At 36.3% G+C, this 143684-nt stretch overlaps 9 protein-coding genes and 3 long non-coding RNA genes across 20 annotated transcripts in view; 7 read left to right on the forward strand and 5 right to left on the reverse strand.

Annotated features, from left to right (window-relative positions):
* Nucleotides 1–16050: 16050 nt before the first annotated feature.
* LOC149921062 (condensin-2 complex subunit H2-like) lies at nucleotides 16051–20568 on the forward strand. 2 transcript variants are annotated; one of them, XM_090162877.1, is made up of 16 exons: nucleotides 16051–16269; nucleotides 16429–16580; nucleotides 16650–16745; nucleotides 16816–16868; nucleotides 16928–16991; nucleotides 17048–17199; nucleotides 17264–17418; nucleotides 17479–17681; nucleotides 17741–17825; nucleotides 17895–18026; nucleotides 18472–18512; nucleotides 18585–18681; nucleotides 18746–18820; nucleotides 19965–20116; nucleotides 20178–20327; nucleotides 20395–20568. In XM_090162877.1, the coding sequence occupies exons 2-16, from the start codon at nucleotides 16437–16439 to the stop codon at nucleotides 20500–20502; spliced, it is 1707 nt and encodes a 568-aa protein (XP_090019003.1). In that variant the 5' UTR covers nucleotides 16051–16269; nucleotides 16429–16436; the 3' UTR covers nucleotides 20503–20568. The 2 variants fall into 2 exon arrangements, with proteins under 2 accessions (XP_090019003.1, XP_090019002.1); XM_090162876.1 differs by having other exon boundaries at nucleotides 16053–16269; nucleotides 18397–18512.
* Nucleotides 20569–22956: 2388 nt separating this feature from the next.
* Non1 (nucleolar GTP-binding protein 1) lies at nucleotides 22957–30009 on the reverse strand. Its single transcript, XM_090163066.1, has 16 exons — nucleotides 29829–30009; nucleotides 28647–28817; nucleotides 27728–27831; nucleotides 27568–27651; nucleotides 27338–27491; nucleotides 26842–27126; nucleotides 26707–26772; nucleotides 26443–26643; nucleotides 26308–26382; nucleotides 25133–25184; nucleotides 24979–25076; nucleotides 24796–24908; nucleotides 24640–24727; nucleotides 24355–24426; nucleotides 24043–24174; nucleotides 22957–23158 (listed from the first exon to the last, which is right to left on the reverse strand). Exons 1-16 carry the CDS (start codon nucleotides 29874–29876, stop codon nucleotides 23006–23008), a joined length of 1896 nt encoding a protein of 631 aa, XP_090019192.1. The 5' UTR covers nucleotides 29877–30009; the 3' UTR covers nucleotides 22957–23005.
* A 904-nt stretch (nucleotides 30010–30913) lies between these two features.
* LOC149921064 (endonuclease G, mitochondrial-like) lies at nucleotides 30914–43147 on the forward strand. Its single transcript, XM_090162546.1, has 7 exons — nucleotides 30914–31014; nucleotides 32355–32675; nucleotides 33141–33200; nucleotides 34116–34373; nucleotides 36683–36795; nucleotides 38178–38358; nucleotides 42833–43147. The coding sequence occupies exons 2-7, from the start codon at nucleotides 32484–32486 to the stop codon at nucleotides 42926–42928; spliced, it is 900 nt and encodes a 299-aa protein (XP_090018672.1). The 5' UTR covers nucleotides 30914–31014; nucleotides 32355–32483; the 3' UTR covers nucleotides 42929–43147.
* Nucleotides 43060–45910, reverse strand: LOC149921065 (28S rRNA (uridine-N(3))-methyltransferase). The gene is made up of 11 exons (XM_090162545.1): nucleotides 45718–45910; nucleotides 45540–45570; nucleotides 45255–45469; nucleotides 45128–45198; nucleotides 44925–45073; nucleotides 44726–44856; nucleotides 44479–44545; nucleotides 43972–44053; nucleotides 43773–43892; nucleotides 43558–43705; nucleotides 43060–43184 (listed from the first exon to the last, which is right to left on the reverse strand). The coding sequence occupies exons 1-11, from the start codon at nucleotides 45796–45798 to the stop codon at nucleotides 43116–43118; spliced, it is 1164 nt and encodes a 387-aa protein (XP_090018671.1). The 5' UTR covers nucleotides 45799–45910; the 3' UTR covers nucleotides 43060–43115.
* Nucleotides 45911–51097: 5187 nt separating this feature from the next.
* On the reverse strand, nucleotides 51098–54155 carry LOC149921066 (uncharacterized). Its single transcript, XM_090163800.1, has 7 exons — nucleotides 54023–54155; nucleotides 53931–53962; nucleotides 53788–53861; nucleotides 53584–53711; nucleotides 52005–52092; nucleotides 51849–51932; nucleotides 51098–51352 (listed from the first exon to the last, which is right to left on the reverse strand). The coding sequence occupies exons 4-7, from the start codon at nucleotides 53593–53595 to the stop codon at nucleotides 51156–51158; spliced, it is 381 nt and encodes a 126-aa protein (XP_090019926.1). The 5' UTR covers nucleotides 53596–53711; nucleotides 53788–53861; nucleotides 53931–53962; nucleotides 54023–54155; the 3' UTR covers nucleotides 51098–51155.
* Nucleotides 54156–65964: 11809 nt separating this feature from the next.
* On the forward strand, nucleotides 65965–68217 carry LOC149921067 (uncharacterized). 2 transcript variants are annotated; one of them, XM_090163109.1, is made up of 8 exons: nucleotides 65965–66037; nucleotides 66659–66779; nucleotides 66850–66924; nucleotides 67055–67117; nucleotides 67191–67253; nucleotides 67326–67367; nucleotides 67684–67802; nucleotides 67863–68217. In XM_090163109.1, exons 1-8 carry the CDS (start codon nucleotides 66026–66028, stop codon nucleotides 67920–67922), a joined length of 555 nt encoding a protein of 184 aa, XP_090019235.1. In that variant the 5' UTR covers nucleotides 65965–66025; the 3' UTR covers nucleotides 67923–68217. The 2 variants fall into 2 exon arrangements, with proteins under 2 accessions (XP_090019235.1, XP_090019236.1); XM_090163110.1 differs by having other exon boundaries at nucleotides 65988–66037; nucleotides 67684–68217.
* A 9826-nt stretch (nucleotides 68218–78043) lies between these two features.
* LOC149921068 (uncharacterized) lies at nucleotides 78044–83285 on the forward strand. Its single transcript, XM_090163875.1, has 2 exons — nucleotides 78044–78757; nucleotides 83271–83285. The coding sequence occupies exons 1-2, from the start codon at nucleotides 78044–78046 to the stop codon at nucleotides 83283–83285; spliced, it is 729 nt and encodes a 242-aa protein (XP_090020001.1).
* A 6202-nt stretch (nucleotides 83286–89487) lies between these two features.
* LOC149921069 (uncharacterized) lies at nucleotides 89488–92153 on the forward strand. Its single transcript, XR_016477413.1, has 3 exons — nucleotides 89488–89566; nucleotides 89983–90075; nucleotides 90934–92153. It is a non-coding gene; the product is annotated as an uncharacterized LOC149921069 (long non-coding RNA).
* An 8276-nt stretch (nucleotides 92154–100429) lies between these two features.
* LOC149921070 (uncharacterized) lies at nucleotides 100430–109225 on the reverse strand. 2 transcript variants are annotated; one of them, XR_016477414.1, is made up of 3 exons: nucleotides 109141–109225; nucleotides 108446–108538; nucleotides 100430–101126 (listed from the first exon to the last, which is right to left on the reverse strand). It is a non-coding gene; the product is annotated as an uncharacterized LOC149921070 (long non-coding RNA). The 2 variants fall into 2 exon arrangements; XR_016477415.1 differs by lacking the exon at nucleotides 109141–109225 and adding an exon at nucleotides 108815–109097.
* Nucleotides 109226–109470: 245 nt separating this feature from the next.
* On the forward strand, nucleotides 109471–111537 carry LOC149921071 (uncharacterized). 3 transcript variants are annotated; one of them, XR_016477316.1, is made up of 4 exons: nucleotides 109471–110156; nucleotides 110749–111017; nucleotides 111087–111142; nucleotides 111205–111537. It is a non-coding gene; the product is annotated as an uncharacterized LOC149921071 (long non-coding RNA). The 3 variants fall into 3 exon arrangements; XR_016477317.1 differs by lacking the exon at nucleotides 109471–110156 and adding an exon at nucleotides 110325–110484; XR_016477315.1 differs by lacking the exon at nucleotides 109471–110156 and having other exon boundaries at nucleotides 110534–111017.
* A 19521-nt stretch (nucleotides 111538–131058) lies between these two features.
* Nucleotides 131059–136478, forward strand: Pdk (pyruvate dehydrogenase kinase). Its single transcript, XM_090163713.1, has 12 exons — nucleotides 131059–131333; nucleotides 133344–133482; nucleotides 133547–133618; nucleotides 133686–133870; nucleotides 133944–134030; nucleotides 134874–134951; nucleotides 135021–135199; nucleotides 135258–135368; nucleotides 135433–135546; nucleotides 135690–135812; nucleotides 135868–136013; nucleotides 136076–136478. The coding sequence occupies exons 1-12, from the start codon at nucleotides 131231–131233 to the stop codon at nucleotides 136089–136091; spliced, it is 1353 nt and encodes a 450-aa protein (XP_090019839.1). The 5' UTR covers nucleotides 131059–131230; the 3' UTR covers nucleotides 136092–136478.
* Nucleotides 136479–137812: 1334 nt separating this feature from the next.
* Nucleotides 137813–143684, reverse strand: part of LOC149921073 (acyl-CoA-binding domain-containing protein 5) — a 7187-nt gene continuing 1315 nt past the window's right edge. Inside the window, exons 4-9 of one of the 4 annotated variants that reach the window (XM_090163350.1) lie at nucleotides 143357–143492; nucleotides 142508–142567; nucleotides 140305–140387; nucleotides 138983–139097; nucleotides 138623–138831; nucleotides 137813–138558 (exon numbers count right to left, since the gene is read on the reverse strand). In XM_090163350.1, the coding sequence (XP_090019476.1) occupies nucleotides 138439–138558; nucleotides 138623–138831; nucleotides 138983–139097; nucleotides 140305–140387; nucleotides 142508–142567; nucleotides 143357–143492 (723 nt within the window). In that variant the 3' untranslated portion in view covers nucleotides 137813–138438. Of the gene's footprint in view, nucleotides 138559–138622; nucleotides 138832–138982; nucleotides 139458–140304; nucleotides 140388–142507; nucleotides 142568–143356; nucleotides 143493–143684 lie in introns of all 4 variants that reach the window. The other 3 variants (XM_090163348.1, XM_090163347.1, XM_090163349.1) reach the window with 3 other exon arrangements.

Below are 143684 nucleotides of genomic sequence, written 5' to 3' on the forward strand. Positions count from 1 at the left end.
TTTACCTAAAATAATAACAAATTCATGCGAGTCGTCTGAAATTAAATAAAAATATCCTCATTAGATCGAGAAAGTCGATCTAAGTAATAACAGAATCTTGCAAGTCAATCGAAACGATACCAAAATTAGGCAATTCGATAGTAATGAAATCAAAATCCCGTAATTCGATCTAAATAATAACAAAATCACGCAATTCGATCAAAAATATAAAAATTAGGCAATCCGATCGTAATAAAATCAAAATCCCGTTATTCGATCGAAATAATATCCAAATTAGGCAATCCTGTAGTAATGAAATCAAAATCCCGTTATTCGATCGAAATAATATCCAAATTAGGCAATCCTATAGTAATGAAATCAAAATCCCGTTATTCGATCGAAATAATATCCAAATTAGGCAATCCTATAGTAATGAAATCAAAATCCCATTATTCAATCGAAATAATATCCAAATTAGGCAATCCTATAGTAATGAAATCAAAATCCCGTTATTCGATCGAAATAATATCCAAATTAGGCAATCCTATAGTAATGAAATCAAAATCCCGTTATTCGATCGAAATTGTATCCAAATTAGGCAATCCTATAGTAATGAAATCAAAATCCCGTTATTCGATCGAAATAATATCCAAATTAGGCAATCCTATAGTAATGAAATCAAAATCCCATTATTCGATCGAAATAATATCCAAATTAGGCAATCCTATAGTAATGATATCAAAATCCCGTTATTCGATCGAAATAATATCCAAATTAGGCAATCCTATAGTAATGAAATCAAAATCCCGTTATTCGATCGAAATAATATCCAAATTAGGCAATCCTATAGTAATGAAATCAAAATCCCGTTATTCGATCGAAATAATATCCAAATTAGGCAATCCTATAGTAATGAAATCAAAATCCCGTTATTCAATCGGAATAATATCCAAATTAGGCAATCCTATAGTAATGAAATCAAAATCCCGTTATTCGATCGAAATAATATCCAAATTAGGCAATCCTATAGTAATGAAATCAAAATCCCGTTATTCGATCGAAATAATATCCAAATTAGGTAATCCTATAGTAATGAAATCAAAATCCCATTATTCGATTGAAATAATATCCAAATTAGGCAATCCTATAGTAATGAAATCAAAATCCCGTTATTCGATCGAAATAATATCCAAATTAGGCAATCCTATAGTAATGAAATCAAAATCCCGTTATTCGATTGAAATAATATCCAAATTAGGCAATCCTATAGTAATGAAATCAAAATCCCGTTATTCGATCGAAATAATATCCAAATTAGGCAATCCTATAGTAATGAAATCAAAATCCCGTTATTCGATCGAAATAATATCCAAATTAGGCAATCCTATAGTAATGAAATCAAAATCCCGTTATTCGATCGAAATAATATCCAAATTAGGCAATCCTATAGTAATGAAATCAAAATCCCGTTATTCGATCGAAATAATATCCAAATTAGGCAATCCTATAGTAATGAAATCAAAATCCCGTTATTCGATCGAAATAATATCCAAATTAGGCAATCCTATAGTAATGAAATCAAAATCCCGTTATTCGATCGAAATAATATCCAAATTAGGCAATCCTATAGTAATGAAATCAAAATCCCGTTATTCGATCGAAATAATATCCAAATTAGGCAATCCTATAGTAATGAAATCAAAATCCCGTTATTCGATCGAAATAATATCCAAATTAGGCAATCCTATAGTAATGAAATCAAAATCCCGTTATTCGATCGAAATAATATAACAACTAGGCAATCCGTTCGTAACAAAATCAAAATCGCGTAATTTGATCGATATTAAACAAAAATCACGAAATTCGATCGAAATAATATCGAAATTAAGCATTTGTATGGAAATAAAATCAAAGACCTAAACGAGCCTTATAACACGATGTTGATATTTGGCTTTGCGAAATGGGCCAAAACATAATCGTGGCGTTCCAACAGCACTCGCAGCCAGGGCGTTCGGCTAATAAGGTATTAAGCGCGACAATTTCGAATCCAGGGTTCGGGGTCGAGACGGTGAAAATATGCGAGGGACACGTGGCTACTAAAGTATTTAGTGAGTCGCCGATGCCAGGAGCCGATGGGGCTCAACTGGCGCTGCGTTTTACGGCCTTCCCATAAAAGCAGAAAGAGACCCGCTTAGTTAATTTACAGTTTTATTTGTCGGATAAGCCAAATTGTTTCGCGGCGCGCTCTGCTCGACTGTCCCGAAGACGCGAGAACTCGGCGCCGACGGCCGCCAATTTATGTCTTTTCCGCGAAACGCCGTTCCTCCTGCACCGGCGCCGAGACGCTCCCGGCGCTTCATTGCCGACGTTTTATTTATTCTAAATAACCCGCCAAAACTCTGCCCTGTGTCAAATTTGTACGCCGATGACAGACGACAAATTTTAATAAGTTCGCTAACGCGCAATCGTAATGCATTCAGACCAAAAAGAAAACTAAAATAAAATCATATTTGGAATTTAAAAAAGACGACTGTTTCGTGTATTTTAAAATTACAAAATATGAGGTAAAACTGGCCATCCGACCACGGAAATCTTTTGTTATTGGTAATAGATACGATTATAAATTATTACCTCCAACGTTTTTTATTCCCGTCTGAAACGAGTCTGTAAAGGTTCGAAATCTCGCCATCGAAGTACATTCGATGACGATTTCGAATTTCGCCAGTTCGTTAGAAAATTTTCCGCATTCTTACAGAAAATAATTCCATTCCATGATTAGTCTAATATATTATTTGCAAATTTAAATAAAGCGGCATTTTCGCCTAATTGTTTTCGAATGTAAAAGGAAACTAAACCTCTAGACTAGTTTAAACTGATTAACAATGTAACACTATTAGTGTTTTGTAGTATTTTAACTGATATTAGACATTTTATATCCATTAAAAGTTAAAAACATCAAAATCCCTTAAAAAGTAATTTATGGTTCAATTTTTTTATGTTTCCGATTTGCGGAGGAAAATTTTCTGAAAATTTTTCCGCATTTTATTTTGACGTAAATTTAACGTAATTAACAGCACCTATCGGTACGAGTTATTAGTAAGTTTTTTAATTTCTTCAAATTTGTTTAGGATTTAGATATATTAACCCTTTTAATTATGGACTAATCTACTTTTTCGCGTATTTTATCATCCTTCTCACAGTCCATAGGTGGTCTCTTCTAACTTAACTTATCGTATATACTATTATCCACCATGCACACTCCCCCCTTTTCGGCTTTCCGTTGAAATTTTTAATGTTTAGCCTTAGTTTCTCTTTTCGATATAAGAGTCGCCAGCTAGATTTCCCGCACGGTACTGATGAGTTCCAAATAGAACGAAACCGGTCTACCGTTGGAATTTCTGGCTATTTTATTTAGTTTTTATGTAGTTTATTACTCGAAGATCTATTTGATCCGAGATTCGCTCGAAGACCTATCGGTACGAGTTATTAGTAAGTTTTTTAATTTCTTCAAATTTGTTTAGGATTTAGATATATTATCCCTTTTTTAATTATGGACTAATCTACTTTTTCGCGTATTTTATCATCCTTAAATTTTAAAGTATTTTCGAACTTTCGCCTCGAGTAAGCCTTAGACCAGCACGGCATGCCAATCCCGCTGGGATTTATTGGTCTAACAAGTAACAATTAGAGTAAGCCATTGGGAAAATTTTCATTTATAAGCAGACGACGGAACCGTTATTTTAAGTGAGACGCGTTTTGTAGGCTTTATTTTCAACTTATTTGAAGTAATAAATTCAAATTTTTAATGTGGTCGTTAATTATCGTCAAAAACCTAGAGTTTCACTAAACCTGCAAGAAACCATAGTTGAATTCGCGACCGAAACGTGTCTAGGTGGCGTAACGGCGTTAGTTTCTCCGATGAAGCACCTATGCTCTAGCGTCTGCTACAGACAAATTTTTTTTCTGAAATAAACATATCAAAATATAAGCAAATGATGCAAATATTATATTGAAATGCAAGTATCATTCTTTAAAAAGTCAAATTTATGAATAACGATGAGGAAAAACTAATAGCGTCTGCTTTAGCCGTTACCTAACTAGGTTTCAATGAAACCTTTCTTTGCAGTCTTTGGATACTACGAAATAAGACAGCTTATGGAATCCCCATAACTATTTCCCTTCTCAATTGATAACACTTCCAAGTCTAACCGCTGTTTTCAAATTCTAGTTTCGAGAACCAGCAGACGATATCTTACCTTTATTTTTTGATATTGACAACTCATAGGCTGTAAAGAACGATTTCGATAATTAACTCGTACTTCGAAACTATTTCTCGACCGAAATCCTTACATACATATATATATTTTTTTTGTAGTTTTCGAATTTCGCCTTCGAAATCTCAGGAGTTTTCAATCGAAAACTGGCTTTTAAAAGCTTACAGAATAAAAACATCTTCAAGGAAATCGCCAAGAAGTAAGGTTTCCTTGAGCCAGGACATGCAAGTTACGGTTTATATAGTGCTTTTTGAAATAATGAAAACTTTTCACCTGTACGGTATGCAACAAGTATTTCTTTGAACCATGTAGCTTTTTGGACCTATTAAGGTTTAGTAAAAACATGACGTTCTGTTTACAAGGGCGTATCCAGGATTTCATTTCAGGGGGGGTTTTGAGGGAAAATTTCAAGGGGGGGGGGGTGCTGACGGAAGTTTCACTAATTTTAATCAGCCCCCCCCCCCGGTCATCAGCATTAAATACGCCCTTGTCTGTTTACAGTATTTTTACAGGTGAAAAGTTTCCATTATTTCAACAAGCACAATATAAACAGTAACTTGAAGGTCCTGACTCTCAGATATATTACTTCTTGGCGATTTCCTTGAAGAGGTTTTATTGAAGCGCCTATAGGCTCCTAGGTGGCGTTGTGGTACCACGCTTTTCCGAAGTTGTACCTATGATCTAGCCATCAATAAACTACTAGAAGTTTGTCGATGATCTAGCGTCTGCCATTATTAAATTAGAGAAAAATGCCCAAGTCTGGATGTCGTAATTGATCTGTATTACAACGAAGGAAACGCAAAAGGGTAAAATAATAATCAAATGTCAATATGAACCTTTTCTAGCTTCTGTTTCATCCATTGTAACCCTCTAAAACGCGTAATTGTGAAGCACAAAAGGTCCTTTAGCAACGGGTTGTCAAACGCTCTTAGCGGCGTAGCGATAGATTCGCGAACTGTATTCGGAGTTCCGGGTCTATCCAGTGGAGGTTTACGCGGAGATGAACCCTATTAAAACACTCCTGGTCATTTTTAAACACGTGATACACTTTTCCGTCAAAAATTTATATTTGCGTGGACGTCGGGTATCTGGTTTTATCAAATTTGAATATTTTGCAATTTTAAAATTTATTGGGAACTTACAAAAAGTCTAGTTTAGTTTTAACTGTCCGGTATTTAATAAATACACTTAAAATTAGTATCGTGGGGTATTTGATTGGTGATGTAGTCAAATTTGCGAGAAATATAGCTCTTGGAGGTGCATTCTTTAGAAGGAATAAACAGACCGCACCTTGTTATGGTAACATGACACCATCTCTAGAGCTATAATTGCTGAACTATTAATTAGTGAAACTTTCTGGATTCTAAAAGCGGTCGTCTGCTATGACAGAAATTTACAGTTGGTTGAATCGCTAGTATGTTTTTCCCAACCAAGACATTGGTATTGGCTTAAGCAGGTTAAAATTTACTATTTCAGTTTACAAAGAGCCACGTAGCGGCCAATGCGAGAAGCTCATAAACTGTTGGAGTTTCGTCTGCTAAGAAGACGCGCTTTGTATTTTATATTATCAAATCTGTGTTAACTGAATAAGCTAATTTCCACCCATAACCAAATATTCTATCAGTAGAAGCCATTTTGTGATATCAAAGCTATTAATTAATTAACACCAGTTAATTTTTTTCACCAACGATCTCACAATATCCTCGAGATTGGCAGCAGAAATTACCATGTTAATAAAATATAAATCGTCAATATTCCGTCCATTTGTGGGTCGTTGCTACTGAAGACAGGATAGCCATTGTACAGCCTACATTATTAAAATATTATAACGACCATACAATCGTGAAAAAGAGGAATTTTTGAGCATAGCGATCGTAGTTTTCTCTCTCTAAATTTTACACTTCAGTATGAAGTTTGGTAAAAGGACAGCCAGCCAGACATTCGACCTACAACTAGTACTTTTGAAGACTTTCCACGTATCAAAAGTAAAAACGTTGGAGCTTCCTACGGCGGTATTTGGAAAGGGCGCATCATCGTATAATCTTTATTACAGTATCTCGAATAACCATTTTATAGCTCGATTTAAAGGCGCAACTCGATACCCGCTAAAAATGTAACTATTTATATCAGGCCGACAAGCCAAGTGTAGTTGAAATTTCAGCTGAAGATTAGATTGATCAATTTACCCAAAAAATAAAACTTACACCTAAAACGTTCTACACCTTTCGGAAATGTGTCATATATTTCTTACAAGATAAATATCCATCTAGGTCATATAAGTGAAACATGTATCTTCGCGGGTTCTAATAAAACGCGGAAGCAGACCACATTACCATAAGTCTATAAGTATGATCATATATAACATAATTACTCAAAGGTATGCCATATTGGGTTTTGGACTTGGCAGTATGTCACTCACGCTTTTTATAATTGAAAAAATAATACTAGGAAAGCTGTTTTGAAATTTTTTTTGAACGATAGGTGGTAGACGGAAATTTTCAATCAGCAAGTTGTAGAGCGTACTCGAAAACCTTTAATGAAATTGGTTTGGTCAAAAACGGACCATTGTTCATTGAAATAATACGTCATCGCGCACGGATTTGTATTGCAGCGGACGGTGGAATTATTGAACCTCATTTAAATTCTATTTTCTCTAAAAAATTATTTAAAATGATATGGCTTAAAAACAGTCCTTTTTTATCTTAACGAATACGATCATTTCAAATTAGATAGGTTTCTCTAACTTTATTTTTCATGAGACGTAAACTTTTTTGGGTAGTACCAACTTGTTTTTTTCATGACGTATTATTTCAATGAACAATTGTCCATTTTTGACCAAACCAATTTCATTTAAGGTTTTCGAGTACGCTCTACAACTTGTTGATTGAAAATTTTCGTCTACCACCTATCGTTCAAAAAATAAAAATTTCAAAACGGTGAACAATTTCACGATTTTTCTGAAAATTCCAAAAGAAACGGGTCCTCCCCGAGAGAGTATATCCTGATAATTTCACATTTCTAGCAACTAAGGCCTGGTGCAGAGACGTTTTGCGATTCCTGTTAATTTTAACACGATCGCAATTTAGCGATTCAGATTTGGCGAGCTGTTTATTTGGCGATCCTCGCAATCGAAATCGCGGTGCAGAGACGTTTTAGTGATTCCTGTTAATCGGCGACGCTGTTATTTTTCCAAAATTTTTTAACCAAGTAACGGACCAATGGGAGAGCTCCATTTCTGACGCAAAAAGCTATCACGTGGTTATGTTTGGTTTGTATTTTGACGATGAAATCCTGGCTCTTCTAATTAATAATTTCCTAACTCTAATTATATTATTTGGTTTTATAATTTTTATAGTTAAATCCGTTATTTTATTAAAATAAATTTATATAATATAGCCACGAAGGGAAAGCAAAACAGTTTCTGAAGAATGAGAGGTTATCCAAAATCTTTTTAAAGCCTTAAATAGTGCATGAAAATTAGTTTCTTCTGATTATATCATTTTCTTACTCTTATTATTTATTAGATTGGTTGCATTTATTACACAGTTTAATGGTTTTGTTATTTTAAAGATATATTTTTATAATATGGTTGGTACATCAATAAAATAACGAATTAAAAAAAAGATTCATTACTATTATAAGCCAACATATTCCGAAAATGATTCTCTGTTAGAAAATGAGCCGTATCATTTGGTTTTTAGGAAAATATTTATTTAAAAACTTAGCTGATAGCAATTAAAATAAAACTAGTTATAACATAAATCAATAAATAAAAAAACAGCAATTTCACGAGGTTACAAAAAATGGTAATTGTCTAAAGCAATTTCTAGCGAAATATCCTATATTGATCACACGTAAAACTATGGTCCTAGTATTTGATAAAAGTTGTTGTTCTACCTAATTATCTGGCATTTACATAGCCTAATCCAGGTATAAATTGTAACAAATGATATAAGCGTGTAGAATTAACTGACGAACACTTTTAAGGTAATACATCAAATTATTGGCTCGGTAAGCTCTTGATGTATGCCAAATAAACTTGAATATTCCAATACATCTTTTATCGCAACTCCCTAGTCTACCTGAGGAAAGGTTTCTTCTCGGTAGATGAATTGGTATAAACGCTGGTTGATAGCTTAAGATCCTTGATACACTGAACCAATTCACCATGTCATTACCGACTCATTAGTTAAAACCCACTGCATACAGTACCAGCAAATAAGGATCTATAAATAAACCAAGGCTTTGAATACACCCAAAGTAGTAGTGTATAAGATTCCCTATTATAATTTATTCTTACCTGTAAAATTTGTAAGAGTGGCTGGCTTATTTTAGTGTTTCGTAATTTTCGTAAATCGTGATTGTGGTTAGGCCTTGGCTCTGACAATAATTCGACAAAAACATTTTTCGGGAAGCGATAATGAGCTAGAAACTCAAATTTTAATAATTTAAAAGATTCTGACCTATCGTGTTGTAAAATTTATCTTACTAAAGTAGGTAAAAAGCGTTTACTTCTCAATTTATTTCCCGAGCTCTTTATGTAACACAATCTGCCATTATTTTTGCGAGCTTTTCGGCGGCTAGCGACTGCCCAAGACCACTCGCAAAATAAACAGAGCGACTTCCTGTTATTTTTGCGAGCGAGATGTCTCTGCACACCGATTCGGCACGAAGTTCGATAGCACGCGCGTTTTCTGTTAATTTGGCGATGAATCGCAATTTGGCGATTCTTAAAAATGTCTTTGCACCGGGCCCATAGTTTTTGAGAAAAACGCCTGGGCCGATCAAATTAAGACACCCTGTATATAGCTCAGCTCGTGCGACGCGATCACGAGATTTTGTTACCCTGGTAACCTTTTGAATGGCACAATGAATATAAGGTTATTCCATTTATGGTCCGCTAATAGTTGTGTATATAAAATGAAATTAATAAAATGTCAGAAATATAATATGTCGCTCGTACGTCACAAGACACCGCTTTAGTATACTCTTCGCACGCGCGCTAGAAAACCTATATTCCTCTGGCACGCTCGTAACCTCGTAAAAGTAAAGCCTGGTTTTCACTTGGCGGTTTTTGAGCGAAATCGCTCGGCGTCGACGGTAAATGGGCGATCTTTTCCGTCGACGCCGGGCGGAAATTCAGTTGGTTTTCCGTTTTGTGTCGCGAATTTCAATTTGATTTTTTTCGCGGCGTCGGGCGATATCGCTTGATTTCAACCAATCAGGAACAAATATCTATCGGTTGGGAGGGAAGACAATTTTTCCCCAAACTGGCATTCCAGAAGCTCTAGAATTCGCCTCGTGTTAGGTCATTTCACATTATTTCAGGGTTAGCATATTTTTGTTTATATTTAAAATGCTTACATGTGCGTTGATTAATAAATGATTGTTGTCAGATAAATCATCCATTTTTAGGCTTTTTAGGTAGTAAACAAAATAAGAAGCTCTTTTATTTGAAAACACAAAATGGTGTCTGCTTAACAATTTTAGAAGCTTGAAACCGGACTACCGACCACGGCCAACTTTGACTCGCGCGAGTCAAAGTTGGCCGTGCACCGACGAACATTCCGCCGAAAAAAACCGCCTAGTGAAAATGCACATACCGCCGGGAGAGGGCGAAACGTCGAAAACTCTCCCGCCGACATTATGCTTTCCGTCGAAGATTTTCCGCCAAGTGAAAACCAGGCTTAAGAGACTGTGACGTAAGAGCCATATTAAAACGATAAGGCCAGGTAACTTTATAGAAAGAACCAGGGCCGGCCTTAGGACAAGGCAAGCGACGTGACTGCCTAGGGCCCCGCGCTTCACAGTACTTTCCGGGGGCCCCGCTTTCAGTGTAAACCTATTTTTGTGTCATTATTTCATATCTCGCTGCCAAGGGCCCCACACACCATAACGCCGGGCCTGGAAAGAGCTATTGGATGTTCTGTGTGAATCAAGGTAGCGTTGAATTTTTTTTCTATGGAAATGTTATACAGAGGCATACTTATGAACGATTATGTTAATTATTAAGTATATCAATTATGCGAAATAATTACTGATAAATATGTGTGGAGTGACGTAAATTGACGTCATACCCAAAATGATCCCGCGCTGATCCAACAAACTGGAACGGCTCCCTGATCGCGCTCAACTCGAGTCCTCGACCACGAAGAAAAGAGGCCGTATTAGACACGAAGACTTTGTCTTCAGTTCACCTTTAGTTCTTTAGTTCTTTATTTGCTCAACAAAAGGTTAGAGACCCATCACGTCAAGACAGTGAGAAATGAGATATGTACAGTCAATAAGCAAAAACAATATACATACAACGAAAAAGGGTAATAAAATTGTGAAATAAAATAGCTTGAGAGATTATGGACACTTAGTCATAGAGTTCGAGATAGTTCGCCAACTCCTTCCGGAATTGAGTTTGCACGGGAATGCCCTTAAGATGGTCTGGCAAGGAATTCCAGTCCCGAATGGACGAGGGAAGGAATGAGTGCTTGCGGCACGCAATACGGAATCCCGGAGGCACCACAGACACCGCGCGGAGACCACGTGGTTTACAAAACCACTGAGAGGCCACGCCGGAAAGAGGCGCAAGGGCACCTCCGTGGCGGTGAACGACAGAGTTTACCAGAACTAGGCGCCTAAAACGGCGGCCAGGGCCGGATTTAAGGCGGGGCAACCGGGGCAAAAGCCCGGGGCCCCCACAAGAAAGGGGCCCCCACAAAAGAGACTTCTAGATAAATTTTCTAGGCAATGTTTATTAAATTTTCTAACAAATACCGAATGATATACACAATTATATTTAAAACAAATTCTGACAACAAACATTTTCCCCATAATTAAAGAAGAACATACATAAATAATAAATCATAAATATAAATGCATCTGTATTAGTATAATCCAAGATTCCAAAAACAAATTTTGCTTTCATGAGTTCGGCGGCTATTAACGTACTAAAAACCTTAGATAGAAGTTCGTCTGACTCCTTTGTAAGTTATTTTTTGTATTTTTTATTACTTAATTGATTTTAAATGACATTGATAATAATTAAGACTGATAATTGTAAATATTCCTGAATTGACGCTTTAAAATCGAAAGTGAAACTGAAACTTTATCGATTCCCTCAAACGTTCTTTATTTTTTATGATGTAGTAGGGTGCACGACCACACAAGACGGCAAAACATTTGGTTTAGGTAATACTAATATACCGTTATAAAGAATCCGTTTTAAATCTTACTGATTATACGTTTCTACCGTTCTACGTAAGCTATGATGGGAAAATATAATTTTAAAACATTTATAGTAGTGAAATCCTTAATAGTTGATTTTATAAAATGTCTTTACGCTTGCCCAGCTTGTTGAAATGTTGCCCTGGAATAGTTCAGCCAATGCCTAAGAATGAGTTCATAAACTCTTTAGTGGGAGAGAAAACGGATCCACAGCTGAAGCGGGGAGGCAACATTTCAACAAGATGGCCAAGGTTATTTTATAAAAAGAACTATTTATATTACTTCACATTTGGCCGTTAACTTTCCAGAAGTTTGTGCCGCTTACGTTTTATTCTGAACATTGACAGTACGACCGCAACCTTTGAGATATCGTTTTTAAAATTAAAACAAAATAAAAACTATCTGAGAAGGTTCTCAGATAGTTTTTATTTTGTTTTAAAGGAGGGACTTACCAAATTACCAATTTTGAGAATTGAAAATTCCTCATTAGTCAAGGGGTTCCTTTTTCAGTTGCATGTTTTCTTAACCTTTTTTTATAGTGCTAGTGGAATCATGGGTGATCGTCACAAAATTCCTCGAGTATTTGCAAGTGGTTCCCAGAAGAGGAACGTGTAAAGAAAACCGAAGGAACTTTAGCTAAAACACACAAATTGACCAATTACTTTATTACGTCAACCAAACAAGACGTTCCGCAAGATCCTGCAAATGCAATAGGTGATTCAACAATAGATGCAGATTTGGTGGATAGTATTTTAGATAATGATATTCCAGCTGATGCCTCAGGCGACACCACAGAATCTTTCAAAATTTTGTGGTTTCAAAATTCAAAAATGACATTGGTCTTTGGCCTGAGGGTATTACAGAAGAAATTATTAAATATTGGGCGCATAAAGGGTCCACAGAACTTCAAAATTGTGATGACGTATCTTTGCAGAATTCAGTTCTACAAGATCCTTTTAACTTTGTTCGTAATCGGAAATGTTCAAAGAATATGTTCACACGCCGCAACCAAAATCAAGAGACCGTCAACTGATTTTGGCTTTGTTTCTCTCCAACTGAAGAGCGTTCAATTTCCAAAATGAAACTTATAAAAAATAGGCTACGAACTACGACGAAACAAAACCGCTTATCAAACTTATCTCTACTTAGCATTGAAAGTGATATACTCCGAGAGCTGGATTTCACCGAAATCATTAATGATTTTTCGTCGAAAAAAGTTCGCAAGGTTCCATTTGTAATTTGTTAAAATTATAATTTGATTGGTTCTGCTATAAATTATTTAAACACTTAAATTTTTTTAACTTGGTTGAAAGATAATTAGGGGGCCTCCACTCTTACGTTGCCCCAGGGCCTCCACACCTTTAAATCCGGCCCTGACGGCGGCGCGAAGCGAGCGTGTTCCATTTGAATTTAGTTAGAACGTTTGTCAGACAAGTGCCCCGCGAAAAGCCAACGCTCGCCGCGGAACGAAGAGCACGACACTGGATAGACTCAATAGAATGGATCCCGCTTACGAGAGAAGTATCTGTTTGTGTTGTTTGTTTAAAACACCCACCTTTGCAGGTTCCCGCTGACTTTTCAAAAGCCGTTTTACACGTATTTTTTTGTGTCATACTTATGATGTTTTATTTCTTATGGTATTACTGATCATATTATAAATGAAACCAAGAACATATTTGTATTACTGAGAACGATCGAGGCGAAGCGTTTACCGAAGCAAGAAGTACACTCTGTTTAAAAAGTCTTCGACAGGTGAAATTTTGGCCCTCTTTTTAATTCTGCTAGAAAACTATAATAGATAGATCGATGAAACCAATTGCAACTATTATTTATTTTCCAATATCTTTCGTTATTTATCGGTTTCGTCCGACAAAAATTAATAGTTTTGGCGGGTACCGTCAAAACTCATTTTTGACAACTTTTTAAATATTGGTTCTACGGCACTGACTATTAATTTTTGGTGGATGAAACCGATAAATAACGAAAGATATTGGAAAATAAATAATAGTTGCAATTGGTTTCATCGATCTATCTATTATAGTTTTCTAGCAGAATTAAAAAGAGGGCCAAAATTTCACCTGTCGAAGACTTTTTAAACAGAGTGTACTTTAGAGACGAGTCGGACCCCCGATTGAATCGGGCTTTTTATGTCCGAGCCCGCTTCGGGCCGGGTCGGGCAGAAATAAATTTTAATTTTTGCGGGTCAGGTCGGGCAAATTTAATTTTTGAAAATTTCGGGTCGGGTTAATTTTCAATCGGGTCCGGGTCGGGCCGGGTGATTTTATTTAAAAATTAAATGGATCGGGTCGGGCTTTTAAAAAAAGACCCGGCCCGGCCCCAAGGTTCGTAGAGAAAAATACACCGTGTATCAATTATCTGCTAACCCTTCTGCCATCGTAACATTAACTGCATTACGTATTTGTTACTTGTACCCTCTCGATGATTCTGATTACCTCTGAAAGGAGGCATAGCGTTTTTCGACACTAAAACAGTAAATCCTTTTTTGGGACTATTTATGGTCGGTATGCCGACCATTATCCGACTTAAAATAGACCTTACATTTAATTATTACCCCTGTGGCGCAAAGGGTCGATTTAAGGTCGCGCTTTTCCAATTAATCGCTCAAAACTGTGAAACTTTGGCGATTTAATAAAACCAGAAATACATGAACCGAAATTATCAGCGAGCATATTTTTGTCGGACGGCAATTTCCCCGTGCGAAAGGGGAGGGTTAACAAGCGAGGCCTTGTTAATTTTCCGCCTCCCGCGACTACAGGGAAAATTTCGAATGCACCACGGGTAACTATACCGCCATCTAGTGAGGCTAAGATAAATTATTTCATCGAAGATCGTGAGAAACGTGGTCTGTAAACCTAGGCTTAGCCGTGTTTTGTTTTTGAGAGGTCAGTGGAAGGCGGTAGCTGCAGCAGCTGTTCAATATGGAAAAAGTAGATGAATTAAACACCTTTTCAACTAATCTTAAAAGACCATTTATGTATGAAAGAACAGAGAAATACTTAGTTTTATTAGAATCGGAAAATATATAAATTACTTAATGGAGCTACTTAAGATATATGAAACCCAGATAAAAATATTTAGGCCTGCAGTAGCAAAGAATATGAGAAGACCAAAGAAACAGAAGGCTACGGAAGAAGAAGAAACTGAAATAAACCACAAGAAAAGAACTAGTAGAAATAAACAATAGAAATGATGATTTCGTTTACGAGTAAGGCTACCTTTATGTTTCTATTCAGATTTATTTTTCAAATAAAACAAGTACAATTATTGTAACAAAATAATACAAATATTTATTGTTTATAATTTTTAACGTAGTTAAGTTAGACTTGTTTTTATTAGTCGTTAACTGGGCTTCATTAATTAATAACAATTAACTGATTACGATGATATTTGTTTGAGCTATTCTTTCCTTGGACGTTTCTTCTAATAGTGACAGCCTTTCTTCCACAGACACATGATGCACTTGTAAATTTTCCCCAGCAACATATTTTATTTATTTATTTGTTTTTCGAGAAAGTTTCGCTCGGCCGTCGCCAGGTAGCGTGTTCAAACCTTCGCCGCGGAGGTGGGGAGGTTCGCTTTTCGAGGAGGGGAAGGTAGCACGCGGCCACTAAGGTGGGGGAAAACGGGGAACTTGCCTCCCGTGTTAGAGGAATAGGACGCTGATAATTTCGGTTCATGTATTTCTGATAAAACAAATTGAAATATTTTAAAAATAACTTCCTTTCTGTATTATATTTTTTCGAAAAAGATAATCTGAGAATGTTTCCTTATTAAAAATATCTCAGCTCAAGTAGGTTACATTCGTATAGCTAAATATGTTAGGCTAAGATATTATTAATGAAGATTTATTCGTTACTTTTACTAAGCCCCAAGAAACTCTAGAACTCTGTACTCTAGATCAAGAGCTTTCCGATTGAGGGAAATAAACTCATTGTTTCACTCCCGTGCATGGGACTTGACCAACTACATACATGTATATAGCTATTTATATAGCTATATTTACGGTTTTATTTGGTCATTTTCAGTCACTTATAATATCAAAAAGTAAGTCGTTTCCACGTAATTATACAGTACATTCTAAGTCGGGAAGACGTCGTTTCGGAGTCGGTTCTTAGGTCTATTAAAAGGCGGTAAAGAGTCGACGTTTTGTAGGCGGCCGACGGTCGGCCGACCCTTTCACCCCTAGGACATTTGGACCCTAAATCCAAAGGTCGGCCGACCGTTGGCCGACTTTAGTGTTTAGTACCTTTTGTCGACGTCGGCCCGACTCTAATAGTTCTTTTTATAAAATAACGTGGCCTTCTTGTTGAAATGTTGCTCTTACGTCACAGTCTCTTACTTTGACAAGCCCACGAGCGCGCGCTACAGTCGCGAGGAATATAGCTTTTTCGTGACGTAAGAGCAACAGTTTAACAAGTTGGGCAAGACCACTTTTTATTTTATAAAATCAACTATTTGCTACAGGGGTTATTGAGGGAATTTTGACCCAAAAAGGAAAATTTTTACGTTCTGAGAGGAAAATCTTACTTTCAAAACTTGGCATCACTGAGCGCGAGAGATCAAAGTTGGCCGTGGTAGGTGCCGTCCGTCCTTTGGATTTTTCTCTACGAACCTTGGCGTCCGTCGACACAATGGTCGACCGTGGCTCGGAATCATTTAATTTTTTATTGCCGTCACTGCCGTGCGAAGTTTCGTCGAATTTGTTTACAGAATTAAACCAGACATCTTAAATGTACAACCGATTTTAATCACCATTTATTACTCTTATGTGAAAGAGGTATGTACGAAACGATGCCAATTTTGAATAAAGCTTATATTTTTAAAAATTAGAGGGTCAGTACATGGATTAAATAGTCGTTATTAGAGCTTTGGTTAAGCTCCTATTTATATTTATTCGTGATCATGGCAGTTTGTTTTAGAGTTTCTCTTTGACTAGCATTTAGAATGGCAGAATTTGGTGGAGGGGGCTATAATCAACCTACACCAAATGATACCCAAAAATATCAGGATGTGTTGGAACAAGAAAAAGATCTGTTTAAGAATTTTGAAATTGATTTAATTGGGGCTTTGGAAAAACTCACAGAAGAGGTATTACTTACTCACTTATTTTTCTAAATTTAAAATAATCGAAGTGACGAGAATTAAATTTTGTGGCAGGTAGCTGAAACAGAAACAAAAAATGGTGTATCTGACATTAATTTCACCCTTGCGGGTTTTGTGGTTCAAGGATCAGCTAATGTTTATGGAAAAAAGGTGAAAAAATTGTAACTTTATATTAATTTTAAATTAATATTTTTAAATAATAGTTTTTTTTTATATATAGGTTGATTTTTTACATAGTTTGACCTTTCAAATGCTTGATAATATAGCTGCAAAGTAAACATTTTAATTTAAAATTTTTTTGGTCATTTTATGATATACTTTTTTAACGTTAGTTATAGAGATTTAAATAATGGAGACGGTGATGACAGACAACAAAATCATTCCAAAAACTTAGAGGTTGTTTTTATTTCTTCATTTATGTAATCATTTATTCATTATAACGTCTTTCACAGTTTAAAGAAATTATATTGGTTGATATGAATCATGAAACCACTGTTCCATTTCTCCAATCAAATTCGCCTAAAAGACAGCTACAAATCACATCAATTCCAGATTGTCTAAAAAATTTAGAAACGTGTCAAAAAGATGGCGATAACATGTTATCGTAAGTTTTATTTTTTTAATTATTTTACCAAAAATATTTAGGAAAATGGTTTGTTACCTGACAGGACAACTGGAGAAGACATAGGCCATCCAAAGGACTTTAGTATCAATCGATTTGCACACGATTGTATTAACATCCAATTATCACACCAAGTTTCTGAAACAATAAGCAGTCAAAATGGAAATGGCCCAAAGAATTGTCTTGATTTTAGCGATTCAGGTAAGACATGGTTTAACCGTGATTTATTTGTAAAGAATCTTGTTAAATGTGTTTATTTAGATGACGAAGATGATTATCACAATGGTAATGCTGATCCAGAACCTTTCATCGTAAACTTCAATGAACCCACTCTCAGTGTAAATGATGAAAGGGTTATTAATGACCACTTACCATTACCAAATGACCAAAGAGAGCATTGTGCAGTTGGAGTTGCTTGCATTGAGGAAACGGTGGTTAAAACTAAACAACTGAGGTCCCCTATGGTAATTGATATTGCTAGTTTGCAAAATTTGAAATCTAAATTTAAAAAATTTGGTTTTAGAGATGTAAAGCTCTAACGATGCTTGATCCTCATGAAGTTAAAGTCAAGGATGAAAAAAGAACTGGTCTCAGGAAACGTGTCTTAGGTAATATGACTCAATAGTAGTTGCTCTGCTGATATGTATCGAGAAATCTAAAGTACAGAATTTGTGTAGTTAATTCCTACACAAAGACTTGCGAAAGTAGCACTAAATCATCGAAGAAACGGAAAAGCATCGATGATGTAAAGTCTCACACCGAGCCGAAAGTAAAAGAAGAACCAGTTTGTGATTATTTCGAGAGAACTGGTAAAAATTGCATTTAATTTTAGGAACTGGTGCTTGTTTGTTGGTGAGGTTTATTCTGCTTTTAGAAATCACATAATTTAGGTCGAGCAATGTTGGGAGGTCGCGTGCCTTTTTTACAGTTCTTAGGTTTTTAAAATTAAGAGATTTCATGGGTGTTTATAGGAAAAAAATTAATACTTTTTTTATTTCTTGTTGCTTTTTGTTTTCAATGTCTTGCGTATACTCTCTTGGGACACTTTATAATCATTTATTGTTTGCAGGATTTGTAAAATTTAGTTCAAAACATTTTGGGGAACTATGCAACTTAAGTGAAACCCTGATACTAGCGTATTTTTTTTTAGTTTCTAATTGTTAGTTTTCGTTTAACTAGCTCATCCAGAAAATTATTCCAAAACCTTTTTAAAAAACTTACCATATTACCCATTAAAATCCTTTGCCTACCAAGAATTTAAACGGAGGGGAGAGATGGACCAAATAAAGAATCAGGTTGGTGGTTTTGATTTCTGTATTTTTTTAGTGTATTAATAAATCTAATTTCATTTTTCTATTTTATTGAAGAATGTTCAAAAGGAAAAGGGAAGTACAGATTTGAATGGTGATTGTAACAGTGAGATTGTTCATGATAACCACGAAAATGAAGAAAATTTCGAAAATGGTAACTTCTACTGTCCATAATTTCCATTGTTTAATAAACATTTACCTGCTTTTCTTATTACTAGGTTATTATTCGGGTTTTGAAGATGAGGTACCGCATGACAACCACTTATCAGATCACGAAGATTCTAATCATGAGGGTATAATTTTGTGTTGGCTGGTATCATAGTTTAAATGATACCAAAAGTAAATGAACCGAAGTTATCAGACTGCTATAATGTTAGTCGTTTTCCTTATGAAATTATATTTTGACCTCTAATTAGAAATTTTGCGCACCCCTAGGCCAAAAAAAAATGTTTTTGTTTATATGAAACCATTTTTTATGCATAGAAATAGCTATACCCACAATTCCCAAGTGCAATTTATCGCGTCAAAAGACGGGGATGGAAATAAACTTTTATCTGACTAGATTTTTTCATCATTTTCATAAGGAAAACTCCCTCCGATTCCGAGCGCTATTTTGATAACTTCGGTTCATTTACTTCTGCTGATACCAATACCAATTTTTTACCAATGTGAAATAGATTTTGACACTGATTAAGTGTTACATACTTCTTTATCCCCTGTCTTTGGCCTAATAGGCCTACTTCTTTATTTCGAGCTAGGCCTATTTCTGCCAAAGGTACTTCTTATTCAATATACAATTTAGCCTTTAAATTGGAATATAGGTAACCGATATGATCTCTTATTGGTTTTGAAAAGGGAGAAGATTATTTCACAGGAGGAAGGCACTAACTGTCTGAAATGAAGAAGTTTTAAATTATTTCGAAATTATGAAAAAATTTTTTTAGTGTTAGAAGTTATTTTTGGTAATAAATCCCATAATAATTGGTCATGACCAAAATCTATCACTACACTCTCTTTGGTTACCATTGAAAACTAGTAGATAAGTAGGCCTAGTGTATTAGCAGACGCTATTAGAATTTACAGACTGTAGTGTAAGGACTTGTTATTATAATTTTACACTGTCTTGCATTTTCTTTATGGTACCACAGCAATATCAACCCAGATTTGGTCATTTTCTCTAATTTGGCAATAGCAGACACTAGATCATTAGTGCAACAACACCATCTTGTTTAGTCGCGAATTCTCTTTCTGCCAAAGTGTAAATTCGTGCCATCTAGTATAAATAAAATATCATTAAAATTAAACCTCTAATGGCTTCACTCTAAACGTGTGTATTCTTATGAGCCATTTGTTAATTGGTCTATAATTCTGAATTTGGGTACTTCTTTTTAAAAACAACCTATTAAGAGTGTTTTTAATGATGCGTTTTGTTTACAGGGGAATTTGATCACATAAATTCCAGTTACAAAATGATGGCACTTAACTTGCAAAATATGAAGTGTCAATCAAGCCAATTTAAAATGTCAACTGATTTGTCAAAACGAGTAGAAACATGGAATTTGCATATGAATACCATTTTGCAAGAAGAGGTAATGCTGCTTAATCTCCAATTCAAATGATTTTTTTTCTCCTTTCCTCTTATTATTTTAGCGTACGCATGGAGAATTTGATGCCAAAAGCTATGAAACTCGCATTTTGAACTGCTTTGATCGCGAAGGCCAAACCATAAATTTCAAAAAAGTTGTTCAAGGCAAACCAATGTATGATGTTGGCCGATATCTAGTCTGTTCTTTATTTTTGGTAAGTGATTCTTTCCTAATTAATTGCAATGTGAGATCTTCAATGTCAGAACTACATTTTCTTTTAGGCGAATAATTTGAATGTTGAAATAAATCGAAACAATGTTCCTAATGATATACGAATTAAACTTTTGTCCAAAGAAATTAGAGGCGATATTAACGAAGGAATATTTTAACTAAGATACTATTTTAAAATGTTATTTATTTTTGTTTTATTTAATATTTATAAAAACTGTTTTAAGCATGAACAAGACTAATTTCTTCTCAAAAATGGTAGTGGGGATCAAACTCAATAATACAGTACTAGTACAATCATAAGTAATATAATATTAATAATAAGTATGACACTTCCTAAAATTTTAATTCTATTTTCCTGAGCAAACTTTTTTCACTGACGTTAGGCCAAAACTTTAAAATCAATTTGAGCTTTCTTGGGGGGATTTAGTTTAAAAAAAGCACATCACAGGGATTTTGTCCTAGATCCTATGGAGACCAATGTCATTTGAGGAGCAACAAACCTATTTTCAGCTATCGGCTCAAACCTTGTAATTAAAATTTAAGGATAATGCAAACATTAAATTTTGGGTTCGTGTGATAGGTAAAAAAGGATTTTGTAAACCAATCGAGGTAACCAGCGTAAAAAAGTAAACTTAAACAGTATTTAAAGTCGTGATGGAACGCAATTTCTTATCACTTTCAAACTGCAACAATGTTGTTCAATTTGGAAGAAATGGTGGATATTCATACTAGCGAATGGACATGTTTTGGCTGCTCAACGTCTGTACCAGGTACCCGAACAGGCGCATCCCCGTCTCACGGACTTTTATCAATGTCCATCATCAATTACGTGAGACCGGCACATTCTGGGTACGTTACTTGATTTTTTACTTTTAACTTCTCTGCGACTGGTTCGTTACAAACAAATTGATCGTTTTACAGAACAGGAACGAAGTAGGTCGATCACGGGTTGCCTGCAATGTTCAGTTGGTTTTGTGCTTGTTGCAGCCTACTTCCAGGGGCTAGTAGGCCACACTTTGAAGCTCTCTGGCGCTCTAACTCATCGGAGGGAAACGGAAAAAAAAACGGGCATACTTCTCAACTCACCCCTACAACTCCTTAAAATTTTTGCATAACCTTTTGAAACACCCAGTATAGCTCAATAGTTAAATCCTTTGAATAAAATCCGCACGAGAAAGGTATATCACATAATCTCAAAAAACTTACTAAAAGCCCTACAAATACAACAGCAGAAATTTGCAATAATCCGCCTAAGACCCAAATATCTTGGTAACTGAACACTATGAATTAAATAACCGGCACATAAAAATTAAAAAGCCTTAAAAATAGCATGCATTAATAAATGAAAATAAGGGAAAGAGTTAATACTGTCAGCCCCAATTGACTTAAAGTGATAAAGCAATTATAAGTGATTGCTATAAGATAAAAGAATGATAAACGTTTGACCAAGCACAATCTACTTGGAAGTGCCACCCGTGACTCTATCACTGGCACACTTGTACGGAAAACAGTCTGGCCAGTAGTGCCACATCATCTACAAGGCTGACTCGAGTGAAGGCTAGGGGTCCTGAATTTTTACAAAGGGTAGGGAGCTCAAAGTCGAGGCTAGTGAGAAATCAGCAAAAGCCTTATAAAGCATAGGGTAGTTAATCAGGATATTGAACAGATTTACTGAGTCTAAGGAGTGGCAACTGACGAACAGTTAAGACTTTCTAGTCTTTGCTCCTGAGGAAGAGATTTTAAGGGGGAAAATATTATTGTATTAAAATAGTTAAGAAATAATAATAATAATCTGCTAGGCTAATACCCAAGGCACCACCTTAGGCCTAAGTCATCAAGCGACTTTTGAAGCCTTTAATTCAGGAGGCCAGGTTACACTGCATAGGAGGGTGGTGGCAAGCCCTGCATGCCAAGCGATCGAGCCATCAGTTCCCTACTGATAGCACTATTTATTTCACTGGATTATTGTTTAATAGTGGTGATTTTTATAAGTAAATGGCAATAGTTTGCAGGCTCAGCATTATGTTTTTCGTCATTGACCAATCTTACAGGAGAGAGGATCTAAGAGAGTTTTCCAATAACCTGCGCTGAGCAGTCTCGGATCACCCCGAGAAACTTAACATTCCATTGGGGGAAAGAGGTACAGCTCAGTGATGGATTCACGTTTTCCATTGACCCTGTTGCTCTCTCACAGATTGATCCAAGCTGCCCCATCTCTCGGGACGGAGCAAAATTTTCAGATCGCTTGGATCGCCAATGGAATACGAAATTCATGCACTTTTGGTTGACATTCAGCAGATAGTAGATGGTACGCTGCTCTCTTAAAAAAATTTTTATTGAGAGCAATTTATATTTGTCCTCCGATTTAGAGCGATGACGTAAGAGACAAAATCAGGTCAGCCTTAGAGTGGTTTCAATGGAAAACGCTATAAGTGATAACTCTAACGTCATCTTGGAAAAAATCTTTACTCCCTTCGAAAAACCCTAAATACCTCATAAACACTAATAATTTTTAGTAGCTCCAAGTGTAAATGCTGTGTATAAAGAATAGAAAATGGCCCCTTTAGGTATTGCACTTGTGGTTTTACCTTGTAAATTAAGTACAATGGCAATTTAATTAATTGGAAGTTTTATTTAAATATAATACACATCTACATAACTTTATCTACGATCAGTTTTCCCTACTCCTCTTCTGCCAACAAGAAGGTGCTTAGGTTTCAAATCAACAATCTTCCTATCGCCTTCACCTTTTCGAGCTGCTAGATTCCTCTTATGTTGAGCTGCTTTGGCCATGGTTCTAACTTTCTTTAAAGTCTAAATTAGCAAAAGAAATTGAATTAAACATCGAGTATTGAGGATAAGGTTGAAATAGGTATCAATTAGACACATTAAGAAAATTGTTTGGTATCCGACTGGACAGATAAGGCAATATCATTGCCCTGCTGCTAATTAAAATACCATAATTTATTTTGCACCTAGATTTAGCTTTAATACAAATATTTTGCAAAAAAAGCTCAATTTCTTGTGCTTTTAACTAGTGTTATCTAATATTGTAATTCAACAATATCAGTAACAATAGGCTTTTCCAATAAAAATTAAAAAATGTTATTTCAGCATGCCACGCGAGTCAACAGATCCCTACACTAACTAAAAAATTTGACTTCAGCCTGTTTGATTTATAATCTAGGGTCCCTGGCATTTGCAGCCCCACTTTATTTGGTTTATCATAGCTATGCTAGAATGGTAAAAAACATATAAATAATACAACCATTACTTAAAGGGAATATAACCGGCAAAGCAATATTTAAGCAAGACCACTTCAATTTTTCAAATTTCCCTGTACAGTGGCGCCAAACATTTCTAACACCCAAGGCAAGAGAGGCCAGAACTGCAGACTAAATACATGAGATTATATTCCCTTTAATAGAAAAGTCTATTTCGAGGTTTAACTCATATTGTTTACCAATTTAGCATTTTCCAGTTTGAAACCCTTTAACAACCGATTTTCATGTAAAAAAAACTGCAATAAATTAGCTAAGCCTATTCCCCTGGTTGAAAATACTGGCTTTTCCGTAAAAATCTGTAAAATTAGTAGTTTTTCCTGATAAATTAGTATCAATCAGGATTTAAATCTCGATACTGGTAAAATACAAGTTTGTGTCAGACACTACTAGTAACTCTTATCGTAAAATAATTACCTTAACATCTCTAACTCCAGATTCATCTCTAGGAATTTTAGAGCTACTTCTCACCCTGCCCATACTGTCTTCCCGTTTACGTTTCAAATTTCTACGTGGTTCATTAGTTTCCACAGCTTCATCAAAATGATTCTGAAATACAAAACCGGTTCGCGAAATTAAAATCATGATAAAAAACATGAATTCAGAGAGGAATGAAATTATCAGAAAATTAAAAGTTTACATCAAAGACAACTAAAAATTAGGTTGTCAGTGTTGGTGGAAGTTCATCATTTAAATAAAATAATCTTTAAGAGTTCTCCAAATGTTTACCTCCTTGTGATGCTCGATATCAACTCCTAATTGTTTCATTTCTGATCGAAGACGGCTTACGCTTCTGTCACGCTGCAAGAAAATTCATATTTAATTTAATTTATTTTATAGTCCATAAACTTTTTGTTTTGAAGCCGACTGAACAGTTGTGCACACAAAGTTGCAAAACTGCTAATTAACTTCAATGTTTTGATCTTGCACGTAAGTTGGCACTATTTACATCATTAGTAATTATGTAAAAAGTATTTTAACTGTGCACAAAAATAGAATTAAACCGATACTTACAGTACGAGGATTCCTGGGTAACTTAGGTTTGTTACTCCTTTTGTTTATTTGGGATTCCTGCTTCATGATGGCTTTCTTATCTTTAATTCTACAAAGAACATCATCTCAGTTTAAACGCATAAATATTTTTTGAAAAGAAACATTTTAATCACTAACAACTTAGCCTGTCTCCTAATTTCCATCATTTCTTCATCTTCTTCACTCTCAGAGTCGTGATAAAATCCTGAAGCAAATCTACCTGCCTCTTCTTCTTCTAATTCTTCTAGTTTCTAAAAAACAACATTAAAAAATAATTAACAATAAATGAATCATTAAATTATTAATACCCGCAATTCTTACCTTCATGATCTCTGGATCAATGTAGTCGGCAATATTATGACCTTCCCATAACTCTGGAATAATATCATATTTCTGTTCTTCAGGCAAGTCATAATTCTCTGCCAAAAACAAATTATTAGAAATATACCATTAACAAATTTAAAAAATGGCATACTTTTAAGATCCAAAATGTAGTCCTCTCCTAATTCAAGTTCAATATCTCTCTCCTAAAAAGAGACAAAACCATTCAGAACTCTGTGTGATCTATTTGTAGAATGATCACTAATAATTCCTTTGGAATACTACATGCTTTTTGCCTCATCATAGAGATATCATGCAATGAACCATGGCCATGGATCAACTCTTGAATTGGTTTTTAATTGGCACATTATTCTTGTTAAGGAGCTTATCTCTATAGATATAACACTCCACAAAGTTTCAGTAATTTTTTTTCGATTAACAAACATATCTATGGAATGTAATCATTGCTATTATATATAGCTATAATTTAACCAATTCCGATACCAATTTTGAGTTACAATCAATCAATACTGATAACTTTTCTACTAATATGGAAACTCAGTAGCGATACGTAGTGGTGTGCGAGCACTCGCTTAAATCGAGTACTCGAATTGAGTTCGAGCTCAAAACTCTATAAGCCTTGTCCAGAAACTCTCCAAACTTTCGAGTTTAAAATTGGTTCAAGGTTAAACTCGATTAAGACTCGTTAAGCAGTTTTCGTATTAACGAGTTTCAGGGCTATGCGAGCACTCGTGTAAACCAATTACTCAAATCAAGTTAGAGTACTCGGATAAAAAATGGAAAAACTCGCCCAGCTTTCGTTCTTCTTATAGAGTTTCAAAAAATTACGTCATAGCTCTCCACCAATTAGGGCTCACAAAAAACATTCGACGTCATACTTTATCAGGTACTTTTTTTTATTGGATCATATGACAGATTTCGAATATTAAATTGTCATGTGATGTTTAAAACAGCTAGCATTGGCTGTGTCGTTTTAAGTTTTACTTTTAGTTTCAAACATAAAATGAAATACTGCGCGAACTTCGCATTTCATTACAAGTAATCCTGGATGAAAGTGATGATCTAATTAACTTTTTTAATATATTAAAACTCCCAAATGTAATGGTTCAATAGAAACTCGTGAAAATTTTTTAAGACTCGTTAAGGGCTCGAAGCTTAGAAAAGGTGATATTTTAAAACTCGTAAACGATAAGAAAATTTATAAAAACTCATACTCGACTCGGTAGTCAAAAATTGATACTCGCTCACCCCTAGTGATACGGTAAAATCACAATATCATATATTACAGACAAGTTTATTATATATTACCAGTTTTCTCTTTTCTTCCAACTCCATTGCCTTTTTCTTTAATAAAGCCGCTTCAGGAATAAATGCCGGTCTATCCTAGAATTATAAAAAAAAATTCAAGTAATACTCTAGTTTGTAATTACAGCAAATTTGTACTTTAGCATCTCTTGGAGTTGGAACAGCAACGTGAAGCCTATTCAGAATTCCTGCCGCTTTCTTCCCTTTAATCTTATTCTCCACACGATGAGTCAATAGAATATCACAGGCCTTGTTGCGAAGTTCCATGACACCATCCCCAGTAAGTGTGCTCATTTCCATAAGTTGAACTCCGTCTTTTATCAAGTCTGCAACCACTGCCTAAAATTGACCCAAGAGTTAACTACAAATTAACTACGGAGTTTTATCAACAATATCACGTACTTTTCTATCTTCAGGAAGTTCCTCAAGTTTTAACACATCGCTTTTGTTAATTACAAGAATGATTGGCTAAATAAAAATAAAAATCCATTAACCATGTCCATGGAAAAGTCAATAAGTTAAATTCTGAGCACACACCTTATTGGTAAAAAGGGGCTTAATATTTTCAAAGAGACTGATCTGTTCTTCCAAATTATGTCCACACTGTTCCGATATGTCCAAAATATACAGAATACAAGCTCTAATGTGAGCCAAAGCAGTGATGGCTTGCATTTCAATGGTATTTCTTTCTTCCAATGGATGGTCCAAGATCCCGGGTGTATCTATAACCTGCCACCTCAGGTATTTGTAGTCTGTGTGGCCAATAAATAGAGATTTGGTTGTGAAAGCATAAGGCTGTACATCCACATCAGCCCTCGTTATCTGTAACATTGAAATTGCATGTTTTATATATATATATAATCATAAGAGTTTAATGTTTATAAAATTAAAAAGAGCTATTTATCAGAAAGGTTATAGTTGTCCACATAAATTCAGAGTTGAATCTCTATTCATCATATTAAAAGTAAGCCTTGGATGGTATTGAATTTTCACATCTATTAAAACCACCCACCAAAAGATGAAGATAACGTACCTTGTTGATAAAACTGGATTTTCCAACATTTGGAAATCCGCATATTAGCAGCGTTCTGGCATTTGGGTCAATTGATGGAAGCCTGGATAAGTGCTGTCTAACTTGTTCTAAATATTCCAAACTTTGATTTTGTTTTTTCATTATTGTAGCCATCCTAAAAATATATGGAATGAAGAAACTCAAAATTCATGTCTAAGAGGTTTTTTTAGATTATAAATAACTTTTTATACCTTCCAAGGGCAGCCCTTTTCAGTTGTTTACATCGGTAAAGTGAATCTCCGTATTTCAAGAGCCGAACATAATCCCTAGCTACACTAAGGTATTATAAACCAAGAATTAATAGAACATTTTTGAGAAATATCTATTATATTTAATGGTGACTATGCTTACTTGTCTATTAAATGTCTAGCCATGTTCAACTGTCCCAAAGCCAATTTGTAATGATCTTTGTCATACAATACATTTAACAAGTCTGCAAAAAATGGATGAATATCCTACAAGAAATTAACCTTAAGTATTGAAAAGAAATTGGAATGTTGAAAATCAGTGATTTTTGGGTCCTTCTATAAATTCTAGAACCCAAATCTACCTATATTCCTCATGACTTAACTTTTTATTCATATTTATGTGCGTATTTCTCGCTAGACTCGAAAATAGTTTTAGTTGAACTTAAATTCTGTATTTTGATTAGAAAGAGAATAGGACCAATTTTATAATAAATTAACCGTATGAATTATTAAAAGTGATCGCTTACCCCAATAGTTAAAATTTTTTTAACTTTTTAAATACTCCTTTCAAATTTAATCCGTGTTAAACCATTAAAAAAAACTTAAAAATTTCAAAAACCACACACTAGTTATTACAAAACCATGCAAAATACAGTCACGCCAAACTTAAATATTTACAATACGCAAAAAAGCAAATAAATACTATATAAATTCTGAAGTGTTATTTAAAAGCAAAAACTTGTACGACTAATTCTGCAGTAACAACCATAAACCAAATACAGATAGGGCCATATTTGGTTCCTGAACTAGCGAATTATATTGCACATCTGTGCAAGACCCTCAAATCATCTTGATCTGAAGCCGAATTGATGTGCTAGGTTATTCAAAACATTGTAAATCAAATAAACTCATTCAGTATTTAAAAACTAAGTAATTCAAAAATATTTACAACCATGATTCTAATAGTGCACAAAAATTTAAAACATAGCAATTAAACATGGTTAAAAGTGTGGTAATAGTTTGAAAAAAACTAGCAAATCAATTCAGCCAAAAAAAATTTCAAAACCTCCAAAAACTCTTACCTCCATTTTGGGGAAATCTGTTAGAACTTGACTCAATTTATCATGAAAACTCTGTTGCGTAAATTTTACTTTACGCATATAAAATTGCCGGATTCGACTGATTTTATAATGTCTATGTACCACAGTGGGTGTTTTCCTTTGAGTTTTGGAAAGTGTTATATCGATAAAATCCTGAAAAATGGTACCAAGTTAATATTTCATTCACTTTGAATTTACCTTAAAGATAAGAATATCAGGGCCCCCACTCAAATCTTCAATTTTTTTAAAGGAAAAATAGGACTATTTTAAGAAAATTATAGGATTTTATAGGACTATATATGCTATTTAATATACTAACTTTATGCATTTAAAAACAAAATCTATATTTAGAGAAATAAATCTTTGATTTTCACTTAAAAAATAGAAACTATTTAACCATTTTATCACAAAAATATACTAGTAGCTAACCATGTTAACAATAACAAAAGTATAGACTAGAATGACTTGGTATAGGAATTTATCCTATAGCTAAATCTAGCCATTTAACTGACAAGGAGACCCCCGAGGTAATAATCACCGATTTTGTTCAAAGTCGGGTATAATGTACACCTTTATGTAACTTGAAAAACGGTTGCCATGGCAAAACGAAAGCCAGTCGCAACTTTTCCCTTGCAGGTTTTTCAATTTACATGGAGGTGTACATTTACCCGAGTTTGAACAAAATCGGTGATTATCACCTCGGGTCGTCTCCTTGTGAGTGGTTGGATTTGAAATGGGCAAAATATCAAAATTATAGGATTTTATAGGACTTTTATGGGATTTTGCTTAAAATATAGGATGTTATAGGACATTTTTGAAAATATAGGATATTAAAGGAACTATACGACCTTTGGGGGCCCTGGAATATATAATAATTGGGTTACACGTGCCTGAATGCCTGATGCTTGCCCTTTATAAAAGGCACACGGTTTGGGCCTTTGGGGGATTGAAATCTTATCATCATTTTACACTAGTCTAATTGCGAAACACTTTTACGAGCAGAACTCGAATATTAACAAACTTAAATGTTCGACTTTAAAACATTTAAAAATTCATCAACCAGAATTACGAAAAAAATAGGTATGTTCGAAGCAAATTTCTTAGCCACGTGGTGTAATAAGCCTTAGTCATACAGACTAGGATAATATTTAGAAAAATACTTACTTTCGATGTCGGAACAACAGTAATTTTCTTGAAATTATAATGCGACATATTTGATGTTGAGTTTTTCAATTATTTACAAATAAAAATTAAATTAAATTGAACTACAACGAGAAAAACGGTTGCTGACTCCCGAATCCCGATCCACAGGATCGTCCGACTGTGATTGTCACTCACTATGCTCTCTGTAGCAGACTGGCATCGTGGCGTTAAAAAAGGGTCGCAAAATTGCTTAAAGCATGGACGAATTACAGTAATTCGTCCGTGCTTAAAGCGTCCCCTTGAATTGTCAGCAGGAGTCGATCACAGCCACCCAATCCCAAAACTCAACCCACATACGAAATTTTATAAAATATGCAACTTATTATATTTCGTCAATTTGTTTTTAAAATTTAGTATATAATTTATATTCGTTACTTGCGAATGGTTAACGAAAAAATTTGTCCTTATCCCCTCTCCATAGTAGAATCCGGGGCTAATGTTTGGGGCCCATTATGATGGTTGCCCCCCCTTTTTGTTTATTGAATGTGCTTAAGGTGCCAGCCGAAAGCCCTATAAACCCAAAGAAACGGTGCCCCCATAGACAGTATATATCCTTAAGGATATATACTGTCTGTGGTGCCCCCTAAAGGAAACGATCTCGCAAGGTTTTTAAAATCGTGCATGCACTACTACGACGATCTCGGATCACTATAATTGTAAGCGTATCTTTTTTCTAGGAACCTTGGGATCAATCTGGCAAAAAAATTTAGAAAGCAGCTCAATATTTTTGTATCGTTTTCTGTGGGTATCGCTGGACTCCTTAAGAAAGAGCTAAAGATGCAACTATTCATTTTATATCTAATAACGTTTTCTACATTTTATATATTATGAAACATTTCTTAATTTTTATATTTTATTTATGTTATCAGTAGAACCTGCCATATATTATTACAACTGACCAATAATTTATTTTGAACACACAATAGATGGCAGGACGTTCTACGGTTTTCGATCTTTGGACTTTTTGTTTATCGCGAAACCGCAGAAAGATTTGAATTGTAACAGTAGCCTGTAGGAATAACTAAAAGACGTCGCGTTTATAGTTGCAAAACAAAAGGCTATTGAAAATTTTCAATTTAATTTTCGCACACGTAATAAGTTGTAATTTTGTTCATAGGTGATATAAAGGAAAATCTTAATTGTTCAGGTAAAAAGGCATATGTCAATTTTTTTTAAAACTACAATAAATGAGTCATGAGGTGAGAGTTCGGATAGAGACGAAAAACGTATCCCTGTTGCTATTATCAGAAATACATGTATTTCTGCTATTATGTCAACACGTCCGTCTGCGCTTTGCGTCATGAAACCAAACTTGGTGCATGGACTAATTAATGTCCATGCTTGGTGGTGCCTTGGGTATTAGCCTAGCTGATATATCTATCTATATCTAACTCAATTAATACGAAATGTCAACAAGAGTCCTCACCACGGTAGAAAAATAAATCCAGTTTATTTGGCACTTTTGACCAATCAAGAAATAAGCGATAAAGTAAAGTGGCTAAAAAGTTCATTAAATAAAGATAAACAAGTCGTATTTTATTGTTAGCATGTTTCATCTTTTATTAGCCCATGTTGGTAGTACATATGCCTTCGAGGCGAAAAAAGACTTCCAATGAAATTAAACAAGCCAATTAAAAGTTTAAAGATTTTCAAAACAGAGGTTTGGTTGGGAAATTATTTCGTAGTTACGTAAGGGAATGTCGTACTATTATGATGTAGCTGGACCCACGAAACTGATAAACATTCGTTATAGGTTACCTTAAATTACTAATGTGGTCGACATTTATCATTAATAGTCATAAATGGAGCTTCATTAGCCTTCTTCCATTTATTAGAAACAAAAAATTTAAATAAGAGCGCTGCTTATGAACTTGGCAATGCTCATAAAGGAAATTAAAATATGTATTTACAAAATGTAATGGCGTTTTTCTTTGGGCTGCTCCTATCGTTCCCGGAGTGCTCCAAAAGTCGTTACGTTTACCATTGTGTTATCGTTCATAAAACTTTGTTATTCATTTTATATTAAAATTTTTTTGCCTAAAATTACCTCTAAGTACTGATCTTAAAAACATGGCATTTCTCATTAACAAATCACTCATGAAATCCTCAAAGAAAAAAGATTGAAGTCTTTCGTTACATGTATTCAACAACATGGTTGCCACGCCGTTTTAATCGAAGAAACAGATGTTATTATTCACTAGTGGACAGTTTCTGAAACTGTCTACTAATGACGATCGCCTACCAAGTTATCTTACCAAAGACCATTCAAAGGCTTTGTAATTAGACAAAAAAAATAATTTTTCAATGTAAATTAACAATTAAATTTTACCAGTCTATAAATCCTGAGATCGTTGTTAAATATAAAAGTTAATAACGTCCGTTTCTAAAACCGGCCGCTTATCGGTGTCATTAGCAAAAAAGCCCATATTTCGCTAAAATCCTGTTTGAGAGGAAACTAGTAAGAACAGTTGTTGGTTTCCGTTGCAGCGTCATCACATCTCGATCCTATATTCAAATGACACCGGGATGAAACTATAGTCGTCTAAACAACTATCAATTTCTTTCAAACTTAAAATCGATTTTTTTTTAAACTGATACTGCTTGAAGTGCCGCCACATGAAGGAAATGATGTTCAAAAGGTTGCTAGATAAAAACGTACTTAAACTTACCGGTGCCAGTGTCGCAGGGTGGCTATGCGCTACTTTTTACGAAAAACACAAGGCTGGCAGCTTGGAAGCGGCGACGATCGTCACGCAGTCGAATCTGGTTCCCGTCGAGCCCACCAAAGACTCCAGCAGGACTTCCCAAGTAAGCTCACAGGCCGCTCCTAATTTTTTCAAAATTACACTGACAGTATATTTTAAGTTAATTGAGTTACGTAAGTGTGTCAGGTAGTGGAAATACTTACTGATTTATTCACGTTAATCGTGAATATTTGGGCAAGAATCTACTTATATATACCTAGGGAGAATGACTATGTAGCAACTATTTGTAGCGTGGCTCCCAATACCCCTAAATCTGACGTCTTTCGAGGTGATTGAAGCACACGTTTTTCTGTCTCCCCCACTCGTGTCGGCTTAAATTCGTCCATGATGCCCAAGGATCGTCTCAACATTGTCGATCTCCCAAAATAAAAGCACCTCTATCGAAAAATAATATGCGCGGCCATAATGGCTCTCGTTAAAGATTTAACACGCGAAAGATAGGGAACTGACACACTTATGTAAAAGATAATTAAGAACGTATGGTGAAATGTTACACGTTCATTTTCAGATCATGAGGTTTGGTTTCCCCAGCACGGATTCCATTCGGGTCTTCGGCGATTACGTCCTGGTCAGTGTCACAAACATTTTTAAATTTAACACGAGTCAAAATCGGTATCTTCCCATTGCGCCGAATTCCGCCAATGTTTTTGATGAAATTAACCCAAAGGCGGGTTTTGTATTTTTCTAATCGACCGACGCAATATTCACAATTGAGCGACCGCAAAAAAAAATAGTTTTTCTTTCTACTCCTTTTGATTTTTTAGGTGAGGTTAGGTTAGGTTAGGTAACACTGCATGCTGTATTGACAGATGCTGAAACGGATAAAACCGAATCCTAAACCCGGAGAAGTGCGGGTTTTTCGGTCGAATGGGACAATCCCATTAGACCGAATCCTTAATCCGCGAAAATGCGGGCTTTTTCGGTCGAATGGGATTCGTCGCAATGGAACAGATTCTCAAAATCGGGCTACGATTATTCAACTTTAAGGAGGTTGGATGACGACGATGATACAGTTAAAAAACGCGCGCTTCCCCAGTAAATCAGACTTTTCCACCCACCTGGGTTGATTTGTCAACAACGTTCTCTATCGCACACAAATAGAGGTTCTGGAAAAAAATAAGAAAGCAATGTTGGGAACGATTAATTATGAACATAATTATATAAATATTGAAGTAAATATTTAAAATTAATATTCATAAAAATTTTGGCAATTGGGGAAAGCAAATCTCACTTATGGGCACCATTCTAAAGCTTCCAACTTCCTAATAAAGTTGAATAACCCTGCCTGATAGACAATATCAGGTGAAAACCTGGTGTCATCCGCTATAATTTCCGTTGTGCAATGTAAAACATTACCCTTCAAAGATTATGTTGCGGACGACACGATATTTGTCGCCAGAGGTGTCCGCCTATTTGCAACCCGTTAAGCCTGGGCGCGTGAGGTCGATTGGTTCCTGAACCCTTTTGTTTTTCTCGTTGAAAGTCTTACGACCGTCGAAACCGGACCGCGCATTGGGTGTTTGAGCACTTGACGGCTGAATCGGTGAAGAAAAATCCCGAAGTGGATCGCGCGAAGTGCGAATTCAAGGACGACAACGGAGTGCATCCTATCTTCCGTTCGACGAACAAAGATTACAAAGGCAGCGGCTATGACAGAGGCCATTTGGCGGCCGCCGGAAATCACACGCTGTCCCAACAGTACATGGATGAAACTTTCTTCTTAAGTAACATCTCCCCTCAAGTATGCCAATGTCTTCGAAATCACCTTAATCAGTAACACCTCCTAAGATTTCCAGCAAATACTCGCGATTAATTCTGGATACAAAGAGTTTCGATAAAAACTATTTAGTGTTGACCGACATCTTAATTTTGCCGATATGGACTTTCAGAAATCGATACCGATACGGATTTTTTACCGATATGACCAATCAATATCGATTCAGATTTTTTACCTATATGATCAATCGATACCGATTTTGATTTTTTACCGATATGGCAATTGTATACCAATTCTGATTTTTTACCGATATGGCAAATCCATAGATAAAATAACTTCGTATATAAATAGGAAACTTCAATGGGGCAAACTGACTCTCACGAGATTGCCCTGACATCTAGTGACTGCGCCAGTTGGCTGTGTTCTCAAGAGCGTAGAACCTATTGAGGAATTCGAGGTCGGAGTTTTGTGAATAAACGTATTTTGCAAGGTAAATACTATATATCTTCAAATATACAAGAAATAGCGTTTAAAACAAACTTGAAATCATTACTGAATGCTATTTCTTTAGTGCTATTTTTTTACATTTTATCTCATGCAGTTCAAGAAAAAAGTACTTTTAATACTAGCTCGCTTAAGCTTTTGCAATTGGGATTGCGTTACACCAAGGTTCTAGTACGGACTTCGTGTAGTGCGAACTTCACCAAATAATATTATTCGGGTGCCGCCACCAGATGTCGGCCAAATTTTTTGCGTTACCTCTACAACATGAAATTTCCTATCTATATAGGAAGTTATTTTATCTATCGGGCAAATCAATACCGATTCTGATTTTTCACGGGGTTGCCACAATATTATCAGATTCAAATTCCCTGGCTATTCCCTGTTTCCCTGCCCATTTTAAGTTATTTTCCTGATTTCCCAGACGTGTGGCAACCCTTAATCAATACCGATTCTGATTTTTTACCGATATGGCAAATCAATACCGATTCTGATTGTTTACCGATATGGAAAATCAATACCGATTCTGATTTTTTAACGATATGGCAAATCAATACCGATTCTGATCTTTTACCGATATGCCAATCAATACGTATTCCAATTTCTTACCGATATAGCAAATGGAAACCAATACAGATTTTTGGCCGATATGACAAATCGATACCGATTTTTATTTAGACAATATGACCATTCAATACTGATACCTATTTTTTTACCAATATGGCAAATGAGCAACGATATACCAATTTTTACCAATATAGAAAATCGATATCTATACCGATATTTCAGGATTTTTAACCAGTTATTTAGAGATTTAGCTAAATTTTTTACTGTTTATCTACAGATTCTGACAAAAAAATGTGACATTAACTATTTCGGTATTCAAAAATATTTGCTTTCGGAAAAGCACCACGTATTAAAATTCGTCATCGGTAGCCATCTATATAGGCTTATACCCAAACCACCTTAGGCCCAAGTCATCAAGCGACTTCTAACTACTTTATTCCAGGTTCCCTACACTAACTATTACAGTCAACATCAAAAAAATTGTATTTAAATGGGAAACCAAAGAAATCGGGGAAACCCATATAGTAGTTTACCGATTTATCGTTAAAAATTTTCAAAAGGATTTATCTATAATATCACGAAATCGGTTATTACTTGGTCGAACTTGGGCCTTAGGTGGTGCCTTGGGTATTAGCCTAGCTGATTATTATTATTATTCTTACTTTGTCCCTAACTAATAACATATGTAACATAATAACTGATAAGTATGCCTCTGTATAACATTCCCATGTAAAAAAACACACACAATTAGACCAGGTTTGAATTACATTATAAATCAGTTACATTAACAACATTATAACTGAACTGATGTTGACCGTTATGGCGCAATCAAGGTTTAGTTCAGCACAGATCACCCTAGGGTCTAAATATACTACTACCAAAGACGATGATATACTAGTTACATGTAGTTCAGTTGCGAGTCCAAGTCGGAGCTGACCGAGGGTGTCAGTATCAAAAAGGTTAGGTGATAAAATTAATTCATGACTCGTTTTTCGTCGGAGCTGGCCGAGGGTGTCAGTATCAAAAAGGTTAGGTGATAAAATTAATTCATGACTCGTTTTTCGTCACGGAGTTGGAAGTGACGTAATTTACTTCATATCCAGTGAATAAGGGTTTCAATAAAGAAAATGCCACTAAGACCTACTTATGTAACTTAAGTGATTATGTTACATATGCTAATAAAAATTTCGATGGAAATGATTTGGCTTTGGATTTCGAAAATGTGAACTTCCTGGTAATATTGTCTCATTTGTTTCGTTGAAAAGGTCGGCCAAGGTTTCAACAGAGACTCTTGGAATAAACTAGAAAGCTACGTCCGTAAATTAACTAAGACTAACAAAAATGTGTACGTTTGTACTGGTCCTCTCTATTTACCCAGGTAACTAGTACTATTTACCACCATAAGTCTATAATTACTTTCCATAAGTGTGTCAGCTACTTGATAATTTAGAAGCGACTAATCGTTGCTAAGGTTCCCAATAGGCCCTTCAATAAAACATCTTCAAGGAAATCGCCAAAAAGTAATATTTCCGAGAGCCAGGACCTGCAAGTTACGGTTTATATAGTGCCTGTTGAAATAATGGACACTTTTCACCCGTAAACAGAACGTGGTGTTTTTGCTAAGACTTAATATGTCAAAACATTTCCCTTGGTTAAAAGGGAACACTTGTTGCATACCGTACAGGGGAAAAGTTTCCATTATTTCAACAAGCAATATATTAACAGTAACTTGCTCTCGGAAATATTCCTTCTTGGTAATTTCCTGGAAGATGTTTTATTGCGGATTACGGCAACTTATTACTTCCCCATGGGCAATGGAAATAGCGAATTGATGACAAAACCTAGTTTATCGTGCTATTTTGATTAATTTAGTTTAGGTTAGGATTTGGTTAAATTAGGTCTAGGTTAAAAGTGGGGTGGCGGAGTGGTTAGCACGATCGTCGCACAGCAAGGGGAACCCGCTTGTGGCACTTGGTGAAAACTCGGAACAACTCCTTTCGTGTAGAGTTTGCAAGTTCTCTCCCTACTGGTTAAAAGGGTTTCACTCTCCATGAAAACTTGAAGTTAACGGTAATAGTGAGTGTAGGCAGTAGTTCGTCCATGGTGTAGGGGAGCTGTTGGCTCGCGCGCCATGAATGGCTTGCCCCCCTCCCTCCTCCTACGCATTGTAACCCGGCCACCTGTGTAAAGGTATTAAACTTCACTAGATGGCTTAGGCCTAAGGTGGTGCCTTGGGATTATTATTAAATTAGGTTATTATATGAATATTAAGAATTGTTTTAGTAATTTGATGATTATTTGTGGAGTGACGTAGAATTGACGTCCTACCCAAAAAGGGGTGTTTCTAGCTAGAAAAATATATAACTGAATAACAAATTATGAATCGCCGGTGTTACGCCTCAGAACGGCTCAACATCAGAGCTGTTTTAAGACCTTCGTTGGCTATGGGCAATAAGACCTTTGTAGGCCCTATTTCTGAGAAGAAATGTATGGAATTTTTCATACTCATAAGTCATAAACTTTTGTAGGCTCCTTTTCAATGCCCCTTGTGTCTATTGGATAAAACGGCCGTGGGCCGAGTGAATTCGCGTGAAGTTCACCAATTTAAATGAAATGTGCATTCTAGAAATGGCTCTTAGTGAAAATTTTACTCGCGGAAGTGACACACTTATGTACAATATAACTATAAATTTAACATAACATAAATGAAACGATGAATTTAAATAAAGTAACTCATTCATATTAAAACTGCAATCTTAGGCGGGAGCCTGACGGAAAAACCTACGTGAAGTACGAAGTGATCGGGAGTGACAATGTGGCCGTTCCAACGCACTTCTTCAAGGTAATCGTGACTGAGGCGGAAAACCAGGTATTTCAACTGGAATCTTACGTAATGCCGAACCAAGCCATTGACGATTCGGTTCCTCTACCAGCCTTTTACGTAAGTTAACTAATACTCGTCTTGGTTTACGCGTAAGTTTGAAATATGCAGTTCAAATGCAACGTCCTAAAATTCCCATTACTTGGACCTAAAGTGAAACCGTCAGTAAATCCCCAATAGTTTGACCTGAAATCCCCATTACTTTGACCTGAAGTGAAACCGTCCGGATATCCCCAATAGTTTGACCTGAAATCCCCATTACTTTGACCTGAAGTGAAACCGTCTGTAAATCCCCAATAGTTTGAATTGAAATCACCATTACTTTGACATGGAGTGAAACCGTCTGGAAATCCCCAATAGTTTGACCTGAAATCCCCATTACTTTGACCTGAAGTGAAACCGTCTGGAGTTCTTTAGTTCAGTTTAAGCCCAACAAAGGGTTATAAACCCATCACGTCGAGACAAGGAGGAGCTAGTCGTACAGGTTCAGGTACGCAGCAAGGGCCTTTCGGAATTGGGCCCTGTTGGGGATATCTTTGAGATAATCAGGAAGGGAATTCCATTCCTGAACGGAGGAGGGAAGAAATTAATGCTTGCGCACAGAGAGTCGGAAGCCCGGAAGAATCATGGAGGCGACACGATTGCCTCTGGGAGGGCGACGCCAGTCGGACAGGGCCGCCGAGAGGGGAGCAAGCGCACCACAGGAGCGGTGAACCACACTGTTTACGATGACGAGACGCTTTAACCGACGTCGCAAAGAAAGAGTGTCCCATTTTTTGTTCTTGAGTACGTTGGTCATAGATGTACTCCACGCGAAACCAACACTGGCCGCGAAGCGAAGGGCACGGCGCTGTATAGTGTCAACCGCGTGGGCGCCACTCACTGTTGACGGAAATCCCCAATAGTTTGACCTGAAATCACCATTACTTGGACCTGAAGTGAAACTGTCTAGAAATCCCCAATAGTTTGAATTGAAATCCCCATTACTTTGACCTGAAGTGAAACCGTCTGTAAATCCCCAATAGTTTGAATTGAAATCCCCATTACTTTGACCTGAAGTGAAACCGTCCGGATATCCCCAATAGTTTGACCTGAAATCCCCATTACTTTGACCTGAAGTGAAACCGTCTGTAAATCCCCAATAGTTTGAATTGAAATCACCATTACTTTGACATGGAGTGAAACCGTCTGGAAATCCCCAATAGTTTGACCTGAAATCCCCATTACTTTGACCTGAAGTGAAACCGTCTGGAGTTCTTTAGTTCAGTTTAAGCCCAACAAAGGGTTATAAACCCATCACGTCGAGACAAGGAGGAGCTAGTCGTACAGGTTCAGGTACGCAGCAAGGGCCTTTCGGAATTGGGCCCTGTTGGGGATATCTTTGAGATAATCAGGAAGGGAATTCCACTCCTGAACGGAGGAGGGAAGAAATTAATGCTTGCGCACAGAGAGTCGGAAGCCCGGAAGAATCATGGAGGCGACACGATTGCCTCTGGGAGGGCGACGCCAGTCGGACAGGGCCGCCGAGAGGGGAGCAAGCGCACCACAGGAGCGGTGAACCACACTGTTTACGATGACGAGACGCTTTAACCGACGTCGCAAAGAAAGAGTGTCCCATTTTTTGTTCTTGAGTACGTTGGTCATAGATGTACTCCACGCGAAACCAACACTGGCCGCGAAGCGAAGGGCACGGCGCTGTATAGTGTCAACCGCGTGGGCGCCACTCACTGTTGACGGAAATCCCCAATAGTTTGACCTGAAATCACCATTACTTGGACCTGAAGTGAAACTGTCTAGAAATCCCCAATAGTTTGAATTGAAATCCCCATTACTTTGACCTGAAGTGAAACCGTCTGTAAATCCCCAATAGTTTGAATTGAAATCCCCATTACTTTGACCTGAAGTGAAACCGTCTGGAAATCCCCAATAGTTTGACCTGAAATCCCCATTACTTTGACCTGAAGTGAAACCGTCTGGAGTTCTTTAGTTCAGTTTAAGCCCAACAAAGGGTTATAAACCCATCACGTCGAGACAAGGAGGAGCTAGTCGTACAGGTTCAGGTACGCAGCAAGGGCCTTTCGGAATTGGGCCCTGTTGGGGATATCTTTGAGATAATCAGGAAGGGAATTCCACTCCTGAACGGAGGAGGGAAGAAATTAATGCTTGCGCACAGAGAGTCGGAAGCCCGGAAGAATCATGGAGGCGACACGATTGCCTCTGGGAGGGCGACGCCAGTCGGACAGGGCCGCCGAGAGGGGAGCAAGCGCACCACAGGAGCGGTGAACCACACTGTTTACGATGACGAGACGCTTTAACCGACGTCGCAAAGAAAGAGTGTCCCATTTTTTGTTCTTGAGTACGTTGGTCATAGATGTACTCCACGCGAAACCAACACTGGCCGCGAAGCGAAGGGCACGGCGCTGTATAGTGTCAACCGCGTGGGCGCCACTCACTGTTGACGGAAATCCCCAATAGTTTGACCTGAAATCACCATTACTTGGACCTGAAGTGAAACTGTCTAGAAATCCCCAATAGTTTGAATTGAAATCCCCATTACTTTGACCTGAAGTGAAACCGTCTGTAAATCCCCAATAGTTTGAATTGAAATCCCCATTACTTTGACCTGAAGTGAAACCATCTGGAAATCCCCAATAGTTGACCCGAAATCCCCAGTACTTTGACCTGAAGTGAAACCATCTGGAAATACCTAATAGTTTAACTGGAAGTGAAAACAGGCTGAAATACCTAATAGTTTGGCATGAAGTCAAGCCTTCCTAAAACCCCCAATAGCTTGACCGGATGTCAAGCCGTCCTAAAATCCCCAATAGTTTGACTTATTAAAATCCTATTTTACGGGTTCAAAGGCCAAACCTCGGGAAAATTCAAATGACCTAGATGCTTACGTAACGCAATAAATCTTGTGAGAGAAGTACTCATCGCCTAATCAGCAACCTGAAGCAGGCCCCTAAACTCTGTGAGCATTTGGCTCATGACCAAATTACTTCCTTCTTACACAGTACCAATTTTTCTCTTCATCTCAGCATGGTTTTCTCTCAAGGCGGTCTTGCCTTACTAATCTGCTTCAAGCCACTAACACTTGGTCTCGTTGGCTGGATGAGGGCTTTAGTGTTGATGTTATCTTCCAAGACCTTTCTAAAGCATTTGATTCCATCCCACATTGCATTCTACTTGAAGAGCTTCAGTCAGCCAGTATCAAAGGGGACACCTTGCAATGGCTAGAATGCTATCTTTCTGGTTGTAGGCAAAGGGTGTTCTTGCATGGTCATGCTTCGGCTTGGAGTGCTGTGGAAAAAGGTGTCCCACAGGGGTCTGTCTTAGGTCCCCTGTTGTTTATCATTCTCATAAATTCCCTGCCAACCGTCGCGAGTGTTACTATCATTTTCCTGTTTGCCGACGACACAAAGCACTCCCGCGAAATTAAAGTGCATAATGACAACCTTGCGCTTCAAGCCAACCTCGACGCTGTAGTAAGTTGGGCGGATTCCCACGGCTTGTCGTTTAACACAGCCAAGTGTTTGGTTTTACATCTAGGTCGTAAATACCCTAATAATGAGTACACTATCAAAGGTTCACCAATTTCTTATACTCTCTCTGAACGTGACGTTGGGGTCACTGTGGATCCCAGTTTTACATTCTCAACTCAAACACACAAAGTTATTAAACGCTTACGCTCCATTGCTGGGTTGATTCGCTGCAACTTAAATTTCCAATTTGCACGACTTATTAAACAATTGTATAATTCCCTTGACCTCCCACTTATCGATTATTGTTTCCAAATATGGAGACTGATCTCTCTGCCTTGCAAAAAGAGAAAAACTAATTCTAAAAAATTAGCCATTCGTATGGGGAAACAACCCGCTCCTTCTCAGGTGAACTCATTTCGAATTCAATTCATTTCTATTTGACATAAAACTTAATATTTTGTGTCTCTTCCACAAATTCTTGTACAATGTTATAGACCTCAAGCTATTGGTTTTTTTTAATCCTTAAATTCGGGCACCACTACCAGTGGGCGCACTCATGAATTTTCAAAACCTATTTGGCGCGAATTTTCCACTAACTCCACCACACTAATATAAAAATACACTCCATAGAAGCATAGAAAAAAGGAGTATGGAGCTAAGACAATTTTTACGAGAGACCATGAACCAGAAGTGCAAGAGGGCCTGATACACAAAGGGTCTATACAGGCTTTTTTTCGCGCATGATGACGTCAAAAGAGAGAGAACACCAGCAGAAAAATTAGGAGCGATAAAAGACCTAGTGTTTACCACCTTATTTTAAGCCCCCATTCTCCTACTTTCATCACCTTGACACATTATTTTACACTCCTTACTTTTTCCCCATGACGAAGATAATTACTAATTTGTAAACCTTATTTTAAGGCACACTATTGTTCGTTGTAAATGTATTTTGTAGAAGCAATAGCTTATGAAGATAGACGTTTCAAGAAAATAACTTATTATTTTAATAAAAATATTATATGCTAATGACTGTAATAAATTTTTTACAGGTGCCATTAGAGAGTGTTGAAAGGGCGGCAGGTTTATTATTCTTCGATAAAGTACCAACCAAAGCCTTCAAGCGTATAAATGGAAAATCAACATAATTTAACTTAAATTATTAAAATAGTATGGAGAGTTATTTTTTGAGACATTTGGTAATTTTTTTAAATACCTTACCCAATTCAAACCTAATTAATGGTTTATACTTATAATAGAACCTAAAATGATGGTGAGTTTTTTGTTCATGATAAATGATCTTTTATTAAAATTGCATTATAATTTAAAGAAATATTAGATTACTGAACGATTTGATTCAGAAAGTTTGAATTGTAACGATGACAGTGTGATTAAAATTGCTTCCTTTAAAGCAATGATACTGTTAGTTTGTGTTAAATACTGTAATTGAGACCATAAGACTATAATATTGCTCCATAAGCGTACATCACTTCCTATTCGTTACAAATATAATTTTTTTAGAGAGCTGTACTGAACACGAGCAAGTAAATGGGTTCAATAATGTTGCTTCACAAACCAGCGCCTCAAACTTGGCAACCTAGTTCGCTCCAATGATGACATAAATGAATTAGCAAGTGGGTTTTAGCTATCATGAAACTGTGGATAAACACTATTGTAGGCCTCTGATGATATCAATATGTGAATAGCTCTTGGTAAACTATTTTCCCAAAGAAACACGCTTTTGGATGAATATTATAGACTTACAGTGGAGACTTACCTCAGTTCTAATGGTCTTGGAGCCTTGATTTGGACAGGAATTAATGTAGTGATGAAATATTTCAGTCGGAGAACTTTCGGTTAAATGCTCATCAGCTTCTAATGAGTATTCTAAGCCCTTTAACCCTCCAAAGACTATCAGAAGATTCCTGAAATTAGGCAAAAATTTGTATTACAAAAACATTGTTTCAATTACACCCAAAAACGACAACTTACTTAAATCTTTTTAGATTTATTTCATTAATGGAATCTCCTTTATCCGATGTGCCTATGATTAAGTCATATCCTTCTTCGTGTGAACTGTTTTTGAGGACTTCGTTCAAACTTGAAGCTAATCTGCAAGAAAATTATTTTTATTCCATTTACATAATTGAATATTTCAACTAGTTGGTGATAGGCTGCCAATGCAAATTACCTGACGGAATAGCCCCAATAAAGACCAGTTTCTTCCCTTGGTGTACTTGGAGAAACCACAATACCCGTTGCACGCTTTTTATCTGTAAATATAAGAGGAATTACCATGCTTTAATCTTTGATTTTTAATTCAATGTACATAAAATATTGACACCAAAAACCTCAATTTTACTACAAACAAATAAGAAATTGGATACTACACTTTGATCTTAACAAATAAATTAGATACTACACTTCGATCTTAACAAATAAAAATTAGATACTACACTTCGATCTTAACAAATAAAAAATAGATACTACACTTTTATCTTAGCCAAAAACCCAAGAGAGAAAAAAGCAGTAACAAAAGCTGAAAGATTTAAATCTATCAAACAGAATGCACCCAAGAAAATACATTTATATATTTATATTAAGACTGATACTACACTTTGATTTTAGTCAAAATGTTCAAAATATAAGAAGTTATCTAAAAAACAATGAATAAAAGTTAAACACTAAAATAGCATACTTGGATTGTTATTTAATTTAACTGTAACTCGAACACCAGTTTGGATCACTTTATCAATTTGAATATCCTGAAATTTTAAAATGGGATAAATACAATTTATTTCAGTTCCTGCCTAAGAACTATTGATGCAGCGGCCTAGCCATTAGGCACAGATACCAGAAAAAAATGGTTTTATGAAAAAAACCTTTCTCTAGTCAATTATGAGCTCCCAAAACCCAATTCTGGCTACGCCACTGTACAGACCTACTTTAGTTAAACCAATATTGACGTAAGACCCTTTTCCTTCTTTAACCGGCCTGTCAATAATAACGCCTTCTCTGAATAAGCTGTGGTCATTTGCTCTTAAATGGTGAGGCGCGTCGAGTGGATTTAGTAAACCTACAGAATAAAAACCAGAACTTTATATTACATGTAGACAAAAATTCAATTTTTACTAAAACATTTACCAGCATATTGCAAGTCTTTATGCATTGGGAAGAAATATTTTCTTAAATATTGTGGACACTCGAGATATTGTAGAATCCTGGCCATTTGGACATTCGCTTTCCCCTTTTTGCCAATTCCTTTGTACTCACCCTCAGTGGTTTTTCCATCTCTATGGCAAAATAAAGTTAAAAACTTACAAAATTATTTAAATCACAAAACTTACTCTGGTGAAGAACAGGTCTCGTCAAATATTATAATTTCATCAACTCTAAAAACGCAAGCAGCTCTTGCAATCTACAAATAATGACTTGTTTATTAAATCAAATTAACAATTTATCAATAGGGCTTACTTGGCCAGCTAAATACGTTCTAAGTTCCGGAGACTGTGCATTATCTAGAATAGAGCCAGGTATTGCAATAGCAACTGTATTTGTGTTTTCATGCAATACAGAATTTTCTTCAACTTCAATTTCCTTAAATTTAGATAAGGCTGATTCTAGTTTCTCTTTTTTCTTCAATTTCTTGAGACTCCGCTGTTCTTTCCATACTTTGTGTTCTTGTTTTTCTAAATAATAATTACCTTCATTAATATAAGAATCATTACGCAAAAGACCCTTAAAAATACGAAAACTTACTATCTTCTCTCCATTTTTTCCATTCAGAAACCTACGATATTAATAATACAAGTATTTAATTGTGCGTCCAATATAACAGATTCTTTGAAAATAATTTAATCTAAACGAAAAATGCCGTCGTGATATCCACTGCACTCAAAAATAAATACGCGAAACAATGTAAATTATTAAAAATAACCTGTTTTTCTTTTTGTTGAGTGGTATTTTTCTTTCCTTTCTTTATTTTAACACTTACTGGACTCAAATCGGAATCCGACATTTAACCAACACTTTAATAGATTAATTTTTTATATATATTTAGCAATATCTTTTGAAACTACACGTGACGTTTGCGGGTCTATCATCAGTAAACATAAATCTCTTTAGTTGCCTAAAAACGCGACACTTTAAATGGTTCCTGAGAATCCTGACCTTAAAAGGATAAGGGAGTTCAAATAATTTCACAAAAGAAAATAGCCTTACATGGGCTCCCCACAAATGAATTAAATAAGCAGATTTAAGGGGCCCCCTTGATTGCGAATTGCTGAATGGGGTGTAGGGGAGCAATATCATCCACAAAACTTTTATTGAATACGACAGTTTAGTTTACTAAAAGTTCTATAATAAGTAAAAAATTAACAAAATGTATGGCACTGACAGTGATGTTTAAAAAATACCGCAACTTGGTAGATAACTGTAATTTCTAAAATGTAATAGCTTTCTTTATGTTGAATTTCAAAGCCTAGAAAAATTAAAGGCGCTTTCAAAAAAAAATTAATTATTGATTTGGAACACACGAATTGATTATTTAACCCGGAAAAAGGCTACAGAGACTACAAAATTACGGCTATAATTAAGTGTCATATCAAAAGTGACATAATTACTAAAAGTGTGTCAATGTATTCGTTTTGGAAATTTATGTTACGTGCTAAGTAAAAGTGGCGATTGGAGGACGGAGGGTATTCATTGAGGAGGGAGTAAAGTTCAAAAGTATAAATAATGTCACCTGGTCCTGGTGAAAGCTTCGAGAACTAAGAAAGAGTAAGGGAGAATGCTAGCAAGCTATATGATTTTTTTTTCACTTGACCGAAACGGTAACGCCATTTTAATTCAAACGCGAAAGAACAAACAAGAAAGTGGGTACATCGTCCATCCTAGCCTGGCCTCTTAAGTGGTCTATCTCAGTAAATCTTTAGCATTGGAAAGTATAGGAACTTGCATACTTTTGTTAATTATGTAGCTTTACCTATACACAACCGAAAACTATCGCTACGCCCCCTTTGGTTCGCCATTGAAACCTAGATAGGTAGTGGCCAAAGCATACGCTAATGACTGTATCTCTAAACGGACGGGAAAAGCAGCCTAAAAGAGGTACCCCCTCACTGTCCGTTTGTGTCCTACTTCGTATTAGTTGAAATAGTCGGCCGTACTCGATTCGCAGGGCCGTCAAGGTCATTCGAAAGAATGTAAACCCCCATTTCAAACGGAACGTTTTGTCCCACGTGACGAAATATATGGCCTTGACAGCTCGAAACTTTACAGAGAGACGGAGGCGGCGGCAGATGATTTTGTACGGTGGAAGCTACAGCTTTTCCCGTCCGGTTAGAGATACAGTGTCCATGGTTCCAGAGATGCGCCCCCGTTGAGCTTAACCTTTCCTGCTAGGGTTAAAGGGCAACGCAAGTGTCCATGATTTGGAACTATGTTTTCTTCTACAAGTCGTAAGTTGGTATTCCAAGGAGGATTTTGTACCGCGCGAAGATCTTATTCTCCTTGGTGCAATTTCGCTCTCGTTTGCGAATTTTTCGACAACAACAACGAACCCAGGATTTTAGGCTAAGCTTAATTTGTTTATTATGGAGAAAATAATTGAGTTAGTTTCCGAGAGTTTGACGTTGATATTTCGATTGAACAATGTTTTAGAAAAAATTATTTGCCAATTGAATATTTTCAATTATTTAGGCGGTATATCTCTGCCGCTAGCCTCACACACTTGCCCTATATCCAGTCTCCCTTAACAATTTCCAAATCATTATATCCCGACCGAATATTTATCTTTGTTTTATTATTTTTTGGTTGTATAAAGGATCCGATTTGTTGGTAACCTCGAAAACTTAATTTTCCTCGGAATGCGTGGATTTTGCTATCGCATAAGAACCGCGAGAGGCGCATTTATACAAAATAAATTCGGCAAATATGGTTCTGCTTTTTTACAGAGGGATAGGCTATAACACATAGCGCATGGGCACTCGTTCTTTTTAAAAGATAATTTACCGCCTGCATGGTTTGGTAAATAAGATAAGGCAGTGCTTGGGCACACAGCCTTCTTTGCGTGCTTTTTTGGCCATAACATGTAGAGGTATTTTCACGTGCAAAATGAATTTTAAAAGCCGTCAATTGAAGCAAAATTTTAAACGGAGAATTAGGCTTAGCAAACGAAACGCGTTTCGAAGTTACAGTCAGTGGCGTAGCTAGTAGGGCGGCGGGGAAGGTCCGCCCTGGGTGCCACCCGTTTGGGCGTGATTTGGGGGTGCCACCCGACCGTGACAAAAATAAAAACTTACACAAACTAGAGAATAGTAAGTAGCACATCATGCTAGCTACGCCACTGGTTACAGTGATTAATGTAAATTAATGTAAAAAGATTATTTTTCAATAAGCTGCCAATTAATTGTTTAATAAGCTATTGTAATTGTTGAATAAATACCATAATGGGTCGAATATTTTAAGTTAAAGGTTGTGTTATTACCGTTAGAAACAAAAAGGTTCAATGCATAAGTAAGTGTATAATATGAAAGATAAATAAGGAATAGAAGGGATTTATCTGAAGCAATGATTTAATATTTAGATTCCCAGTTAGAAGACCGACTTTAGTAAAAATGGCTTGAGGCTAAATGGCCACTTGATGCGACACCTGGTTCACAACAGGAAGGCGCGATTTGCGGGGTTGATACAAAATAATATATTAATAATACATTCATAAATGAGATCAAACTGAAAGAAAAATAATGTTGATAAATTAATATTTAAAAAAAGTAAAGCACGGGGCAGAGGAATCCACAAATACAATTAAAATGTAAACCAAATTACAAAACCTGAATATTAAAAAAAAATAAGTGGGCTGGGGTTTATTAAGTTTAGTGGGAAGTTTTGTGAACCGATTTTGGGCTTTTTGGAGTTGAAGTTTATTAGATTAGCGTAGGCTCAAGATAGGGGAACTGTAGCCAAATAGAGGAAGAATTTGTAAAAAGTAAAGAAACTAAAAATTGATATGGAAATTTTATTAAACAATTTATCACTCTACTAAAATTACTTTAGTAGAGTGATAAATTGTTTAATTATTATTTAGTACCTTAACCCCTTTTTGAAATTTTAATTTCAAAATATAAACTTATGGCGCCAATTACCAGAGGGAATTATGTAGAGGTCGGGGACGGTTAATCATTATCCATGATTAAATTGATTTTTTCGGGAAAAAATGTAAACAAAGAAATTTACCGGTTAATATTTCGGAAAATGATTAAAAAACATGTATTATTCGTAAAATTTCAGCTTTTTATCGAAAAAAACGTCGTTTTTCCGATTAATTTTACAGATTTATCAAAAAATTAATCGGATAATACAGAAATATAAATTACTTGATCAAAACGTTTTACGAATAATTTTGAGAGCTTTATCTATTGAATAAAAGTTAACCATCCCCGACCTCTAGAATTATGGATTTAGACCCAAATCCCATAGACTAATTAACAACTTGAGACAATAAATTGTTATATAAATGTTGTCTTCTTTATGAATGTTTAAACTTGTACGCAATTTGTGGTGACATCATAATATGCTAGTTGATGGCCGAAATGGCAAAATATTTTTCACTATAAAAATAAAAATAAAATGAAATGGATTTTTTTAAACTAAGCTTATATTTAAGGATATATTTTGATCATTGGTAATTTTGCTTGAGCTGGTGCAGGAAGAAGGGATAAATTTCTCCAACATGATTATTGCTAAAGATAGAAAGGCTTAATAATCCTACGGAATTATGAAAGGTTAATTTATACATCTGAGAGTGTTGTTAAAATTCTTCAAATAAAGGAAAAATGCATAAGGAGCAATAATCTTAAAAATCAAGGGGACTCAAATAAACGCCTTAACTTAAAAATTGAGTGGCTGGTTCGAAGGTGCCTCAACCATGATGAAACACTTCTCCCAGATTTGAATGATCACATGTTTGACCAAGTGGTTGGTTTGAACTATATCATTTAAATTCCCCCGTCCCTAAAGTAATTAACTTTTACACCGACTAAAGACTCAGTAAAATAGCGAAGAATATCAATGCGAAGGTGAAAAGGGAATGGATTAGGAAAATACTAAATTGATAATTTTCTAAGGCCAAAAGTTCTTTTCATTCTAACAGTTTGGAGATATGCTATTTTCTTTTTATTATAATCAGAATATTAAACGTAATTTTGAGTTTCTTACCAGTAATTTAAATATCTAAATACAAATTACCACCAGTGACGGACTGGCCATTGAGTGAACCTGCCCGATGGCAGGTGGGCCCCACGGACCGTTCACGAAGTAGGCCCCTCAAACATGATAGCGTTATAGTTGTTAAAGCTGGGGCCCTTTGTCTTCTTCCGCCACTGATCACCACTAAGATAGACGTGAACCCGTGCAAAAAAGGATATAAGAAGACGATATTTGCAAAAAAAAAGGTTTTTTTGAAAAGATAGAAGGCGCCACCACCGAATGATAACGATTACATTCAGTGAAGATTTTGTCCCGCGAAACCCCGATTTCTGAAGCGGTATTTGTATCTCTAGTTATATATTCCCAATTCAATGGTAGTATATATTGTCTTTTTCATATTGAAACACCAGGAGCTCTACCAGCTCTGTGCTAGACTAAACCTTAATATTTGTTTATTGTCGTATAGGCTTCGTGCGTAGTTCAAATTTTGATCACAAGTATCGCCGCCTACCGACCGAGTTTTAGATTTAATACGTTAAAGCTGTTAATTATCTCTACACAACAGCTGAAAGTTTCAACCGAAGAACATTGAAATTCAAAAGTCGTCTGCTATTTCTTCACATATTTAGTTGACAGATACTAAGGCAGATGGCGCTACATTTCCTAAGCTCGAAGCCTATACATTGTTCTTGACAGCGTTGCCAATCGTACTATAATTATAGTACATTTCGATAATTTTACCTTTCGAATTTTTCCGTACTATAATATCAATCGCGTACTATATAGTACGCTTTTTGCGATAATTGTACTATATTTCCGATATTCGTGCGATAATTTAGAAAGTTCCTATCTGTTAACATAAGAACGGCGTTTCCAGTTTCTTTTGTTACTCCTAGTAGCATATGTAACATAATTACTCATAAGTATGCCACTAGCTCTATTTCTTCACTACACAAGAACTTCTTGTGTAAGTTACTTATGTTAAGTAAACCTTTTCAACTGTTAGATGTCAAGAGTTTAAATGTCAACAAGAAAAATATGCCTAAATGTGTTTCGATAAATTTTCCGAACATAAATGAAAATAAAATATTTTTCAATCAAGAATTTGACATGTCTTTATTACAGAAATTTATAGTTTAAAAGGCGTAGTTTAGAATATGATTGGGCTTAAATAATAATTGGGCCGGCGATACCAGCGGTGATGCCGTGGTGGATGGCTGGGATGGCGGCGTGATGGAGGGCGATTCCGGCGTGATGAACGGCAGGGAGGGCGGCGATTCCGGCGTGATGAACGGCAGGGAGGGCGGCGATTCCGGCGTGATGGACAGCTGGGATGGCGGCGATTCCGGCGTGGGTCAAACGGCCTTAAATCATTATGTAAAAAATTAAATACTTTCCCCGACACGAAAAATAATATCAAATTAATAGGCTGTTAAGTGAATTTGGAAATTCTTAAACGGAAAAGTGATCGGATTAATTCTTAAATGGAAAAGTGATCGGATTAATTCTTAAATGGAAAAGAGAATGGATTAATTCTTGAATGGAAAAGTGATCGGATTAATTCTTAAATAGAAAAGAGAATGGATTAATTCTTAAATGGAAAAGTGATCGGATTAATTCTTAAATGGAAAAGAGAATGGATTAATTCTTAAATGGAAAAGTGATCGGATTAATTCTTAAATGGAAAAATGATATTATTAATTTTTTAAATAAAAATGATATTATTTATATTTTAAAGGAAAAGTGATATTATTAATTCTTAAATTGAATTAATAAACTTGAAAATTATTAGAAATGAAAGTAACCTTTTTAATTTTTAAAGGGAGAGTATACTTATCAATTCATAAAGAAATTATATACCAGAAATGGCGGCAGCTTGTCCTTGGATGGCAGCGTAGGTTCCTTGAGCAGCGGCGTATCTACCTTGAGCGGCAGCGATTGGGCCTAAAAAAATATTATTTATTTATAGTAATAATAATATTTATTATTGTACAACAAAATAAGAATAATTATAACCAGTGATGTCAACGGTGGTTGGGGCGTAGGCGCCGATGATAGCGCCAGCGCTGGCGTAAGCGGCCAAGCCGAGGAAAGCGAAAAATACCTAAAATATCGAAGGAAAATCGGATTAGTTTTTTCGTCTGCATTTTGTGTAGCAAAACTCAGTGTTCTTTGCTACAGACAGGCAAGAATGTTAAGGGGAAAGGCTAAATGGGAAGATTAACGTCTCAAGGGGGCTGCAAAGTTTGAACCCCACCCGAAACAAAATGCTGGTTAATTTTTTCGTACACAATTATATACTATCCAATTCCGATTGAAACCATCAAAACAATTATAACACAATTAAGCTAGTGGTGATTGGCACAAATTTCGTTAAAGGTCGTAGAGCGTGCTACCAAATGATTTTTCTATTAAGTTTCTACTACCTTAACATTAAAACATGAAACCTGGAACATTTGCTCTTTAAATCAAAACGTTCCACCTTCTGAAACCTTCCTATGCCCTGCGGCTCTAGCTTGATAGCATACTCTTCCTATGCCCCGCGGCTCTAGCTTGATAGCATACTCTTCCTATGCCCCGCGGCTCTAGCTTGATAGCATACTCTTCCTATGCCCCGCGGCTCTAGCTTGATAGCATACTCTTCCTATGCCCTGCGGCTCTAGCTTGATAGCATACTCTTTCTATGCCCTGCGGCTCTAGCTTGATAGCATACTCTTCCTATGCCCTGCGGCTCTAGCTTGATAGCATACTCTTCCTATGTCCTGCGGCTCTAGCTTGATAGCATACTCTTCCTATGCCCTGCGGCTCTAGCTTGATAGCATACTCTTCCTATGCCCTGCGGCTCTAGCTTGATAGCATACTCTTCCTATGCCCTGCGGCTCTAGCTTGATAGCATACTCTTCCTATGCCCTGCGGCTCTAGCTTGATAGCATACTCTTCACGTGATAAATTCGAATTTTATCAAATGAGGTTTTAGGAACTAATAAAGTGTTATCTGATTGCATACTCTTCTAAATTTATCACATCATTTCACATGATATATTAGTAACTAATAATCTGTTCTCTGTATGTAGACTTCGGGGTTTGGATAAGAAATTTCCCTTTCATTTGTTTAATATCCATAACCAAAATTTATGCGAATAAAAACTTATTTTTTGCATATTAAATCAATTTATAGCCGCGAATAATATCCATAAATAAACAGTTAACCGAAATGTTTATGAATAATCGAAATTTTGCCGGTTAATTTATCTGTTCCGCCGAGCTCTATCTGATTGCATACTCCTCATTTGTTGAACTCTAAATTTATCCCAATATATTTTAGAAACTACCTACTAAAAACTGTAGTATTTTTCATTTATTAATTTCGAAATTTAAGCCAACTAACGGGACCGCCTACTAAAATCGCTTCCCGGTTTTATACCTTCAATCATTTGTTATATTCCAAATAGGTCCCAATGTCTTACAAATGGAACCACCCTACTAAAAATTGTCCTCTGAATACATACTCTTCACTCGCAAGTTGTAAATTTAATCCAAACCTGTTAGTAGAGAGCTGAATTCCGAAATAAAAAATACGGAAAATCGAACTTACCAAAGTGTTCATGTTGAGGTTTTGAGTTTTTGGTGAGAGCTAGTTACTCCAAGTGATGCTGAGTGACTATGATAAGTATTCCACCTTCGAAAGATCCTTTTATAACAAACCTAAGTTGGGTCTCCACCCTTAAAAACCGACGTACTACGTCAAAAACGCCAAATAGAGTGAGATATAAAAAATGCTTCCAATAAAAAAGCCAACCTTGATTATGTTCAATCCCGGATTGGGAAAAAAACGACGCGTCGTGTGTCCGGGCTCACCATACAGCTACCACCCTGAAAATATTTCCAAAGTACGAAAAAAATGCTGGTAACCGTTATGATAGTCTCATATTAAACGCTTACGGAAATATTTTGATTTTTAAATGGGCAATTAACTAGAAAAAAAGTGGTACACCATTATCAGAATGATTAAAAGACCGAACAATGTTTCTTACAAATAACCTCTATAAGGCCAATAGGCGATCCCACCCTAGGTTGGTTGAAATTATTCCTGGGATCCAACTTATTGAAAATTTCGGCGTTTTCACTATCTCCATCTCTAGAATCTCGTTGCAAGACGACCGTTTTTAGAGTCCTGAAATGTTTGATAATTAGCGGTCTAGCAAATTAATCTAGGGATGGCGAACCACGTTTGTGGTTGCTATAGTAAGGCTGATTTGTCGAGTTTTTCATCAGAATACTTAACTTTGTGATAAAAGCAATAAACTTTCCACATATGTACTATAAATATAGAGGATCATTTTTAGCCTGTATGCCCAACTTTCCGCCCTCTTGGATTCAATATGGCGGCCATTTTATGTGTAAAAATTCCAATTTTTCCGGAACTATAAATTAAGCTTTCGAAAAAATTATAGCGGTTTTTACATTATTAAGTGTTAAGATACATTGCATTTTTTTCCTTTAACGTCCGCCATATTGAATACAAGATGGCGGATTTTAAATTTAACCCCTGCACTGAAAATCCGTCCAAAATTCATTTTTTTTTACTTTTAACAGCGGAAGAAGAAGTTTAATTGCTAGTTGCTATCACAACCCAAAAGAAAAAACTCTTAACTCGATCATCCACCATCTTGAATCCGAGATGGCTGCCATTTCATAAGGTTATAGGTTCATTTTTTTGGTCTGAAAATCCAACTGAGCTAATTACGATAAATTTCAGGCTTTTCGCTTTTGCTTTTTGGACGCGCTTTTATTTCAAAATAAGCCTATATCAAATCCATTTAGACATCTGCTTCTCGTGACAAAAAAGCCGATAGAGAAGCTTCTCGCGGTTGGTTTTGACGCAAAAGCGGGATTTTTGTTCGGAAAAATCGTGATTGAAAATGGGGCTTTAGACGTCAAGAAGCATTTCAGTATTTGTTACATAGTAATACGCCATCTTGAATTAAAGATGGCGGCCATTTCACCATAGAAACCTATTTTATATTTATTTTTAGAAATAAAAAATATACCCACTATAAATTAAAAAGAGCGCTACTGAAATACATCAAATACTGACATTAAAACTTTAAAAGTAACCAAATAAATTTATCAATTTGCTCGAGAGCTTTCAGACCAGATAATTATATCGAAGCTAAGCGAAAGAGATTTGGTGGCTATACGGAGCGAAATACCCATAGATATAAGAAATGTATATAAAGGTCTAGATAAAATATTTCAAAGGGAGTGAATACGGAGGTGACAGCTAGCAGAAACGCGTAATTTCTGCAGGCTATCCTTATAAGACGCTATCTATCGGTAAGAAAGCTCGTGCTATCGGTAAGAAAGCTCGTGCTATCGTCGCGAGAGCCATTGTCTCCTGCTTAAAAATTATACTAAAAGTCACCAACAGATGGTGTCTAAAGACTACGGCCTGTGGAAAGGTCAAGCACTTAGTACTAAAATGCTAAGAGAGCTCGCGCTCTTGGTCACGTGCCTTCCTCGGTGTCTGCTAGGTGTCAATCCGTATTTTATGTTAGGCTTAGACGCCCCGAAATTTATCTAGACCTTTATATACATTTCTTATATCTATGGAAATACCTGTTTAAAGGCATAATAAGTCGCTAGATGACTTGGGCCTAAAATGGTGCCTTGGGTATTAGCCCAGCTGATTATTATTAAATGTTTAGTGAAATTGAAGAGAAAACAAATCATGAATTATAATTAAAATAAATAATTATTAAAAAAAAAGATTTGTTACGATTGAATGATCGACGACTACAGCAGCTTCTAAGGCATGAACCGTGCACAAATGTCACGAGACTAAAGCATAAATTACTCGATACTAATCCAGAGCTCACATCGTATACCAAAGAACCTGAAGTACTTTTACCTATAAAACAGGGAATGGGTGGGGCTAATCAAGAAGCTGGTGAATATGAAGCGAAAAGAGAACTGCTACACTTAATTCGATACGTTAAGCAAATAAGAATAGAGGCAATAAAATCGAAATCATCATTAACAGGCCAATTTGATGCCGTTCCCCAAATAAATTCAATGCCCAAAGTGTGTTTTCTGCGAAAACACTGATGAATATTTTTATTTGGTTGTACTTTCTTTATATTATTTTACCTCTGATTTGTGCTAGGAGACTCACTTAAAAAATTACCTTTATTTTATTAAGACGAATAAAAACAAAACAAATAGGTAGAGCGTACCGGACCCTAAGAATATAAATAGCCTATTAAAGTTTGTGGTTATCTTGAATTTATTTATAAAAAATAAGTATAAAAGAGGTTTCTATGGTAAAATGGCAGCCATCTTTAATTCGAGATGGCGTATTACTATGCAACAAATACTAAATGCATCTTGACGTCTAAGACTTTAAATTTCTTTGAAATTTAACCTTAGCTCAGTTGGATTTTCAGAAAACAATTAACCTATAACCTAATGAAATGGCAGCCCTCTTGGATTCAAGGTTACTGGAGATTTCACAAAATCGAGGTACTACAGCCGCCGAGTGAGGCGTTTTAGAACGTATGTATACGGGCGAGTAAATCTAAGAGAGGAAATCGCGCCAGACTATAAACTAAATATAAGATTGCTAGTACTATTCCAACAAGTAGGTTATGTAGTCTATAGTGTGACTAGGTCTCGCTAGAAATTTTAATAGGCGCGAAGTTACAGCTGACACACTTTTGGGTCTTATGCTACTTTTGATAATACATAATGAAAAAATGTGTGACTACGAAATAGGTGTCATGGAGGAATTTGCTAAGATTATGGGTCCCCCTATAGTAAATAAAAAGACAACTCCTAAACTACAATAAAGGGAAGAGTCTAAATTCAACTTTTATCCGTGTATTGTCGATAGGCAACTAAAAATTTCAATTGCTGTTGGAACTGCGATAATTATCGTAGCTGCAGTAAAGTAAGCACGAGTGTCGACATCCATCTCCACAGTAAATATATGATGGGCCCACACGACAAAACCAAAAATTCCAATAGCTAATATCGCGTATATTATACCTAGGGTTCCAAATGGTTCCTTCTTTCCAGTTTGATGTCTAATGATGTGGGATACTATGCCAAATCCGGGTAAAATTAAAATATTTCTGGCACTCGGTTAATCGAGGGCGCAAAATGAGGGGTCCGCCATAAATTCGAATCACAGAATTCTGCACGGGAATCTTAAATTTTTAAGGAAAATAAAAAAATAACCTAATTCGGATCTGGAATCATAACCGAATCGTGGAATCTTACAGGGTATCAAATTAAAATCATTAAATCATCTCAGGAATCTGGAATCCTACCAGAATCGTGGAATCACCAGGGCCGTGCAGAGGTATCCTGGGGCCCGGGGCAAACTTACTCGCGGGCCCCTTCAAATTGCACCCCCCCCCCTTGAGCTTCTTCAATGGGCCCTATAGCTACGGGCCCCCCTACCAGTCCCTTATGGGCCCTTTTCGCCCGGGCCCCAGGGATTTTGCTCCCCCTCTGCACGGCCCTGGGAATCACCTCGGGAATCAAACTCTAGTGATGAAATCTTTTCCGGTTAATCATGGAATATTTTCTTCTTCGTCTATTTTTTCTGTTTGCTACGTAGTTTACAAATCCATAACGAGGTCGGTGGGGGGATGGCGTGTAAGCCTTCTAAGGCCGGTGGGGAGGGTCTTCCGAGAGCGTCGAAGACCCCACATTTTATTTTAGGTAGTATCATTTGGGGATGTGCAGCCTAATTTGCAGAAAAATGGTAAAAGTTGTTTGTTGTAGGAGTACGTAGTGAACGCTGATGCTGGTGGAGGGATACAAAACATCATTTTCAGACTGATAGTTTCGAATGCTGCCACGTAGGTTGCAGATCCCTTGAAATGCTAAATATTGAATTTCCTGATCAATTTAAAAATAAACTAAGAAATAACTTTAATCAGAATCAACTAAAAGTATGAGGAATTAATTAGGAAATACGGAATTTACGTAAAATTGTGATTATTTGGAATCTTAGCAAAATCTTGAAATCAAGTGGAATCAACGGTTTTTTGAAGGAATCCACGGAATGGGAGGGGAAATCAGAAAAAATCGATTTAGATTTCGAAAGAATCAGAATGCAATCATGGAATCACGGAATCAAATGGAATAAAGGATTTTGGGAATCAACGAGAATCAACTATAAGATTCGGCCGAATATTGTACGTTTTTTTCTTAAGTGGCGGACCCCCAAAATCACGCGAGCTTCACTCCTTTAAAATATTAGAAACGCCCGCCCAAAGAATCAACACTTAATTTTATACACGTATTTAATCCTAACAAAAACTAGAACGGTAGGAATTGAAGCCTGGTTTTCACTAGGCTAAAAAACGGCGGAAATGGTTTTACGCAAATATATTTCCGGCGGATTTTCCAAGGCTTTTCCGCACCTGGTTTTCACTGGGGATTTTTCAAGCGGTTTGTAATTTGGCGGTTTCGATAGCGCATGCGCTGAAGATTGTTTCTTTACTGACTCACAGAATTAAAATGGACGCCATAGATAGCTCCAATAGCAGTCCACCGATTTTCTTTCATTTCATTGTTTTTAAAACATCTATTTGATTTTGCTGTGTCATATAAAAAAGGATAAGCGCGAACCTCTTCTATGAATAACTCCTGTTGACTACCATTCATTATTTTTGTTTAGAAGTCATCGTGACAAACTGACTAAATTACAATAACAATGTTTATAAACTAAACGCGTCGCTTTTTAGGCCTAACAAATTGAATCAAACCGGGAGTAGTGAGCTAGTGACGTCAACGCACGATCTTCACTGATTGGTTAGCACATTGCGTTGCGTTTTAAAAATTCGGAAAAATATAACTTCCATTCCGCGCTTGTTCGCGGAATATCGCAAGCTTTCCGTAAAATTTCGCGGAAAATATTTTTCCCCAAACGGCGCGGAAAGCCAATGCCACTGTTTATTAGCCCAGTGAAAACCAGGTTAAGCCCCGTTTTCAATCACGATATTCCGAACAAAAGTCACGCTTTTGCGTCCAAACCAACCCCGAGAAGCTTCTCTATCGGCTTTTTTGTCACGAGAAGCAGATATCTAAATGGATTTGATATAGGCTTCCTTTGAAATAAAAGCGCGTCAAAAAAGCAAAAGTGAAAACCCTGAAAAATATCGTAATTGAAAACGGGGCTTTAGGCAGGAAATCTTCTAAATTTCTTTCTCTCCGAAACAATTTGTGACGTCAACTATTGGTAAGATTGCGGCGAAGTGATTTACATATAAATATTTTAAAGTTAATTTTTATTACTAAATATTGGTGATAAGTGCCATAAAATATATATTTTAAAATTATGGACGTAAAAATCTATCTTATGATGTTCTCTAAATCACAAAATTTGAAAGGTGTCCAAGCTGACACTATCTTTTGAATATCGCAAAATTTTATGGTACAATATACGTAAAATAGCGCTTACAACTAGGCGTATGATCGAATGGCGTGCTCAGTGTTGGGCTATTGGGTTAAGTGGTCCAACTTTAAAAAATATTTTTTTTGAATTTTTTTTGGTAAATGGAAATTTTAGAATTGCATAGTTTTCAACTTAAACCCAATTCCGGGATGCCATTAAACTATATGGAGAGACTAATTTTTGTCATGGTGAACTGACTTGTATGTGAAATAAATAAATGACGGAATACTCATGACGTTGAAAATATTTATTTAAAAATATTAAAAAGTCGTGATGCTACAAACGAGCATCTATAGACGGCGTTTCGAATCCTACGGGATTCTTTGTCAAGTATGAGTTAAAACATATCGTACAGCTTATTTATAGACAATAATAGAGTTAATTACGCACGTTTCAGCAAAAAAACACAATCAAGCAGGGTAAATGTATTTAAAGACGCGTTACAATAAACCAAGACCAAAATTATAGCTTATCAATACTTACTTTAAATTCCGGTCATATTATCGATTTTAATAAAAAAAAATCTTTACAAAGAAAAACATACATTTAAGCGAAAAATAGCTGAAAAGATTTTAATTACTAAACATGGCACCCTAAACTTAGATAACGAAGGTGAACTTTCACCAATCTGGAATATCGAAAATTCCATCGAGCCTATCGTTTCTCCGACTTAAAGTTATCTTCCCCCTCTTTATTGTAACGTCGCCTCAAACTACATTTACTCTCCCCTCTCTATTGTTACGCGTCTTTAAATACATTTACCCTGCTCGATTGTGTTTTGTGCTGAAACATGACGTAATTATCTCTATTATTGTCTATAAATAAGCTGTACAATATGTTTTAACTCACACTTGACAAACAATCCCGTAGGATTCGAAACGTTGTGTCGCCGCCGTCTAGATGCTCGTTTGTAGCATCACGGCTTTTTAATATTTTTAAATAAATATTTTTAACGTCATGGGTATTCCGTCATTTATTTATTTCGCGTACATTAGATTATACTTCACGAAATAGGATATTTTCATGAGAATCACGACTATTTTTTTTTTAAATAGAGCTAATACCCAAGGCAGCACCTTCGACCACATAAGCAATGTTGCTTGTGCGTGATCAAGTAACAGGTGGCCGGGTTACAATGCGTAGGAGGGTGGTGGCAAGCCCTTCATGCCACGCGAGCCAACAGCTCCCTACACTAACTATTACCGTTAACCTCAGCAAGTTTTTATTTTTATCTTAGTTTTATAAACATTGAAACAAGTGTTAAACATTTTATCAGGATACGTCGAACTATGTTAGCATGAATAGATGAATCCATTACCAATAACCCACTTGTTACATCTGTCGGCAGAAATGTTAAAGCAAGTGACGACTAGTGTACAAAAATGTTTCTTAAAGCGCTTTTAAGTGGAAGCACCTTCCGGGATTTAAAGTGATTGGCAAGTTGTCCACCATCCATTAGGTTCTCGAAACCACGTGTTTAATAAGTAAATAATCACGTAATTCCCAAAAGCCAATCAACGCGAGAAGCTCCCAATTTGCCACACCTTTTAGGCTATATTTTGATGCTTACTCAACTTGTTTTGATTATTACGCTAATCACACCTAGACCTAGTGCAAGCGAATGCCACTAGACTTGCTTTAAATTAGGTGATCCATCTTAATCAAAATAGACCTGATTATACAGCTAACACGTACGCCGTGTTATTTCCTGCTAACGGGAAGGTGTCAAGGAATTTTCTTCGACAGCTATTTTTTGCTTGAAACCAAGGCACTTTCATAATAAAAACTGTCGTTTAAATCAACAAAACTTGACTATTATCATAAATAATAACCTAAGTATAACAATGAATTTATTTCTTTTAGGCTGTTACAATTTTTGCAGAAAGTGGGACCTTTTTGGGTCCCCATAATTTAATTTCAGGAGGTTCTTCCGGGGACCCTTAAAATCGATTGGTGGGGCCTCAAATGAAATTAATAGTAGACTACGTTGCCCACCCCTTGAGCTGCCATTGATTTCAGCCAAGGAAAGTCTCACGCGTAATCGGAAGTTTCGTAAGAGGAAATTGGTCTCTTCTTTAACGAAATCGCTTAATAGTGCACCGCGCTTAGGTCTCAAATTCGAAAAACACAACGAAAAAAGAATTTAAGACGAAAAAGAACAAGTAAACGTTAAATTTACTGTTGAAAGTGTTTTTTTTTCAATAAGCCTGGTCTGCGTTCAAGAAACCGTTTTCGGAAAAAAATATTTTCGATGAGACCGTTTCTCAAGGGGACGTCGAATTTTGCTGAACCCATTTTCGGTCATCACCTATTTTGTGCGCAAAGGCTTAACTAGTATTTCACAGGTATACGAACAATTTATAAAAAATATGGGAATTGTTTTTAAATTATTTGGTTTTTTCGTAATTTCTTTCCTTACTTAATGGTTGACCAGCGAAAAATCCTGATCTCACAGCAACGGTTGATCAACGTAACGTTGAAACCGGTAATGAGAAAACCCGTGGAGTCAGAAACTGGACTCAACGTTAACTCAATGAAAAACCTGGCGGTGGCGATTTATCTGTACCTTTACCTGACAGTTCCCAAGATTAATAAAGACCGGCGGCGAGTTGTTGGTCCTTGCTACGTCGTGGTTTATCTATGTCATTGGCGAAACAGAATATCATTATAACAAAACGGCGACGAAGCCTGTAATGCAGTCGGTCTTGTGAATAGCTCTCGGTAAAACTTTTTAATGTGAAGAATAGGAAGGGTCACACTTATGTAATCATATTATACAATTATAGTCATACTTCTGCTTCTTATGTTAGATATGCTATTAAAAATACAGGTTAAATTCTGAAAGTACAGAGTTTAAAATTTGCGATGAAAAAGGGTTTACACTCTTATTAATCACCTTCAACCTAACCTGGTAGTCAGGCTACCAACCCGAAGATATAATCTACTAGGCTACTAACTTGTCCTCAGTAGCTGAAGTATAGTGTTTCGTCTATGAGGCCTACAGCACCTTTAAGCACCAGGTGGAAATGTTCAATGAAATAAGAGAAGATATGTTTTGCAAATGGACAAGAGCAGGAAATAATTCCATAAGAGCTATTTGTGTTCATGATAAAATAATGACAAACTATGTTACAACTAAAAATAAATATTTATCAACAATTCAAAAACAAAGATATGAACTACTAGCTTGTCCCCAGTAGTTAAAGTATATTGTTTTGTCTATGTATAGTCAGTATTCTTATTTCCTCATCATTAATATAGTTGATGGCTAGTGGCTACAAAACCGACACACCCTTACAACTACGGCGTCCATCTTGTCTATACTTCTCAATCTTGTGACGTTATCATTGCTGTAGTGGATGGCTAGTGTCTCTCCACATCTGAAAATGCCATACGACTCAGGCGTTCATCTAGTCTGAATTTCTCAGCAAGTGGGGTGGCGGAGTGGTTAGCACTTTCGCCTCGCAGCAAGAGTAGTCGGGTTCGATCCCAACTTGTGGCACTGGGTGCAAACTCAGAACAACTCCTTCTGCGTTGAGTTTGCAAGTTCTCTCCCCACTGGTTTAAGGGGTTTTTCCCCGAGATCTTCGGTTTCCCCTTCCATAAAAACTTGTTAAGGTTAACGGTAATAGTTACTGTAGGGAGCTGTTGGCTCGCGTGGCTTGCAGGGCTTGCCACCACCCTCCTACGCATTGTAACCCGGCCACTTGAATTAAAGGCTTTAAAAGTCGCTCGATGACTTAGGCCTAGGGTGGTGCCTTGGGTATTAGCCTAGCTGATTATTATTATCTCTCATTCTGGTAAAATCATCATTGTTATAGTGGATGGCTAGTGTCTCACCACATCTGACACGTCACACTGTCTTAGAGCTATGGCAACCATCTTGTCGAAATTGTTCGTGTACGAAGTTTAAAGCTCCCTTTAATGTAAGCCACCAAAATGTATCTAATGTTACCATTCACTCACAGTTACTTTTCAAGCAAACCATTGATTATTTCTTCCCGATCATTATGAAATTTTCAGAATCAAAGTGTGATATTAGTAACACGTTTTCTGGTTCGGATTTCCAGATAAATTCACAAAAAAGAGCAAAATGTACTTGAATGAAAAAGTCGTAGGACCCGCTGCACCTCCGAAAATGCGTTTAAGCATTTAACATTTCGCAAAGTATAGTATTTTCCAAATCAGGGGGTAAATGAGCCTTGAAAATTGGAAAAATTCCCCGGTCCTCGTTTTAAGGCGTGAACGCTTGCAGATACAGCATACCCTACCGAATTCCGAACATGTACGTAATTGTGTATTTAAACAAACGAGTCCCGGGGAACGCAAATTGGGAGTTTCACTTATGTTTCACTTCGCAGATCTTCAAGCATTTGACATTATTTCCGAACTTCTTCCGAAGAAGGAATTTACGTGACAAAAAATAGCCGAAAATTGCTTACTAACCAGGTATTCTAGGGTAGCAGTTATTTGTATAGCAGGTAAAACAAAATTAAGGGGATTACAGAAATTTCGTTTATATACTGCACAAATAAATCAGATTATGTTTTTTTATTTATTTAGATCAATTCATTATTGTTAAATAATTGATTTAAATCAATTCATTATTATTAAATAATTGATTTAAATCAATTCATTATTGTTAAATAACTGATTTAAATCAATTCATTATTGTTAAATAACTGATTTATATCAATTCATTATTGTTAAATAACTGATTTAAATAAATTCATTATTGTTAAATAACTGATTTAAATAAATTCATTATTGTTAAATAACTGATTCAAATAAATTCATTATTGTTAAATAATTGATTTAAATCAATTTATTATTGTTAAATAACTGATTTCAATCAATTTATTATTTTTAAATAACTGATTTAAATCCCTTAATTTATTTCAAATGATGAATTTAAATGGTAAAAAATTGTTTCTGTAACAATAATTATTGAAATCCAACCAAATAATAAAAAAATAATTATATTTATAAGAATATAACTATAGAAATTAAAAAAAATGTCTTATCTTTGTTTAAAAATAAAAATAAATAGATCGATTTTTAAATAACACAGCTACAAATATTTCAGAACTTACGGACTTTGCACTCAAGCTTGCAAGAAAATTTAACGTTTTAATTTAGTTAGAAATCAATCATTTCTGACTAATTTTTTTGAAAACAGGGTTTTTAAGAATGACGATTTTTTAAAGTTATTAGTGATTTTGAGTAAAAAGTAAAAGACCAAATTTCCATAAGTCTACTAGAATTAGAAAAATGGCAAGTTAAGATTACTAAGATATCAAAGCCGTAAGGATGGACTTCAGCTGACGAAATATCAAAGTCGGATTTCAGCTGACGGAATATCGAAGTTGGACTTTAGCTGACTTTTAATTAAAGAAATATCAAAGTCGGACTTTTAATTAATGAAATATAAAAATGTAACTTTTAATTAATGAAATATCATAATAGAACTTTTAATTTTTGAAATATCCAAATCAGACTTTTAATTAATGAAACCTCCAAATCAGACTTTTAATTAATGAAACCTCCAAATCGGACTTTTAATTAAGGAAATATGAAAATATACCTTTTAGTTAATGAAATATGAAAATATATCTTTTAATTAATGAAATATCAAAATCGGACTTTTAATTAATGAAATATAAAAATAGAACTTTTAATTAGGAAATATCAAAATCGGACTTTTAATAAATGAAATATCAAAATCGGACTTTTAATAAATGAAATATCAAAATCGGACTTTTAATAAATGAAATATCAGAATTGAACTTTTAATTAGGAAATATCAAAATCGGACTTTTAATAAATGAAATATCAGAATCGGACTTTTAATTAAGGAAATATCAAAATCGGACTTTAGTCGACGAAATATCGTAGTCAAACTTTAGCGAAATTTAAATTGAAGCCACCATCGTCATTTCCAAATGTAACACTTTCACCCGCAAAATTTCGCGTACACAATAAAAACAAGAAAAAAAGAAATAACTTGGAACTGATGCCGTTAATTATTCCGTGCTAGGCTCAAAGCTAAACGAAACTAAAGCGCTTAACAAACAGGTTTCGATTTTCATTTATAAACTAGTTCTTATTGACGGCAAGGGCGTTGGATGGGAAAACAACGCGATAATAAATAAATAATAAAAACAAATTTTAGGGCGCGGTATCTCCTTTTTTTTTCAAGAAACACTTCAGATTTCTTCGCGAAATTGATCCACGTTCAAACGACATTGAATACCTAACGGTAAATACGACGGGCCTCGATTCAAGAATGCGCTGTTTCGATTTTGTTTTTATTTATTAGACCGAGCTGTAAACTAGTCAAGATTATAGTTTCAATTTCCGACAACGTGTTTTAGCCGAAGGTCGCCGGTTTAGTTTTGTGGGTTGGGTACGCAATATCGCGCCCTCGCAGCTTTTTTCTAACCGGCTGGTTGCAAATTATCAAATTCTGGCAAATAGTATAAATAGGCAGTGGGGTCCCATGGGAATATCACTTCACTTTCTAACCTCTTTGGATTACTTCGGTCCAGCTTCAAACTCTTCTTCCACCATGAACGCTTTGGTAAGCCAGATAAATCGACAATGTACTATAGCTATATTTTACTGCTCCCTTAATTTCAAATAGATTATTTTTTCGAAATTTATCAAACTCTTCGTCGAAATCAGTATCAATTAGCTAAAAACGATTTCAGATTTCGTTAAATAGTTTAAACAATGTCAGTTGAGTCAATTGCAACTTAGCTAAATTGTATTGCTCCCTTAATTTTAAATAGATTATTTTTTCGAAATTTATAAACATTCTCTCAAAATTCATAAATTAAATAATTAATAATAAATTAGTGATGAAAACAACATTAGGTTGCGCTAAGTCATTTTGTCATTGTCTGTTAAATCAATTATAGCTAAATCGTTGATAAAATCTTAGATATTGTTAGCTAAAATAAGTAAAAATTTATCGATGACTGCGTTAAAATAAAGAGTAAAGCTATTGAATTTGATTAAACGACAACTTAGCTATATTAAATGATTAACTACGAAATTTAAATACGTCTAGCTAAAGACCTCGCGTAACACTTAGTGAAATATTGTTATCACTAATCCCCCGTTAAAAGCACAATATTATAATAAATTTAAAAGACCTCAATTTCATGTAGAAATATGAATCAATGTTTTTGATCAATAGGTTGCTCTCACAGTCCTCGCCATGGCCGCCTACGCCAGCGCTGGCGTAGTTGGGCCCTATGGTCTTGGTCTCGCCGGAGTTGGTGCTCTTGGCTACGGTGGTCTTGGTTTGGGGCACGCTGGTAAGTACAAGCAAGCCTCCTTTGTCCATTAGGAAATGAATGTGTCCAACATGTACGGTTCACCTTCTAGGTCTTGGAGTAGCTAATACCGTTGACATCACTGGTCCAGTCGCCGCCGCTCAAGGACACGTTGCCGCCCAACAAGGTAAAACGCTTCCACAAATTAAAATTAATAAAATAATTAAAACCAAATTAAAATAAAATTTAAAAATTTGAAATTAAAAATTAAAATAAATAAAAATATATAAAAATTTAAACATTAATTTCGCTTTAAGGAACCTACGCCGCTGCCCAAGGACAAGTTGCCGCCGCTCAAGGTCACATCGCCGCCAAACAAGGTAAAACATCCAAAAGGAAAAATATAAGAAATGAATAAAAATAAAGAATAACATAAAATAATAAAAATAATAGGAGCCTACGCTGCCGCTCAAGGACAAGTTGCCGCCGCTCAAGGTCACATCGCCGCCAAACAAGGTAAAACAAAAACTTACAAAACGAAAAAAATAAAATTAATAATAATAAACACAAATAATACGACTTTTATAGGAGCTTACGCCGCTGCCCAAGGACAAGTAGCCGCCGCTCAAGGTATATCCCATTAAGAATTTTTAGAATTCACTATCCCTTTAATAACGTCCTAGCTTCACTATCAGTTTAAAAATTCCTAAAATTCACTATCCCATAAAAAAATAAAATCCACTATACCTTAAATAATTTGTACGCTCACTAACCCTTTAAGAATTTGTACGCTCACTAACCCTTTAAGAATTTGTACGCTCACTAACCCTTTAAGAATTTGTACGCTCACTAACCCTTTAAAGTCACAGGGCAACTTGTGGTTGTTACAAATGTGTCTTATTGCGAAGAAGTGAATAAATGAAATATTTCCGAACGTATTTTCCAGGTCGTTTGACCCACGCTGGAGTAGTTGGAGCTCACGGACTCGGAGCTCACGGTCTCGGAGTTGCTGGTCTCGGTTACGCCGGTCTCGCCGGAGTTGGCCATCTCGGCTACGGTGGACTCGGATTGGGCCACGCTGGAATCGCCGGACTTGGATTGGGCCACGCTGGAATCGCCGGACTTGGATTGGGCCACGCTGGAATCGCCGGACTCGGATTGGGTCATGCCCAAATCTTGGGTTAGATCGACAATATTCCCACAAATTAAAAATATTTTAGATCCAAACGCGTGTTCTAATTGTAAATTGTAATATATAAAGAAATATTCGAAATTATGCCTGTTTCAAACAAATTATTTATATTGATATGAGATTTAAAAAAAAGCCCAATGTTGTGATCAATCGTTTTACTTGTGCGTGACGTCATCAGTACAAAGAATGCGCTTTAATGTAGATTTGTACAGATATTTCGATACCGTGAATTAGCCATGTTAATTTTGTCGTCTTTGACGTTGTTTTGTGGAGTATCATAAATTAAATAATAAAAACAATTTTACGTTTAAAAAATATATTTTTATTTCTTCTTATTGATCATCCTCTTAGCAAAAATACGTTCTTTAAAAATGTCTTGTCAGTGAACATAGAGCCACCTAACAGCTATGAGCTCGAAAATATCACTTAGATGCTGGTTTCCTTTGATAAGCAAACGCTTTGTGTCTTAAAATGGCAAATGAAAATCCAGGAGCCAAAATGCTTCTAGCGTTGGTCAATAGGTGGCTCTATCTTAACTGAAAAGGCTAATTTCCATGTTTCGAAACCAAAATCAAAGCTATTCTTCTTGATATTAATAGCACCAAACTTATTGTGTGGTATGTATTCATTTACGGTACGGGGGTATGTTAAATAAGATAACGAATGTGTGTAAAATAGCGGTCAAGGGGTGCTATAACAGGTGGCTTTACCGGCGGATGTCCTCCACTTGTAACCCATAAAGGCGGTGAGTACTGGGAGATGGTTATTGGGTCCTACCCCACCTTCGACTTCGGTCAGGTAAGTTCTGGTAACTGTGTTTAAGATCAGGCTAATGGGGGAGGTCCAGGCACTGTAGTTGCTCTGGCCGAGTTGGTTTCCAGCTGCATGGAGGTGTGATAATCCAAATGCATGGTGCTGAGATCCACCCAATGCATGGTCTTGTGATCCACCAAATGCATGGAGCTGTGATCCTCCAAATGCATGGTGCTGTGATCAACCAAGAGCGCGGTCTTGTGATCCACCAAATCCATGGTGCTGAGATCCACCAAATGCATGAAGCTGTGATCCTCCAAATGCATGGTGCTGTGATCCACCAAGAGCGCGGTCTTGTGATCCACCAAATACATGATGCTGTAGTCTCAACAGTCTCAATTAAAACAGATACAGTATATAACATTAAACAGTTTACATAAACCATAGAATATTTAAATGTTTCATCAAACGTTTTTATTTCAACTTCGGGATAATGTAGAGACGATTTGTAGCGTTACTCGCACCCCCCCCCCCCCCCCCAAGCTCAAGCTGTAAGCGCCTTCTCCCTGAAATGTCAATCAGCCCGGTTTATCATTGGTTGTATAGCATTGTGTGGTAGAAGAAAGGTGGTGACATTTGCCTCCCACTATAGCGATCTGACGTCACAAGAATACTCAGTTCTCCCACCCGCACAGACTCAAGGGAAAATAGAGTTTCATTTTGATGGTGAATCGACTAATTTCACATTTTTGAGCTAGGTATACGTTAAAAACCACTGAAAGTACGTCTTAAAATCAGTCAAACTGGCATTTATCTTTAGTATTCTAGGATTTATTTAATATAGACCACATATCGATGGATAAAACTAATAATAATAACAGGAGTTTATTGTACAGGAAATACAAAGTGCAACAATAAAATCAAATGAAGAACAAGAGTTAAGAGATAATTGCTTGAAAATTCTTGAAAAAACTCCACTTAATATTTCAGAGAAACCATTAAATTTTAAAGAACATTTAAATTTCTGAATAATTTCATTTGAATTTCAACATGTGTTCCTAGAGCAATTTAACCTGACTTTCAAATACCAGTGTTCAACAGTTCTTAAATTTGTCCAGACGCGCTTGAAAGCTGTCGATTGCCGACTTAGCTTTAATGTTAGAGGGTAAATCTTTTTTGTGAAAAATTGTTGTCAATTTGAAGTGGAACAATGCGCATTGAAAATCTTCTATGCCTTTGCGTTATACTTTTGACGTCATGATAGCCACCGAATAAAATCCAGCTAGAAGAGATGGCGTTAGTAGATAACACCGCCATGTTTTAAAACACTGGTGACTGAAATCGAAACCGTTTAATAACAACAACACGTCCTAATCAAACCCAGATTCCCAACTCATTTTCGATATCGAAAGTACCAGTTGACGCCGATTTTTCATTGACTACTAATTCGCGTTTCCGGTTCGACGTCACGCTGCTCACCAATATCATAAGCTGGATGAGTAACCGACAGTTGAATGGATCCTAAATTAAACCACATTTTGTGGTATTTTTCAAATAATCTTTGAATATTTTAAATATTTCATAGAGAAGAGATCTATTTTAGTTGTCAAAAACGTTCCTATATAGCGATAATTACGATACCTGTAATTCCTTTGTCTTACATATTTTTGTCTTTTTCAATTAATACCGTATAAATACACCAAATCATCATTAATTAGTTAAAGTAAATATTATTTTAAACGGTTTGTGTCCCACGAAAAAGAGCAGACGGCATTGGGCTGAGAAACTAAGACTTGCGACCAATCGTACATCTCGGAGCTCCTCGTTTTTCCCTTCGCAAATAGAGTAATGGCACTGTGACGTCCTAGTACGTCACCCATGCTCTTTCCTATTGATAAAAAATTTGCGACCAAAATGGCGGCCATGGCCAAAGCTACGGAGTGCTACTACTCTATCCGAAGACTGGCCAACAGCCCTCGCTTTGCATCAGGCAGTAGGAATAGAGCGCCAAATATTCACTTTGTACTCTCATTAAAAACTGCATTAAGTAACCACACGCGTAAATAAAGTTTATTTTTATAACCAAGATTTTCAGTCTTTTTAAAAAATAAAAAGTATTCATTATAAGTTTTCAATTAAAGGGACATAGTATCACTTGAATTTCAGAAATTTCCGGCGCTAGTCTCCAGAATTTGATTGGTCGAATCGGCTATCACGAAGAGAAACCACTTGAAATTATCGTAGAATTTTTCAAATGATTTTGTGGTTCTTTAAAAATTTTACTCGTAGCATGGGAAGTGGGGTGGCAAGAGGAGCAGGGTTCGATTTCAACTTGTGGTACTGGGTGAAAACTCGGAACTACTCCTTCTGCGTTGGTTAAAGGGGTTTTTCGCCGGGGAATATTTTACTGAGAGCTAGTAACGGAGTGACGTAATCACAAGAATAAAATCTCCCCCCAGCGAGGCGCTGTCAAAGGCTACGTGTGACGCGTTAGCAACCGGACGAACAACGGCGACGAAGCCCGTAATGCAGTAAGTCTTGTGATTAGCTCTCAGTAAAACATTTGCAAGTGAAACATAGGAAGTGTCACACTTATGTAAAAATATTATATTGTAGGGAGCTGTTTGTTCGCGTGACATGAAGGGCTTGCCACCACCATCCTACGCATTGTAACCCGGCCACCTGTTTAAAGGCATTAAGAGTCGCTAGATGACTTGGGCCTAAGGTGGTGCCAAGGGTATTAGCCTAGCTGATTAATATTATTATTTCAAAGGCTTGTGCTTCACTCACGTCGGAAATACCATCGACGAATTAAAAAAAATTAAAAGCAACCAATGAAGTATAATTATTAGATGAAATTCAACAATATTATTTAATATTACATAATTGACCATTTTAAGGAAATTATTTCAATAATTATTATTATTTCCTATGAATCATCATTGATTTTTGAGCAGGCGCGTTTTCGCGAATTAAACTTTAAGTGCTTAAAAACGGCAAATTTTGAAAAAATCTTTTGATAGAAATAATAATTATTATTTAAGCAGAGCTTACCTATATTGAAAATGTATTTAGTTTAAAATTTCATATACGTTCGAGCTGATTATTTTCGTTAATTTAATGTTATGTGCAGGAAATTCTTTTAGCTACTAATTTTTCGATTTGGAAAACGTGTATCCCGAATGTTTTTGAAATACGAAAAATATAGCCAAAAAATATATCAAGGCAAATTCTTTAAATAAGACCCGAAATGTAGTGTACAAGAAGCAAGACATGAAATAATTATATCTGGAAATCTCAAAATCTACAAGAAATATAAGAAATTTATCAAAATCTCGAAAAATTAAAATATTTTTAAATTATTTCTGATGGGAAATATCTAAAATATTAAAAAATATCAGAAATAATATAAATTAACAGAAATATCAAATTCAAATCAAATTCAAATTAATTTATTTTCTTTCGATTTACATTAAAGATATTAAAAAATATCAAAAATAATTTAAATTAACAGAAATGTCGAAAATATTAAAAATATCAAAAATAATTTAAATTAACAGAAATATCGAAAATATTAAAAAATATCAAAAATAATTTAAAATGTCAGAAATATCTAAAATATTAAAAACATATCAGAAATAATTTAAAATATCAGAAATATCGAAAATATTAAAACAATATCAGAAATATCGAAAATATTAAAAATAATTGAAAATAACAAAATTTATTGAAAACAATAAAAATATTTAAAAACGTCAGAAACATTTAAAAAATACCGGAAATAATATTAAAAAATATCGGAAATAATATTAAAAAATATCGGGAATACTATTTAAAAATATCGTAAATATTATTTAAAAATATCGGAAATAATCATAGATTTTAGAAATATTATAAATATAGGTAAATTTTATAAATATCGGAAATATGACAATAAATTTCGGGAAATATAGATAAGAAAATGAAATGTTCATAAATGTCGTAAGTAGTGCTCGGAATTGTTTATTCATTATCCACAAATTTTCCCATTTATTTAAAAAAAGTTGGTAAAAAGAATTTAATTTTAACTTATTTAATTATGTTTTTTACGTAACCAATCATTTATTTGAATAAAAGTGGCATTTATTTAAACAATTGTTTGTTTTATTTAAATAATAGGCTTATTCACTTTCGATTATTTAAACATTTTACAATTTTATTCAACTATTGGTTATTTAAATAAATATTATTTAAATATCGCCGAGCTTATTTTATTCATGGATAAAAATTAATCGAAATCCGAGCACTAGTCGTAAGTATGAGAAGATATCTAAGGAAATATCAGAAACAACAAAAATTCTGAATAATGATGAAAATATTACAAAAATTCCTAAATCAAAATTGTGGCGTCTAGTTTTTGGCTAACCTCTCTTATAACTGTACTCCTTGGATAAACCAACCTTAAAGATCGTTTGTTTGAGATCAGCCACAACAGGCTCTGTTGCACTGGCTCAATCATTCGCACGAACTTGAAACATCAGCGGAATCAGCGGCCCAAATCGGGAGTTGGAGATAAAAATGTAAATGTTTTCATTTTATGAGATTTTAATATAGTGGCTTCGGGCGTTATTTGACCTTGGGGCAAAATGATATTCGGATTAAACTACAATTATATTTGCGAGCTGGGGAAAAAAGCGAAGGTAATTGTTTTGGGTGGAGCCAGCTGAAAAATACCGTTATCTCGAATAAAATAAACCAAAAGTCAGGGTGGAGGGCCTTATTTCGCATTCCGCAAACTGGCCTTGAAAACTACTGGAAAATTCGGGTTTACAAAGCTCTACGATGTAGTTTTGAACTTCAACTAAAGAGTCAAGGACAAAAAGGTTCGGTTATATTTTTAAAAGAATTTTTTTAAATAATATCTTAAGCGTACACTTATTTATAAGGATTTATTTATTTAGGAAGAAAGACGATGCGGGCCCGTTGTTGAGCTACTATTCTCACTTAAAATCACGTTTTTTTTCAATTCTGTCACTAACAAGGAGACATCCCGAAGTGTAACCCACCGATTTTGTTCAAACTCGGGGGATTGGTAGACCTTCATGTATCATGAAAAATCGTAAAGGGAATTTATTAAATGGGCAACCGTTTTGCCATGGCAACGAAAAATGTTTTTGACAACACAAAATATTAAATTTTCCAAATTGCCCTCAAATTGATCAAAAGTTGATCAATTTCGATGTTTTTTTGGCAATTTTTATCTATTTTTTCTATTTTTGGCATTTTCGAAATTTTGAAATTTGTTGAAATATTTCACAGGGGGTTCTAGGAATCGGTCAGAATCCCATGTTATTTTCAATGGGAAAATTTCCAATTGTTGTTGTCAAAAACATTTTTGGTTGCAATGGCAAAACGGTTGCCCATTGAATAAATTACCTTTGGGATTTTTCATCATACATGAACGTCTACCAATCCCCCGTGTTTGAAAAAAATCGGTGGGTCACACTTCGGGATGTCTCCTTGTAAGAGCCACTTATAAAAAAATAGTCACTATTTAATATTATTTGTCTTTAAAAAATTGAATTCGTCCGCTTGTGTGTTTTCGAGCTTTTTTTTTAACTTTTAAAACCTAGGTTTTTCTTCTTTTATATTAACTATTTTTTAAATTGTTAGTCACATAAATGATTAAATTTTGCTGTGTGACTCGGCAAAAGGCTTGACAATGTTCAGACGACCCTTTGGTTGATTGTTTTAACGTAACTAGCGCCAATTGTCTCTAACTTCTGTGGAACCTAGTGTAAGAAAGGTGAAATTTGTTGATTAACCTTAAATGTGGAAGTTCATACTCCCTTTAAGTATAAATATATCAATTCTTGAATCTACCAAGGCTATTCAACTTTCAGGAAATTTTATGTTTATTGGTCAACAGCACCCTCTATTGCAGAAAAATATAATTTATGAAAAGTAAGTAACCAATATGTCGATTCACTATGAAAATTATTTAATTGTATACATACTTTTATAACTTAAAAAATAAATAAATATTTTCAGTAAATATATGTGTATAATTAAGGAAATTATTACTCAATGTAATTAACAAATTTAATAAAAAAGTTACTTACAATAAAAGAGAGGTAATTTGGCGGAAAATTTGTAACAATAGCTACGCCACTCCCTTTGCCCCCCCTTCTCGACCCCCCTTAAAGTACTTTTTAAGGAGATTCCAATTATTCCCCGCAAAGCATTATTTAAAAAGATAATTAAAAATTGCCCAAAGACTACATTGGCGCCGCGGGATTCGCTCGAGCGCTGGGGGGCCGGACCAGTACCCACCCAGCCCCGTTCTTATAATCATCATGGGTGCATATATAAACCCCATTAAATATATCTCCTTAAGTATTATTTCCCGAAACATAATGTTTCGCATTAAAAACAAAAGGATTACAATAATGCCAAAGGTTTTAACCGCAATTTATTATTTAGAAAGATATGATAAATGTAACATCAATTTTTACCACGGAAAATACGACATTTTTTGTACGTGTAAACTAAAAGTAAAACTGGACTCGTAATCGAAGTATTGGCGCCTCACGGCGCCGCGCACTCACTTCGCTCGAGCGCTGGGGGCGCACAGCGCCACCCGAGCCCCATTCTTGCTAATCAAGCTGTGCCATCTATAACGCGACCTAGAGGACAGTACCTAGTATAGTCTCTTGTGGTGCGAATTAAACAAGAAAGAGCGACTGAGAGAGGAATCGATTCCACACGAAGGAGTTTTCCCTCCTCCTGGATGCATATATTAACCCCACTTACGCACATCGTTTCCAGTGATATCGTACCTAGTATCTAGCAAATTGAATTCGCCGTAAAAAAAACATTTTCGGTTTGCACACTTTTTAAAAATTTAGTAATTTCTTGCCGTTAAATGTAATTAGTCATCAGTCCTACCTTATCCAACACGTACAAAAATCTCGTATTTCCCGAGAAAATCTCAAAATATGTCGTATTTTAAGAGGTAAAAATTGCTGGCAAGTAAGAATTTTATTTTTATCGTATCTCTCTAAATAATAAATAGCGGTTAAACCTTTTCGGATTACTGTAATCCTTGACAAATAATACACCTTAAAAAAATTGTTACGTACTGAGATAATGTGATATAATAGAGGGCGCTAGTGAGTGATGCCTGCCCAAGATAGGCAGACCAGAATAAAATAAAGATGTTAAAGATGCTTCATAATTAGCCTTATCATAAACTAAGTTAGAGATTATTATAATTTACTAAACAATATTATAAATAACACAACATGGTGTCAGAAGTGATGTATTTTCTTGCTCATTATTGCTTTTCCTGAATCATATTTTGGAACTGTTTCTCAAGCCATTTAAAGTTTCTCAACAACCCATTTGGGCCTTGTTTTTTTTCCCCGCCAAATCACCACCCTCATGGCAACCACAACTACCACTTTCCCGCCTCCTACACCATTAATTCTGGTAGCTGAACCAGCTGATGCTTGGGATGACTGCATGGTTGGATGAATTTACAATATTTGCTGAGGCTACTAAATTGACTGCGAAGACTAATAAAATTCAGATAAACACTCTTTTGTTGGTCATAGGCCAAGAAGGTCGTGATATATATGATACTTTGGAATTTCCTCCCCTGGTTGGTCAAGCCACCCGTACTTTTCTTGAAATTACTGATGCCTTCACTGCCCATTTTGCTCCGTATAAAAACGTGATAATGTCACGTTACCGCTTCTTCACTATCAAGCTAAAACCTGGCCAATCCTTTGATGCTTTTGCAACGGAACTCAAGAAACAAGCAAAACATTGTGCTTTGGGCACACTTCGATATTCTATCATATGCACCATGATATTAGTTGGAATACGCAAGAATGAGCTCCGCAAGAAACTATTTTCAAAATCAAATCTCACCCTTACGCAAGCTATATCTATTTGTAGGGCTGAAGAAACCTCGGATGTTCATGCTACTGCTATGTCAAACACTTCTCAAAGTGGTTCACTATTGTCTCACTCATCGGCTTTATTGCCCCCTATATCAGTAGATGCAATGAGATATTTTTGCCGGGGTTTTCCAGCTCGTAATCGCAATTTTCAAGGACGCCCGTTTCAACCCACCAATCGCAATGCTGTGCTGCGACTACCTTATCGCCCACCATCACTATGTGTCAACAACCTTAACCTTCACGCAACAACGCTATGCGCAAATAGAGAAGGAGCTTCTGGCTATTGTGTATGCTCTTGAACACTTCAAGTTTTATGTCAGTGGAACTCAACCCACTGTGCAAACTGATCATAAGCCATTACTTGCTGTTGTGAATCGCCCGTTTCATGCTTTGTCACCACGCCTCCAGCGTCTTGTCCTTCGACTGCAGCGCTATGATCCTAAACTGGTGTTTGTGCCTGGCTCACAAATGTATATATCTGATGCGCTCTCTCGGGCTCCCCAATCAACGTCTGATGTAGACACTACTTACTTGGAAGGTGCTCACACTGCTCTTCATTCGCTCACTACTTTATCCAACACTCGTTTAGCTGAAATGAAGACTAAAATGTTAGATGATCCTGAAATGTGTCAACTGACCCACTATGCTCAACATGGCTGGCCGCGATATTCTACCAACTTATCTCCAGCACTCAAACAATACTGGCCGTATCAATCGGAAATTTTTGGTCATGATGGCTTACTCTATCGTGGGGATCGGCTAATTATTCCGTCGAGCCTACGGGAACACGTTCTAAATCAATTACATGGGGCCCATCAGGGTATAAACTCCTGCTTACGTAAAGCTCGTCTTTATGTTTTCTGGCCTGGCCTCTCCTCTTCTCTCACGGCATTGATTCAACGGTGTGCCATTTGCCGCTCTCATGATCGAGCGCAGTCTCACATGGTTACCACTCCTCATCCGGTCCCTCAACGCCCATGGGAAACGGTTGGAATGGATCTTTTTCATCATAACACTAAAAATCTGTTACTATGTGTGGACTATTACTCAAAATATCTGGAAGTTGATGAGTGCGCTCCACCGATGCGGTCTCAGTTATACGTGAAATCAAACCTCATTTTGCCCGCCATGGGGTGCCTCAGTTGGTCATCACGGATAATGGCCCGCCATTTAACTCTAGCGCCTTTGCTGAGTTAATTCCTTGATCAATGGGGTGTTAACCATACCAAGAACGTATATATGTATAAGAACGTTGAACGATCAAATTGGCGCCTGGTGCCATGATCCATCGGTTACAGAATAACTCCGCCCAAAAAAACCGCGTGCGGCGCGCGCTAAAGCTTAAAACCGTTTCTAGTTCAAGCGCGCGCTGCACGTGGATTTTAGGGCGGAGTTATTCTGAAGCCGATTAAATCATGGCCCAAGCGATGGCTTTTGTTCAACGTCTTATACATATATACGTTCTTGACCATACTACATCCAGTCCCCATTTCCCCCAATCTAATGGAATGGCGGAGAGACATATACAAACAATCAAAAATTTAATGGACAAAGCTAAAGCTGCTGGTATTGACACTCAATACATATTGCTTGAATATAGAGCAACCCCTCAAAATAATCTACCAGCTCCATCGGAAATGCTGATGGGTCGTTTGTTGCGCACTCCAACTGCTACGAATAGTAATGTACTAATTCCCAAATTTCCTACGACTCATGTACAAGATGTATTGAACTCTCGTCGCGCTGCTATGATACAGTCTTCTCCTGCCAAACGCCCATCATATACAGTGGGGTCTAAAGTCCGATACATTGCTTCCCACAGAAATTGGGTTCCTGCCACTGGCATTGCTGTAGCGTCGGAACCGGACTCCTACATAATACAAACTGAAAATGGTGCTCAATATCGACGAACTGGACTGCACTTGAAACCACTGGTATCTCAAATAACAAACACTGCTTTATACTCTGAAAATCTCCCCTCAACCGAACTAGTCATTCATCCTCATACTTCCGCCATCACTCCGCCCTCGGCCCGGCCAACTCAAATTTCGATCACAGTGTCTTACAATACTCGTTCCAAAGTTCCTATACCACCGACACTACCTAACCCTGTTCCGGTGCCTCAAGAAGTGCTATCGACCGGTCACCCGTGCCATCAAAGCCCACCCCGAGACATACCGCAACCGATGGAGCCCGATTTTTCTGAGGTCACGTGCCGGAAAAGGTAAACGCTTCGTAACAAAACCGTTAATGGGAAAGCTCTCAGTATTCGAATCTAGGGTACGAGTTTAAATTATCTTTGATCCCACGTCTACTACAGTAGACCAGTATATTGTGGCGCCATTACCACTCCCAACAAATAAAGAAAGGCTGATTTCCGAAAGGGCAAAAACGGCGCGACGGCGAGCTCTCTTCGCCGCGGAGTGAATTCTACGTACTGAACCGTTCGGTTCGTACATCTTGAAAATTAGTATATCTTTAAAATTAATTATTTGCGGCTAATAATTTTTGCACCATTAGGTTCCCCTTAGTAAGTACGTTGGTAAGGTGCAACTAAAAAGTGGAAAACATGTGGCGGGGCTATTGTTCCAAATAGCCAATTTGGCTTAAGCAAGTCTGATTTATGGGCGCCATCGTACTGTTTTCGTAATGTAACCTCCTAAAGTTGAATAACCCTGAATTTACCGAAAAACAATATTCAGATTTTTCTAGTACGAACTTTGTAACATAGATGGCAGCAGTAGCTCGATTCTCGTAGAGAAAGATTGGAATCGTAATATTGAAAACAAATTTCTATCTTTATGCGATAATGAAATTGTTTGACCGTTGATATCGCGTATGAGGGGGATTCACAAATTGCTTACAGCGTAACAAACATTTAGGGAGACGGTTGTTAAGGCCTATGCGCGATTGCGCGAAACAAGCGCATGTCACGAATACAGCCGTAATTAGAGCAGTAATAAAAGTTGCCTTTTCTATGTCTGCGAACACAAAGATCACACTTTTCCCCGGGTTGCCAATTGCGAACACCGTGCTAACACTTGACTTCGGGTTCTTAACCACGAACACCTTTCTAACACTTTGCCCCGTGACGTCAACACACACACAGACAGACAGACACGGAGAAGACAATACCTCTCCGTGAACAAAGTTCACTAGGAGAGGTAAAAAGTGCCTCTACTTCAACAAAATATGTAAATTTACATTAATTAACATTTTTACTATGTTCCCTAGGAGGGGTTTTACAATCACCGTGTCTGTTTGTTAGTCCGTTGACTTTTGGGACCGAGCGCTATGGGTTTCCCGATATACGTTGTGTTATCCGAAGTCGAGCCTTCTTGCATGGCAGGCGAGTGTTCTACCACAGAACCACCAACACGTGTTATAATGCAACGATATTTAGAGAAACAACTTTGGGGAAAGTCCGTCTTCCTTTACGTTTTTATGAACTTATTAAAGTCAATTTATTCGGTAAGATTTTTATTGTTCATAGAATAAATTAAAATTAATTGATATAATTTAAAATATTCTTGTAGCCAGGATTCGAACCCAAGTTATATTTGAAGCATGCGGATATTTTAGCGCAAAGCCGTCGACCTTTACGTCAGGACGATGAAAATACGCAACAACGTTATTTATACGAGAAAGTTCGTGTTCCTTTACGCTTGTTTAAACTTATTAACGTCAATTTATTCTATAATATTTATAAATAAAATTAAAATTAATTGATTATTTTATATTTCCATCGTGGCCAGGAATCGAACCCGGGTCATACTCCTAGCAGCCATTGACTTCCACGACTTCGAATTGAAAATAAATAATATCATAGACAAAGATGGAGGAATAGCAGGAGAAGTTTAAATTTGCCGCGCTATTTAGTACAGTACGACCGCCAGGTGACGCTAGCATCTCCTTTCAAAATAAACTTACATAGCCCAAAGGCTGAGCCGGCTCTCCTGTTATTTATCCATGGACAAACTCTTCCGAGGAGAGGTATAGATTCTTTTACGCGCGTATTTCATGGGTGTCACCATTACCGTGCTACACGCGAGAGAACGGGTTTTGGGGGAAAGAACTTTCCACGGTAGAACTACGTGCAGTACGTCTATGGCAGCTGCCTGTGGAGCAAATCGTGGGAGGGTCCTTGATGGGGGGAAAGACGCGCGTAAAAGAGTGTATATTTTCGCTGCCAACTTGTTTATATTCATTGTCATTTAGTTTTGTTCTATCAAAAGGATGTGTACGAAAATTTCAATATTTTTATCTAAAATATTACGCTAATTGTACGTATTATCTAACCTACTTAGTAATCTAGTTTAGGATTTATATTAAATAAATAAATAATGATTAAATTTTAATTTAAAAATAGAGAAAAAACGCGAATGTTTTCGTTTTATTCGGTTCTTCTTCAATTTCATAAAAAATTCTTAAATGTTAAAAAGATAATAAAATTATTTTTCATATTATTGACAAAAAAATAAATAAAAACAATTAAATTATTTTTTTAGGTTGACCCCATTTTTGCTTTTCTTTTTTGATTGTTGCTTTCAAAAGAAAGATACAAATGTGATAAAATCATTTTTTTTTAAAAATTTTCTTGTTTTATTAAAAGTATTTTAAAAATTATGAAAGATTTTAAATAGATCTAAATATTTAAATTTCCCATCAATAATATTGTGCCGTTTAAGAAATTATGTATATGGAGACTTCATTTAGCCTAGTCGGTCACACACATGATAAAAATATAAAAAAAAATGTTTTTTACTTCTCCGGGGGAATTATGTTCCAAAACCACGCATCTTTTTTTTTGGCGGTTTGCGTACACAGTTTTGCGAACGATATCCATTCGTGTGTATTGTGTGGTGTCATGTGGGTGCTCATATCATGTCGTGTGGAGTCGTGTGCTTGCTCATATCATGTCGTGTGGTTGCTCATATCATGTCGTGTGGAGTCGTGTGCTTGCTCATATCATGTCGTGTGGTGTCGTGTGGTTGCTCATATCATGCCGTGTGGTTGCTTATATCATGTCGTGTGGCGTCGTGTGGTGTCGTGTGGTTGCTCATATCATGTCGTGTGGTGTCGTGTGGTTGCTCATATCATGTCGTGTGCTTGCTCATATCATGTCGTGTGGTTGCTCATATCATGTCGTGTGGAGTCATGTGCTTGCTCATATCATGTCGTGTGGTTGCTCATATCATGTCGTGTGGTTGCTTTTATCATGTCGTGTGGCGTCGTGTGGTGTCGTGTGGTTGCTCATATCATGTCGTGTGGTGTCGTGTGGTTGCTCATATCATGTCGTGTGCTTGCTCATATCATGTCGTGTGGTTGCTCATATCATGTCGTGTGGAGTCATGTGCTTGCTCATATCATGTCGTGTGGTTGCTCATATCATGTCGTGTGGTTGCTTTTATCATGTCGTGTGGCGTCGTGTGGTGTCGTGTGGTTGCTCATATCATGTCGTGTGGTGTCGTGTGGTTGCTCATATCATGTCAAGTGGTGGCCTGTGGTTGCTCATATCATGTCGTGTGGTGTCGTGTGGTTGCTCATATCATGGACGAATTACTGAAGGACACTTCTCGGGCTGCCTTCTACCACGCTATCTCCAAAGTTTGACTTCTGTATCCAGGCAGATTTATCTCACTGGGGGGAAGACACGTGTTCGGGGGATAAAAACGGACTTTTCAGGGGCAAGAGAAGTGATCACTCGCGAAACACTGTTGCCCTCGTTTGGCGAAATTCGGAACTATTATAAATAAAATACTGTCTGCTCTCTCGAGAAATATTCAAACATTTTATTTTACGTATTTAATAAATGTATAAAGTGTTTTTTTTTAATTACTTACCGCTTGTTAAATCGCCAATAGACCTTTAAAAAATCTCACGCTGGCTTGTTTTAAATACACGTGGAGATTCGATGGTCACGTGACGTTTTATTTGCCCCTGAAGTCGAAGCCAGCGCGCCCTTATGAGAGAATCGCGAATTAACTCCATCTCTAGTTGCTACGGAACGTAAGCGGGAAATGAAAAGCGGCCCGAGAAGTGTCCTTCAGTAATTCGTTCATGCTCATATCATGTCGTGTGGTGTCGTGTGTTGGTTCGTATCGTGTTCTTGAATGATATGTATGTACTGGGTAACTACTATCCCACTTCTACTGGTTATTGACTTTTGGGACGGACCGAGTGCTGAGGGTTACGGTTAACGTCCAAATAGCAGGGTTTCCACCAAATGTTTACGGTATATGTCTTATTGTCTATTTGCGATAGTATCAAGTGGGATTCGAATTTCGAACCTGAGTTCTCCTACATGACAGGTGAGGGTTCTACCATAGAACCACCGATACATATTACGCTACACTGAAAATTAGAAATTCAGCTTAAGTGGAAGAGTATGTTAATAGTTTATTAAGTCTTACATTTTTTTACGTATAAAATTATATAGGTCAAATATTGTTTAAGCGCGGTCGGCAGAGATAAGAGGGTTAAAGGGTGGAGCCCCTGGGTGGTCTATCGTTATTTACTTTTGAACTGTTAAGGGTAATTTATGAATACAATTTTAAGTTGTGTACGACGCGCTCTTATGCCTTTTCGTTTTTGCTTACCTTACTCGTAACTTCGTAATTTATTTTACGTTTTTTCTTATAGGCTTTAAATGTCTGATACATTTTCAGTAATGTGGTTACGTTGGTTTTATTTATATTGAGATACGCGCTCTTGTTTAGCCTTCACTTTTTAGTTAAGGGTTTTTTGTGTTCGTTATAAGCCTGGAATTTTTAACGTTAAGGTGTTTTTGGTTTTTTCTATTAAATTTTTTTTTACCGTGGGTATTTCGTTTGACTTTTTCTTGATTTATAAGTATTTGAATTACCTTGTTGTTTGATTAAGTTATTATTATACAGGGTGGAAGCCTCAGCCGGGGCCCAGCCTCGGTACTTCTCCTAGTACACCAGAGTGCTGCGGGTTGAACACTACTACAGGCGCTGGTATTCCACAAATAGACCAATGGGAGAATTATAAGCGCATCTTTATCCAATCGCCCGATAAAGCATTTGGAAGATGCGCTTATAATTCTCCCATTGGTCTATTTTTAGATTACGAAAAGTACCGAGGATGGACCACGGCTAAGGCTTCCAATTCTCCCATTGGTCTATTTTTAGATTACGAAAAGTACCGAGGATGGACCACGGCTGAGGCTTCCAATTCTCCCATTGGTCTATTTTTGGCCTACCAGCGCCTGTAGAAGTGTTCGCCCCGCAGTACTCTGGTGTACTAGGAGAAGTACCGGAGCTGGACCACGGCTGTAGCTTCGACCCTGTATATTATTTATTGGTTATTTCTGCTATTACAATTTTATTTTTATTACTGTGGGTATTTCGATTGACTTTTTCTTGATTCCTAACTAACTTGTTGCTTGGTTGGTTTATCATTATATATTTTTCTATTGGTTATTTTTCTTGTTTTATTTCATTTATCGAAAGTATTGATAATGTGAGGGAGAATTCATGTCAACGATTTTTTATTTTTATTTTTTATAATAATCTACCGGTCGGGATAGGACCGGGATTTCGTTTTTAGGAGGACGCTCTGAACATGGACTAATTAACACAGGGACACCCCGTTCCCGAATATTTGCTTCGGGCGATTGTTAAATGTGCGCTCTGGCGGTATAGTTAAGAACTAACGGAAAACTAGGGTCAAACGGGAAGGAGGAAAAAAAGGGGGGGGGGGTGAACAAGTCATAAACCTAGTCAATGTGACTACCATGTTGTGGCGCGTACCGTTTCGTTTTTCGGATTTAAATTAGCTTGAATTGCCCTTCTTAATTTGAACTAAATAGAAAATGAATTTTTCTTCATTAACTTATGAAACGATGTTCATTTATCCACCTAAAAAAAGGGACAACAATAATTGGATGTCAATTTTATTTCTGGTTAGTGTTTACCAAGGCTTAATAAACAGCCTTTTTATCGCTATCAATTTCCGAATTTCTTTATTGTAATATTGGTTTTATTTTGTAGATGATGATGATTTATGGTTTAGGGAATGTTATTAAACATACTCCACTCATATTCTGTATCTTGAACCACTTTTACACGATTTACATACAGAGTTTTTCATTTTTCCCAATAAAAATATAATCTAATGCTAAAAAACTATCATAAAACGTATTGTCGAGGCAAAAAAAGACCGTTGTAAAAACAGAGATAGAACCGCCTGCTATTTTTTTCAAAATTCTTAGATGATATTGAAAACTATATACTAGATGGCGGCAGCCGTTTCCTTTTTGTGACGTTTTGACCCGAGTAAAATTCTGTCGGGGGGGGGGGGGTAAAAAGAGGAAGAGCATTTTAACAAGGGTCTTTCGGAGCTCCCTATAGGAATAACATGGGAACGGGGTGTCCCTGTGTTAATTAGTCCATGCTCTGAATATGGCGGTATATCGTTGAGTGCCGTGACCAGTAGTTAATATGCCCAATGACAAACTCTTCCGAGGAGAGGTATATTTTGGCTTGCCAACTTGTTTGAGATTGCGCCAAATTATGATGAGAACGGAAACCATATTTTTTCAAAAATTACCTTCACTTCATGACAAAAATAAATGGGATTTAAAAAGTAAATTTATTTCATTAAATTTAATTTTTGCTTCATTAAGTCTTTCATATCTTTAAACTAGGACGTTGCAAAAACCGAAAAAGGAATTTTCAACAAATACTTGAGCGGAGCGAGATGCAAATCCGGTGGTTAATTAGGCTTAGATTAATTAAACTCAAGTAGAGAAAGGAAAGCGAGATAAATAATTTAGTTTTTAAAGATTACTCTTTATTTCAATTCGTTTGCATTCATGAGTGGAGAAACAGTTTTAAGATGCGGGGAACGACTTGCCGGTGCGGAATCTGAGGTCGACGTCGACGTGGCCCATTGTTTAAATGTTCTTTTACGTAAAATTTCAAAATAAATTTTTAAACGTGTTTTTTTTTTAAATAAAAATATAAATTTCAAAACTCATTTAAACGTTTTGTTTTTTTCGGTCAATAAAAATATAAATTTAAAAATTCATTTAAACGTTTTGTGTTTTTCGGTCATTGTCAGCTGTTGAGTCTTTTTAGTTTTACACGAGCCTAGTATAGGCTAGAGTAAAACTCCCGTAGCCGCTACGGTCCCCGCCGCCGCCGTTCGCAAACACGCCGTTTTCGAACGCCACGGTAGGATTCTCACCGTCCGCAATAACGTCGTTCTCTTACGCCACGGTAGAATCCTCCTACGCTCGCGCTTTAAACCAGAGAGGGAAAGGCCGTAGAAAGCTAGCCATATGCTGCTATAGTTATACCAGCTTTTCGTCCCTAAAATTCACGCGGTTTAGACAACCAACAACCTAGCAAGTCGGGCAATCGGGATTCGGCGATCTTCTGGCGTTTCCGTCTCTGGCGTTTTGGCGTTTTCGTTCGCACACGGTTTCCGCAACAGCGCTTGCCTCTCGCTTCCATTCGGGTGGGGGAGGGTAAGATATGGCGACTCTCCCACCGAGCGCTCCTATGTATTGTTGGCGACTCTTCGGAGCCCAGCCATTCTGTGGAATTTGGGAACTATGCTATCACCTTCCCTGAGCCCCTAGGTGTGAAGGGAGGGGAGGGGGCGGCATGGGTTTTCGTAAGTGCATCTCTAAACGTGGTGAAATCGCTTCTGTTGGTTTTTTAAACCTTTAGCCCAACCACTCTGGGTAATTTTTGAAATTGTCACCCCTATATTTCCCACAAACCTATTTCGAGCGGTTCCCATATTACCCACAAAAATATTTCGAGCGGTTTTTCTCGACCGTTTATTTTATTTGTTCATGTTTCCGTTACCGGTTATACTACTATTCGTGTGTTCGTAAAGCTTGGCTCGTGTGAAACTATTATTTGGGACTGCCGGGCCCACTTGTTTCCCCTCTCGTGGCTCCGTCAGACAGCAATTTTCTGGCGCCGGCTCTTCTGGAGTCGTTTTTCCCCCCAACACGACCGATTAACCACTCTTTCCCTTTCGACTCGTTTTCCGAAACCCCACTTTTTTTCCCCCCAATTCATCGCAGTGAGAGAATACCATTTTTTTTTAAAGCGCGGAACAATCACCCGTTTTTCCCTCTCGAGTCGTTTTCCGAAACGCCCCTTTTCGTTTCATCCAATAGCTTCTCTAGGACCGGACAGCCACTTTTTCTGCCAGTTTCCACAGTGAGAGCTACGCTCGCTCGCTTCGCTCACTCGCTCCGCTCAATTATCGTTACTCGTTTTAACCATCGAACTAGCCAAGAATTGGGAAGGGACACTATCATTAGGTGACCGTTCCTAGAATAATTTACCTCCTGACCCCCGCGGCTGTCCCATGGCAAAACCTTTTAACTACCACGATCGTAATTTTGAGATATTTGACTTTTTCAAAACCTAAGTTATAAGATTTTAACGTGGTTTTTAATGCGAAAATTATAAAATCCAAAACCATTTTTTAAGTCATAAATAGTTAAATATTTATGACTTTTACAGTACTTTTGTACATGCATTAGTAAAACTGATGCGTAAAAATCAAATTTTTCAAAAATTTGGTGGTAATAAGGTTTTGCCATTTGGCAGCCGCCCTGGTTCCCCCGCTACTGAATTAGGGCCTTGGTCAAGGATTTAAACGAAACCAATTATATTAAATTATTTTAATATTAAATGTGTCCCCAAATTATAAGAGTTTGAAAAAAATTTATTAAAAGTGATAATCCCTAATTTGTTTCGTTGTTTATTTACTTAGTGACGTCATTTCCATTTATTGTCATTTATAACAGACTTAGCCTTTACAGACTTTGGGTTCATTCAGTCCAGCTGATTATACAATGTAAAAGGGCAAAACAGGGTAAAATTATAATAAAATGCCAATTTTAACTTTTCATAGCGTCTACACAAAATTGGTACATAGGGTTAATTGAACCGAGGAAAACAATATTGTGGAATTTACAAAATGATGGGAGAAGCTGTTGTGGAGATATGCAGCATGCCGGGTTTCTCAAATGTTGACCGAGACCCCTAGTTAGAAACCGGAACTGTGGTTTTTTATTTTAGTTTATTTAAATTTTTCGGGACATTATTTTAAGAAGCCAATGCCCGGACGTGAATCCCCGAACGTAGAAGGTTACAAATTTTTGCTACATATAATACGATTCCAGTAAACGACGAATTAATAAATAATAATTTTGAGATAAAAAACCATTTTCCGAAAGTGTTACAAAATGTACAATTGTACCAGTCTTATCCTAAATGAGGTTCAATAATTCCACCATTCGCTGCTATAAACGTTTGTTCGCGATACAGCATATTCTGAAATGAACCCCGGACCATAGCTGGAGTTACGAGTCGAAACGCTGCAATAGTTCTCTGACGCAAGTTTTCTTCGCTAGTAACTAACGTCTTATAAACTTCCTCATCACGAATCTCCACAGCAGGAAAAAGTCCGACGGTGTCAAATCTGGGAACCTAGGAGGCCATCGCACTGGACTGTTCCTCCCAATCCAACGCCCAGGAAACTCTGTGTTAAGGAATTGTACCACACATATTATCAGGTGAGGAGGCGCACCGACATGCTGGAACCAAAGTTGTCAGATGTCGATCAAAGGTACATGTTCCTACTTCATTCTGTAGGAAGGCCAAGTAGTTCTCCTCGTTAAGCCGATTCGGTAGAAAAAAATGGTTCAATAACGCGATCTCCTAGTAGACCAGCCCAAAAATTGAAGCGAAATTGGACCCGATTGTGGTGAGGAAATCCCCAGTGCACTTTTTCATTGCTCTACATGTAATTGTTTTGTCTGTTAATCGGGCCGTCGCTTGAGAATGAGCGCTCATCGGACACGAGGAGCAAACGAAGGATATGACCATGGTACTGAACCAGTTGCCAAAGTCCAATCTAAGTCTCCTATCAACATCGTGAAGTGCTTGGTGGAGCGTGGCAAAGTATGGATGAAAGTTATGGTGCTCAAGGACACTCCCGACATAATACGTTGACAAGTCCCAATCGGAGATTGCCATTCTTATACTTGCTCGAGGGTCGGCGGCAAAATAGGCGATGACTGGGTCTTCCATATTAATGTAATGATGTCCGTAATCTTCAACGTCACGAACAGCACGGAGAATGGTGTGGTGATCTGGTCGACATTTGAAATAACTGACTTGGTAGCGTGCGTTTTGATGACCATCACCCTAGAATAACTGCACCATCAATAGCTGTTCAGGGCTATTACGAAGCATACTTAATTACTGAAGTAGGTTGATATTATGATTTTAATATTAACGAAGTGCCAATGCAAAAAAAACCTTTAGGAAATTCAGTTGGCATAAATTAGACATTTTCGGAAATTGTTTTCTCTCAAAAATAATTACCAATGAAAAATAATTTTAAAAAACGTTCATTTTTAGCATTCATACAAACATAACAATTTAGACAGGTTTCTTTTTAAATTAGTTGTGAAAATGGTCGATGACAAATTGACCTATTCCGACTAAACCAATTTGATTTCAGCTTTTCGGGCATGCTATTCAACTTGTTCATTGCAAGTTTGCCACCTAGCGTTAAAAAAAATATTTTAAAACCCGTGAAAAATGTCACAATTTTGCTGCAATTTATAAATAACAACGACCTTCCCCGATAGTGTTCATCCTGAAAATTTCCTATTTCTAGATAAAAAATGCCTGTTGCGATCAAATTCAAACATGTATAGGCTGTATATTGTGGCTTAATGTTAGAGGTAAATTTTTTGCACGTCTTTCTCATCAAATGTAAATTGTAAAGGCGTATTCGAAATCGCAGGTGTCTTAAAACAATGAACATTTCAAACACACATAAAACATATCCACCTCAACCGTAACACTTCTATCCGTTGCAGAGAGGTGAGCTTCGAAAATCATCGTCAGAAGCGACATCGAAAAGAAGCGGTAATTTCATTTAAACTTTTCAGATTGTTCAAAATATTCAGAGTTTAAGAGTAATTTCAGATTTCTTTGTCAGTTAGAGCAAAAATGAAAATTAAGTTTTTTTAATATACTAATTAATAGTATTGAAAATAATTCAGCTACACTTTCAAAGACGACCTACTTAATTAAAAGTGGAAATAAGAAATGTATGAATAGAATGACTAATAATTAATTATTTAATTAATTAATAAATTACTAATTTTAAACTGATATAGGATGGGTATAAGTGTCGGTTTGACTGCAGCGTAAGCGTATTTGAACAGAAATAATATGGGTTGAGAAAGGTTTGCGGAAAATCTGTCTCGATTTTCTCCGCCCGAAATCAGGATAATTTGAAATGTAAATATTGTTGTTTATTGTTGTTTATTTTGGAACAGTTTCTTTGAAAATGGAATTCAAATTATTCTTGATTATATTTCTTCTTTTAATTTTTGGAATTATAAACAGTTCTCAGGAACACATTTTGAAAGGTGAGCAATTATCAAAAATATGGAAAATTAGTTTTACTAACCGCTATCTTAATGCTTTCGAAAAAATTACCTTTTCATAGTAAATTTCAAAATTCATTTTATAAATGTAATAAATTTTTAGGACTCAGGATGTGTTCGCAAATAATATATTAATACACTAACCTATCAAATATAAGTAATAACAGAAGTATATAATATCTCTCTTTAGGAGAAGTATTTATCTCCCTCTGTTTTCTCAAATTTCGTTTCGAAAAATAGTGCGAAATCTGTCATATCCTGACTTTCCAAAACTATTCAATCGGGAAAATCAGGAATCCACACCTCTACTTGGAATGCTTATCCTGCCGTATCGCGTATGGTAAGATCACTCTGACAGCCTTGGCCCCGCCTACGAGAGAAAAACATCCCCTTTGCGCGCGCTGCCCTCTCACGTAGTTGTTTGTTAAGTTAACATACATGCAACGTCAAAAAATCCGTCAGCCACATCGAGACGAAAATCTAACGCGATAAGCATTCCAAGTAGAGATATGGATTCCTGGGAAAATATTCTTAAAACATAAGTGAATATAGGTAGGCAGCTTCGTCGTTACATTTTATGTCACCAGGCGAAGTAATACACGAAGGCAAATTAGCGAATTAACAGCACCAACAAGAAACTTTCTAGGACCCGATTAACAATCAATATTTTATCAAATATATGCAATATTTATGTATAATATTTTTAAATATAAATAATATATTTTATATAATTCTTATATTTATACCTGGAAACCTCCCTCGTATTGTTGGAAATAGGCAATGATTAATTTATTATTAATTAATTAATAAGTATTTTTCTGCCATATGACGTTTTTGTAGATCGACCTCGAAAGGATTCACTGAAAGCGAAGAACAGAATCTTTCCAAGAATGGCCCCGAACATAGACTAACCCATTACAACAACATTACATTAAAAATTTAATAATAATATAACTTACTAAAATAATATAAAAGAAAAACTAAAAATTATAAAAAATATTAGTATAAATAAATATAATAAAATAGTAGATGCAAACTGACAGACTAAGTAAAAGTTTCTAAATTGCTAGCCCGACATATGACGTTTTAAGATTGTTAGGAATCAAGACGTCGCGTACGAAAATTGTTAACAATTTTCACTGATAGCCTTCCAGTCTATGTATTGGGTTAGTCTATGGCCCCGAATCTGAACAGAATCAAGAAAGATGTTGATATTGTACATAACACCGACGGCTGCCCAAATTTTCCATATTGCGCTCGAAAGTAAAATATCTCGCTCTGGTCTAATTTTAAATTGAATTTTCCGCAAAATTACTCCTTTGCACGAAACTTATATTCATGCACACATTAAAGTTGATTTCTCAGTTATTCTACCTAAATTGTTTTCACTTGAATTCTGTAAACAAGAATGTATTTATTTCAACCTATGGAGAAGGACGATGTTGATCCGTTCTTTGGCTTTGATTCCAACCCCCCTCATACTCCAAGAGTAAGCTCCTGGGTGGCGGAGTGGTTAGCACTTGCGCCTCGCAGCCAGAGAAGTCCATGAGCCAGGCGATTTATCGGGCACCTCCGGGGGGGCAAATTTTCACGTATGCCACTCGATAGCTTATGACTCCAGTATAATTTTAAGCCATGATAGCCCTCTGGGCGAGGGAGCTTAAGGGAGATATAGAGGTCAAAAGGTCAAATTCTCAGATTTTCAAACGCTCGTAACTCTTTTGGATTTCGTCGGATTTTGAAGGCGTTTGTTTCATTGTTCTAGGAATTCGACGGGCTTTCGAATGTATATCTTGAAGTCGGCCTCGGACGCGGCGGTCGCTAGATGGCGCTGTTGACCTTCTATTGGCCAAAACTAGAACCCATGACGTTAGAATAGTCGAGAAACTAGTCAAATTAAAGCTTTTGAGCCGGGGAATACGAATATTTAGGTTTTAAGTGGGTTATCTTTACACATGCATAACAATTTGCAACAAAAAGCAATATTTATGATAATAAATAATCCTAACATAACTTTAATTAAGAAAATAATAATTATAGCACTATATAACGACTTTATTAATTCCGCTAGATAGTTGAATTTATTATTTGTGCATGTGTACCCTGCCGCGTAGTGGCACTGTATATATATTTATTAAAACATGAAGCCGTGACTTTAAAATAGTCGAGTAAGATTTCATTTTGAAGCGTTTGATCATGGGAATACGAATATATTAACTGCAGACAAGTTATCTTTACACCTGCCAATAAATATGCCAAAAAGTTTTCATTGTAAATAAAACAATCGCTGCGTTTCGTGAAATATTTCTTTTTTCAATTATAACACAAAAATAAAGCTTTCAATAAGCCTAAACCATGGACGAACCGCATTACAACGGTTTTTAAATCTCTTCAAGGAATTTAAAAATATTAATTGTGCATGCTTATCCTGCCACCTGGTGGTTCTAACATGTTTTAGGAACGGTTCGGCAAAATTTGGGTTTATTTCAACATAATTTTAATAAACTACAATATATATGCAAAAATAAAATGGAAATAAATGAAAGTTATATCGGCGAATACCGGTAGATGGCCTACTATGGTTGCTATGTCAAGACACATCTTGTAATGAGAGTGCCATTTATAAAACCAATGTAAACATGCAGGCATTTTGTTTGCTTTACAAGAAACATTGAATATACTTTCAGTATATTCTATTAAATCGATTTAATTTTTACAAGATTGGTAAGTAACTGATTTAGTTTTCATTTAACAAACTAGCGGGGTTTCGTACGGGTTCATATTTTAGTTTACACTTTTTCTAAGCCTTGGGCCCTATATAAACCTACCTTATAGAATTAATTCTTAAATTATACGATTTAACTTTAGTTGTCGCGCTTAGTTTAGCTAAACGATGGAGGAACACCACCCAACTACTTCATTTATTGCCGAAAATAAAACAGGGTGCTTTATACATATGACTCCAGAAGATACCGAAGAAAACCTAGTCAAAATAAAAGACTTAGACTCCTGGAAATCTTTACTCAGTGCAGCTGAAATTAGATGACACAAACCGATCCTAGAGCTTTCAAAAAACCTGTTGGAAGGAGAAATACCCGATATTAGATATCATAGGAAATGCCGTTCGATATTCACCATGAAGAAAACACTCGGGTCGCTTCAAACGAAAGAGGCGGAGAGCGGCTCTAACCAAGAAGAAAATGTGCAAGTTCCTCGAAGATCTTTTCGACAGGCTTCAACAACGTCTCTAGTGTACAAAGCCGAATGTATATTTTGTCAAAAAGCTAACAAATTTGTAAAAGGTGTTAAAAGTCGCGAACCACTAGTCCAGTGTACAACTTTGAACGCGGACGAAGCAATACGAACAGCGGCTAGAAATAAATCTGACGATCGGATATTAAGTCTCGCGAGTCGCGATATTGTAGCTGCCGAAGCCCATTACCATCGTAGCTGCTACCGCGCCTATACGAGTGGTAAAGAAAACGAGGCTTTGGCTTCGAGCTCTGCTAAAGACTCTGACATTACACCAGAAAATCAGGCACACGCCGATCTTTTAGGATACGTTAGAAATGAGCTGTACACAAATCCGCGAGCGGTATACATGACCGAATTAAAAGATTTTTTTATTTCTAAACTACCATCTGACATTGCCGAAGAAAATAAGTTATCGATGAAGAAGCACTAAAAAATCCCGAAGACTTAAAAGAAAAAGTTCGGAAGTGGTTTTAAAAGCGGATCGAAATCTCTTTGCCCATATGATTTTAGTCGCTCAGAGTCGTAGCCTCAATTTCGGCGATGTTCTCGCCCATCCTTTAGGTCCAGTTCCATGGGCCTTAGCAACAGCAGACGGTTTTCTACGAAAAACCAACAAATCTACATTCGCGCACGGTATAGCGAAAAGTGCAAGTTTCGTCGATCAAATTCCTTTTCCAAGTGCCCTTATTATAGATGGAATGAGTCTGATTCAAAGGATTAAGGGTGACGAACAAACCTTCGAAGACATTGCCAATTACGCTTTGGCGATGGTTCTGAAGGAAGGGCGAGACAGCGCGCGAATCGATGTAGTCTTCGATGTTTACAAAAACAACTCGATTAAAACATTTGAGAGAAATATTCGAGGCTCGGAGGGTGGACCAAAATTCATAAACATTGTACCATCACACAAAGTGAAACAATGGAGACAGTTTTTAAAAGTTCCTCACAACAAGACCAGCCTGATTAAGTTTATTGTTGAAGAGTGGAAAAAATTAGATTTTAGAAAAAAAATAATGAACAAAACACTTTTCGTTACAAAAGAAGAACAATGCTTTAAAATAACTATGGAATGTTGGAATGAAGTATCGGATCTAAAATCCACTCACGAAGAGGCCGATACTCGAATATTTCTTCACGCTAACCACGCTTCAAAAGAGGGACACAAAGCTATTGTTGTGTCCGCGGAAGATACGGACATTCTAGTCTTAAGTCTATCCATGTGCAATAAAATTTCTAGTCATATATACCAAAAGGCGAACTACAAAGGACGTCGTCATCTTCGAGATATATCCAAGTTGTACAGTGCCCTAGGGTCTGACGTTTCTGACGCACTAGTCGGTCTCCACGCGTTTACTGGCTGCGATACGGTGAGTGCTTTTGCCGGAAAAGGAAAACTTAAGGCGCTAGAAATTGTCAAGAAGGAAAAGAAATTCCAAGATACCTTCTCAAGACTGGGAAAATCGTGGGAAGTGTCCGAAGATTTACTAAAACAACTTGAAGAATTCACCTGCCGAATATACGGTTTCAAAATCTGCGATATAAATGAATGTCGATATTTATTATTTTGTACAAAAAAAGGCCAACCGTCATCAGCTCAGTTGCCTCCTTGCAAGGACTGCCTTCGTCAACACTCGGTACGTGCCAACTACCAATGTGGAATATGGAGAAGATCCTTAGTTGCCAATTACATTCTTCCAGATCCAACGGAACATGGTTGGAAATTAGATGATAGCGGAAATATAGATGTTATGTGGATGACTGGCTCACCAGCTCCAACTTCAGTATTAGAATTCATGAAATGCAGTTGCAGCCGAATTTGCAAGTCTGGAAACTGCAATTGCATAGATAATGGGTTAAATTGCACCAAACTGTGCAAGTTAAACAAATGTGCTAACCAAAAACCGAACACTGAAGTTGAAGATTTCCATTTAATATCAGATGATTCTGACTTTGCTGACGAATAAAAACATTATTAAAATCCCTTTGGCAGTTTTTCTTAAAATATTTTTAAATTTTAAAAATTAATTTTAAAGCGAGACTGTGATTTTCTATTTGCAATAAATACTTTTTTACTTATTGGTTTTCGTGTGTGTGAAATTTATATATTCGCATTCCCCTGATCAAACGCTTCAAAATGAAATCTTACTCGACTATTTTAAAGTCACGGCTTCATGTTTTAACAAATATATATACAGTGCCACTACGCGGCAGGGTAAACATGCACAAATAATAAATTCAACTATCTAGCGGAATTAATAAAGTCGTTATATAGTGCTATAATTATTATTTTCTTAATTAAAGTTATGTTAGGATTATTTATTATCATAAATATTGCTTTTTGTTGCAAATTGTTATGCATGTGTAAAGATAACCCACTTAAAACCTAAATATTCGTATTCCCCGGCTCAAAAGCTTTAATTTGACTAGTTTCTCGACTATTCTAACGTCATGGGTTCTAGTTTTGGCCAATAGAAGGTCAACAGCGCCATCTAGCGACCGCCGCGTCCGAGGCCGACTTCAAGATATACATTCGAAAGCCCGTCGAATTCCTAGAACAATGAAACAAACGCCTTCAAAATCCGACGAAATCCAAAAGAGTTAGGAGCGTTTGAAAATATGAGAATTTGACCTTTTGACCTCATGACCCGGCCACATGAATTAATGGCATTAAAAGTCGCTTGATGACTCAGGCCTAAGGTGGTGCCCAGCTGATTGTTATTATTCCTCGAAAACAACGTCAAATCAGGGCAGTATCTCTTTGCTTCCCTAAAACTGACGTCTTCCTACGCGACTGAAGCGCACTCGGGTGACGTTTTCCCTCCCTCGTGTCCGTGGGATCACTAGACCATTCTTCATGAATTTCCCAATTCATTGCTTGTCCGCCGTCACTTGGAAATAGACCCGCTAGAAGATTTTTTTGATACACCTCGATTAGCTCTGCAAGAAATCAGTCCGCATCAAATCCCCGTATTTAGATGATTTAAAAAGAACAAATGAGGTATTGCGCATTCTTATTCGAGAAAAGGCTTCGTGTCGAATCGATGCTGATTTTAACGTTACACGGCGCGGGCGAAAATATCGGTTGTAAAATAAGAATTTTCAAGGATAGTCTTCCTTAGACATTCCTAGTGTATACGTATATAATTTCCCGGAGTATCAATCAACACGGCACACACAAAAGCGAAGAAGTGTGTCTTTCCCGAGAGGCTATAACCACTTCCCATTTTTCTGTACTCCGATTACGTAATTATCACTTAGTACGCGATTGATTACAGTGATTACGCAGCGTGTAAGGAGATTGTGGATCGATTACGGACGATTACACGCGTAGGGCTTACGGTCACCGAACGAGTACATCGAGCATGGTGATTACAGTGGTCAGCCCATCGGTATTTTCTCCCCCTCTAAAAGGAAGTTAGGTCGGGAAATTTATTTTTAAGCATCAAATCTCAATTTTAGGATTTGTCGGAATTAGCTACTTCCAAAATGTATTCGGGTGAAGAAAGCCAAGCCCCCTGCATTTGCTGGCGTCCTCTTGCCGGTGCAATTGCAGCCCTCTCCGAGCTGGTGGATAGTCTCTTTCGGAAATCGTCAAAACCGAGGCTATAAATGCAGCTTCATATTCTCGATTAATCTTCATTAATTTACCTTTAAATTATTAAGCCCCCCTCAGATATTTCAATAGGGGTCTAAAAACCAAAAATCGCGATAACCTTTGATGGGAGGGGTAACTTTTAATTTTTTTAAATTATACCAAATGTTTTCGAAGAAGCGTAGAAATTGAAAATTTTCAAATTAAATACCATATTTTAAACAAAAATAAGTTATTATTTGTAAAACGTACGAAACTAAATTATATTTATCAAAAGATATTGAAGAAGGTAAAAGTGTTTTTTAAAGATTTACGAGTAATTTACTTCCCCGGTTTATTCCGACAAATTAAGACATTTCATAGTTATGGCGCAATGATGGTTTAGTTCAGCCACGCGACGATCGTTTGAAAACCGTGATAGTGAAAATAGTTTAAATAATTCTCACGTCGCTCTTTCGAGCTTAAATTTTTCACGTTGAGAATTAAACGTTAAGTAATGACCACATAGTTCAAATATCAACGATTTTTAATGAAATTTAGGTTAAAGTCATATTTACAATTTACTACCGTAGTAGTTCGTTGAACTGTCTATTTACAAAGAGTCATTGCCCTTTTATACATATTTACGTGGTTTTTTTTAATAAAAATACGTCTCACGGTTTTATTTATTTTTATCTATTAATTTTATTTTAATACGTCCAAAAATATACTTTTATACTTATATTAAGCTTAAAGACTATTTATTTAATTCCCATCATGAACTATTTAAATGTTCATATCAAGATATTTCCAGTGGACACAATAGATTCGCGGGTCTTTTAAGTAGCAGTCCCGAAGGCAGCCTTAGTTCGCAGGATCGCACTTCATCGTCTCGACCAGGAAACGTTGGCTATTTTCCACATCTGTCTTGGCCGACGATCATCTTGCAGAATTAGGACGTCGCCACATTTCAAGGTGTATTCCTTGGTAGTATTTACACGACGAGTGGTTCTGAGATCTCGCGTGTACTCGGACCGCCACCTTTTCCAGAATTGATACCTCCATCGCTTCGTCATTTGTTTATGATTTGGCTCTTTCTCGGAATGTCTTTGGGAGAAGACACGTTAATCTTTGAGCAATTAGGAAATGTGCTGGTGACAAAGGTAAAGGATTATCAATGTCGCTACTGACGAACGTGATTGGCTGAGAATTGACAGTTGTCTCGGTTTCAGTCAAGATAGTGGGAATTTCCTATTCTTTCGCTCCACTATGAATTTCCAGACGATGTCTTTGGAAGTCTTTGATTTTATATGATCCCATAGTACGTTACAAGATAGACAAGTCCTTTTCAGCTCGATGAAATGTTTTCCCTTTATCCGAATAGATAGTGTTACAAAAAATCTCGTCTCGAAAGGAAGCGTTGGAACGCCAGCAAGTATTTATCCGTTGACAAGTCTGAAATTGTTCCAAGTGCAAAGCGCGGGTAACAGCACACGTAAATATAACGATATAAGATTTCTTACTATCTTGACCTTCTTTGTATGTGACGGAATCAGCAAAATTAACTCCATTGGTTACGTAGGGTGGAGCTTCTATGATTCAGTCTTTTGGAAGGGGGGTGTAATTACTTCTCTTGACTTGGTTTTAGACCTTTTACAGAATAAACATTTGCTTAAACAACGCTTCACTCGCTGATGTGTTTTCCAAATCCAGTAGCGTTCTCTCAATTGTATTAACGTTTCAGCGGTTCCGGAATGTAAAACTTCTTCGTGAGCGTGTAAAATAACTAGATCGGAAAACGTGTTATGATTTGATAATAATATAGTGTTTTTGATCGAAGTTGAGATTTGATTTCTGAAGCCGTACTCTTAATCTAATAATACCGTCTTCATAAAAAAAGATGATGAATTCGTAAATGTTCGACATTGTCTCAATCGGTTTCCTTCTTGGAGACGTTGTAGCTTTGTTCTGAATGCCTCTTTTTGTACAAGTCAAATGGAGTAGGTCTCGGCTCGTCTAAGATAATTTGCTGTAAGTGGACCAAGGACTCTAGTGGCTTCTATCTAGCCGTTGTGACAGAGTCATTAGATATGGGCAGTGATTTTCAGCAGTCTTCGAAGAGTGCTGAAATTCTTTATTTCCAAGATCAGGTCAACGTCCTCGGTTTCAAGCACCGTTGAATGGAGAACTACCTCTTCAAGATCGCCCTCTGGTTTTTGTTCCTTTGTTATGGTCTTGGGCCATTCTTCCAAGCGACTCGACAACCATTCTGGGCCAAGCTGCCGCGGAAAGCTACATTTCCATCGAAAGTGTTCTATTTAAGTGATCACCAGGGTTCGTAGAGCCACTACAATGTCTCCAACCTGATGGATCTTAGAGTAATTGTATTTCTTTCACTCGGTTAACCACAAATGGTTTCCATTTTTTAGCACAGCCAGTAATGCAACTGAGGACAAAAGACAAATCAGTCCAATAATAAATCTGTGACTCACTAAACTGGAAATTCTTTATTCATATAGTTGGTCAAGCGTACAGCAACGAAAGCACTCATCAACTCTAATCGTGGAAGTGTTATTTTCTTTATTGAAGTATTCTACGTGTAGAAATTAACAATAACAAGGTGTTTCATAGTGACCACGTCAATTGAAAGAAAGTTACTTATTGAATTTCGTTTTTTTTTCAAATGCCATGAGTACAAATTTAAGCGAATTACAAAAAATAAATAAAAAAATTATATCCTGGGGCACACGCCAATCATTCTAGAACCCAATCGAAGATTCGAGGTGAGTTACGAATTCACGACCGAAAACTATGGTTGCGCTCCCTAACGGCGTAAGGCGGAACTACTCCTCGGAGGTCAAATTTTATGCACTGTGGAAGCTAGCAAGTTAGAAACTTAAGCAGACGCTTGACGTAATTAGACCCCTTATACGGTTCGGCACCATTCCGCCATCTAGAACCGTTTCGGTAGTGAATAGTTTCGCAGCGATCAATAATGTGTTGTCGTAGGTCGTCAATGTTGCGGACTTCAGTCTTGTGTACCAATTTTTACCTCTCCGAGGGTACTATGTTCCTTAGGTGGGATTTTACAATCACCATGTCTGTGGGTGTCTGTGTATTCTGCCTGACAGCGGAAATGCATTAGCAGTATCGGGGCGAAGTGTCATCACCGTGTTCGCAGCTTTTGAAATTATGGAAAACGTGTTTTCCAAAATCCTTTATTTCATTGGGTATAGTATGTGTGTACGTGCGATTTGTGAGATTGTATTGAGTGGTGACATATGTTGGAATGTTTGTATGTGTTGTTTCAGCTTATTATGACGTATTTTGGTGTGTTAATGCATCGTGTTTCTGACAAGCCTCAATATGTCAAAAAACCTACCTGATTAAATAAAAAAAATAAATAATCAGCTAGGCTAATACCCAAGGCACCACCTTAGGCCTAAAAGGGAACACCATGGGGAACGCTTGTTGCTGCCGTGATGGTGAAAAATGTCCAATATTGTAAAAAGCACTATCAGAAGTAAATGAACCGAAGTTATCGAAATAGCGCTCAGAGTCGGAGGGCGTTTTCCTTGTGAAATGATGCCTAGGAGGGTGGTGGAAAGCCCTTCATGCCACGCGAGACCACAGCTCCCTGCACTAACTATTACCTTTAACCTCAACAAGTTGAAAGAGCTCGGGGAAATCCCTTTTATACCAGTGGGGAGAGAGCCTTGCAAACTCAACGCGGAAAAAGTTGTTCCGAGTGTTTCACGCAAGTGCCCCGAGCGGAGATCGAACCCGGCTCCTCTGGCTGCGAGGCGCAAGTGCTAACCACTCCGCCACCCAGGAGCTTACTCTTGGAGTACGAGGGGGGTTGGAATCAAAGCCAAAGATCGGATCAACATCGTCCTTCTCCATAAGTTGAAATAAATACATTCTTGTTTACAGAATTCAAGTGGAAACAATTTAGGTAGAATAACTCAGAAATCAACTTTAATGTGTGCAAAGCAATAATTTTGCGGAAAATTCAATTTGAAATTAGAATAATATGTTTTTTCTGACAACCAGAGCGAGATATTTTACTTTCAAGCGCAATATGGAAAATTTGGGCAGCCGTCGGTGTTATGTACAATATCAACATCTTTCTTGATTCTGTTCAGATTCGGGGCCATTCTTGAAAATATTCTGTTCCTCGCTTTCAGTGAATCCTTTCGAGGTCTATCTAGAAATACGTCATATGGCAGAAAAATACTTAATTAATAATACATTAATCATTGCAGTACATGATCTATCTTGTGCCAGGGAAGTTTCCAGGTTTTAATACTGGCTGTTTCAGAGTTGTCTAACACAAGATAACAGGCTTGTTCTTTGGGTAACAAGGAGTGAAAAAGATCCTAAGGAACGTTTCCTAAATTGAACAGTATCCGAGTAATTGGCCGTCAAAATTTGGCCTCCAAAACGTCGAAAAACGCGCAAATGTGCAGTTTCTATTATTCCTTGGATCCAATGGTTTCCTTTCACTAGTATCAAAAGTGCGTTATTAAACTAAAAGAAGGAAGCTACGTGTAAAAATACGTTTTAACAATAACAAGGTGTTTCTAAGTGACTACGCCTATTAAAAAAAGGTAATTATTGAATTTCGTTTTTTTTATTCTTCTAAGCCATAAGTAAGTACAAATTTAACCCCTTGTGAGGCGTTTTGGAACGTATCTAGCTCATCTCCGTGTTTTTCCCAGAATGCTAGTACACTGAATGTAGTTGGCTTATGTATTAATGGTCTCATTAAATAGTCACCTACAAAAAATGTTTTTAATCTACAGATTTAGTCTACAACGCATGTTTGAATAGTGTTTTGGACGGGTACTAGGCTCGAATTTGCAATAAATTGTGGGGCCTCAATAATTAAATTCACATTTCATATCTTAAAGCTGCTTTGCTAAGGCGTACTTCACGAATGCAGATAATGCCGATATACATCTTATGTATCGACTCGCTTAGGGAAATATGGTGGAAGCGTGGTGCTTGTATCAGGAGCATTTTCCTCAAAGACAGCTTCCAAATCGACAAGCGTTCACGGCAGTTGACAGACGCTGAAAAGAAATTTACTAGAAAAATTCGAGGACACCAGTACCACCCATTCGAACGAGTTGAATTTTGTCAGTGGTTTCCGGAGCAGACTAACTACGTCAATTGGTTAAGTACGCTCCTAGGGTACGTTCAGTAGCAGTCAACGGAAAAAAACCCGATGGATTTATATTTTCCACCGATGAGCTTTTTCGTCATAATGACGTCGTAAGTTGCTGAACGCTTTTATTCAGTCATCGGTGTTTTTTAAAATGGCGTAGCTTTTATAGTAGTTTTACGTCAGTAATGACGTCAGTCATCGGAAAAACGACTCTTCTAGCCGATGACTTCGGTGAGTAAACGATGACTATCATGACGTCAAAACCGGAAACGCGAAAAAGCGTACAGTAGGAAACTGATGTCACCGATTAATAATCGGTGAGTCCGATGAGCTCTGCTGAAGAGGCTAATTTTTCCCGTGATGGAATGTTCAATTTACATAATCGTAGAACTGTTGGTCAGCCCGATCTCCTGATTTGAACCCCTGTGATTTCTATCTTTGGGGCCATATCAAGGACTTGGTATACAAGACTGAAGTTCGAGACGATGAAGACGTCAACGCATAATTGACGCGTGCGACACAATCCGAACCACTCCAGAAATCTTTCGTCGTGTTCGAGAATCTTTAAGAAGACGCGTCCAAGCTTGCCTACAATGGGGCCCATATCGAACAACTTTTGTAAATACAATGATCAGTGTAATGTTGGTAGGCAACATTACATGTAACATCTGAGAAACCATGAAACCAAAAAAAAATTATTGTGTCACTTGGTAATTTAAATCACCTTGTCATTATTTTATATCTTAACGATAGCATACTTCTAGATGCGAACGTTTAATAAGCTTTTGCTAGTAGACACTTTTATTCACTTATCTCATAACAAGTTTTCGCTCCTTGTTACTCAAAGAACATGAATTTCTACCCATACCCATCTTTTAGTTCTGTTGACATCTTGAACAATTGGTACACAAGACTGAAGTCGTCAACATTGACGACCTACGACAACGCATTATTGATCGCTGCGAAACTATTCGCGACCGAAACGGTTCTAAATGCCGCAACGTTGCCGAACCGTATAAGGGGTCTAAATACGTCAAGCATCTGCTTAAGTTTCTAACTTGCTAGCTTCCACAGTGCATTAAATTTGACCTTCAACAAGTAGTTCCGCCTTCCGCCGTTAGGGAGCGCAACCATTCATTTTAGTCGCGAATTCGAAACACGCCTCGCATCTTCGATTGGGTTCTAGAATGATTGGCGTGTGCCCTAGGAGATAATTTTTAAATTTTTTTGAAATTAAGTTAAATTTTTACTTATGGAATTTGAAGAAAAAAACCGAAATTCAATAAGCGACTTTCTTTGAATTGACGTGGTCACTATGAAACACCTTGTTATTGTTAAATTCTTTACGTAGAATACTACTTTCAATTATTAACGAACTTTTGATTCTAGTGATTGTTTCCTTATCTTTTTCGATAAAAAACCAATTGCTTAGTAAAGGAAACAATTGGGTCCAAGGAATAATAGCAACTGCACATTAGCGCGTTTTTCGACGTTTTGGAGGCCGATTTTGGACGACCAATTACTCGGATACGTTTCTTAGGACCTTTTTCACTCCTTGTTACCCAAAGAACACGCCTGTAAATTTGTGCCAGACTACTCTGAAACACCCTTTAAAATATATTATTTATATAAAATATTATACACTGTACATGTATATAAATATTAACTAATATAATCAAAAGTAAATAGGGGGAGAAAGTCTATCACTGGCTTCAGATTTTACCTTCCACGATGCTGGACCACCCTTTTTGAAGAGCTAGTGATCACGTGATATTTCTAACCACTAAGGATAGCACATTACGCGCGAACATGGAAGAATAAGTAAAGGAAGAGAAATGGGAGCGCGCTTCTCACCCCATCCTAAAGGTTCACACCCACAGACGGGAGCGTTAGGGGGGAAAGAAAACGGGGTTCTCGGGGTAAAATATTTGGGACGTTGCTTTGAGGTACATCATTTGGCGCCCTCTTTACATAGCGAGAAAAATTATTACTGGATTTCGAATTGAAATATTAATCCGTTCGGGAAATCATAACAATTGTGTTTAACTTCTGTTTTAGCTTTTTTATATTTGAGTGAGCTATTATGGATTATAATGATCATAACTATCACAAAATTAGAAACATAACATTTTTATATACTTAATTCTTAAGGAACCGTTGGCGTTTCGATTTTCAAATTCCAGATGCTTTCGAAAACTTATTTTTAAAACGTATAGAGGGCGCGATGGCAGTAGGCTTGTGACGTGATATTATTTACCCCAATGCGGCCCCCATAGTTTTCTACCCACCCCATTCCCCCGTTTGTGGGAGTTGGCCTGGATACTTGTTTCTAGCTTGCCGCGTGAATTGTCTTCCTTTACTTATTCTTCCATGGCGCGAAGTAGTGAATTTGTGGTATTCCGGTCCGCGCTCAAGATGAAAATTTTGAATTTTATTCCCTGGCAACCATGTCACCGCCTCGCGATTTCAAATAGTCTCTCTGTCAAATGCTGACCATTATTTCCTTCGATAACGGTTGATTTTAATTAATAATTACTATATCAATTGTAAAATAAACAAAAAAAGCTCGTAGCTATAGCTATTATTTCAGTTAAACTTGCAAATTGTTAGGCCTTAACATCGTAGATTTACAAATTAGTCCCGATCTCTGCTCTTAGATGGCGCCACGCTCTCCACGACTTAAGCGAGCGTTATTCTAGTTACGGTTGATTACTTTTCAAAAGTCGTGTTATTATTTTTAAAATGTCGCATTTTAGTTTCTATCATATATCTACTTTATTTAGGAACTAAATTAACCAAATTATCGAAAGCAAAAGTTTAATATTCACGTATTTTATAGAGAACTATTTTTCATCGTGGCGGAGTACAACCGATACCTTTGTGTCCCTGTAAAGAGGCGAGGGGGAAGTCATTTCCGAAGCCCAAAAATTTTACCCCTCAAATAAGACGTCGTGCGGTTGGACCCAAGTGCCAGACTTTCTCCCCCTATTTACTTTTGATATAATGTATTAAAAAGAATATTTTTATTAAAATTAGGGAGAATGTTGAGATGATTTATAACGTTTCTCCCAATCCCCCCCGCGTCATGTTCGAAGAGTAAGCGTATAATATATATTAATTAATTAATATGTTTAATTAATCCATTCCTTCTGAGCCCTTAGTTGTCAGGAGCATGTGCTTAGTTTGCTTGAGCGTTAATCGGGTTTAAAACACGTTTTAAGTCCTTCTGTATATTTACATATAGAAGGACACATTTTTAGAGAAAGTAGTATTTTAGGTTGGGCTAGTAATAGATTTCAAAGCCCCCCCCCCCACAAATACGTAGTCCTACGTTATATAAGAATAATAGGAGATATCATGATTTTAATTAATGAGAAATCATAGACGCATCTAAGTTCAATAAGTATACCCAGAAGTTTATAATAACCTCCAGCTTCAGGAAAAGTATCTGTTGAAAAGATAAAACGACGATGTGGAATTCTGACCCAAAATACATCTACTCTGCGTAGACTATCGGGCGTATTTTTTTACAACATTTCCGATTATTCTTTAACGTTATCTAAAGATAACACTACTGAAATCTTGTATATAACCGCGTGTTGTTATCGTTGCTTTTATTAACCGCAGTATCTGCAGTTGTTCACTAGCATTTAACTCTAATATGTAATTATTGTAAATATGTTAATTTAATCATAAACCAGTTTTCGTTCGTCATTGAAGCTTTGATGACTACTTCGTTGAATACGAACTTCAACAGGTCATGGGCCCCGCACGCTTCCACTGCGCCATTGATTGATGAACTTCCATACGATTTCATCCCCCCCCCCTATTATTTCCAGAAGTATGGGCCCACCTAAGAATCAGTTTCTAGAACCGCGCCTGTCTGGAGTTCAATAAAACAATTTATGAATAGGCTTTAATCGAGAGCCCATTTCATAGCAGACCTTTGTTTATTATCCAGCCGTTTACCTTTTAGTCCAGTCATTATAGGAAATTCCTCGGAAAAAAATAAGGAAGATTTGAAAATTGCAGGGTATTTAGGTTTGACCTTCTTGATGAACGTACGGTGGTGTGCCCTAGTGTCCGAAGTGAGCGTTTGCCGCCTTCTAGGAAAATGGCTCCAAAATCACTCTTTTCCCTGCATTTATAGTTATATCTCCTACACCGTACACCCCACGAGAGTGTACTATTTTTTTTCAGATAAAGGACTGAATTAGGCATTAAATGATGTATCCATATGTCTAAGTACGACTAAGCGATTGACCGCTACGATTTTTTAAAGATTGACCACTTCTTTGAAAAAAATTGATTTTTGTGTCTTTCGGAATTTTCAAACGTTTTTATTTTTATAAAAGTCTAAAAAAATAGGATCTACAGAGTTTTACTTGTGTACCATTATAAAATCTCCGTTTAGCTATAGTTATTAGCATGAGTACATAAGCAATAAGTATGCCACGTTACAGATTTGTATAGGAAGCCTGGTTTTTGATTATTGAGGTAGAAATTTGTGAAAGTATTTGTCGGCGAATTAAAGGAGTAAAGTTAGTATTGTTTAAATATATTTATTATTATTATAATTACCCGTTTAGTATTATCCGCATGAGTGGATAAGCAATAACTATAAGCGGGAGTGTCTGACAGGTAGGTCTCTCACTACGTGTCGTAATATAAAGGTATGAGCCCTTTTCGATTTTCGGAAACTTCTTTATTTTATTAAAAACTAACCGTTTCATATTTTTTGATTTAGTTTTCGTTACAACATTTATTTTATTTACGCGCTATGTGGTTATATAACTGGTTAAAGCTTGACCGTTCCCCTTTAATACAAAAAATAAAGCAGTATTAGGTTTTTTAATGAAACATGTATGATAACAATTTGAGTTTTAAGTATCGGTGATGTCTTCTTCTTCTGAATTGTTCTCTAGCCTAACTTCAGTTTCGGCTGATTCTAGACCTTCGTTGTCCGAGTCTACAGTTTTCGAATTATTACAACCATTACCACGGCACTGTCCACATAGTACTGAACATAACAGTCCGGCCTTAAGACAGCCGCATGCTCTTTCGCAGCCACGTTTGCACTTGCATGATATTAGGTTTAATAATATTTCTGGTGCAGGTGCTTGTCGTGTAAGTACTGGATAAAGTTCTCCATTAACGGAGTCCCATCACCAATCGGTAGCTTTCAACTCATACCCGAGCCAGTGTTGAACATGGTGGTACCCGCCGAGGGGCTAGCCACTCTTAGAAAGTCTGTACACTGAATACGCCGGATTACGCTTAGATTAACACTGCCAAAGGCAGGGACTTCAAAGATTACGCGTAATCCCAGTAGTACAGTCAAAGGTACGGATCTGTACACCGATTACGCCGAGTGATCAGCCCCTCGGTACGCGCGTAATGAATGTTCAGCAGCTGCGGAGCTAGTTGGTGGCAGAGATGCTATAGTTGCGGGCTATTTTGAATGGAACATTTCGCAACAGCACTCATGTAAGAGTGAAAACGGTGTTCGTTCAAAGAAGTTGTAGTTTTAGGAGCACCACACAAAGCGAGTAAAAATGTTTCTCCAGCTGCAACAATTTCGTCTTTACTTGAAGTTGTGTTGTTAACAGCGTCAATTAACTGGTGCGACTATGTACTTTTTCATCATAAGGTTAAAACCATTTTCTTCCCTTGACAGTAAAAAGCGGAGGTCGTGTCACAGCCCGTGATTGCGTGTACACGGTGTACTAAAACTAGTTCGTTGCAGTGAGTCAATCTTTACAAAATCGTAGCGGTCAAGCGCTTAGTCGTTCTTATACATATGGATACACCATTTTATGCCTAATTCAATCGTTTATCTGAACTAAAATGGTACACTCTTGTGGGGTGTACGGTTTAGGAGATAAATGCAGGAAAAAGAGTGATTTGGGCGGCCATTTTACAAGATGGCGGCGAACGCTCACTTCAGACACTAGGGCACACCACCGTACGTTCATCAGGAAGGTCAAATATACATACCCAGCAATTTTCAAATATTTCCTATTTTTCCCGAACTTTGCCAAAATAGTTGCTATATTGACTGGACTATTTCTTGTCGCAATAGCAATGCTTCAACCGAGCAATTTTTTTCTCTAATTAACCGCATAACTAAACAATTTGTTAAAAACGTTTTAAAACATTTCGTATTTTGTTCAAAAGGTTGGTTTAAAACATGTGTAAAACACTCGTTTTAAACATTTTGTTTAAAACTTGGCAATCCGGGATTTAATACATTTATAAAATTAATTTTGAAATTTACTATGAAAAGGACATTTTTTCGAAAGCATTAAGATAGCGGTTAGTAAAACTAATTTTCCATATTTTTGATAATTGCTCACCTTTTAAAATGTGTTCCTGAGAACTGTTTATAATTCCAAAAATTAAAAGAAGAAATATAATCAAGAATAATTTGAATTCCATTTTCAAAGAAACTGTTCCAAAATAAACAACAATAAACAACAATACATTTCAAATTATCCTGATTTCGGGCGGAGCAAATCGAGACAGATTTTCCGCACACCTTTCACAACCCATATTATTTCTGTTCAAATACGCCTAAGCTGCAGTCAAACCGACACTTATACCCATCCTATATTAGTTTAAAATTAGTAATTTATTAATTAATTAAATAATTAATTATTAGTCATTCTATTCATACATTTCTTATTTCCACTTTTTAATTAAGTAGGTCGTCTTTGAAAGTGTACCTGTGAAGTAACCTGTTGAGGTTAACGGTAATAGTTAGTGTAGGGAGCTGTTGACTCGCGTGGCATGCACCACCCTCCTACGCATTGTAACCCGGCCACCTGAATTAAAGGCTTCAAAAGTCGCTTGATGACTTAGGCCTAAGGTGGTGCCTTGGGTGTTAGCCTAGCTGATTATTATTATTTATATTATTATTATTTTCAATACTATTAATTAGTATATTAAATAAAACTTAATTTTAATTTTTGCTCTAACTGACAAAGAAATCTGAAATCTACTCTTAAACTCTGAATATTTTGAACAATCTGAAAAGTTTAAATGAAATTACCGCTTCTTTTCGATGTCGCTTCTGACGATGATTTTCGAAGCTTAACTCTCTGCAACGTATAGAAATGTTACGGTTGAGGTGGATATGTTTTATGTGTGTTTGAAATGTTCATTGTTTTAAGACACCTGCGATTTCGAATACCGTTACGCCTATACAATTGACATTTGATAAGATAGACGTACAAAAGATATATTTAAAAAACTAGGTCTACATAAAATGTAATTCTGATCTCATTCTTCAGCTTGTATTGTAATTTCGTCTAACAAAACTGTATCCATTGTTTTTCATTATTGACTACCCCTATAACAATTTAGAAACTACGTCGAATTCAGACCCGATGTTTTACTTTATTTTAAATAAATAAATCCATTTTTGTACCACCTGAAGATAGCAACTAGTTCGAGTCTGAGTAAACAAATATCGAATTAAGAAATGACTCGTTTTATCTAACCAAATTTTTCAACTTTTTCTTATACGAGATATCAAATAAGAAAGTTGACGTTACATTTACTTTACTTGAAGTAATCATTCTTAAAAATGTCGCTCTAGTTTAAAATTTTAACAATTGCCCAAGGACTCCATAAACGTGTTTCGTCGTATACTTGAATTGTATTACATATAGCGTTCGGGATTCGCGTCCAGCTGGCATCGGCTTCTGAAAAAATTAAAATAAAAACTAAAATTAAAAAAAATCCTCAGTTAATAAGAATGTTACCAACAACTTTATAGCAGAGAGTGTATAGTATATAGAGGCTTCAATTCCTATTCGCGTAATGGTAAAATTTGGCAATTGAGGATAAGTTCAGGATCCCTATAGGCGATATCACAAGTGATAACTTTTCATAGTATTGAACGTCTGTAAATTGTTTCCCATCATTTTAGGATGTTGAATTATTTTTAAATAAAATAATTAAATAGCAGATTACTAGTTTTTAAAATTTCAATATTGAAAATATTTTTTTTTCATTAATTCAAGAAATTTATGGAGAACGGCCTAAAGATCAGAGGTAGAGAAGGTAAAATTTATTTTCATTTTGGATTATAATAAATTATGCGATATAAATATCAGATGTATAAATATTTGAAAAAAAGTTTCAAACCAATTGTTTTTTCTTGAATATTCATTTAGTGTGGTATTTTTTAACAATTTTCTGTCTAATCTTTTCTGTGATTTTAGATATTCATGGTCCCGGTTTTTTTAGGGCACTTCGTATGCAAAACACAATGAAAAAATGTTTCATGTTTTCAAAAACCATTGCACATTCTGAATCTTCGGAAACCTGAAACCAATCCTTATCAATTCACCGTGTGAAGAATCATTGCAACCCCCTTAACATTTGTCATGTGAGAGAGCAATTTAAAACTTGTGTCAAAAACTTCATTTGTTTTTGCTATAAATTTCAAGAAAGAGTCAGGTGGTACAATGATATTACCAAAATAGTCTTTTGCTGTTTTTTTTAGCTTTATAGTAATTAAAACGTTTGTAGGGTCAATAATTGGGTTATCATTTTTGATTGGACGAAGCAAAGAGAAAGAACATTGATGATTTACAAAGCACTTGTGGATTAGATATCCTGATATATAACTTAGGACATTTTGTTTAAGCAGGTTTGAGCTTTCAAGGGAGTTGCAAATTTCAAAGTCTTCATCAGAGCATCGACCTTCGCCTCGAAAGACCTCGCAACTTTCCAAATTAGACAAATCTTCATCTTGCCCAGGGGCTGGTGTTTTTAAGGAATCAAAATTCAAAAGGAATTTATCCAATGGGAATCAGGTGGTTTCAAAAGGTTGTTTACAGATGCAGCTCTGTATACAGGCCGAAATTGGTGAGGATTTGGGTGGTCCCTGTCTCCTCCTTTTTGTCGAATAGAACTAAAGTAATTTAAAAAAAAATCTTGGCTTATTCTTCCTGTTAATAAAAAGTTAAATACGAGCTTTTCTTTCAGGTCTTTCCACGAGCCGAGCAGGGACTGAATAGAAAGTTTCCAGCTTTGGATACAAGGCAGGGTTTTATATCTACAGTTTTGAGGCTTCCATGAATTAAACCATACCATTTTTTTTCAGTCAAAATTTGTACATGTATCGATGTATCTGTCATTGCTCTCTTACACAGTGTTTCATTGTTCGGGGTCCTGCTGTTAAACAAATCGAAAAGATCATTCATGTGCCAGAGGGACTCGACTGTGAAGGTGCTTTTTGCGGTACGTTCTCCTAGCCCCAATGAACACGCTATTTGAATACAATACGTTTCGGTTGAACGTTTGAGCTGCTAAACTAACTTTCTTGTTGGAAAATGTTGGCAACATAATACGTTTGCGTTTTAAGTCTGTAAAGTCTGTCCTGGACAAGCATCTTTCGTAAGAAAGCAGTGTTGGAAAAAACCCGTTTTTTCCCCTAAAAACCCTAAAAACCGGTTTATTTGGTTTAATCCAGGTTTTTGGGGTTTAAACCAAGTTTTTATTAAAAACTGCTTTATTTTACTCTTAATCTATTTTTTTTTTGCTTTTGTTTTACCGTGCATTCATATTACAAATCCATTAAAAATTAATAAGAGTATTATTAAAAGTCTCACGTGACCAGAACAAAGTTTTAGTTTTAGTTTCGTTTCTTACAAGTCTCACCAGAACGAAGTTTTAGTTATAGTTTCATTTTTGATTTTGTATAAATGCAGGGTGACCAGGAAAATGACTGAATGTTATTGAAAAAATAGGTAATTTTCAAGTGAATTAAAGTAAAATATAGGAAAAACCATAAGCAAAAATAAGGATTATTATCGAAAAACAGGTAGATAAAATTAAGTAAAATATAGGATGAAGAAGGGTACACGACTATATACTACTTGAGAAAGCCTAAGGGGTGAATAGGAAGGTATTGAAAATATGGGAAATGTGGTCACCTTGTACATTTTTTAGAAATAAAATCAATTATTTTGGTAAGAAAATACAAACATTTTGAAATAATTTTTAGTTAATTAAAAAAAACAAATTATTATAAAAAGATTGGTTTTTAAAAAAAAATCAATTGGTTTATACCATGATTTAAACCAAGGTTTAACCAGTGTTGTTTAAACCAGCCAACCTTGTAAGAAAGTAACTAATCGGTTGCTTTCATTTGAGATTAATGCCTGATTTTCATACTGCTTTGATCTTCCATATGATCCATAATCAACAAACCCTTCAATGATTATATTTGTTTGATCATAGGTGAGTTTCTCCATAAGGCTCATTTCATCAAATGAAACTATAACTACCTTTTAACTTTTTCCTTATTTGGAAATTTCATTTTCAGTGCTTCGAGAGTTTTATGGTTAAAACCATGCAGGAGCAACTTTGATACGAGCCAGCCATTTTCCCCATCATGTTCTTTTCGTTGGAAGGCTGGCCACATTCTATATGCTCGAGGGCTGTGATAGAATAAGGAAAGAGCCCATTTCTTTAGCATTGTAGAATACCTTCTCCACGTTTTTCTTCCTTGCCTCAAATTCAATTCAGAATTGAAAAGTTCTTTAGCGAAACCACTTAAAAACCTTTTAGCATTTAAGATATCGCAAATCATTCTTTTAGGCTTCTCAATTGCTTTTTGCATTGTAACCCGGCCACCTGAATTAAAGGCTTTAAAAGTCGCTCGATGACTTAGGCCTAGGGTGGTGCCTTGGGTATTAGCCTAGCTGATTATGATTACTATTATTATTATTATTATTATTATTATTATTTTCATTCTATGAATTTTAGCATTTCTCTTATTGCGTGTTTTAAATAACCTTGATTATTTTTTAATTTTCAATCCTGTAACTTTTATACCCTTATTTGGCTATCCTTTTGTAAAATGCCTACTTCAATTTCCGCTCGTACATTTGGTAGTTCTAATACATGGATAACAATTGGGAAGCGTTTAGTAAAATGAATTGCTTTAAAGAAAATATTTTTATCTAACCTGAGGGGCTAACCACTTCCTTAAATTCTGTACACCGATTACAGCGAGTACAGCCTTTGGTAGTGCTAAATCTGTAATCGATTACGTAATCAGTCAAAGCTACGGGCTTGTACACCGATTACCGATAGTGGTCAGCCCCTCGATCTAACCACTTGATTTGATCTATAGTTTTTGTTCGGATTGCAATAACTGTGTTCAGTTCTGATATGTTTAGCTTACAATAACCACACGGGGTTTGAATCCAAAGTTCTTTTCCCATTGGGATTAACTATATTTTATCTATAAAAATCTAAGAGCTATTCACATTTGTGTTACCATTTTCTGTAAAGGCTAATGGAATACTGTTTAACAAATTAGGTAAAGTATAGTTGTGATGATTTAGTGCTTTTTATGCGCTTTCCTTTGAAATATCTTCCAAAAAGTCTGTAACCGACACAGTTTCTTCTGGAGCTTGTTTAGCCGTTTCTATTTTATGTATTTATATATTGCCAGTAAATATTAAGAAGCAATTTTAAGTGCTCCATTAAGTGTATTCTTTACTTTCAATAACGTAAAAAATTGTTGGCACAGCTGATGTTGTTAGTCTATTTTTAGTTTTAAGATTCATAAAACTTTCATCGGTGAAATTAATAGAGCAAATTCTTTGATTAACATGTAGGTATTCGGTTGATTTATTTTTAAGTTCGTCGTTTTTAAATTTTCCAGCCAGCAAATGGAAAAAAAACTTTAAAAAAAATTGATATAAAAAAGGTCTGTATAGTAAAATCGAGTATTCACCGATCCGTATCCTTTGGAAACTTGAAAAAGATAAACGCGAGTTTTGGTTTTTTATTTGCGAAACAATTCTTGCTGAACTAAACGATTCAGGCATATTTAAGAAAAATACAAATGTCTAATGCAAAAAGTTAGTTTTTGAGTCGTCCTCCACCTAATGTTAAAACGCGCGCCCTCTCTTATACTATGGCCATTTTCCCGAAGGAAAAAAATACTATACACTCTCTATTTATAGTATACTTAATCAAGCTATCAATAAAAGAGTTTCAGTAGGACCATCCTGGAGGGAAAAAAAACGGTGCACGTAGACCAATCTGGTCATTCCATTACAAATCGCCCAAAATATTATACGACTTGAAAATTTCAAAATCGTACCTAAAACAGATTTTGAGATATTCACCCTGGTTCATTTTTTAGTGGACACCCTCTATAATAAATTGAAACATAAATTTATTTTTAAGGGTTTTTCATGTGCTTAACGTTTTATCGATATAAAATGTCTAATATTAGTAAACATGCAAAACATTGATAGTGTTACATTGTTAATCAGTTTAAACTAGTCTAGAGGTTTAGTTTTACTTTTAGATTCGAAAAAATTATTCAACAATGCCGCTTTATTTAAATATGCAAACAATATATTAGACCAAGAACCCATAGACGTACTAAGAACACGTAATCATAGCTTTAGCCCGTCGTGGAGCCTCCTAATCTATATTTTCAATATAAGCCCCGCCTTTTTATAGTTTCCGCCTGTAGTAAAAGTAACCAAAAAAATAAGCGGTCTAAGAACTACTTAAACTAACTAAAAACCTACTTAAAAACCACTTAAAACCAACTCTAATTTCGCTTAATGGAGGACACTTAAAGCCAACTTAAAGCCAACTTAAAGCCAACTTGAAACCAACTTAAAAATAATATGTAATTTTCTGTATATGTAAGGGTTCGCGCCTTTTTCTTAGAAGTAACAATATAGTGGAAGAAGACTCATTAGCTCCGCCTAGCAGGCGATCCAGCAAAATTTCCTTTCCTCTGTTCTTGGTACATCTATGGGTTCTTGATTAGACTAATCATGGAATGAAAACTTTTTTTATTTGTTTCGGAAAAATACGGAAAATTTTCCTACTTACAACACTACTCCATATGAAAAATTTAGATCCCAATAAATAACCCATATTATTTTTTTTAGTATTTATATATGTTGGATAAATCTAATAGCGTTTTCCATTTAACTGCTCTCGAGCGCTCTAGATCGCTTTGATAAAAAAATTATGGTCCATTTGCGTGCTTGGATCTGCTCCGATAATGTTTCTTGTGCTCCATTTCCCGCTCTCGGGTGCTCCGAGATCGCCCAGAACCGATCTGCCGATTTCGACCGATCAACGGATCAAGATTGGAGCTAATTTTTGTGTTCTTTTTAGATTTCCTAAATGGAATAACAGTTTTAATCAATATTACTACACCAATCGGGTGACACCAATGTACAAATCATTCTACTAGTTTTACAGTTCTTCCTCAGCCTACGTAAAGGACACCTCTATAATTGTGATGTTCGGTTTGGAGGTTTACTAGGTACACGCGTTGCAAAAAATGGCGGCCATTTTCCAAATGGCCGCTTGTAAGAACCTTGAGACAATCCTATCAGCATTGAGTTATGTGCATCGACTTTCTCGCGTACCCTAAAGACCCTTTTGACATCACAAAAGAAAACCTGAGGCTATTGTCGAAAAAATGGTTCCGCGTGCTCGGTAAAAAGCGATTTGTACTAATAGGTGGTTTATTTTCGCCTGTTCTCGGACTAAAAGTGTACTCTTTTTCCTCTAAAACTTTTTATTCGATTGTTCCTGGGATGATAATTACTCTGCCCCATAAACTATTCGCTTGTTCCGGAGTATTAGGGCTACTCTTTTTACTCCTTCTGGAAAGGAGGTAAGGGAGTAAATCGGATTTTGTCGTCTGCTGGCCAGAATTTATCTGAAAAGGCCACAGGCAGACATTTTGGAAAATCTTTTTTATTCCGACTTGAACTATTTGCCACCACAGAATCGGAGTAAAATGACGTCATACTCTTCTTACTCCGAAATCCTGGAACAAGCGAAAGAAACCACCTAATGTTGCCCTTCTCAAGGTTCATATTTATTTATGTCTCATACTTTAATTAGATTAAGTTCTCAAAACCTGAAGATAGAACCTCAGAGCCTTTTGTTTCCGATATTAAAGCTGTATAAAGCAAATAAATAATAATATTTATGTTAAAACGATTAAATATTCTCTAGATAAACTTTGGCGGGTTATTTTTTTACAAAGTGGCACTTATAAATTCACGCAAATAAGTGGTCTACGTGGCTAGAGCTATTAAATTATTAAATGTTAAATCTATAGCAATTATACAGCACTTTAACGTAATTGGATAGAAAGATATGATATGATCCAAAAAGTATGAGTTTTTAGCATTTTGCTTAGGGTATCAAATTCAAATATTTACATCTCCACGATAATTTCTTATATTAATACTGCTTGCGTCGGGGGAGGGGGTAGCTTCAACAATGAATTACACACACCCTAATTATGTTATTTCAATGTTCTATGGCTTCAAATTACTGTTAAATCAAGCACTTTACGAATTAAAAAATTATTTTTAAATCATTTTATAAAAGAAATTTTAATCATAATTAATTATTTTTTTGGAAAATTTTATTAACACACGATTGTTAAGAATGAGTGTGGTATTGCAGTCTATATGCTGATATAGTTGGAGGATAAAAGAAAAATACTTCGTTAAATTTGCATATATAAAAAAAAATTTTACTAGGTTAAAATAATTTTTTTTATATATGCAAATTTAACGAAGTATTTTTCTTTTATCCTCCAACTAAAACAAGCTTATTTTAATTTTCAATGCATTATGGGTAATATATGTAATGTTTTATACGAAAGCCCAATTCTTATCTGTCCTGTGGCGCAGAGATAATCCAAATCGGTTAAGCAGAAATTACTGATATCCAAAAAAGTAATCTGACGCCCACCTTCGCCCACTGAACCGCCAAAGAAATGCGGAAAATGAGCATTTCTGCTTAAAATCACTGGTATTACATAAGCTGAAGCGAACGAAATGATGCCTGGCCCACGTCCTACATACATGAACTTCTTACCAACAAGTTTTCTAGCCCAGGTTTCAGCTTAGCACCTATCTTATGTCCCCCCCCATCCACAATGTCAATATGAAACATGAATTGTGGCGTACTATTGCATACCCGGTAAATTCCCCTGAAGAAATAAATTTTGTTATGAAAATGTTGTTTTTTTCCAATAGGCAGCAGAAATTCGGATATCTCCCGTCGCGTCGAATATTGAGGTTGATAGAGTTGAAACACCTCAAGTACTTTAGTTTTGGGGCTCAACATTCAACATTTAAAAGTCGTCATTTCGGGTGTTAGCCCCAGTTATTGAATGTCTTCGAAACAGGGTGCACCATTGTATGATACATAGAAGTAAAGCCGGGGTTCCCAATGTTTTCTAGACCAATTCTTGTTCCTTGTAGTAGTATCTAATACTGAAACGATAATATCTTACAACAGAGGCGTAACGAAGAGTTACTTCTCGGTGAAACTCAAGGGTGAGGCACTAGCGGAAACTTAGGAAACTCGAAACTCAACAACGATATTCCTACTCTTAAAACGTTGGAGGAGATAGCTCCATGCCACGGCCATGTCCTTCAAAGTCAAATCCTTAATCTTTTAGGTTGAGTTCCAAGAACGTTCGAGATTATTAATATTGTGGTAAAAATAGCGTTGTTTTAAATTACACCTTAATCTGTAATACTGAGAAAGATTTAAACATTTAGCAGCTACCTTACTTAACCGTCTTAAAACGTCGATTCGGTCGTTCATTAATTGAAAAAGATTTTATAAGAAACGTTTGATAGAAAAGATCTAGTTATACATACTCATGGTCAAGGGGGGAAGCCAGTACAAATTAGCGGGGCCCGTACAACCTTTGGGGGCCCGCGTTTGAGCTCTTCTATTATACTTCTACCGCGACCCATTGTTATTTAGAAAAATAAGGTAGCTCTTGGGGCCAGAAATTATTGTTTTACCGGGGACCGGGCCCGCTCTTGGCGGCCCTGCTCATGGTAGAAGGATAATGAATTTAGATCCAGTGTCTGATTCGAGCGATACTAAAGGGTTACGTAATCTATATGATAAGATTCAATTAAACGTAAGATTCCTTGAAGGCTTAGGTGTAGACGCCACCTTAAGTGGTACATTTATTTGTCCCCAACTGAATGTTTACCAAAAGACATCAGGTTAGATTACAGTAAGAAATATTCTAAAGATGGTGATTAGGGAGTCAGTAGAGAAGGGAGTCAAACCACGAAACTACGAGCCATTTTAAACGGTTCAGACCACGAAGATGCAGTCCGGTCGCTGTATGATTGCCTTTCCAATGGTCCAAATCTCAATCTGAATCTATTGTTGTTTCTTTTTTGCTTCAGAAAATTTCCCGTGGTGACAGTACCGGATTTACCGAAGGTGGGACCCTAGGCAGATTTGGTGGGGTAAGGAAAGCATAAAAACGCAACACTCACGTGTCCCGAAGCAAAATCCATTGATTTCATCAGTGGTGGAGACCTTCTGTTGGTGGGGGCCCATAGGCCAGTGCCTAGTAGGCCTAGTCCTTAATTCGGAACTGCTTGGCGATTGTCGCTGATTTTGAGAAAGCGTTCCTTAAAGTATCGCTGGCGATGGAAGAACGAGACACTGGCAGAATTTTATTGGTCAAGGAAGAAGAAATCGGCAAGGTCAAAGGAAATGAATCTCCACGTGTATTTAAAACAATCCGGCGTGATATTTTAAAGGTCTATTGGCAATTTAACAAGCGGTAAGTAATTAAAAAAACACTTTATACATTTATTAAAAACGTAATATAAAATGTTTGAATATTTCTCGAGAGAGCAGACAGTATTTTATTTATAATAGTTCCGAATTTCGCCAAACGAGGGCAACAGTGTTTCGCGAGTGATCACTTCTCTTGCCCCTGAAAAGTCCGTTTTTATCCCCCGAGCACGTGTCTTCCCCCCAGTGAGATAAATCTGCCTCGATACAGAAGTCAAACTTTGGAGATAGCGTGGTAGAAGGCAGCCCGAGAAGTGTCCTTCAGTAATTCGTACATGGTTGTCGGGAATCAAAATGTAGAAAGCGCGTTTCAGCTATCAAAGAAAATGTCGATCATATTAAGCGAAGCCAAGATGAATCTAAGAAAATGGCAATACAATTTGGAAGAATTAAGCCAGATGTGGGGAGCAGAGGCAGACAAACCAAATTTCAAGTTCTAGCGCCAAATGGTCAGAAAATCTGAATAATAATAATTTTATTCATCACTGAATCAGCAGAGATATAAGCTATCATTATTTCCCTAAAGACCCCAAATTAAGGAATAATTGGGAATCTCGTTGTTTCAGAAAAGATAAATTTAATCTCTATAATTCAAGAGTATGTTCAGTACATTTTTTAAAAGAAGATTTCGTGCGTGACCTAAAATCTGAACTTCTCGGAGAGCCGAAATTTAGCTGCGAAGCGTATTCTAAAGGAATGTGCAATTCCCTCTATTAATCTGCGTAATTGTACTAAAGAAAATGAACAACGTAATTCTTCAATTTGTAATGGAAGAAACACTAGAATTGAAAAACGCGAGAACAAGAAAACAGTTGAACAACTACTAAATAACACTTTCTAGTCATGCCGCCACTAAATCAGATGCTGCGAAACGTAAAATCTCAGAAAAGAATCTCAACACTCTAACAGAAAGTTCACATAACTCTCAGAAAACATCCAAGTCATTAATAAGCACTGCAATTTCTCCAATTATGAAATGTGCAACACTTAGAAGTCAATCTTTTTCTTCAACCTTATCAATGTCATGGCCTGATATAATTTTGAAAAGTTGTAATAATGAAACTCAAAGCGAATTTCCGGAGTGCACGATGTACCTTATCCACCAGTGAAGAATCAAGAATGAATCATGATTTCGATAACTTAATGGAGGAAAAGAGAGCCATTGAGAACCATTACTCTACCGTCAGAAAACAGTTGATTTTTGCAGAAAAAAAACTACTACAATCGCTCAACAGTCCATCGCCATTAGTTCCTTAAAGGGAGAAATGAACCGTTTGAAAAAACAACAAACATTATCAACTATCATTAAGAAAAAAAGGAATCGGTATTACCCAAGTTACAAGCCTTTTTAACAAAAAATCAAATATAAATTATTGTGGGTAATAAAAAGAGGGCTCGTTGGACCAATGAAGAGATATCAAAAGCATTTACACTTCGCTATTTCAGTAAACGTTCCTATTTATACATGAGAAATGAGTTGAAGTACCCTTTGCCTGGAAAATCAACCCTTCAAAAGTATGCTTCTCAAATTGACGTAACCCAAGGTGTATTAAAAGATGTCCTCCGGATAATGAAAGTAGCTGGCCAAAAGATGTCTGATCTCGAAAGATTAACAGTTCTTAGCTTCGATGAAGTGAAAATAAAAGCATGCTATTAGTATGATGCTAAACGAGTCAAAATTGTTGGACCACATTCACCACTTCAAGTAGTCATGGTCAGGGGTCTGATAGGAGATTGGAAGCAACCGATTTACTTTGAATTTGATCAGAAGATGACGAAGGAAATCCGAATCGACCTTATCAGCGAAATCCACTTGACTTGGTGTATCGCATTCCAGAACATCTTTATTTACCCCTCCAACTATTTCTCCAGAAACCAAGATTTTATTTTTCACCGATGCACCGCACTTACTCAAATTGCTTCGGATCTGGCTTTTAGATGGTGGATTTGAACTCTTTGATGGTGAAATTGTAAACATTGAACCCATAAAAGCATTACTGGAAATGGATTCAAGTGAAATTAAAGCTTGTCATCGAGTGAAACCACTGCACTTTGCAAGAAAACTGAACGTCAGAATGTCAGAATGGCTGCCGAGCTTCTATCCCATTCTGTCGCTTGCGCTTTACGTCATTTCTCTCCAGGTCAAAATAAAGAACTAAATTTAGACACCGCTAACTTTATTGATGTCGTGAATGATTGGTTTGATGTTTCAAATAGTCGAAATAAGTGTGTGGCCAACTGTCCTAAGACAAGTGGATACGGTACCAATTTAAGTATTCAATACAAGTGCCTAGAAGATATGATACATCTTGCTTCGAGTATGACTTGCTGTTGTATTTCAATAAAGGACATTGCAATTAGGTTAACATTTATATTGTAGTTTTATTCAAGTTAACGGACTAGTCATATCACCAACTTAGTTATACACTGTCGGTCCCTCTTGCCCCGTTGGAGGCTCAACAAATGATACTAATGTGGCGCCCCCTAGTAATGAACAAGTAATATAATACTTGCAAAGGAAAAAAAGGACTACAAGTTTTTCAAAAAAGAATTATCATGACGTCAAGATCACTCCAGTCACTCTACATAGAACTTGAATGACAATTTGGCATCCATTATAGCCTATGCTACAGAAGAAATCAAGATCTTCTGGATAATTACTTTTCACAGCTTCGAACTAGGGGTGGCCTTGATGACCACCCTACTGCTCTAAATGCCGTATACAGAATGCGTATTGTTATGGTGGGCAAAAATCCCGGAATGGTGCAGAAGCATTGTAATACAGCATCACACTCATCGGAGGAATTTCTGACAACGGACTTAATACGAGAACTTGGGAAAATCACAGATAGTAACAACGTTAGCGAAAGTTGCGATACGTATGTAGTCGCTTATGTTTTACGTACAGTTGATGTAAGCGTTGACCTGCCTGATAATACTGAAGACTATACCCTACAATTAATCGACGGAACACTTGAAAATACGGCAGATCAGGTCAGAGAAAACTGCACGAATTTAGATTTGTCAATGACGGAACAAGTCGGATTGGAATTTATCTCTGGGTGGGTTGCTAATAAACTAAAAATAAAATACCCACAACTTGTAAAAAACGGAGCTCAAGAGACTGATATGGACCATTCCTACTCTAAAAAAATTCCATCGTGGATTAGCCAGCTTTCGTATTAATTAATTAATTATTATTACTATTTATTGCGCAATGCCAAGTAAATTGAAATTGCCTTCAGAGAGTTTCATGGAACTGATTTAAATAAAGAGGAACAGGTTATTGAAAAATTAACCAAAAATGTACAGCAACAAATCCCAGAGTTACCACACGAAGTCATCAGGCGTTACGTTAAAGTACGCACTATCAAGTTCTTAAATTAAAAATTAGAAGCAGTCAAATCAAAGAAAAACTCCAAACCTCAACACGAAGAAAGTGCTGGATCAAGGAAAAAGCGTCAGAAAATGCAAAGACTTTTAAAATAACTAAACTACTAGTTATAAACGTACCTGATTTTTTGTTAAATATTAGTAATTTGTTCCTAATATACATTTGTGATAAGTGATTACTGTGAAAATTAGTCAACAAATGGTATTTAAAAAAACCTATACAAAGAAAAGTACAAGTCAGTAGCGTAGATAGGATTTTGTTGAAAAAAATGTAAAAAAATAAAAATATTTGTACGTACGACCATATGCTTCGGTGGGCATGTGCCCCCTGTGCCCCCCCTTGGCTACGCCACTGGTACTTTAATGCATTATGTAGTACCTGATATTTTTGATATTACCTTTCAATAAAAGAGTTTTATCATTTCATTTTATTTTTGATTTCATTGAAATTAACCAAAGACTCCAAAGAGCTCATGAATCCTAATAACTACCCCTTAGCTCAGAGCTTTGTCTTCAAACTCATTTTACTTCCAAAAGGACATTAATGCACTTTTGCCAATTGTTATTAAAGTGTCTCGCCTCACGGATAAAAAACAATTGATAGTTTAATGAAAACAATTTGGTTCAAGGAAGAATATTGTTTGCCATATTTAAGGCTGTGTCCGGGTTTTTGGGGTAGTTTTTTGGGAGCCCATATCTCTGAAACGAAGCACTTTAGAACCCATGTTTATTGACATTTTTTACTCATAGAAACCCATATAATGCATATAGAAAGTTTCGGTACTTTTATCCGTAACACCCTGTATAAATAAAAATAAAATAGATATATTTAATTATTTTTTCAAGGAAAAAACTTAAACTGTAAAAGTTAAAAATACTTCATTTATTTCGAGTAGGTTAACGCATTTCTAGTGAAACGTCGTCTGCTAAAAGGATGTAGTGCCAGCTCCAGCTCCGGCTCTGGCTCCGACTGAAACGCTATCGGCTCCAGTCGGTTTCGGCTCCAAGTGTTTTAAGCCGGCTCCAGGAGCCGGCTCCGACTTAAAGAAGCCGGCTCGATACTTCTATGGTAATTTTAAACGATCACTCTTTAAGCACCAAAACTAATTACCAGTGAAGCATAATATATATATTATATTATATTATTATTATTATATATATCATATATATATATATATATAATTTAGTAAATATTAATGAGAATGGAAATGAGATAAACGACGAGGCTCAAGTTAATAATAAGTCAGGTCAATGGAAAATTTATTTTACCGAACTGTTAGATCAGAAAGATACCTATAAAGGCAAGGAATGTCGGTAAGCCTTGGTTTTGTATTTTTGGTCTTCTACTTCATGTGATGAATTAACGAGTCCTAGCAGTAGCAGTGGTACACCCCACTGGTAACTTTTTAAGGAGTAAGGACTATCTATTTAAGAAAAATTAAAATATTTTGGTAAAGCAGGGTACATAGTGAGAGCGCATGGTTACAAAATACTGGCCGAGAAGCCCGCTTTACAGGCGGGCCCTCAGCTAGTTGTGTGTTTCGAGGCACTCCACCCCAGTATGCCCCCAATTCCTTTTTCCCATGGGATAATTATCGTGGTAACTTTTTCCCCAAAGTAGAACCACCCCAGTAAGGCCCTACCTCCCCTTTTTCCTCATGTGATTATTACCGGGGTACCCACCTCCCCGTTTTGCCAATGTGATAATTACCGTGGTACCCACCTTCTCCTTTTCCCCACCCCCCTTTTCCCCGTGTGATAATTACCGTGGTACCCACCTTCCCCTTTTCCCCTCCCCCTTTTTCCCATGTGATAATTACCGTGGTACCCACCTCCCCCTTTTTCCCATGTGATAATTACCGTGGTACCCACCTTCCCCTTTTTCCCATGTGATAATTACCGTGGTACCCTTTTCCCCATAGTAGAACCACCCCAGTAAGGCCCTTCCTCCCCCTTTTTCCCATGTGATAATTACCGGGGTACCCCTCCCCCTTTTGCCCATGTGATAATTACCGTGGTACCCCCTCTCCGCTTTTCCCGTGTGATAATTACCGTGGTACCCTCTCCCCCTTTTCTAAATGCGAGAATTTCCGTAGTACTCTACTCCCCCTTTCGAATGCGAGAATTTCCGTGGTACCCTTTTTCCCGCAAAAATAACTCAAACTCGCAGTCGTACCAAACCCCCCCTGTACCCCTTTAAACCCCCTGTATCCAATGGCTGATGCATAAAGGCCACGGGACTAACGTACGCCGAGAGAGCCACTATCAACGGAGAAAAACCGTTGAGTTATCGTTGAGTTCTTTTAGTCAACGCTACGTCACAAAAACCTAAAAGTTGTTGTACGATTTATAGTTCGCTGACTTAACGAACAAAATATCGTCTGCTACCCCTCCTTTAACTTTGTCGAATGACGTCACGATACGGATGAGCAACGGAAAAACTATCTCGCTCAGCCGATGTTTCCGCTGAGTCTCCGATGATCAACGTGACGTCAAAACCGGAAGTCAAAAAACCCGTTCAGCAAAAAACCGCTGACCGTTGAGCTCAGCACCGAGCTTTTTAGAGTTGTTGAACGCAGCCACGGGACGTTCAAATCAGAAGTACCCCGAAACCACCCACAACTCCCCCCCCCCCCTCCAAAATTCGCGGCGGAAACAGAGAAAAAATCTCAGGGGGTATTGCGTGTCGGGACAAACACGGCCCAACTCTCAGGGGTGACAGATTTTGAGAAAATAGATAGTCGAACCACCTCAGTAACGAAGCGAAAGGCCGTCTCGGTTTCCCTCTGTACCGCGGGTCGGGCTCTCTTAAATCCTGATTGCAAAGCCTCCTCGTGGCGAGAGCCGGGCAACGTATGGCTAATAACCTGCGGCTGATTTGCACAGGTACACTGATCCTATCCAGTGGTTTGATGGGGTCACTGGAGCTCTAGAGGGGCTCCACACCCGGCGTTCAGAGTCGCTGTGCTCTTGGGGGCGGTCCACACCCGGCGTTCAGAGTCGCTGGGCTCTTGGGGGCGGTCCACACCCGGTTTGCTGGGTCACTGGAGTCCTTGGGAGTCTCGTGCTCGGGGCGCTGGGTCACTGGAACCTTAGGGGTGTTCCATACTCGGCATTCAATATCCTACTGGGGAGGGTTGTTTGGCGGTGGAAGAGGAAGTCACTCTAGTCCGCAGCTGTGCGAGGGTGGGAATTAGGGCAGCCAATGGTGTCGCCTTTTGTTGGACCATGATGAGGGCGTTTGTTTGCCATATGTGAGCCTGCCTGTCTTTTTGGCTGTCTCACTGGCCGAACGTTTGTTTCGCAAAGTGCATTTTTGTCCGGCATGACTCTTTGTCTTGTGTGCCGCCGTAGTGCCCAGCGGAACGGCGGGGTACAAATACATAACCTTATGTACCGCGGGTCGCTTTTTCCTCGCCGCCCCGCCTTTGGTTTCGTGACAGACTAAGCAAACATTCCTGAAAGCTCGGACGACGACGACCAACGTACCAAGCGCTCCTTATAATATAGACTAGCTGGTGTGTTTCGAGGCACCCTTTTCCCCATATTCGAACCACCGCAGTAGGGCCATCTCCCCCTGTTTCCTATGCGAGAATTAGCGTGGCACCGTTTACCCCATAGTCGAACCACCGTAGTAAGGCCCCCGACCCTTTTTTCCACGCGATAATTGCCGTGGTATCCTTTACCCCATAGTCGAACCACCCCAGTTAGAGTCGCGAATGAGAGCCAGGAAAAAATGCGACGAAAGGGTCTTAGAGTTTTATAATGTAGATACCCGAATTGTTCGAAATTGGTATACAGCTCTGAAAATTGATATACACGTGCCTTGAACTATACTCTCGACTACCTAGATTTTATTTTTCAAAAAAACCGACTGGAAAACCTTTTATAAGCAAAAAACGCCGTTGTTGCCGAGGGCGCGCACATCTTAGTTTAAATTGGTTTTTAAAATTTTGTGTTCTAAATTGCACTGTATCTCCGCAACTTTAGGAATAAAAAATGGTAAATTGCGTGGTAAAGGTGGTAAAGTTATGAATTTTTTTTATGGTAATACGTGTCACAGTGCTTCTTAAAACCTAATATGGAACCACATCGAGGTATTTTTTTTACTTGACGTTTTTTACCATTTTTCATTTTTCTACATAGGGAAAAATGGTAAATCCCGTGTATCTCGGGTGGTAAAGGTGGAAAAGTTATGAAATTTTTTATGGTAATACGTGTCATAGTGCTTCTTAAAACCTGATATGGAACCACATCGAGATATTTTTTTTACTTGACGTTTTTAACGATTTTTCGTTTTTCTCCATAGGGAAAAATGGCATATCAGGTTTGAAGTAGTACTATGACACGTATCACCATGAAACATTTCATAACTTTTCCACCTTTACCACCCGAGATACACGCGATTTACCTTTTTTCCCTATGGAGAAAAATTAAAAATGGTAAAAAACGTCAAGTGAAAAAAATACCTCGATGTGGTTCCATATCAGGTTTTAAGTAGCACTGTGACACGTATTACCATAAAAAATTCATAACTTTACCACCTTTACCACGCGAGCTACACGCGATTTACGATTTTTTATTCCTAAAGTTGCGGAGATACGGTGCAACTTAGAACACACTATTTTAAAAACCAAACTAAACTAAGATGTGCGCGCCCTCGGCAACAAGGGTGTTTTTTGCTTATAAAAATTTTTCCAGTCGGTTTTTTTGAAAAATAAAATTTAGGTAGTCGAGAGTATAGTTCAAGGCACGTGCATATTAATTTTCAGAGTTGTATATCAATTTCGAACAATTTATCACCATGCGCTCTCACTAACATAAAGACAAATTATTTATGTATAGATTTAACTCGGGTATTGTTACTGGTCTATAAAATAATCGAATTTTTTCTTAATTTATTTAACGCTTTGATTAGCTTTTGAAACACAATTGTGTATTCTTTCACAGAAACATTAGTGTTATCTTAATATATACATGCGCTTAAAAAATAATTAGTGCAATCGGAGCCGGCTCCGGCTCTAAGATTTTGCATCCGGCTCCGGCTCTGGCTTTTTAGGGGAGCCGAGTTTTGGCTCCGACTCCGACCTCGGAGCCGGATCTGCGGAGCCCTAGATATTTGTGAAGTCAAATATTTTAAATTTCCAATAGCCAATGGCCAATGCTTTCGTCTAGTAGGTCCCCTTGGTGCATGGCCACTTGCGTTGCCATTTAACATGAACACGTGACTTTCCGTATTTTATAGAATCTCCTATTGTAATATCACCATAAACCTTAAAATTATTAAATTTATTTCAAAATTAAACCGATGTATTTATGGTTTTAGCACTAGGAAATGATTAATAATTAATAATAATTTTTAAAATTATTAATAAATGAGACAAACAAGTACTAAATTGAAACTGTAAGTGAAAATAAATGATAAATTAAGTTACAAGTCGTAGTGCATTTTAGCAGATTTCGAATTAGTTCATACTCCCTTTAAAGAACATAACTATGGATTTATGGTTTTACGTAATCTGACAGTGGCGTCTCCACAATTTCCGTTTTGAAGGCGCCTGCTCAAGGGCTCCCATACAGGTCGACTTAGCAAACCGATGACTTTTTTAGAAATAATTTTTATCAAGAAAACTTCGGTCAAATTCAGATAACGTTGGAAAAGTTAAAGCTTCTATGTCCTCTAATCTTTCACTCTCCCGAAACCAACCACCTAAATTAAAGGTATATAACGAAACGTTTTAAGAAAATAAACCATTTTATTTCCGAAATTGTAAAAGAAACCCTTTTATGAGTTTCATCAAAACAATGAAATCAATTTCGGGAATTTTAGGAGGCGCTTCAGAAAATTTTCAGGTGGCTCAAGCGCTACCTAAAACAGCCTAGCGATGCCACTGCGTAATCATTCGGTGACCGATAGGTTCTTACAGGGCACAAATTGCGCCAAATTTTGACTGTGTAAGACTAAAAATACCCTCAGCAACATATTTTTATCAAATAATCTGGCGGCAGCATAAAATTACATAATCGTAATGACGTAAACATAAAATGTAGTTGATAAGGTAAAAATAATCCACTATTAGGCATTAATAAAACGATTTCGTCATTTTATACGTGTTATTTGTAACTTAATATTTCGACACGAAATTTTAAAAAAAAACTTCCAAAAAGAAGCGCATTTAAAAAGGAGTTCTGGAATAAATCCAGAAAAATGTTTTAAAATAGAGATTGTGTCGCCATCTAGCAAATGTTTGAAAAATATTTTCATAGATGGCGATACAGTCTTCACAATAAACATAATATAGCTATTTCATCTTTTCGATACTTTGTGTTGTGATTTTTACATTGACATAGGTGTAGGAGAAATTTGTATAAAAGCAGTCTGTGTACATTAAAGCTACATCTAAGATCCTATACATTATGCTTAATTACACAAAATGAGAGTGCACACTAATATTTGTTGAAGACAAACTAAACTAATAATAATATTTTTTTCTGATGGAAGTAAACCATTTAATAAAACTCGAAATATTATTTACTCTCCAAAACGCAGATACTCTGAACATAATTATATTCAAGAACTCATGAAAAATACACCACTTAAACAGCAAAATAGTTCGATGTTTTGGAAATAAGGCGACGGCTTCGGCAGAAGCCTTCCATTCGAGGGAAAGTAACGGCCGTCGCGTCGTTTCGCCGAAATTTATTTTGAATGTTGAAAATAGCAAATTATAGAGTTTCGCCATAAATGATAAAATCAGAACTCTGAAGAAGTCAGTTTATGCTTTTTTTTGTGAAAAGTACCATCCTAATAGTTATTTTTAAAGACGATAGAAGGTGGTGCGATAATTGAAACTCGCTTATTAGCAAAGCAAAGCGTGATTTTCACGCATTGGCTACATTTCCCATTGCATATTGTAAACTCTTGTCTAATGATTTTTTTGGCTCCTGGATTATTTAGAGCAAAGACTATATATACGCTTCGCTTACTAGACATTCGCCCTCACTTAGACTACTGTTCCAGCATTTGGTCCCCCCACCTGGTCAAAGACATTGAGAAGCTGGAAAGGGTGCAAAGAAAGGTCACGAAGCTAGTTTCAGGGTTCAGAACCTTACCATATAATGAAAGGTTAAAAAGGTTGGGTCTTCTGTCCCTTAAGGACAGACGTCTTCGCGCTGATTTCGTTAGTTGAAACCTTCAAAATCATTTATGGCCTGTATGATGTTACTGCAGTTGACTTCTTCGACATCAAGTGGGAGGGGCGAAAGGCTGCCTTAATCCGTAAAAAGTGGTGCAACGGGGTAGCTAGGCGGGTTTTCTTCACTCAACGGGTTGTGAAATTTTTGAATGTTCTCCCGGCTGAAGTTAAGACCAAATCCTCCGCTTTGGCATTCAAGTGTCGATTAGATGAATTATATAAACTGGAGCTGACCAGTTTAAAATTTATTTATTTATTTATTACTGTCGCATCATATGTATGTTTATTTTTGTGTAATTCTGTTTTTTTTTATTTTCGATTTTCGGGCACTATCATTGTATCAATTTTAATATAAATAGTTTCTTTTGTTTCGAGCATTTATAGTATCTTTTGTATCGCGTATCAGGGCCCAATAAGTGTACAGCTTTTTATCCTGAATTAAACAAATTATTATTATTATATTAGACATTTTATATCGATAAAAAGTTAAAAACATTAAAAACCCTTAAAAAGTAATTTATGTTGCAATTTTTTATTTTTCCGAAATTTCTGGAATATTTTCCCGCATTTTATTTTTCCGGAAAATTAACAACACTACTTCAGATTATTACTTAATTTTCAAACGTTAAATTTGCATTCTGATGCAATGTTCAAATGAACCGCCACGAACCACCCGGCGCCCGCCAGATGAATTCGATTGACACCGCGCCTACGTGACGTGCACCCTTATTGGTTGAGGCAAGAACGTATATATGTATAAGAACGTTGAACGTTCAAATTGGCGCCTGGTGCCATGATGCAATCGGTTAAAGAATAACTCCGCCCAAAAAACCGCGTGCGGCACGCGCTAAAGGTTAAACCGTTTCTAGCTCAAGCGCGCGCTGCACGTGGATTTTAGGGCGGAGTTATTCTGAAACCGATTAAATCACGGCCCAAGCGATGCCTTTTGTTCAACGTTCTTATACATATATACGTTCTTGGTTGAGGGGAAAAGCTACATTTTGGCTAAATTACCTAATTTAATTAAATACAAAATTTTTCAATAAAAATATTGGTAGAACTTATTTTTAAAATCATTTCATTATTGTCCCGCAATAATAAAAAATACTTATTTGCGATTTCTGCCTCTAGAGCAGCTGAGATAGAAAAGAAATAGAGGGAAGATCACCCCGTTAAGGCACCCCTGTTTTTGACCGAGAAAATTCATCCCCCCCTTGCATGTTTGAAAGCGGAGATGGGCAGAATTTGCAACGCCATCTATCCTTCCTTTGTTTACATCAAATCATCAAATGGCAGTTGATTTTCCAAAAGGCATAATGTCTTTCATTTCACCACACGTCGATGGCGCCACGTAATCTGCCCATCTCATGGCTTCCTACATAGGCGAAAAGGGGGTCGGCACCCGCGGTCTTTTTCTTTTGTATCTCTATGGTCGGAACTAATGACCATAGTCCAGACATGTATAGAACCTCCATGGTCCAGAGAATCAGAAAATTTACTCGTTGCTCTGTTGCTACGTCAGAGGCCTTTTGATAGGAAACGACCAATACTCGCGAAATTATTATGCGAAAGGATTTAAGACATTGAATGTGTTGATGAAAAAAATGTTATTAATCGCCATTTTGTGCTAGTTTTCAAATTATTTTTGACGGGATCGCGGAATAAATTTCTGGCATTTGCGCCCCCCCCCCCCCCTCCCGCTTGATCTTTCCATTGCCTCAAGCGCCTGCCTGATGCAACTTAGCAAAGTCGCTTAGCAAGTTCACGCAGTGAGGAGTTCAGAAAAGATTTCGTGAAATTCTCTCTCCGCTGGTTTTGGAAATGTTTTAGAAGGGAGACCAATTCGTGGTGTCTTTTTGTTTACCAGCTAGCTTCAGTTATTGGTATTTATTTCAAATCATCATGAGGGTTACATCGTCGTTATTCAGGGATTTAACGAAACTTTTGGACTTTTATTCTCAATTTAACCCTTCGCCACTTTCCATCAAGCAATTCATCGACTTCGGTAAGTAAACCAAAAATGTTGTTGTTTGGGTTCGCCCTTGAGTAGCAATGTCTTTAAAATGTACACTTTAGGTAGGCCTACATTTGCAAGGTTTTTTGCAAGGCTTGTATCAGATATCTTTTTGGTATCTTTAATAGTGACGTAGGCAGGCAAATTTAATAAATGCCAAGGCCTAAATTATGAGACAACTTTATATTATAATCTATTTTCAATGCTTTTTTTTCGGTTCTATAATTTCTGTCGGGTACGAAAATAGTAAAAGGCCTACTGTTAGAACATATTGTAGGCGAATTATCTCAGAAAGTTTGCTATTTCTCGCATATTTTTTTAACCGTGACGTCAATTGATAATCGTTTCGGATTGGTCAATACGGGGGCTTAGCCGTAGGTGTGTTTCCTGTCTCTTGAGAAAGGAGGTCGTAGTGGGGGAGGAATGCAGGGACGGTTGATAATAGGCCTATCAGCTAACGTAAATTGTTTTACGTGATATTAAATAACTTTTCTAACCACCCTTCACCTATTTCATTTTTAAATACTTTGAATGGGAAAATTACCAGGCCAGACAGGCTTATCATAGATCGACCGTCGACGGACATAATGTAATAGATAACTGAACAACTGATAAAATGAAAAGAAAAAGAAAAGTTATTACAGGGGGGGGGGATTAAAAGGAAATTTTCGATGAAAAACAACATTGCGAAACAAAAACCCAATGCATGTCCATAATGCATAGTTTCAGTTTTACTATGACTATGATAAAAATTTGCAATTTTAGTTTCATTCCAAACAAAAAGTAAGGTAGAAAATGTGCAGGCTTAATCTACATATCTTATTCTATGTTTGAGAAAGATAATATTAACTGTAACACAGAGGAGGGTGCTAAAACTCTATGAAAACATTTTAATATGTCAGCCATAAACGTTTTCTTAGCTTCATTCAACACTCTACTCATAATATTATATTATATATTGATGAGGGGGGGTCATTTTATAGGAAAGGAATTTGAAAAGTAAAGCTACATGGATTAGACGGCCTGTAGTGCCAATTGTGTGATTCTGGGAATACCAGAGTCAAAGTGTGTATTTGAACAAAAATATACAATAGAACCCTTGAAACCAAAGATTACTTTCTACCACAGGGGAAAACCCAAAAAGCAAGGTTAAGGGATTTTTTTGCAGATGTTTGGAAAATTTTGGCTCCCTGGGGTCTGGGAGGACATTGTGTGAAAGCTTCATTTTTTAGGGGAATGGAAATGTTTTCAATTTTAATCTCTGTAGACACTCCCCCTCTGTTTATACATAAGGGTCTATTTGTAAGGGAGTAAAAAAGTCCCTATCTAAATTTAAAGCAAGGCTGTCTTTAGAGGTCACAACAGTAACAACCACATGGCCTTATGTTATTATGACATAAACTTTAACAAACCTCCAAGGAGATTGCATGACATAGCCTTAACTCTTTTAGTGTACACATTTTGCTAAAGTCATTGTAGCAACAATTCATAAATTTAATAATGACGTGACAATGCTTATGCCAATTATTTTAAAACTTTGAGGAATGCCCAAGACTGACATTCCAATAAAAAATTCTTAAATCAAAGCATTAAATATTTGCAGTCTTAGTCTTATTAAATAAAAGCATTAAATATTTGCGGTCTTAGTCTTGTTGTCTTAAAATCTTAAATCAAATCATTAAACATTTGCTGTCTTTAAGTCTTATTTAATAATGGATGTCTAAAAAACTAGTTGTAGAATAGAACTTAAAATTTCAATTGGTCTTAACTGAATATATCAAAATTAAAACAACTCTAAAATCTGAAAAATATTTTTTTAAATTTCATAATCTCTAAATTGCAACTTGAAATACTATATAAAAAGTCAGGAATATCCATTCCTACAATTACTTACGCATACAAAACTAAAAGCTTTAGTTGTTAGTTTGTTACAAAAACCAAAACTTTCATCATTAATAAGGAAAATTAAAAGAAATTCTAATATTATTTATTGCCCAATAGGCCGCAATGCATGTGAAAGAACTTCTTTTGTGTTCTTACGGAAAGAATTACCAGTCAGACTAGCAAACATAATGAAAGAAATTCAACTTCTACCAGAAAACCTCTTAAGAATGCCCTCCGTGGGCTTGGTAAGAAGCTGGTACGTTGATATTCAAGCCAAATAAACATCTTAAAACTAACTAAAAATGTTTTTTATTTTGAAGGTATGGAATGAGCTTTAAAGAAATTTTAGATTTCGAAAGAGTTGATGGCAAAGACCAAAATGTTTTGGACTCGTAAGCAACTATGGAAATTTACTTAAAGATATATTTCAGAAAATATTAACATTTGAACTCCTTTTAGGTTTTGCAAAGCCCTTGTAAAAATTCGCAACCGTCACACGAATGTAGTAGAAACTATGGCACAAGGCATGCTAGAGCTAAAAGGTTCCTACAATTTAGACCAGCAGATGGAACACAGCATACAATACTTCTTAGACCGCTTTTATATAAGTAGAATATCAATTAGAATGCTCATAAACCAGCATAGTAAGTTAATTTCTATATTTTGTTAAATTTTTTTTCTCGGACCTTTACTAAATATCTAATAATTATATCATAGCATCACTATTTGGAGAAGATGTCACACATCACTCGAGACATATTGGATGCATTGACCCTTCCTGTAACATCTCTGATGTAGTACAAGGTAATAAAGACTTAACTCCTCCCACCCTCAAGTGCTGCCATAAAGTGGTGGAAAATATTAATACTTTTAAAATTATATTACTATTAATCCTACAGTTATTTAGAATCCTAAGCAAATTTTACAATAATTACTAGGACTCTTAATAAAAAAAAATAGAGACCTATTACTAGAAGTCTATAATGCACTTCTTATGATAGAAGTACAGGGTTGCCACATGTCAGGGAATTAAAAAATGGACCTAAAAAGTCTGGGAAAGGTTAGGGAATTTAAGAATTTTCTCTCGACACTTTTTGAAGGTAATTTAACTCTAGATCTATGACAAATTCTTTGATTATCATTTATTTACTAAGTTGGGCTAAGTTTTTCAACATTGCAATTACGTTTTTACTGAAATAAGTCCATTTAAATTAATTGACCTCTAATAACAGTAAAATAAATTCCTTAAAAAGTCAGGGAAAATCTGTAAAAATGGTCAGGGAATTTGAATCTGAATGTTGTGGCAACCCTGAAGTACCTTTTTTTGAGAACAATTTATGGTGTCAGCCAAAGGCCTTAGACACCAATCTTATGTACCTTAGCAGGTGAAATTGTAATACCTAAAACTATTAAATAGAGAAGTTATTCATAAATTAGCATATCCCCAAGCAGTGTAATTTTTACATTTTGCATCCGGCAAACTTTAAGACATGACGTAGTATATGCGTAACATTCTAGCCTATTGAAAACTGGCTTCAACCATGAATCTATTTAAATAGATTCATGCTTCAACTGGCTACCATTGATCACTTCTTTACCTTAGATGTTATTGCACATTTAAATAGTAAAATTTTAATTATTTTGTAGATGCCTATGAGAATGCAAGATTCTTATGTGAACAGTACTATTGCGGGGCACCTGATTTAATTATTGAAGAAAGGAATGGTATGTCCACCGCGAATATACCTGTGGCTCTAAATACATTTCAATCATTAATATAATTTTTTTTAAAAGTTGTCGAATGCAGCAATAGAATATCCGTGGTTTACGTTCCTTCACATTTATACCACATGCTATTTGAACTATTTAAGAATGCTATGAGAGCTGTGGTAGAACATGAAAATAATTCAAACGACAGCTATGCCCCAATTCACATTTTGCTCGTTAAAGGAAAGGAAGATTTGACGATTAGGGTAAATATAATCATGAATTTTTTTATATTTGTCAGTTTTTTTACATTATTTTCTTCAGATGTCTGATCGTGGAGGTGGAATTCCACGCTCGTGCACTGAACTTCTCTTTCAATATATGTATTCTACAGCCCCTCAACCACCAAAGACTAATTCAGAATCAGCCCCGTTGGTATGCTATGATTGTCACTAATAGCCTAATTATTATATTTACAATGGTATTTGTTAATTCTTAGGCTGGATATGGCTATGGGTTACCACTTTCAAGATTATACGCTCGTTATTTCCAAGGAGACCTGATCCTAACTTCCTATGAGGGCTATGGCACAGATGCTACGATATATTTAAAGGTATAATACTAAAAGTTTGGCAAAACAAACTTTCTAACCAAAATTCCCATTCATGAGATAATTGCCCTTTGGTACATTAAGAACAAGGCTTAATAGAATGTTTTGAATTTTAAAAATTGTCACAAAACAATTTTTTTTTAAAGGCCTTAAGCAATGAAGCGAACGAATTACTTCCTGTATTTAACAAAACTTCCAGCAAACATTATAGAGAAGCTCATTCGAATCATGACTGGTCTACGCCTCTAGTTTATCACCAGTCATATCAGGTAGTATTTTGTTGCATAATTAAGTATGATAGATGTTAATTTTCTGTATGTGCAGCATTTTATGCATCAAAATGTGCATCCTTCAACAAACCAAAACGGAAATCAACATATGGGCATGAGACATTTCTCAACACTCGCTTCAAAATTCAAACACCAAGTCAGTGCCAAAAGTATTCCTTCAATTTGTATGTGGAAAAATGGGTAAGTTACTTTTGGGTAATGGATGAAGTATAGTGTGCTGATAAAATGAGTTTTTTTTACAGTGGTTTAGAAAAATAAAAAAAAACGAATGAACAGGAATTAAAACTTGTTTCGATATTGGTTTGTTTTTTCACTAATGAACCTTGTAAAACTGTTTAAAAGTCAATTTAAGATAAAATGTCGCATCTTTGAAAAGTTCTTTTTGTTTAGATGGGGGTAATTAACATAGTTTCCCTTTTCACATGATTGAAATGAACCAGAAGCTACCCAGAGTTCAAAAATTTGTTTTAAAAATTAAAGGGACTTGTGTATAATGTAAATAAGAGTTTCTATGTCTTAGGTTTTTTTTACAGTACACTCTGACAGATTGTAACTGACCCATTTTAACAGTAAATAATTTTTAAAATAATCACTTTGCTTATTAGCAAATGTTTTAGAACCCAAAAACTGATAGTTCAAAGTTTCAAACTCATTAGGAATTATTGTAAGTTTTGTATATTAAATATAAATTTTTTCTAAATATTTGTAATTTTTTCACTAAATTACCTAGGATTCAAACAGTGGTATAATAATATCAAATTATAAAGGGGCGCCAAAAGTGTATTTTTTATTACGTTTAAGAGTGGCGCCAAATTCAATATTCTATCCCCCTTAATCCAAACCATTCCCACCCGCCTGGATGCGTCCTAAATGATTCATCACATGCGTAAACTAAGTTGACTTTTTCATTTAACCATTACTTGAAGTTTAGTCTAATTAATATAAGGATGTTTCGGATCCACCTAGAATGTAAAACACTTCCAATCCCTCTCCTGACTTAAATATGCGTAATTAACTCTTATGTGCTAAAGTATGACTGACCATGTTTAAAAAATAGATTAGCAGCTATTTTTTTAAACATGGCCATTCCATGGGTTACCTTTACACTTCCGCGGTCACTGTTACTCCTATTTTCCCAATATAGGGAAGTTTGTTATCTATCCCTTTATTAATTAGTGAAGTTTGATGTAAACAAACACATTCTATCTATAGGATTCCTGCAAAAGGGCTGTAAATCAATTAGCAGTGGTCATTTTCACGTAAGCTATACTCATGTCAAGTAGTTAGAGCAATTTGCCTATTTTATTGAAACACAGTTGTACCCGACTGAATGCAATTTAACCCGGCCACCTGAATTGAAGGGAATAAAAGACTTGGGTATAAGCCTAGCTGATTATTATTATTATTTACTCACTCCAAACATACCCACTTATTGGAAAGTCCCTCTAAGGCTTTCTTTATCCACGTATAGCACACTTCCTTTGACTCAAAAAATTGTGATTCCCTTTTGACCAAACAATAAATGACCACTGACACAACCTAAAAAACTAGGCAAACAGGCGCTTCAATGAAATTTCTGTCTTAAGTCTAATATTGAGTTTGTACTACTGGAACCGGATAGAAAACCCATTTGCCTATGGTTTCGCTTTATACTGCCAAAGCTGATAATTTTTCTATTGAAAGTTCTGGCAGTATGCTCCGATGATTTTATTGAAACTAGTTCTCTTATGACCAAAAACTTAAATTAAAAAACCCATGTAATTTAACAATATTGGTTTTTTCAGGTCAATTTAGAATGGCAATGTCATTTAATTTAAAAATGATATGGCAAGTATATTTTGGCTTAGGTGGTTATAACATCGTAGCTCAACAATAATGTACACAGAAATAAAAGGAAAAGCCACCAGAATGGCCAATTACCAAATTCTTTATTTTTATAAAGGTAAAAAGGGTTTTTTTTTTAACTTAAAAACAGTCCAGTTTAATTTGATTTTTTTTTAATAATAAACCAAATATTCATTGTTATGCATTTAGTTTACGCTGATTCAAAAACTAGCAAAGTACTATAGCTGCATCAGTTTATTTTTAAGGTGTAAAATAAAATGACTTAAGTGACCATTGGCCATTGGCCATCTGCTTTTAACATTACAAAATTTTATAGTATGCTGAATATGAAAATTAAGTTTTAAAGAGTACTCTTACGTACAGAATTGCCTAAATGATAAATATTCAACAATAAAACATTTCTAAATTGTGCTATATAATTTATTAACTAAAAATTAATCTGGTCATTCGTATTTTACATCAGAACACAATAAATTTCATTTTTATCCGGTATATTTTTGGAATAAAAATCTTTAATAGAAATATTGAAATACCCCATAGTATAAAAATAGACAAATCTATCTGGAGAAACTTGCAAATAAACATAGGATGTTTTCCCCAGATTGCGTCTCATCATTTTCCAAATTATTGGAGTGTAAAAACCTAAGTCTCTTTTTTGTTCAATCACTTTGTACCACATCAATTATACCTTTGTCATATAAAATATTTTCTTAGTTTGGAGATTTACATTTTCAATCTCCAGTATATATGTATATAATGATTAGTATTGACGTCTTCTAGCTGCACGCATCAACCACTGAGCAACAAAGGGCCATACCAGAATAAGTAAAAGAATTTGAGGGGATACACCCCCCATATTTTGGATAAAACTTAGCAGACCCTGAAAAATAATTGTATGCATGTAATTATGATATCATTGGTCATAAGAAAATACAATTCTATACCTTGGGTTTTTTACTTGCAAGACCCTGCTCCAAAACCGATAACCTTGAGTTGATTTCATCCAGAGAATGTTGCAGTTTGATAACTGCCAAAGCTAGTTGTTCATTAACACCGACATTACTGCCAAAACTACCCGAACTACCAGGCATTCCACTACCTCCTGATCCCCCAGCCACTTGGATATAATCGCTTCCCAATTGAAGTGATGAATCTAGGTCAACGATATGAGAGAAAAAATTAAGAAAATCCCTAAATGAAAGAATATTGTATGCTTGTATGATTAAAAAATATTTTTAAAAGTTATAAAAATAAAATGCTCCCCGACTGAAAAAAATTTATAGAATAAACTGACAAATACTGACCCCTTTGATTTCTTGGGCGAACTGCTCTGTTTCCACTTGCGGGAATGCCACCAGCTCCCATATCGCCACCACCGGACGATCTTGGAACTATGACATTTTGGTCTCCGCCTCGTGCCTGCGAAATCATAGTATCTAATTTGTTTTCTACATCAATAACTTCGTATTCATCACGCTCACTGTCTCCGTTACTATCACCATTTCTACCATTTTCAAATATATTAGCTAGATTTTGACTAGAGTCCCGATTCAGGTGTGGCAGTGAATCTTCATTGTCCTTTTTGTTATTTAGTTCGGATTTCTTTTTCATTTTTACCACACTGTCAATCAACATCGGTTCAACCGATAATGAACCATTCGCGGTATTTTGCACTTCATTATTGTTATTTTCACAAACATCATCGAGAAAAGTGTCAGAACCATAACCATTATCACCTCCACCATTTTTACCACCACCTTCAACAGCGAGCGAAGCAGACTATAAGAAAAACAAAGGATATTGGCAGATGACAATTTGGCGCACAATTCATAAACAATTTTCAAATTTTTAAAGCTAGAACAGAATTCAGAAGTTAATGAGCTAAATTTTTCAGAAAGCAATAGCCATATTTGTAAGTGGCATTTTCCCTGTGTCCTCCCTTCTAATCTCCTCTTTGCACCTAAGAGCAGATTAACTACCACTCAGGCACCTAAGCTTGAGCTTTATAAGGGTTATTCTGACATTGCTTTAGCCTCATTTTGGGAGCCCCTTGGTTAATCTGTCACAACGAGAAAGTGGTATGACAACAATCAAAGCAGCAAGGTTCTCAAATAGTTGGTACAGTGAATTTTACACTTAGGAACTGCCTCATGACAGAATAAGTGTCGACACTGCATACGGAAAAACCCAAAAAATAATATACATCCAATAACTTTAGTTCGCTAACTTCTGGTAAAATTATTAACAGTAGTAACACCTGCCCTAGGCTGAACAAGAATGTCAATAATAGACAAATTAATAAAGCTTTGGAAATATAAAAAAGGCTATTTCGAAAACTTTCACAACATTATGTGATATTACACAATAACTACTATACATCCATTAAGCTGCAATTGCATTCACGCAATAACTTCTATTCTCTCATTAAGCACAATGCCATAAAATATGTAGACCATTAAAAACAGTTGTGAAAATCTCAATTTAATTTACAACCAACATTTAAACCGTTCACTTCAATCTTCTGAAAAGGATGTTGGTCATCGGTTGAAAAATTTGGTGCAAATAAAATGAATTTACAAAACATTTTTAGTGTCTCTACTTCGTTAAGTTAAAAAAAATTACTTGCCTCTTTAATGTGATCGTAAGTATCAGAAAATTCATCTCCATCACTTTCAGCTTGTTCTCCAAATCCATTGACCTTTCCTGATTCTAAAACCAAAAATCATTAAACTAGTAGACAACACAACTTAATAGATGAAATATATAATATATCTCTTACAAGAGAAGAACCCAACTCCGTATATAGCAGTTATTTAATTGAAACACGTACACTTGCAGGCTCCCATTGATTTAACAAAATATGTTTCGTAAAAAATTGTGAAGCGGAAATTTGTTATTATAGAAAATTTCTAAAACTTTCATCTGAACAATCGTTCATACGTAAGTAAATATTCCCTACACAGAGTATAATTTTTACATTTCACAAATTTTGTAAGAGCAATACATTAAATAAAATTTGACGGGTGATGTGGGGTATGTTTCCGCAGATTGGCGAGAAAATCACATCCGATGAAAACAGCCTAACCCTGGTGAAGGAAAAAGAGAATAATTCTCTCTAAAATCTATATTACATAGCTTTAATATTATTTAAAGGATGTCTTGCCCTCGCTAAACATTTTCGTTTATAGATAATTTATGAGAGATTTATCTGTTTAAAGGGAATATAACCTTTAATTTTTCAAATTTCCCTGTACAGTAGCGTCAAACACTTAAAGCCAAAGGCAAGAATGACCAGAGATGCAAACGTTGGTGTTCCACACCAAATACCCGAGGTAATATTTCCTTTAAAGGACAGTTTGGAGGGATTTTTTTTTATATATATGAAATTATTATATTATGATTATATTCTACTTCACAGGGACATTTCTGTTTATAGGCTAGTTACGAGTGACATTTCTGTTTATAGGCTAGTTACGAGGGACATTTCTGTTAAAAGAACAATGCAGAGGAACATTTCTGTTGAAAGAATAGTGCAGAGGGACCAGGGTTGGAAAAAAAACGGCTTTTATTGAAAAAATCCAGACCAGTGGTTTTAATTGGCTATAACCGGTTTTTATCGGTTATAACTGGCTAAAATATAACCAGTACCTTTTACTTATTTAAGTAGAAATTGTCTGCAGTTATTGTCGTAAATAAGAAACTAAACAAATAAAGCGAAATAACTATATAAAATAACTGAATTCTTTTGATTTCCTCGGAAAATTCCCCCCAGTTTTTGTGTATGACGCACCGACAGAAGCGAGGCAGTGAACTTTCGAACTTTAAACCGACCGAAAAACTGGCCAAAGTAAACTGGTTTCTAAATATGAAACAAAAAATAAACAAAATTTCTAAATTAAAACTATTAATTTACTAAAATATTTATATTGTAATTTTTTTTTAAAAAGCCAAAAAAATCCGGATTTTTTCAAGTGGCTATAACCGGTTTTAACCAGGTGGCTATACCCGGTATGGCTAGTTATATGCCAACCCTGGTCCTGGGGCCAATGGCTCTTAAAAAAGATCAGGGTGCCCCTTAAAATAAATCATTTTGAGGGAGTAGCAGGCCAATGGAGCCACCAAATTTGATAAAAATATCTATGAAAAAAATGTCTGGGAAAATATTTTTTGAGCCGTCTCAGAAACGCTGTTTGCCTACCGTAGTCAAAAGCGAAATCTAGCGGTAAAGTCAATAAATGTTTGCTTAAGTAACGTAACCAATTTAAATTCTCGTATCTCCCCTCCAATTCCACCTCCCCCCCCAGGTCAGTGGCCCTCAATAAAAATAAACTTAAGGGGGGCTGGGAGACCATAGTGCCTCCGTTAAAAATATCACTATTTCCAAGTTTGACCAACCCATACGCACAATTGACACAAGGCCAAGCACACAGCATAGAAGGAAAGACCAAACAATTTTTGGGATTAATATAGTATTTTTTTAATGAACTAAAATCTTGAAGGGAAAAACTTTGGATTAAATTAAGTGGTCACCAGGGCCACTAACACCCCAATCATTTAGTTTTTAAACTGGCCCAGCTAATTTTTAAACTGGCGATTGGCCTGTGATAGTGCCTTATTTCTCACACTGCACTGAAGATTAAAAGCAGGAAGACCAAGGGCATTTGCCTATAAGTAAAACTTTTACTGAAATTTATTTTCTGCAAGACAAAAATTAACTTAATTTCTTCAGTTAGGCCCCTATAGCATAAGAAGTATGTGATTAAAGCAGACCATTCCTAATCAACATGGAAAATCAAACTAGAAATTGTACAAAAACAGCACAATGATACCTTTTGCGTTTTTCATCTTCTGATACAGATGGTATGGGGATGAATTACCAAAAGATGAGACTACATGAAATAAACCCAAAAAAACAATAAATGCACAAATACATGCACAAGCCAGAAGCAAAAATAATCATGCACAAGTAAATGAAGGTATACTTAGAAACCAAACAAAAAAAGGGAAACGATCAAAATGCTTTTTTAGCAAACATTTCGAAATAAAAATATATCCACCACTCAACAAAAAGAACAAAGCAAAATTCTAAAGGTTAAAATACCATTTGAAGAGTGAATTTAAAAAGTTTTTTTTACCAATGATAACATTTATTAGATTAACTATATTTCAGATCTGAACGTTTAAAAAATTCACTAGCGCTTTTGGCAAGCAAAAACAGTTTCAATAAACAGCTAAAATAGTTTGTTTTTATAAAACCATAAATTTTAAACAATTTTTAAATATTTAGGATAAAACAAACAGTTAAAAGTTCTAAAAATTACTATGGGCCTGGGCGCTGCCAAATTAGGTCATTGGTTAAGAAAATAGGTTTAAATTACTGAAACTGCCGAATGTACATTAACCAAATTTTTTATGTGATAAACTAAAATCTAAAAAACCCCACAACAAATCCAGAGAATATGAATATTAAAATAGGATATAGTTAAATTGACAAGGACCAATGCGTATGTGACCAACCAACACAAAAAATGTTAATCTACTAAAAATTATGGCAGTTATTATGTCACAAATATTTAGATTACTAACTCACTAAGCACTTTAGAGGATTTTTATGTACCAATGTTTATTTATTTAGTCAGACCGTAATTAATAAAATTTAGAAATTTAAATAGACTTACCGAAATCAGGCGACTCCTTTTCGCCATTCAGAAGTGGCTGGCAATTAGATTTTGATAACGGCACAACTTCGTAAAAAGGACCAAGCAGATCCATAAATTGGGAAACACTTTCGGTATATGACATAGTTTCTATAATCTGATGGCAAAAAAAATTTTTACAACTCCATAAAGCCCAGAGGAAATACCGTTTTCCACTGAAGTCAAGCAAATTTTTCCCTGAACCAAATTTCCCAAACCAGAAATTTTGTCAATTTCTTGAAACAGCAATTGGTCCAATTTAAGTAGTCAGATATATTATATTTTCTTATGTATTAGACTTAGCATTTAG

This window comes from Leiobunum rupestre, chromosome 11 (genome assembly GCF_980474605.1).
Source record: "Leiobunum rupestre chromosome 11, qqLeiRupe1.1.hap1, whole genome shotgun sequence".
Taxonomy (NCBI): domain Eukaryota; kingdom Metazoa; phylum Arthropoda; class Arachnida; order Opiliones; family Sclerosomatidae; genus Leiobunum; species Leiobunum rupestre.

Bases quoted from the DNA above. Each gene is read 5' to 3' on its own strand.
- LOC149921062 (XM_090162876.1), top strand. From the start codon at position 16,437: ATGGCAGAATTTGGTGGAGGGGGCTATAATCAACCTACACCAAATGAT. The intron at 18,682-18,745 runs GTAACTTCTACT...TCTTATTACTAG, and splicing joins TGAAGAAAATTTCGAAAATG to GTTATTATTCGGGTTTTGAA. The intron at 18,821-19,964 runs GTATAATTTTGT...TTTTGTTTACAG, and splicing joins CGAAGATTCTAATCATGAGG to GGGAATTTGATCACATAAAT.
- Non1 (XM_090163066.1), bottom strand. From the start codon at position 29,876: ATGTCGCATTATAATTTCAAGAAAATTACTGTTGTTCCGACATCGAAA. The intron at 26,383-26,442 runs GTACAAATTTGC...TTATAATTCTAG, and splicing joins CAACTCCAAGAGATGCTAAA to GATAGACCGGCATTTATTCC. The intron at 24,175-24,354 runs GTAAACATTTGG...TTTGTATTTCAG, and splicing joins ATATCGAGCATCACAAGGAG to AATCATTTTGATGAAGCTGT.
- LOC149921064 (XM_090162546.1), top strand. From the start codon at position 32,484: ATGAAGGAAATGATGTTCAAAAGGTTGCTAGATAAAAACGTACTTAAA. The intron at 33,201-34,115 runs GTCAGTGTCACA...TCTCGTTGAAAG, and splicing joins TCTTCGGCGATTACGTCCTG to TCTTACGACCGTCGAAACCG. The intron at 38,359-42,832 runs GTAAGTTAACTA...AATTTTTTACAG, and splicing joins TTCCTCTACCAGCCTTTTAC to GTGCCATTAGAGAGTGTTGA.
- LOC149921065 (XM_090162545.1), bottom strand. From the start codon at position 45,798: ATGTCGGATTCCGATTTGAGTCCAGTAAGTGTTAAAATAAAGAAAGGA. The intron at 44,857-44,924 runs GTAAATGTTTTA...TTTATTCTGTAG, and splicing joins TAAAGACTTGCAATATGCTG to GTTTACTAAATCCACTCGAC. The intron at 43,893-43,971 runs GTAATTTGCATT...ATTTTCTTGCAG, and splicing joins TATTGGGGCTATTCCGTCAG to ATTAGCTTCAAGTTTGAACG.
- LOC149921066 (XM_090163800.1), bottom strand. The intron at 51,933-52,004 runs GTTATAATTATT...ATATTTTTTTAG, and splicing joins AACCACCGTTGACATCACTG to GCCCAATCGCTGCCGCTCAA. The intron at 51,353-51,848 runs GTATATAATTTC...TAATGATTTAAG, and splicing joins ACAAGCTGCCGCCATTTCTG to GCCGTTTGACCCACGCCGGA.
- LOC149921067 (XM_090163110.1), top strand. The intron at 66,925-67,054 runs GTAAAACGCTTC...TTTCGCTTTAAG, and splicing joins ACACGTTGCCGCCCAACAAG to GAACCTACGCCGCTGCCCAA. The intron at 67,118-67,190 runs GTAAAACATCCA...TAAAAATAATAG, and splicing joins TCACATCGCCGCCAAACAAG to GAGCCTACGCTGCCGCTCAA.
- LOC149921068 (XM_090163875.1), top strand. From the start codon at position 78,044: ATGGCCCAAGCGATGGCTTTTGTTCAACGTCTTATACATATATACGTT.
- Pdk (XM_090163713.1), top strand. From the start codon at position 131,231: ATGAGGGTTACATCGTCGTTATTCAGGGATTTAACGAAACTTTTGGAC. The intron at 133,483-133,546 runs GTACGTTGATAT...TTTATTTTGAAG, and splicing joins GTGGGCTTGGTAAGAAGCTG to GTATGGAATGAGCTTTAAAG. The intron at 133,619-133,685 runs GTAAGCAACTAT...AACTCCTTTTAG, and splicing joins GACCAAAATGTTTTGGACTC to GTTTTGCAAAGCCCTTGTAA.